The following is a 144,179-nucleotide window of genomic DNA, read 5'->3' as shown; positions in this document are numbered from 1 at the left end:
GTTGACTGGTAGCTAACCTAGCTGTAGTGTTGTGTTGACTGGTAGCTAACCTAACTGTGGTGTTGTGTTGACTGGTAGCTAACCTAACTGTGGTGTTGTGTTGACTGGTAGCTAACCTAACTGTGGTGTTGTGTTGACTGGTAGCTAACCTAACTGTAGTGTTGTGTTGACTGGTAGCTAACCTAACTGTAGTTTTGTGTTGACTGGTAGCTAACCTAACTGTGGTGTTGTGTTGACTGGTAGCTAACCTAACTGTAGTGTTGGCTAACTGTTAGCTAACCTAACTGTGGTGTTGTGTTGACTGGTAGCGAACCTAACTGTAGTGTTGGCTAACTGTTAGCTAACCTAGCTGTGGTGTTGTGTTGACTGGTAGCTAACCTAGCTGTGGTGTTGTGTTGACTGGTAGCTAACCTAACTGTAGTGTTGGCTAACTGTTAGCTAACCTAGCTGTGGTGTTGTGTTGACTGGTAGCTAACCTAGCTGTGGCGTTGTGTTGACTGGTAGCTAACCTAGCTGTGCGTTGTGTTGACTGGTAGCTAACCTAGCTGTGGTGTTGTGTTGATGTAGCTAACCTAACTGTAGTGTTGTGTTGACTGGTAGCTAACCTAACTGTAGTGTTGTGTTGACTGGTAGCTAACCTAACTGTAGTGTTGTGTTGACTGGTAGCTAACCTAACTGTAGTGTTGGCTAACTGGTAGCTAACCTAACTGTAGTGTTGTGTTGACTGTTAGCTAACCTAGCTGTGGTGTTGTGTTGTCTGGTAACTAACCAAGCTGTGGTGTTGTGTTGACTGGTAGCTAACCTAGCTGTAGTGTTGTGTTGACTGGTAGCTAACCTAACTGTGGTGTTGTGTTGACTGGTAGCTAACCTAACTGTGGTGTTGTGTTGACTGGTAGCTAACCTAGCTGTGGTGTTCTCTTGTCTGAAGGGATGAATGGGCAGAGGCCATCCAGATGGTGGCCGATTCCCTGGCCAAGCAGGAAGAGGAGGGCATCCTCTCCAGCCCCACCTCGCAGATCGAGAACGTGAACGAGGAGGAGATGGACACCTCCATCAGCCACCACAAACGAAAGGTGACAGAGGAGGCGGGGCTTACAAGTACAATTCGTTTTTTTTATGACGACTGTCATAAAATCCAATACATGTTGTTGTTTTATATATCGTAATTCGTGTTAACCTCTCCTGTCTTTCTCTTCGCAGACAATGAATGACTTTGACTATCTGAAGCTACTGGGCAAAGGCACTTTTGGGAAAGTCATTCTGGTCAAGGAGAAGGCTAGTGGCATCTACTACGCCATGAAGATCTTGAAAAAGGAGGTCATCATAGCCAAGGTCTCGTACCGTTTCACCTCACCATAGGACAGTGGCACCAGTACCACTTCAAACAGGAGAGATGTAAAATAAATAATAATAATAATAATATTTATTTAGTTTTTGGCATTGATCCTGTCGTAGGTATTTATTGGGGATGAAACCCTATAAATTAAACTGATTCAAAGTATCATAATAACCCAGCAAGATCATAGGCTGACTGAAATCCAGTGTTATATATATATATATATATATATATATATATATATATATATATATATATATATATATATATATATATATATATATATATATATATTAAGGCTGAGACAATATGCCATTTGGAAGAATCGATAAATCGGGACAAAATCGATAAATCGGGACAAAAAATCGCTGGCCTCCCGGCCACTGCCACTAAGCCTCTTCAACTCATTCAGAACGCAGCGGCCCGCCTGATCTCAAACCTACCGAAGTCGGCCCATGTCACCCCACTTCTTAGGGACCTGCACTGGCTCCCCATTGCTGCACGAATCCGCTTCAAGGCCCTCGACCTAGCATACCGTGCGGCAAAGGGAACCGCTCCCGCCTACCTCCGGTCAATGGTCTCTAACTACACACCCTCAAGACCCCTACGCTCTGCATCTTCTGGCCGCCTCAGACCTACTCCTATCCAAGCTCCCGGAGGGTCATCAAAGAGAAGTCGCCTATTCTCAGTCCTTGCCCCACAATGGTGGAATGAACTACCCACCCCAGTTAGGACAGCCGAATCACGTCCAATCTTTCGCCGTCGACTAAAGACGCACTTCTTCAACCATTATCTGAAAAAAAAAAAAAAAACTATAAAAAAAAATCTAACCCTAACTAACCGTACTGTCATGCACTTGTCCTAATAAACTAACCTACACTGTAGCACTCAACACTTTGATGAACATTGTTGCTCAGCTGATAGAGTTGTGCCCTTCCTGATGGCTTGTCGTACAGAACTTGTAAGTCGCTTTGGATAAAAGCGTCAGCTAAATGACTAAATGTAAATGTAAATGTAAATTATCGATATCGATTTTTTTATTATTATTTTGCATGTGTGAAAAAAATATAATAATACAAGTTTTAAATACTTTTTTCTTTTTGTGTGTGTCACGTGCACTCACTGTAGTTTTTGCCATGCTGTAGTTGGCCCACGACACACACACACACAAACTAACGTTAAATACTTTTCTTTTATTTTTTTTTATTTTTATTACACATGAAAAAAATCAATAAGTGACGCCACTTATCGATTTCACGCAGTTATGGATAAATAGATAAGTGGTCTTAGCCTTAATATATATATACGTACATACAGAGTATGTTTATTGGATGACTTCTACACATATCCAATGGCATTTTCTTGTAAACAGCTCACTTTTGTCTATATTCACATTTCCACCCAAATAGACAGAGTTCTCTGTTGTTGTTCTATAATCTACAAGCTGAATACATCTCCTACCTCATATAACCTGTTGTTGTTCTATAGTCTACAAGCTGAATACATCTCCTACCTCATATAACCTGTTGTTCTATAATCTACAAGCTGAATACATCTCCTACCTCATATAACCTGTTGTTGTTCTATAGTCTACAAGCTGAATACATCTCCTACCTCATATAACCTGTTATTGTTCTATAGTCTACAAGCTGAATACATCTCCTACCTCATATAACCTGTTGTTCTATAGTTTACAAGCTGAATACATCTCCTACCTCATATAACCTGTTGTTGTTCTATAGTCTACAACCTGAATACATCTCCTACCTCATATAACCTGTTGTTGTTCTATAGTCTACAAGCTGAATACATCTCCTACCTCATATAACCTGTTGTTCTATAGTCTACAAGCTGAATACATCTCCTACCTTGTATAACCTGTTGTTGTTCTATAGTCTACAAGCTGAATACATCTCCTAACCTCATATAACCTGTTGTTCTATAGTCTACAAGCTGAATACATCTCCTACCTCATATAACCTGTTGTTGTTCTATAGTCTACAAGCTGAATACATCTCCTACCTCATATAACCTGTTGTTGTTCTATAGTCTACAAGCTGAATACATCTCCTACCTTGTATAACCTGTTGTTGTTCTATAGTCTACAAGCTGAATACATCTCCTACCTCATATAACCTGTTGTTGTTGTTCTATAGTCTACAAGCTGAATACATCTCCTACCTCATATAACCTGTTGTTCTATAGTCTACAAGCTGAATACATCTCCTACCTCATATAACCTGTTGTTGTTCTATAGTCTACAAGCTGAATACATCTCCTACCTCATATAACCTGTTGTTGTTGTTCTATAGTCTACAAGCTGAATACATCTCCTACCTCATATAACCTGTTGTTGTTGTTCTATAGTCTACAAGCTGAATACATCTCCTACCTCATATAACCTGTTGTTGTTCTATAGTCTACAAGCTGAATACATCTCCTACCTCATATAACCTGTTGTTGTTGTTCTATAGTCTACAAGCTGAATACATCTCCTACCTCATATAACCTGTTGTTGTTCTATAGTCTACAAGCTGAATACATCTCCTAACCTCATATAACCTGTTGTTGTTGTTCTATAGTCTACAAGCTGAATACATCTCCTACCTCATATAACCTTTTACAAAGTACATTTTCGCCATTTTCTTTGCTCTCCGTTGAAAAATGTCTATCCCATCCACGTTAAAGTTTCACTTTCACTTTTTGGCGAAGTTGCAATGAGTCTGACCTCCTTTTTATTGACGGGCGGTTAGCTTGTTCGATCAGATTGAAGAACAAGGGGGTGTTTACATGTCTCCTGTGCGCCCCCCCCCCTCCATGATGGCCTGGGGTGTTTACATGTCTCCAGTGCCCCCCCCCCCCTCCATGATGGGGTGTTTACATGTCTCCAGTGCCCCCCCCCCCCCCCTCCATGATGCAACACAACGGTTGCCATGTGTTGATATTATGAGAAACATGTCAACAGAAATGTAATCCTGTAAACGAGTCGCCGTGGAACAGTAACGTGACACCTTTCCGATATTTTACCTACTCTACCACGGCACAGAAATCGGGTGTTTCCTTTAAAAAGTGGTTGCCGATGGTTACAGGCAGCCATCCTGGAAGAAGGATAACCTTCTGTGTATTGTCGCAGTGAAAGGGTTAACCGTTTGGTAGTGTGGCAGTGAAAGGGTTAAATACATGGCAGAAAGCTCGCGTGTAGAATCTGTCCACCTCTATATTCCGATATGGATGCCGTGTTTTTTTTTTTTTTTTTTTAACTTAAATTTGTATTAACATTTATAGACAAACAACACTTATACAATACCTACAATGACATCAATAACATAACACTACATTAACATGGGCCCCTTGAATTCGGCTGCGTTCAGCCTCCCAGACCCCCATGAGAGGGACCCCCTCCCGCCATCCACCCCTAGAAACCGGGCTCCCCCACATCCCAGGTCCGTCCCACGTGGGACCGAGCACTCAGCGACATGGGACCCTGGAATTAAATTGGGCCAGGCTCAGTGGAGGGGCGAGGGGTGGTACTCCCCCCCCCCCCCCCCCACCGAGCCAAGCCTGCTACCTCCCATGTCACCAAGCACCCCACCCCACACACAACGAACCCACAACCAACCCACAAGACCCCACTCTCCCGGGCCAAACCGCGGAAACTATGCCCCCCCCGACATTCCCCGCCCTGAGTTAAGTCCGCTGAACTCCCCCATATCCCAGGCCGATGCGCGCGGAGCCGGGCCCCCAGCGACACGGGTCCCTTGAATTAATTGGGCCAGGCCCAGCAGAGGAGAGGGGGACAGATCCTCCCCCCCCACCGAGCCAAGCCCGCTACCTCCCATGCCACCGAGAGCCCCACCCCACGCCCACCGACCCCACAACATACAGGACCCCACTGGGCAAAGCTCAGCCGCTCTGACCCCCACAAGAGAAACCTCTCCCTCCCGCCCTCCTCCCCGAGAAACAGAGCACCCCCATATCCTGGTCCACCATGCGCAGAGCCGAGCACCCAGAGCCCCCACCCGCCCCCGCCCCGACCGCCACGAGAACCCCAAGCCCAGGCCCGCAGAAGGCCTAAGCACCACGCCTCAATGGTCCCCGTGACCCCAAGCCCGGTGCCCCCCCCCCAGCCCGGTGACCTGGATGCCGTGTTTTAGCTTGACATTCAATACCATTATTGTTCAGGGTGCCACCGGTGCATCTCTACTCTGGATGACAGTAGCAGTCATGTGTGACAGCAGAGACGTTTGACAGCAGAGATGTCTGACAGCAGAAGAGCAGAGATCTTTTTTTTTTATTATTATTTGTATTGTGACCTGCAACAGGGCAGCTTTAAAACCAGAGACAGTGGACAGACTTGTCTTTCTTGCCTGCAACTTAAAGTAATGGCTTTGCTCGTCCAAATGACAATACTGACCAAATTGAGATTTATTTTTCCCTTTTATTTTGTTTGCTTTCTAATTTAAAATACAGTTTGAAACCGTCTGTACACAGTAGGCTATGTGTGCTAGCAGAGCTAGTCTCCAGTCGCGAGTCACGGTGGTGCACATGTGCGGTGGTTTGTCCACCAAAAAAGCGCCAAAAGATAGAAAAGAAACTAGCAGAGCCAGAACTGTTCAACTCCCCTGGAGCCATAGCCGATTTAAATTTTAATACTAATATAAATATAGATAATTATCCATATCGAACGATATGAGAAATGTTATTGTGATATATCATGATAAAATGTTTGGCCATATCACCTAGCGCTAGCCAGGGGTGTAAAAAGTACCCAGAAATTATACTTAAGTGAAAGTATGGGTACCGGCTCAGAGTATCTGGCTAAAAACACACTTGAGTAAAAGTAAAAAAGTTTCTACTTTTAAATGTAAACTTTTTTCCTGACTGTCCATTCTTCTGATAGCAGGTGTTTAATCAAAGATCCCCGCTTTCTAGTCTTGCACAAGGACCAATCAGCATGGGTATGGGTGGGTTAATTTTCCATTGATGGGGATTTCATTGGCTGTTTTTAAATAAAGTGCGGCCGCAGGATTAATAACGTTAACGTTAGTTCGGCCAGAGAAACAAATATACTAATTCAAATGGTTGGACCTGCGAGATTTGTACTTTGTACTTTGTATGTCTGGCTGCATTTTAAATGTAAGGAGTAAAAAGTATGTTTTTTTTCATCTGAAATGTAATTTAGTAAAAGTACAAGTATACAAACCTAATAATACTCGGGTAAAGTACAAATCCCTAAAAACAGTACTTAAGTATTGTAACGAAGTACAATTACTCAAGTACTTTACACCCCTTGCCCTGGCAGAGATGTCAGACAGCAGAGATGGTGTTCTTGTGTTCCTCACTCATGTTGTTTCTTGTTTGCCTTGCTTGCAGGATGAAGTTGCTCACACGCTCACAGAAAGTAGGGTATTAAAAAACACCCGGCATCCTTTCCTAACTGTGAGTATAATCGAATGAAGAGACAACTCCTCACAATGCATGTTGATTGATTGATTGATAGATAATGTATGAATCCCCCTTAGGGAGATGTGTGTCACCTAGGGCAGGGGTACAATAAAAAAATTAAAAAAATCAGGTATCAAAAGAATAATGTCAATACTACTCTGTATTGAAAATATTGCGAAAGTTTAAATGTTGTTTTTGTATATACAATATGATCAGAATGACGAATCAACACAAAGCTCTTTATGTTTTCTTACACATAGTAAAGATATAAGCTGTATTGCTTTGTGGAAACATAGTTTGTCAAAAAATTAAGGCTGTCAAAGTTAACGCGGTATTAACGCGATTCTATTAACGCCACTATTTTTTTTAACTCACGATTAACTTTTTAGAATTTTTTTTTTCTTTTTTTTCTTCACTTCACTCAGGTGTATTATTGATACTCTCATTGATACTATGTTTGTTTCTGACTCAAAGTGTGTGTGTGTGTGTGTGTGTGTGTGTGTGTGTGTGTGTGTGTGTGTGTGTGTGTGTGTGTGTGTGTGTGTGTGTGTGTGTGTGTGTGTGTGTGTGTGTGTGTGTGTGTGTGTGTGTGTGTGTGTGTGTGTGTGTGTGTGTGTGTGTGTGTGTGTGTGTGTGGGTGCGTGCGTGCGTGCGTGCGTGCGTGCGTGCGTGCGTGCGTGCGATAGAGAGAGAGGGGGGGGGCAAGAGAGAAAGAGCTGGGAGAGTGTGTGAGAGAGAGAGAGAGGGGGGGAGTGTGAGTCCTCAGCCCTTGTGTGGGTGAATGTAACAAGTTCCTAACGTTTTCTTTCCCCTATTGTTTCATGCACACTTTATTCATTGTTTTAAATTATTATTTTCTTTTAAGTTATTTTGTGCATCACTCTGTTTTGAATTTGATGCAAATTTGCAATGCATGAGGGTCATCCTTTTGTGTTAAATGGCTGCATAAAGCAAGCATTTGTTGACTCGCATGTTGATAAGAGTATTAAAACTTGGAACTTGAAAAAGATCCGTTTAAGGTAGATACAAAAAAGAAAAAAATTGATTAATTTGCGATTAATCGCGAGTTAACTATGGACAATCATGCGATTAATCAGATTCAATATTTTAATCGATTGACAGCACTACTAAAAAATATAATTAAGGTTGTCATTCATACAAATGATTGTATCGTAGTGTACCTCTACACAGTATCGGAAAAGGTATCGCTGTAGTATTGAATGCATAGTTGAAACATAAGGATACCTCAGTGAATGGCAGTGGAGCACAGTGTTGTAATGACTTCAGTTTACATCGGAAAGGGGGTGATGGCACTGGACGTCGACTCTTAATTCAAAAGCTCCTTATGGTACTGGACGTCGACTCTTAATTCAAAAGCTCCTTATGGTATTGGACGTCGACTCTTAATTCAAAAGCTCCTTATGGTATTGGACGTCGACTCTTAATTCAAAAGCTCCTTATGGTATTGGACGTCGACTCTTAATTCAAAAGCTCCTTATGGTACTGGACGTCGACTCTTAATTCAAAAGCTCCTTATGGTACTGGACGTCGACTCTTAATTCAAAAGCTCCTTATGGTACTGGACGTCGACTCTTAATTCAAAAGCTCCTTATGGTATTGGACGTCGACTCTTAATTCAAAAGCTCCTTATGGTACTGGACGTCGACTCTTAATTCAAAAGCTCCTTATGGTATTGGACGTCGACTCTTAATTCAAAAGCTCCTTATGGTATTGGACGTCGACTCTTAATTCAAAAGCTCCTTATGGTATTGGACATCAACTATATATATTTTTTTTTATGTGTTTTTGTAGATTTTTATTGCGTTTTTTCTTTTTACTACCGGGCAGTCCGGTAGGCCTGAATGCCTTCTACAACAGAACTGCATTTCCGCGTCTCTGATTGGCCAGGTCATTTCTGGTCATGTGACATGTACGCCCAATCGTGGGACCGCAAGTTTCTACACTGGTTAGGCTTAGGCGCTCGTTCGAAGTCGGTTAAGGTTAGAGTTTGTCTTAGAGCGTGGCGATAGAACGCCAGGTAGTTTTCAGGCTGTTAGACCCGGAAATAGGCGCAGAACTTGCTGTCCCACGATTGGCGCACATGTCACATGACCTGGCCAATCAGAGCGCAAAACTCGAACGCGGAAATGCAGTTCCGTCGTCGAAGGCCTACACGCGTCCGGTAGAGAGAGAGGGAGAGGAGGAAATGGGAGACAGAGCAGGGGAAGACATTCGGCAAAGAACGGCGGGTCCGGGAATCGAACCCGGGTCGGCCGTGCCGCGACGCAGCGCGTTACATGGTTCGCCACTTGGGCGCGCCATGGACATCAACTATTTTTTTTTTTAAACTTTGACCAGTCAGCTGGTTCTTTTTAGCGTTTATCGCTTTTTCTTCGCATTCATACTTGGTCAAGTTCGACCGACAGAAGCAGGCTGAAAGGGTTCAGATGGGGGGGAAGACACTCTGGGAAAGGCACGGCTGCCGTCCGGGATTCGAACGCGCTCAGCCCCAGATCCGCGCGAGCGCGGTTGTCCACGGCGCTGAAATAGCACTCGCGGTACGTGGTGAGCTACTGGAGCTCCCCTGGACATCAACTCTTAATTCAAAGGCTCCTTATGGTATTGGACATCAACTCTTAATTCAAAGGCTCCTTATGGTATTGGACATCAACTCTTAATTCAAAGGCTCCTTATGGTACTGGACGTCGACTCTTAATTCAAAAGCTCCTTATGGTACTGGACGTCGACTCTTAATTCAAAAGCTCCTTATGGTATTGGACGTCGACTCTTAATTCAAAAGCTCCTTATGGTATTGGACGTCGACTCTTAATTCAAAAGCTCCTTATGGTATTGGACGTCGACTCTTAATTCAAAAGCTCCTTATGGTACTGGACGTCAACTCTTAATTCAAAAGCTCCTTATGGCACTGGACGTCGACTCTTAATTCAAAAGCTCCTTATGGCACTGGACGTCGACTCTTAATTCAAAAGCTCCTTATGGTATTGGACGTCGACTCTTAATTCAAAGGCTCCTTATGGTACTGGACATCAACTCTTAATTCAAAAGCTCCTTATGGTATTGGACGTCGACTCTTAATTCAAAAGCTCCTTATGGTATTGGACGTCAACTCTTAATTCAAAAGCTCCTTATGGTATTGGACGTCGACTCTTAATTCAAAAGCTCCTTATGGTATTGGACATCAACTCTTAATTCAAAGGCTCCTTATGGTACTGGACGTTGACTCTTAATTCAAAAGCTCCTTATGGTATTGGACGTCGACTCTTAATTCAAAAGCTCCTTATGGTATTGGACGTCGACTCTTAATTCAAAAGCTCCTTATGGTATTGGACGTCGACTCTTAATTCAAAAGCTCCTTATGGTACTGGACGTCAACTCTTAATTCAAAAGCTCCTTATGGCACTGGACGTCGACTCTTAATTCAAAAGCTCCTTATGGCACTGGACGTCGACTCTTAATTCAAAAGCTCCTTATGGTATTGGACGTCGACTCTTAATTCAAAAGCTCCTTATGGTATTGGACGTCGACTCTTAATTCAAAAGCTCCTTATGGTATTGGACGTCGACTCTTAATTCAAAAGCTCCTTATGGTACTGGACATCAACTCTTAATTCAAAGGCTCCTTATGGTATTGGACATCAACTCTTAATTCAATTGTTTTTCAGCCTCTCCCTGTCATATTGGCTTAGGGCTGTTAAAGAGTTCTCTCACATTAACATAACCATACAAAAAATTATTCTTCCAGTCTCTGAAGTACTCGTTCCAGACTAAAGACCGGTTGTGCTTCGTCATGGAGTACGTCAACGGAGGAGAGGTAAGGAATCATGCTCTACTTACCCCTGGGCTTGATCAGAGCCGGCCCTACACTCTCGGGGGCCCCTAGGCAAAGAAAATATTGTATAGATCAGATCTCTGACATTCCGTTGAAATGGGCCGTCCGAACGGTCGGTTGAAATTTCCGATTGGCCTGACTGACCTACGTGTGATCAATTAATCGATTAACTAATTCCATTGCTAATTCAGCAGTCATACTCTGTATCAATCTTATCTATACAAATTCTGAGGGCCCTAGGCAAACGGCCCGATCTGCCCAGTGGGCTGCACGGCCCTGTGCTTGACACACACACAATACTGTCTGTTCCAAAGACTGTCGATTTCGGAGAACATTCTAATGATGACGTGGCGTGATGACAACGGCCACCGGCGAGAGTTTTATAATTCCAAGGATTCCGAGAACACCTCCTGTTCTGCGCCTCCATTTTGTGTATGAATGAAAGGAGCATCTGACGTTATTTGAATAGCCCCCCTATCTGACTCTTGTCCCCCTCTCTCCGTCCCGACGCCGCTTTATCTTTCCAGATGTTGGAAGTAGGAGTTGTTGGCATGTGTTCGTAGTAGGGCTGACCCCTATTAGTCGACTAATCGGTCGAAAGGAGCCGTAGTCGACTAGCCAACCTCTTAGTCGAATAGTAAAAAAATAAATAAAAATTTAAATTATAATATATATATATATATATATATATTCTTTTTTTGTATCATTCTTTCCAAAAGAAAAGAGGCCTAGAAGCGTGGCTAACTTTTTGCAGAGGACAAGAAGCCTTCAGTCGACTCCTTCAGACATTAAGCACCCCCACAGCCCAAATGGAATGATTAAAAAAAATATTATAATAATAATAAAAAAATAAATTCAAAAAATATTATACTATTTTTTATTTTTTTTGACCAATAGTCGACTAACGGCAAATTTTGGCCAATCATAGTCGACCATCCAAATCCTTAGTCGGAGACAGCCCTTCGTAGTGATAATGGAGGTCAACGGTCCCACAGCAAAATAATATTAAACAAAAAACAAAACCCTGTTCTAGAGACGACCGCACCGCGCCGTGAACATCACACTGTATGTCTGTCTGACCAATCACAGGTCATGACTGTCTGACCAATCACAGGCCACACTTCCATACACACAACATGACCAATCACAGGCCACACTTCCATACACACAACATGACCAATCACAGGTCACACTTCCACACACACAACATGACCAATCACAGGTCACACTTCCACACACACACATGACCAATCACAGGCCACACTTCCATACACACAACATGACCAATCACAGGTCACACTTCCACACACACATATGACCAATCACAGGTCACACTTCCATACACACAACATGACCAATCACAGGTCACACTTCCATACACACAACATGACCAATCACAGGTCACACTTCCATACACACAACATGACCAATCACAGGCCACACTTCCATACACACAACATGACCAATCACAGGTCACACTTCCATACACACAACATGACCAATCACAGGTCACACTTCCACACACACACATGACCAATCACAGGTCACACTTCCACACACATACATGACCAATCACAGGTCACACTTCCACACACACACATGACCAATCACAGGTCACACTTCCACACAACTTCCCCTAACCCTTTCACTGCGACAATACACAGAAGGTTAACCCTTTCACTGCCACACAACAGCAGGTTACTGCCACTGAATCAGCATTTGGTGAGCAGCTTTGAAACAACGGTGTTCAGACATGTGGCATGTTGTCAAGGCTAGCGACGTCACTAACGGGCGGCAGTTCACTTTATACCAGAATGCTTTGCGTCGAGGACGCGGTGTGTCCTAACTAACACGATGGTTAGTGCTATTAGACACTGTCTTCAGATCCTATCAGACCCCCCCCCCCTCCCTGTTGACCTTCTCAGTGGAGCTGCGTTGTGCCAGGGAACAGCTTGGCGCGTTGTGCCAGGGAACAGCTTGGCGCGTTGTGCCAGGGAACAGCTTGGTGCGTTGTGCCAGGGAACAGCTTGGTGCGTTGTGCCAGGGAACAGCTTGGTGCGTTGTGCCAGGGAACAGCTTGGTGCGTTGTGCCAGGGAACAGCTTGGTGCGTTGTGCCAGGGAACAGCTTGGTGCGTTGTGCCAGGGAACAGCTTGGTGCGTTGTGCCAGGGGAACAGCTTGGTGCGTTGTGCCAGGGGAACAGCTTGGTGCGTTGTGCCAGGGAACAGCTTGGTGCGTCGCTAGAGAACAGCTTGGTGCGTTGTGCCAGGGAACAGCTTGGTGCGTTGTGCCAGGGAACAGCTTGGTGCGTTGTGCCAGGGAACAGCTTGGTGCGTTGTGCCAGGGAACAGCTTGGTGCGTTGTGCCAGGGAACAGCTTGGTGCGTTGTGCCAGGGAACAGCTTGGTGCGTTGTGCCAGGGAACAGCTTGGTGCGTTGTGCCAGGGAACAGCTTGGTGCGTTGTGCCAGGGAACAGCTTGGTGCGTTGCTAGGGAACAGCTTGGTGCGTTGCTAGGGAACAGCTTGGTGCGTTGCTAGAGAACAGCTTGGTGCGTTGCTAGGGAACAGCTTGGTGCGTTGCTAGGGAACAGCTTGGTGCGTTGCTAGAGAACAGCTTGGTGCGTTGCTAGGGAACAGCTTGGTGCGTTGCTAGGGAACAGCTTGGTGCGTTGCTAGAGAACAGCTTGGTGCGTTGCTAGAGAACAGCTTGGTGCGTTGCTAGGGAACAGCTTGGTGCGTTGCTAGGGAACAGTTTGGTGCGTTGCTAGGGAACAGCTTGGTGGGTTGCTAGAGAACAGCTTGTTTGCAGTTTATCAAACACTGCAACAGGAAATAAACATTACGTTTTGTCAAATTTGAAGATGTCTTATGAATGCTAACAATTTCCCCTTCCAATATCTCTAAACCCCAAACAATGGTGCATTTTTGGACTCCCAGTCTGTGACTAATCAGATGAGGCTTTTTAAACAACGTGACCTGTTCCTTTAGCCCCACAACTTTAATACTACTACTGTAATACTACTGTGATACTACTGTGAAAATACTAACACTACTGTATACTCATCCTGTAACTTCCTCTTGGCAGCTGTTTTTCCACTTGTCAAGAGAGCGAGTCTTCTCGGAGGACCGAACTCGCTTCTACGGAGCGGAGATTGTATCTGCTCTGGACTACCTACATTCTGCTAAGATAGTCTACCGTGATCTAAAGGTGAGCCACGTTAGGATCTGGAAAGTTATGCCACTAGTCTCCACTAGCCAGGGTTTAGCTGTGCTGTGGCCTTGTCTCCACTAGCCAGGGTTTAGCTGTGGCCTTGTCTCCACTAGCCAGGGTTTAGCCGTGCTGTGGCCTTGTCTCCACTAGCCAGGGTTTAGCCGTGCTGTGGCCTTGTCTCCACTAGCCAGGGTTTAGCTGTGGCCTTGTCTCCACTAGCCAGGGTTTAGCCGTGCTGTGGCCTTGTCTCCACTAGCCAGGGTTTAGCCGTGCTGTGGCCTTGTCTCCACTAGCCAGGGTTTAGCCGTGTTGTGGCCTTGTCTCCACTAGCCAGGGTTTAGCCGTGCTGTGGCCTTGTCTCCACTAGCCAGGGTTTAGCTGTGCTGTGGCCTTGTCTCCACTAGCCAGGGTTTAGCCGTGCTGTGGCCTCGTCTCCACTAGCCAGGGTTTAGCCGTGCTGTGGCCTTGTCTCCACTAGCCAGGGTTTAGCTGTGCTGTGGCCTTGTCTCCACTAGCCAGGGTTTAGCTGTGCTGTGGCCTCGTCTCCACTAGCCAGGGTTTAGCTGTGGCCTTGTCTCCACTAGCCAGGGTTTAGCCGTGCTGTGGCCTTGTCTCCACTAGCCAGGGTTTAGCCGTGTTGTGGCCTTGTCTCCACTAGCCAGGGTTTAGCCGTGCTGTGGCCTCGTCTCCACTAGCCAGGGTTTAGCCGTGTTGTGGCCTTGTCTCCACTAGCCAGGGTTTAGCCGTGCTGTGGCCTTGTCTCCACTAGCCAGGGTTTAGCCATGCTGTGGCCTTGTCTCCACTAGCCAGGGTTTAGCTGTGGCCTCGTCTCCACTAGCCAGGGTTTAGCCGTGTTGTGGCCTCGTCTCCACTAGCCAGGGTTTAGCTGTGCTGTGGCCTTGTCTCCACTAGCCAGGGTTTAGCTGTGGCCTTGTCTCCACTAGCCAGGGTTTAGCTGTGGCCTTGTCTCCACTAGCCAGGGTTTAGCTGTGGCCTTGTCTCCACTAGCCAGGGTTTAGCTGTGGCCTTGTCTCCACTAGCCAGGGTTTAGCTGTGGCCTTGTCTCCACTAGCCAGGGTTTAGCTGTGTCCTCGTCTCCACTAGCCAGGGTCTAGATGTGGCCTTGTCTCCACTAGCCAGGGTTTAGCTGTGGCCTCGTCTCCACTAGCCAGGGTTTAGCCGTGCTGTGGCCTCGTCTCCACTAGCCAGGGTTTAGCTGTGTCCTCGTCTCCACTAGCCAGGGTTTAGCTGTGGCCTCGTCTCCACTAGCCAGGGTTTAGCTGTGGCCTCGTCTCCACTAGCCAGGGTTTAGCTGTGTCCTCGTCTCCACTAGCCAGGGTTTAGCAGTCATATTATCATATACATCTCCCAGAAACACTAACAACGATCCGTCTGTCCTCCTCCTGTCTGTCCTCCTCCTGTCCTCCTGTCTGTCCTCCTCCTGTCTGTCCTCCTGTCTGTCCTCCTCCTCCTGTCTGTCCTCCTCCTGTCTGTCCTCCTGTCTGTCCTCCTCCTGTCTGTCCTCCTCCTGTCTGTCCTCCTCCTGTCTGTCCTCCTCCTGTCTGTCCTCCTGTCTGTCCTCCTCCTGTCTGTCCTCCTCCTGTCTGTCCTCCTCCTGTCTGTCCTCCTCCTGTCTGTCCTCCTCCTGTCTGTCCTCCTCCTGTCTGTCCTCCTGTCTGTCCTCCTCCTGTCTGTCCTCCTGTCTGTCCTCCTGTCTGTCCTCCTGTTTGTCTGTCCTCCTCCTGTCTGTCCTCCTCCTGTCTGTCCTCCTCCTGTCTGTCCTCCTCCTGTCTGTCCTCCTCCTGTCTGTCCTCCTGTCTGTCCTCCTCCTGTCTGTCCTCCTCCTGTCCTCCTCCTGTCTGTCCTCCTCCTGTCTGTCCTCCTCCTGTCTGTCCTCCTGTCTGTCCTCCTCATGTCTGTCCTCCTGTCCTCCTCCTGTCTGTCCTCCTCCTGTCTGTCCTCCTCCTGTCTGTCCTCCTGTCTGTCCTCCTCCTGTCTGTCCTCCTCCTGTCTGTCCTCCTCCTGTCTGTCCTCCTCCTGTCTGTCCTCCTGTCTGTCCTCCTCCTGTCTGTCCTCCTCCTGTCTGTCCTCCTCCTGTCTGTCCTCCTGTCTGTCCTCCTCCTGTCTGTCCTCCTGTCTGTCCTCCTCCTGTCTGTCCTCCTCCTGTCTGTCCTCCTCCTGTCTGTCCTCGTCCTCCTGTCTGTCCTCCTGTCTGTCCTCCTGTCTGTCCTCCTGCTGTCTGTCCTCCTCCTGTCTGTCCTCCTGTCTGTCCTCCTCCTGTCTGTCCTCCTCCTGTCTGTCCTCCTGTCTCCGTCCCCAGCTGGAGAACCTGATGTTGGACAAAGACGGACACATCAAGATCACAGACTTCGGCCTCTGCAAGGAGGGCATCACCGACGCCGCCACCATGAAGACCTTCTGCGGCACACCTGAGTACCTGGCCCCCGAGGTCAGAGGTCACTCTCTCTCTCTCTCGCTCTGTCTCTCCTGTACCCTGAGGTCACAGGTCACACGTCCACATGCCAGAGATTAGTATGACATAAGGAGATTTGTCAGCGTAAACTAGGGATGTTCGATATTGGCTTTTTTTTTTTTACCGATATCCGATATACCGATATTGTCCAACTCTTAATTTCCGATACCGATATCAACCGATACCGATATATGCAGGGTTTCCCCCCCCCAAAAAAAACGTTATAATTTCAGGTAATTAACATTACATATCTCTTGTCGTGGAATGAACACAACATTATGCATACTTTTCACAATAAATAAAATAAGAATTTGTTCTTACTTGCTTGCCTGGGTAAATAAAGGTTAAATAAATGTAAAAAAATAAAATATTATTATTATTGAAAACCGATACCGATCATTTCCGATATTACATTTTAATGCCAATATCGGTAGGCCGATAATATCGGACATCCCTAAGCGTAACGGAAGTGAAAAAACGAACTAATAGTATGCACTCTGCTACCTATACTACTACCTACCGTGCTAATAGGGAGGTGTAGTCTGACGTCACTGGTTGTTCCACTAGCCGCCACTAGAGGGAGGTGTAGTCTGACGTCACTGGTTGTTCCACCCGTATAGGGATTTATCATTGGGAAAATGGATTATCGACTATTGTAACAATTCTGCCGCATGGAAATTGAAAAGCGTTCCATTTTTGCACAAAACGAGTTCCCCTCCATCACTAACATTATTGTTTAAGCATTTCTGATTGAAAAAAGATTTGGCGATTTTTTTTTATGATTAATTGCGAATATTTTCATGTTGAGCTATAGATTGTGGATGAATAAGCAAAGAAAAGGTACACCGTGCAAATGTTAATGCTTTATTTGTTTTAAACGAGACGATTTAGAAATGGGCAATGGGGAAATACATTGCGTTGGACAGAGGGTGGAACACGAAAAACAGCAATGACGTAACCACTACACCTCCCTATAATACTACTATGCACATCAAGACTGTAGCACTCAAGTTCAACACTGTTTGACAAACACTATCACTGACCCTTAGCTGCCAGAGTTGTACCCTTCCTCTCGTCGTACAGAACTTGTAGGTCGCTTTGGATCAAAGCGTTCAGCTATATGACTAAATGTAAATGTAATTTATTTGTCACATGCAGTTACATCGTACAATGAAAATCTGACTTCACACAGGATTGCAAAATATAGACTTAAACTATATATATAAATATATATATATATATATATATATATATATATATATATTATATATAGACTTAAACTAGAATCTCTCTCTCCCCCTCCCCCTCTCTCTCTCTCTCTCCCTGTCTCTCTCTTCACCTCTCCCTCTCTCCCCCCTCTCTCCCCCCTACTCTCTCTCTCCCCCTCCCCCTCTATCCCCCTTCCATCCCCCTCTCTCTCCCCCTCTCTCATCCCCCTCTTTCTCCCCCTCTCCCCCCCTACCTCTCTCTCCCCACCTCCCCCTCCCCTCTCTCCCCTCCCTCTCTCTCCCCCCCTCCCTCTCCCCCAACCCCCTCTCTCTCCCCCCTCCCCCTCTCTCCCTCTCTCCCCCTCCCTCTCTCACCTCCCCCTCTCTCCCCCCCTCCCCCCTCTCCCCCTCTCTCCCCACCTCCCCCTCCCTCTCTCCCCTCCCTCTCCCTACCCCCCCCTCCCTCTCCCCCCCTCCCCCTCTCTCTCTCCCCCCTCCCCCTCTCTCCCCCTCCCTCTCTCCCCTCCCCCCTCTCCTCTCCCCCCCTCCCTCTCCCCCTCTCTCCCCCTCCCTCTCCCTCTCTCCCCTCCCTCTCTCTACCCCCCCCTCCCTCTCTCCCCTCCCTCTCTCTCCCGCCCTCCCTCTCCCCTCTCTCCCCCTCCCTCTCCCTCTCCCCCCTCTCCCCCCCCCCCTCTCTCCCTCTCTCCCCCTCTCTCTCTCTCCCTCCCCCTCTCTCCCCTCCCCCCTCTCTCCCTCTCCCCCCCCCCCCCCCTCCCCCCTCAGGTCCTGGAGGATAATGACTATGGCCGGGCGGTGGACTGGTGGGGCCTCGGCGTGGTGATGTACGAGATGATGTGCGGCCGCCTGCCGTTCTACAACCAGGACCACGAGAAGCTGTTTGAGCTCATCCTCATGGAGGAGATCAAGTTCCCGCGCACCCTGTCGGCCGACGCCAAGTCCCTGCTGTCCGGGCTGCTCATCAAGGACCCCAACAAGAGGTACGGCACGTGTTATACAACCCTAACCCTAACCCAAGTCCCTGCTCATCAAGGACCCCAACAAGAGGTACGGCACGTGTTATACAACAACACAACACATGTTATAGAACAACATGTACACATGTTATACAACAACACAACACATGTTATAGAACAACATGTACACATGTTATAGAACACCACAACACATGTTATAGAACAACACAACACATGTTATAGAACAACACAACACATGTTATAGAACAACACAACACATGTTATACAACAACACAGCACATGTTATACAACAACACAGCACATGTTATACAACAACACAACACATGTTGTAGAACAACACAACACATGTTATAGAACAACATGTACACATGTTATAGAACAACACAGCACATGTTATATAACAACACAGCACATGTTATATAACAACACAGCACATGTTATACAACAACACAGCACATGTTATACAACAACACATGTTATACAACAACACAGCACATGTTATACAACAACACAGCACATGTTATACAACAACACAGCACATGTTATACAACAACACATGTTATACAACAACACAGCACATGTTATACAACAACACGGCACATGTTATACAACAACACATGTTATACAACAACACAGCACATGTTATACAACAACACAGCACATGTTATACAACAACACATGTTATACAACAACACAGCACATGTTATACAACAACACAGCACATGTTATACAACAACACAGCACATGTTATACAACAACACAACACATGTTATACAACAACACAGCACATGTTATACAACAACACAACACATGTTATATAACAACACAGCACATGTTATACAACAACACGGCACATGTTATACAACAACACAGCACATGTTATACAACAACACGGCACATGTTATACAACAACACAGCACATGTTATACAACAACACGGCACATGTTATACAACAACACATGTTATACAACAACACAGCACATGTTATACAACAACACAGCACATGTTATATAACAACACAACACATGTTATACAACAACACAGCACATGTTATACAACAACACAGCACATGTTATACAACAACACAGCACATGTTATACAACAACACAGCACATGTTATACAACAACACAGCACATGTTATACAACAACACAGCACATGTTATACAACAACACAACACATGTTATACAACAACACATGTTATACAACAACACAGCACATGTTATACAACAACACAGCACATGTTATACAACAACACATGTTATACAACAACACTGCACATGTTATACAACAACACAGCACATGTTATACAACAACACATGTTATACAACAACACAGCACATGTATACAACAACACGGCACATGTTATACAACAACACAACACATGTTATACAACAACACAACACATGTTATACAACAACACATGTTATATAACAACACGGCACATGTTATACAACAACACAGCACATGTTATACAACAACACATGTTATACAACAACACAACACATGTTATACAACAACACGGCACATGTTATACAACAACACAACACATGTTATACAACAACACAGCACATGTTATACAACAACACAACACATGTTATACAACAACACAACACATGTTATACAACAACACTGCACATGTTATACAACAACACAGCACATGTTATACAACAACACATGTTATACAACAACACAGCACATGTTATACAACAACACGGCACATGTTATACAACAACACAACACATGTTATACAACAACACAACACATGTTATACAACAACACAACACATGTTATACAACAACACATGTTATATAACAACACGGCACATGTTATACAACAACACAGCACATGTTATACAACAACACATGTTATAGAACAACACAACACATGTTATACAACAACACGGCACATGTTATACAACAACACAACACATGTTATACAACAACACAGCACATGTTATACAACAACACAACACATGTTATACAACAACACAGCACATGTTATACAACAACACGGCACATGTTATACAACAACACGGCACATGTTATACAACAACACATGTTATACAACAACACAACACATGTTATACAACAACACAACACATGTTATACAACAACACGGCACATGTTATACAACAACACAGCACATGTTATACAACAACACAGCACATGTTATACAACAACACGGCACATGTTATACAACAACACGGCACATGTTATACAACAACACGGCACATGTTATACAACAACACAGCACATGTTATACAACAACACGGCACATGTTATACAACAACACGGCACATGTTATACAACAACACGGCACATGTTATACAACAACACAACACATGTTATACAACAACACATGTTATATAACAACACGGCACATGTTATACAACAACACAGCACATGTTATACAACAACACATGTTATACAACAACACAGCACATGTTATATAACAACACGGCACATGTTATACAACAACACGGCACATGTTATACAACAACACGGCACATGTTATACAACAACACGGCACATGTTATAGAACAACACATGTTATACAACAACACAGCACATGTTATAGAACAACACATGTTATACAACAATACAGCACATGTTATACAACAACACGGCACATGTTATGTTATATATTAGAGTGGATGTTATATATTAGAGTGGATGTTATATATTAGAGTGGATGTTATATATTAGAGTGGATGTTATTAGAGTGGATGTTATTAGAGTGGATGTTATATATTAGAGTGGATGTTATTAGAGTGGATGTTATATATTAGAGTGGATGTTATATTAGAGTGGATGTTATATATTAGAGTGGATGTTATTAGAGTGGATGTTATATATTAGAGTGGATGTTATATATTAGAGTGGATGTTATATATTAGAGTGGATGTTATATTAGAGTGGATGTTATATATTAGAGTGGATGTTATATTAGAGTGGATGTTATATATTAGAGTGGATGTTATTAGAGTGGATGTTATATATTAGAGTGGATGTTATATATTAGAGTGGATGTTATATATTAGAGTGGATGTTATATTAGAGTGGATGTTATATATTAGAGTGGATGTTATATATTAGAGTGGATGTTATATATTAGAGTGGATGTTATATATTAGAGTGGATGTTATATATTAGAGTGGATGTTATATTAGAGTGGATGTTATTAGAGTGGATGTTATATATTAGAGTGGATGTTATATATTAGAGTGGATGTTATTAGAGTGGATGTTATATATTAGAGTGGATGTTATATATTAGAGTGGATGTTATTAGAGTGGATGTTATATATTAGAGTGGATGTTATATATTAGAGTGGATGTTATATATTAGAGTGGATGTTATATATTAGAGTTGTGTTTGTCTCTATAAGGAGCAGGGTTGTCCACCCCTTTTAGTGTTTGTTCTTTATTGAGCTTTGGGCTTCCGGAGTCACACACACACGCACACGCACACACACACACACACACACACACACACACACACACACACACACACACACACACACACACACACACGCACACACACACACACACACACACACCCCAAGGGGGTGGTTTACTGCTCCATAGTGAGTGAGTCACGTAGCAAATATGCTGGAACAACTCCACGTTTTCCAGTTGATAAAGATTACATGTATTTCAGACTTCCTGCCGGGACTTCAGTGCTTCCCAATACATGCAGCGTTGGACAACAGAACCCGCCACAAATAGATTTCCCAAACTGATACATAACACATTAATAATGTATACAGTCCGCTCCACTCCTCTGACTGTGTGTATTGTCTGTCCCGGTAAAACCTGTGAGAAACTCTGGACTTACAGTCTGCGGCTCACTGCTATTCTGCATCCCTCTAGTGTAAACTCTGGACTTATACTGCTATTCTGCATCCCTCTAGTGTAAACTCTGGACTTATACTGCTATTCTGCATCCCTCTAGTTTAAACTCTGGACTTATACTGCTATTCTGCATCCATCTAGTTTAAATTCTGGACTTATACTGCTATTCTGCATCCATCTAGTTTAAGATAGATGAGATAAGATATTCCTTTATTGATCCCCTTGGGGAAATTCAGGACTTATACTGCTTATACTGCTATTCTGCATCCCTCTAGTGTAAACTTTGGACGTACATTATACAGCGCACTGCTATTCTGCATCCCTCTAGTTTAAACTCTGGACTTATACTGCTGTTCTGCATCCCTCTATTGTAAACTCTGGACTTATACTGCTATTCTGCATCCCTCTAGTGTAAACTCTGGACTTATACTGCTATTCTGCATCCCTCTAGTTTAAAGTCTGGACTTATACTGCTATTCTGCATCCATCTAGTTTAAATTCTGGACTTATACTGCTATTCTGCATCCATCTAGTTTAAGATAGATGAGATAAGATATTCCTTTATTGATCCCCTTGGGGAAATTCAGGACTTCACGAATTTCCCCAAGGGGATTAATAAAGGAATATCTTATCTTATCTTATCTTATACTGCTTATACTGCTATTCTGCATCCCTCTAGTGTAAACTTTGGATGTACATTATACAGCGCACTGCTATTCTGCATCCCTCTAGTTTAAACTCTGGACTTATACTGCTGTTCTGCATCCCTCTAGTTTGTCTTCCTCTGTGGCCTTGAGTCGTGAAGACCTGATGTGGTTTGTTTTCTTCCTTACGGCACAAATTAGTGAAGCAATTCAAACCGTCATGGTGACCACCATAAAGAAATCATAAGAAAATGCCCACATGCCCACATTTATCCCTGAAGCAGAGCTCAGAATGATGGCTTTTCTACAGTCTGGAAGGACATTTTCACCCCATTCATTTACGACACAAAAACGCACATGAACTGACCTGATGGCAGGCTGCGGGGAGCTCTCCATGGTCCTGATTGACCTGATGGCAGGCTGCAGGGAGCTCTCCGTGGGCCTGATTGACCTGATGGCAGGCTGCAGGGAGCTCTCCCTGGTCCTGATTGACCTGATGGCAGGCTGCGGGGAGCTCTCCGTGGTCCTGATTGACCTGATGGCAGGCTGCAGGGAGCTCTCCCTGGTCCTGATTGACCTGATGGCAGGCTGCAGGGAGCTCTCCATGGTCCTGATTGACCTGATGGCAGGCTGCAGGGAGCTCTCCGTGGTCCTGATTGACCTGATGGCAGGCTGCAGGGAGCTCTCCGTGGTCCTGATTGACCTGATGGCAGGCTGGAGGGAGCTCTCCATGGTCCTGATTGACCTGATGGCAGGCTGCGGGGAGCTCTCCAGGGTCCTGATTGACCTGATGGTCCTGATTGACCTGATGGCAGGCTGCGGGGAGCTCTCCCTGGTCCTGATTGACCTGATGGTCCTGATTGACCTGATGGCAGGCTGGAGGGAGCTCTCCCTGGTCCTGATTGACCTGATGGCAGGCTGGAGGGAGCTCTCCCTGGTCCTGATTGACCTGATGGCAGGAGGCTGCAGGGAGTTCTCCCTGGTCCTGATTGACCTGATGGCAGGCTGCAGGGAGCTCTCCATGGTCCTGATTGACCTGATGGTCCTGATTGACCTGATGGCAGGCTGGAGGGAGCTCTCCCTGGTCCTGATTGACCTGATGGCAGGCTGCAGGGAGCTCTCCATGGACCTGATTGACCTGATGGTCCTGATTGACCTGATGGCAGGCTGGAGGGAGCTCTCCAGGGTCCTGATTGACCTGATGGTCCTGATTGACCTGATGGCAGGCTGGAGGGAGCTCTCCAGGGTCCTGATTGACCTGATGGTCCTGATTGACCTGATGGCAGGCTGGAGGGAGCTCTCCAGGGTCCTGATTGACCTGATGGCAGGCTGCAGGGAGCTCTCCAGGGTCCTGATTGACCTGATGGCAGGCTGCAGGGAGCTCTCCATGGTCCTGATTGACCTGATGGTCCTGATTGACCTGATGGCAGGCTGGAGGGAGCTCTCCATGGTCCTGATTGACCTGATGGCAGGCTGCAGGGATCTCTCCCTGGTCCTGATTGACCTGATGGCAGGCTGCAGGGAGCTCTCCATGGTCCTGATTGACCTGATGGCAGGCTGCAGGGAGCTCTCCATGGTCCTGATTGCAGAGAAAATACTCTGCTTTCAAAAATATTGGCATACATGTGGTCATGTTAATGTTATATATGTTAATGTACCTCAGAGACTCCTAAAATGACATAGATGCATAGATGGATAGATCGATTGTTTTATTTGTACCTCCTGGGCTGGGCTGGTACCTCCAGGGCTGGGCTGGTACCTCCAGGGCTGGGCTGGTACCTCCAGGGCTGGGCTGGTACCTCCTGGGCTGGGCTGGTACCTCCAGGGCTGGGCTGGTACCTCCAGGGCTGAGCTGGTACCTCCAGGGCTGGGCTGGTACCTCCAGGGCTGGGCTGGTACCTCCAGGGCTGAGCTGGTACCTCCAGGGCTGGGCTGGTACCTCCTGGGCTGGGCTGGTACCTCCAGGGCTGGGCTGGTACCTCCTGGGCTGGTACCTCCAGGGCTGGGCTGGTACCTCCAGGGCTGGGCTGGTACCTCCAGGGCTGAGCTGGTACCTCCAGGGCTGGGCTGGTACCTCCTGGGCTGGTACCTCCAGGGCTGGGCTGGTACCTCCAGGGCTGGGCTGGTACCTCCAGGGCTGGGCTGGTACCTCCTGGGCTGAGCTGGTACCTCCAGGGCTGGGCTGGTACCTCCTGGGCTGGGCTGGTACCTCCAGGGCTGACCTGGTACCTCCTGGGCTGGGCCGGTACCTCCTGGGCTGGGCCGGTACCTCCAGGGCTGGGCTGGTACCTCCTGGGCTGGGCCGGTACCTCCTGGGCTGGGCCGGTACCTCCTGGGCTGGGCCGGTACCTCCAGGGCTGGGCTGGTACCCCCCGAGGTGTCTCTCGCCCAGAAGGTGTGTGTTGTAGCTGCGGCCTCGCCCTCGCTGTTTCACACAACTCTTTTGTTTTTACTTTCACTTTCATTCCGGGGTGAATGTTCTCCGATCAGAACGTTAACTGCACAGCTGTGAGTAGTTATGAGACACAATTAGAATAATAATTAATAATAATAATAATAATAATAATAATAATAATAATAATAATAATAATAATAATAATAATAATAATAATAATAATAATAATGATTATTATTATTTACAAAATAGCATTGCTTTTATTTCAGATCGCATAGCACAACAATTGGAACATAAGCAATAGTCCTAAAACACCAGGCGATGCGGTGATCAGCTTGACTCTGCGGGGGGGGGGGGGGTGGGGGGGGGTGGCCTGCTTTGATTTGATTCGAAAAACGTCAAGGATGCTACACAAAAAAGTCCAGACTTATTTCCATTGTGGTCCTTGGTCTCAGACAGACGAGCGATAGAAAACATGACCACAAATAACAATGTGACAAACTACATAGACATGAACATTTTAAATGCAGTACAAACGTAGCCACAGGCGACAATGTATCAGACACCATTTTCAAGCGTTCAGGCCTGATGGCATGGCCTGAACGCTATATCTTTAAAGGCAGCCCAAGAGTGCTTCCGCGTTTCTCTGATTGGCCATGACGCCCACGTGACACGCCCTGCGGCAGAGCGTGTCACGTGTCAGAGCGGAGGAGGAGCGGAGGTTTGCCGCGGCATTATGCATTCGTAATCCCCGCTGTTTTGCCATCGACGGTTAGCTCAACTCGTTCCTCAGCTTGAATCACTTCAATTTTTTTTTTTTTTACGTTTAATTAATTTATCATCTCTCTATATAAATGTTCTTTCGCCGGTTAAGTTTAGGCATTCTTTCGGAGTTGGTTAAGGTTAGAGTTTGTCTTAGAGCGTGGCGATAGAATGCCTGTCTTTCTTTCGCCGGAGCAGCAGCCTATTTCCGCTCTGCCGCGGTCGCATGGGCGTCGTGGCCAATCAGAGAAACGTGGAAGCACTCTTGGGCTGCCTTTAATATATAGACGCGGCCTGAACAGTGTTTCCAGTGTTTCCTCACATGGCTGCCACTCGGCTCCGTTTGGACTCTTGCTTATCGCCTCGAGTCTCTAATGAAGGAAAACTAAGGAGGAGAGGCTGAGGAACCAAACGGGAGCGAACTCACTCACCCTGAGGAGTTATTTTAGGATCAGTTAAACCAGATATTCCTGTGTTCTGTTGACTCGGAAGAGCGGCGTTTGATGTCTGACTGCGCTGGTTTTCTCTCTGTCTCTCTCTCTGTCTCTGTCTCTCTCTCTGTCTCTCTCTCTCTCTGTCTCTCTCTCTGTCTCTCTCTCTCTGTCTCTCTCTCTGTCTCTCTCTCTGTCTCTCTGTCTCTGTCTCTCTCTCTCTCTCTCTGTCTCTCTCTCTCTGTCTCTCTCTCTGTCTCTCTCTCTGTCTCTGTCTCTGTCTCTCTCTCTGTCTCTGTCTCTCTCTCTGTCTCTCTGTCTCTCTCTGTCTCTCTCTCTGTCTCTCTCTCCCTCTCTGTCTCTGTCTCTCACTCTCTCTCTCTCTCTCTCTCTCTCTCTCTCTCTCTCTCTCTCTCTCTCTCTCTCTCTCTCTCTCTCTCTCTCTCTCTCTCTCTCTCTCTCTCTCTCTCTCTCTCTCTCTCTCTCTCTCTCTCTCTCTCTCTCTCTCTCTCTCTCCACCAGGCTGGGTGGAGGACCAGATGATGCTAAGGAGATCATGCGTCACAGCTTCTTTGCAGCGGTCGACTGGCAGGACGTCTACGACAAGAAGGTGAGCTGCTCTGGGGTCAGCTTCCAGATGTCTCTCCCCCCCCCTCCCTCTCTCCCCCCCCCCCTCTCTCTCTCCCCCTCCCCCCCTCTCATCCGGTCTCCGAGTGGTGTTGTTTACGTGCAGCAGGTTTCGTTTTTTTTTATCCTCTTTTTCTCCGCCTGATTTTCTATGCTTTTCTCCCGATCCCAGTTTAGTCGTTATGCCAATTCCCCCCCTCCCCTACCTGGTTGTTGTGCGCATGTGCCCCCTACTGGTCGGTACAAGGGAACCCTGAAGTCTACCACATGCTTCACACATGCGAGGAACGCGTGGGAGGTCACGCTGCCTTCACCACTTCCTGCCTTTCGCTGAGCAGGCGCCCAGACCTGACCTGTAGGCGTCGCTGTCCACAACGCCAGATTACCACCCACGACTTCCCTCCCGCTAATAATAATAATAATAATAATAATAATAATAATAATAATAATAATAATAATAATAATAATAATAGATTGAATTTGTAATGCACTTTTTGTTCGCTGGGATCCCAAAGTGCTACACTACAGGGTTAAAACATAGTTAAAAAAAATTAAATAGTTATTAGTAAAACAAATAAAATACAGAATAAAAATAAGATAAAAATAGAACATAGTTAATTAAAAACATAGTATAAACAGAACATTTAAAACAACAGCACAAGAAAATAAAAATGTAAAGCTAACAGTCAAAGGCCTTTTTGAACAGGTAGGTTTTCAGGCCTGCTTTAAAAGAGCATTGATTCTGTTTAAACCAATGGGGTTTTTCTTCACAGTTGCAGATAAAGATTAGGCTACACTAATATTATAGTATTAAAACTGATGAGTTATATTCATTAAAGAAAGTTGATTTAATTTTAAAAAAGACAAATTTTATCAGATTAATGTTTTTTTTTTTTTTTTTTTACATTTTCTTTTATTATTATTAAAAACGAAGGTTCGAACATTCGTTCGAAAAAACCCTGAGGAAGTTCGAATCCCAGAAACAGGCGGCTTCGGGGACAGCCTTACTACACGCCCATAACGTTTATTCAGTCAGTGCAGCGTGACCTGGAGCGGTGAGAACGTGTGGTGCTCACCACCAATGCAGGAGACGCTGGGTTCGAGCCCAGCTCTCTGCGTTGCTACCAGCTTGGCTGGTCGTTCATACTAATACAATTGGCAGTGTTAGGGGGTGGGAAGCCGGTGGGTGGGGATCGGACGTTGTGGACAGCGACTCCTACAGGTCGGTTGGTGCGCCTGCGCAACAGAATCAGGAAGCGACGGGGGCGGCGTGTCCCTCCCACGCAGACCCCCCCCCGACGCTGAGAGATCGCGCTGTGCAGGTGAAAAGATGCGACGGCTGCCTCCTCGTGTACCGGAGGGGACACGTGATGCAAGGCTTCGTCCACATTGCAGCCGGCCTGTGGGAGGCGTGGCCTAGCAGCGTTCGAGACAGGGGAGGGTAGAATGGACCTGTCTCAAAACCCTGCCCCTTTTCTTGATCCTCCAATCACAGCTGTCGCTTACCTCTGACTTCCTCGTACAAACAAAGTTTGTACGAGGAAGTCAGAGGTAAGCGACAGCTGTGATTGGAGGATCAAGAAAAGGGGCAGGGTTTGAGACAGGTCTATTGGACGATACGAAATTGGGATGGGAGAAAAAATAGAAAATGGGAGAAAAAGTAGAAAGAAAAGAAAAGAGAACGCGTGACGCCTCTCTCAGCCAGTGGAGCGTGGAGGTGTGGCTGACGAACACGTTAGGAGAGGGAGGAGGCTTTACAGGCACAGTGAAATTATCTGCACTGTGCCATTTTTAGAATGGAATTAACAACTTTATTTTCCACTTGAGGTGTGCATTCTGTCTAGGGAGGCACCGATCCGGCTTTTTCAGTCCCGATACTGATACCGATACCTGGGCTTTGGGTATCGGCCGATACCGAGTACCGATCCGACACCCGTTGTTCAATTAATAAACTGTGTGCCTCACTGTGTGGACGAGACTGGGATCATTCTTTTGTGCAACAAGGCAACATCAGGCTCGACTTAAAACATCACTAACTTAGTGAAACTAAATGTAACAAATGACCACATAGATATAATTGTACTGAATTGTCATTTCTTATTTTATTTCTTATATTATATAAAAGAAAATCAAAAAAAGAAATCCGATATATTATATATTTCTTTTACCGATACCCGATCCAGCTATTTTAGTCATACCGGGGCCGATATCCGATATCAATATCGGATCGGTGCATCCTTAATTCTGTCCATGGCTCCACACACCAGCGCACAACATATAATACACATTCAAATAATAGAAGAATAGTGCGGGCGGCTGGGTGGCGTAGCGGAGATTGCACTCGTCACCAATGCAAGAGACTCCGGTCTTGAATCCTGGTGTCAGCATTACCTGCGGCTTCGGTCAGTCGTCATACTATCTCAATTGACAGAGGTAGCGGGTGGAAGTCGATGGGTGGGGATTGGCCATTGTGGACAGCGACTCCTACAGGTCGGTTGGGTGACACCTGCACAGCAGAGACAGGAAGTATCGGGGGCAGTGTGAGCCTCCCACGCGTTACTCCTTGCCACTGAGAGTCTGCGCTGTCTGGTGAAAAGATGCGACAGGCTGCCTCCTCGTGTACCGGAGGGGACACGTGATGCAAGGCTTCTATCCTCACTACAGCCGACCAGTGGGAGGCATAGTCTAGCAACGTTCAAGACAGGGGAGGGGAGAATTGGCTATACGAAATTGGGATGGGAGAATAATCGAAAAAATAAGGAGAAAAAGTGGATCAAAAAGAAAATAATAGAAGAATAGACAAACTAGTTCCTAACTGATTGGGCGGTTGGGTGGCGTAGCGGAGATTGCGCTCGTCACCAATGCAAGAGGCTGCGGTCTCGACTCCCGGAGTCAGCATTGCCTGCGGCTTGGGCCGATCGTCATACTAACTCGTTTGGCTGAGTTAGCGGGAGGGAAGTCGTGGGTGGTAATCTGGCGTTGTGGACAGCGACGCCTACAGGTCAGGTCTGGGCGCCTGCTCAGCGGAAGGCAGGAAGTGGTGAAGGCAGCGTGACCTCCCACGCGTTACACTTCACCAATGAGAGCCCTCGCTGCCAGGTGAAAAGAGAGCCGCTGGCTGTCGCCGCACGTGTCGGAGGAAGCATGTGGTAGACTTCAGGGTTCCCTTGTACCGACCAGTAGGGGGAACATGCGCACAACGACCAGGTAGGGGAGGGGGGGAATTGGCATAATGACTAAATTGGGACGGGGAGAAAAGCATAGAAAATCAGGCGGAGAAAAAGCGGTTCTAAAAACGAGTTCCTAACTGATAACCTGAGCCACAGGCTTGGATAGATACAGTGATGCTAATGTGATGCTACTGGGATGCTACAGTGATGCTAATGTGATGCTAATGTGATGCTACTGTGATGCTAATGTGATGCTACTGTGATGCTACTGTGATGATAATGTGATGCTACTGTGATGCTAATGTGATGCTACTGTGATGCTAATGTGATGCTAATGTGATGCTACTGTGATGCTAATGTGATGCTACTGTGATGCTACTGTGATGCTACTGTGATGCTACTGTGATGCTAATGTGATGCTAATGTGATGCTACTGTGATGCTAATGTGATGCTACTGTGATGCTAATGTGATGCTAATGTGATGATACAGTGATGCTAATGTGATGCTACAATGATGCTACTGTGATGCTACAATGATGCTACTGTGATGCTAATGTGATGCTACTGTGATGCTAATGTGATGCTAATGTGATGCTACTGTGATGCTAATGTGATGCTACTGTGATGCTAATGTGATGCTAATGTGATGCTACTGTGATGCTAATGTGATGCTACGGTGATGCTACTGTGATGCTACTGTGATGCTACTGTGATGCTAATGTGATGCTACTGTGATGCTACAGTGATGCTAATGTGATGCTACTGTGATGCTACTGTGATGCTACTGTGATGCTACTGTGATGCTACTGTGATGCTAATGTGATGCTAATGTGATGCTAATGTGATGCTACAGTGATGCTACTGTGATGCTACTGTGATGCTACTGTGATGCTACAGTGATGCTAATGTGATGCTACTGTGATGCTACTGTGATGCTAATGTGATGCTACTGTGATGCTACTGTGATGCTAATGTGATGCTACAGTGATAGATACTGGGATGATACTGCCATCAAGACATGTACTTGTGTATTGTTTAGGGATGTTCGATATTGGCTTTTTTACCGATACCGATATACCGATATTGTCCAACTCTTAATTTCCGATACCGATATCAACCGATACCGATATATGCAGGATTTCCCCCCCCCCCAAAAAATGGAATAATTTCAGGTAATTAACATTACATATCTCTTGTTGTGGAAGTAACACAACATTATGCATACTTTTGACAATAAATAAAATCAGAATTTGTTCTTACTTGCTTGCCTGGGTAAATAAAGGTTATAGAAATGTAAAAAAAAATTATAATAATAATAATTGAAAACCGATACCGATATTTTCCGATATCACATTTTAATGCCGATATCGGCCGATAATATCGGACATCCCTGGTATTGTTCCATGTTAAACACAGAGACAGAGACAGATGGTTACTAAAGGATCTTGTTTTGCGAGCAGATGAACGGGTTGAAGAGTGGTTAGAGAGGACAGATGAACGGGTTGAGGAGTGGTTAGAGAGGACAGATGAACGGGTTGAGGAGTGGTTAGAGAGGACAGATGAACGGGTTGAGGAGTGGTTAGAGAGAGCAGATGAACGGGTTGAGGAGTGGTTAGAGAGGACAGATGAACGGGTTGAGGAGTGGTTAAGGAGGGCAGATCTGGATCAAATAACAAACTCAGCAAGACCGACGGCTTCTCAGTTACAGTGGGTGACAATATTGTCACAAGGAAAGATGAAATGACATACCTGGGTTCCATCCTAGAGGCAAATCTTTCCTGTGACAAAATGGCAACCAATGTAATAAAAAAAAGTCAACCAACGAACAAGATTCTTGTACCGGATCTCCTCTCTGGTCAACAAGAATACCCTGAAGACTCTGGCAGGAGCACTCATTCAAGGGTACTACGACTATGCTTGCACCTCATGGTACCAAAGCACCTCAAAGGCACTAAAAACAAGATTACAAACATCACAAAACAAACTGGTCAGACTACTTACTCCTAAAACCCACCTCACATCTGCCCACTTTGACAACCTAGGATGGCTTAGAGTAGACGACAAGAGTACAGCAACTTGCAATGGGCCTGGTCTACAAGATACACTACACCGCTAAGGTACCAATGTACATGTCGAAATACTTCCCAATGGTCAGTGAATACCATGACCACAACACCAGAGGGAGCTCCACAAATCATGTTCAACCCAGATTCGGCTCAAACAAGGGACTAAACACGTTTCGCAATTATGCCACAACAATGTGGAACACCCTACCCACAGCCGTAAAATAATGTGAATCCCTACCCACCTTCAAAACCGCCCTCAAAGAGCACCTACGGGAGGCTGCAATTCTAAACTGGCCCCGGTAAATGTCCAACCCCCCCCCCCCCCACCCAACCCACTCCAATATACAGTTTCATCCCCCTCAAATGTATATATTCTCTTTTAGAAACTCTGTCTGTAAATAAACAGTACTGTATATTTGTATGTCGTGTATGTCATAAATGTTATGATGAATTGAAAATGGGGGACCCTGATATAAACAAGACGAAAGTATTTCTCTGGTCTGCATCCCCTTAACACATTCCCTGCCACTGGTTATATCCATCAATATAGCCAGTCTGCCACCACTCTAAGCCTATGGAGATGTTCACCTTCTTTGCAGGGCTATAACTTTTTTAATTGTATTGCTAAATTGACATTACTATGGCCCATTCAACATCGATTATCTATCGTTCAGGATGTAGGAACGTTATACTTTTTCATTCATAGATTCATACAAAAATACCTTCTAGAATATAAGTATGTTTTTATCGTTTTCTGCAATAATTCATAGAACGTGAGTTATAGGCCTAAACGCATATATAGATTATCAATTGCCGTTTATTCCCGATACACGCTATATTAAAAAATTCAACTGTATATGATCCTATACGTTATGCGTCATCATGCGCGGATGAAAGGGGGGGGGGGGGGTTATAATTCCGTGATCGTCAGTAAATGCTTTATGTAGTATGGGTGATATATTGATCAGATCGGTTTGCAGTGAAATGAATAAACAATTGGGCTGAAAATAGCGTCAGCGTCCTCTTGCCGTGCGTCAATGAGACTGGCGGTGAAAGATCCCAGGTATAGGACGTCGATCGCCTAGGTCCATTTCCGGTTTGTATGTCGCAATAAACGCCGAAAATCATATCGATTATTAAGTTTATAAAGCGATCCATTATGTACATAGTGTCTGTCTGGAGCCTTGCGACAATATCTGACGGCCGGATGAATTTAATCGACAGCAGCCATATCCTGTTTACCAGTGTAACTCGCCCGACCATCCACCAGGCGGCAGTATTGAGCCGTCGTTGTATTGAGCCGTAGGGTCCAGCTGCAGCGCCGGAGGTGTATATATGAATTATGAATGCCATGGCGAAAAAATGAAATATTGATCTCAATATCGCTGTACAGCGTGGTCTGGCGGTCAAAGCATGGCGGGCAATAACGTTTTAAAGTGTTTCCGGCTGTGGATGTGTTAACAATTGTGTGTATTGAGCCTTACTGTATTGTACCCATTCTGCAATCTGTTAATAAAGTTTTCAATCAATCAATCAATCAATCAATCAATCAGATGAACGGGATGGTGAGTGGTTAAGGAGGGCAGATGCAAGGCAGCAGATTCAGACAGATTATTCAACCTTTCTTCCTTTTCTAGGAATCCCAGCATGTCGGCATCATATTTCTGACGACGTCTCGTGATACTCTGTGTGTTCATAATAAAGTACGTTTGCACCACAGAAGGTGAAGGGTCTGCGAAACATCACACAACTCTGGTAAACTGGGAAGTCTCTGACGTTAGCGACTGAACAGGGTAATTCACATCAAATTAGGTCTCACACACAAGATCATTCAAAATACGGGTCCGAAATATCTTATCCAATTACTTCAATCGCTTCCGTGACAATCATTCATATTCCACTAGAAGGAGCAGTACTGATTTTATTCTTCCTAAATTCAACTCATTAATGGGGCACAAATACTTTTTTTATATTCTGCGTAGTGCTGTCAGGCGATTAAAAAAATTAATCTAATTAATTACAGGATTTGTAATTAATTAATCTAATTAATCGCATTTTAATCGCATAACCATTTTATGCCTGATATTCTATATTCTATAATCATATTTCAAATTGCATGTGTCCGGATGGCAGAATTCAGTACTGTATCTACAAAACCTTCTGTTTAATCATCTTCCATCTATTAATTTGCTTAGATTTTTCAGGTCTGGTCAATTTGAGCATAGTGTTATTCACAGTCAAAGATAAAAAAAAAAATTATTGATATTCTCATTTGGTTCATTACAATTTACTCAAGCCTAGTAACAGACACAGTATTTCTGACACTGGGAATACATTCCCTGAGATCCATAGATGTCCCTAGAATCAGATACCAAGAACATGCAAATGGACCATATAAAAAAAAGTCTGTAATGTGTATTCTACGTTATTATGGAATGAATGAGATAAAAAAAATGTTATTAAAAAAAAGAAAAAAAATTGTAATTAATTTTGAGTTAATTTTCATAACGCGATAATTTGCTGTGTAATTAATTAATCTAATTAACGCGATAAACTGACAGCCCTAAAATTTTCTGCGGCATTGGAGTGGAACAAGCTTCCAGTGGCCCTGAAAAGCATTGAAGAGGGGGGAAGCTTTAGACGTGCCACAAAGAAATGGCTAGCCAGTGAAATGTAGAGTGGCCACGTCTAGGAAGGAGCGGGTAGGGCGTCTCTGTTAGTCTCTTGATGTTGAAGTGAAATACAGGTTAATAATGTTTTATGGAGTTGCTCTATGTTTTATTATGATGCTCTATGTTTTATGATGTCTGTCCATGTCCAAAATCAGGGACCATGATGGAAATAAATAAGTGCTTGCACTTTCTCATGTTTTTATCCCTTGGATGCTGTCTTTTACTCCACAATAAAAAATCAATCAATCAATCAGGTTGTCTACTTGAGAACTGATCGCGAGGTGTTTCCTTTTTCCCGTCCAGCTGGTCCCGCCCTTCATGCCGCAGGTCTCGTCGGAGACGGACACCCGCTACTTTGACGAGGAGTTCACGGCCCAGACCATCACCATCACTCCCCCAGAGAAATGTAGGTGTTCAGCGCCGCTCACTGTGGGTTCTCCGCCTGGGGGTTTGGGACATGACCAGGCTTCCCGTTGTTTTTAGGGTCATGAACAGACATCCCTTTGTTTTTAGGGGACATGACCAGGCTTCCCTCTTTTTTAGGGGACATGACCAGGCTTCCCTTTGTTTTTAGGGGACATGACCAGGCTTCCCTTTGTTTTAGGGGACATGACCAGGCATCCCTCTGTTTTTAGGGGACATGACCAGGCATCCCTCTGTTTTTAGGGGACATGACCAGGCTTCCCTTTGTTTTTAGGGGACATGACCAGGCTTCCCTCTTTTTTTAGGGGACATGACCAGGCATCCCTCTGTTTTTAGGGGACATGACCAGGCTTCCCTTTGTTTTTAGGGGACATGACCAGGCATCCCTCTGTTTTTAGGGGACATGACCAGGCTTCCCTTTGTTTTTAGGGGACATGACCAGGCATCCCTCTGTTTTTAGGGGACATGACCAGGCATCCCTCTGTTTTTAGGGGACATGACCAGGCTTCCCTTTGTTTTTAGGGGACATGACCAGGCTTCCCTCTTTTTTTAGGGTCATAAACCGACATCCCTCTGTTTTTAGGGGACATATGAGCAAAGAAATCAGATTCGGGCCACTTTTGGCTGCGGTGTGACCGTACTTACTCAAATCAAATCAAATCAAATCAAATGTATCTGTAAGGCCCGACAACACACGTTAATGTCCCCATGGGCCGGACACGTCTTCTTTAAACAAGTCAAGAAGAAACGTCACAATGAATCAAGACCAAAACAAAAACACCATGAAGTCCAAAAAGATTTTAATAAATGAATGCAACGCTCCCAGACATATACCCCACGCGAAGGTAAGGAAAAACTCACTAAAACCTAGCAATAGGAAAAAATGCACCACAGGCAATGTGGGGGGGAGAAACCTTAGAAGGGCCGTTCAAGGGGGGATCTGCCTTCTTAGATGTCGGTGATAGTAGTGTTGCTATAAAAAATAAACCATACCTGTCTCACCTGTCGCTCTCTCTCCCCCAGACGACGAGGACGGGATGGACGCGGCCGACAGCGAGCGAAGGCCCCACTTCCCACAGTTCTCCTACTCGGCCAGCGGGCGGGAGTGAGTCCTCCGAGGGCCAGCGTCGCCCCCCCCCAGCCCCCCCCCCCCCACATCCGTGGCCATTTTGAGGAAAACACGTAGCCATTTTAGGAAAAGTCTCCCCTCTTTTCTCCTTCTCTGTATCCAGGCACAGACGGGGAGAAGTCTTTCTAGGGACTTTAAAAGGGGTTTTTGCACAGTGGGACGGACTCAAACCGGTCTCCCCACACTAAAAAAAAAAAAGAGAAAAAAAAAACTAAAAAAAAAAGAGAAGTCTCCTACATTTTCAGCGCTAGTTCCTGCAGAAGGCAATGTTTTTGTTATTTATTTTTTAAATCTCTGTCAGTATTAGGTTGTCCACCCGGTTGCGTTCTTCTTTGTTGGTGTTCTCTCTCTCTCTCTCTTTCTCTTTTTTCTTTTTGACTTTTTTGCACTTGGTTTGGAAGAAGCTGTTTTTAGGGAACAAAACCAAAAGTGTTGCCTTATGTGTGATGTTTGGTATTCCACTGACGGGGGCGTGCTCTCTCTCTCTCTCTCTCTCTCTCTCTCTCTCTCTCTCTCTCTCTCTCTGTCTCTCTCTCTCTCTCTCTCTCTCTCTCTCTCTCTCTGTGTCTCTATCTCTCTCTCTGTCTTTCTCTATCTCCCTCACTCTCTCTGTCTTTCTCTCTCTCTCACGCGGGGGGGAGGGCAGAAGGGGGGGGGTCGTGCTCACTCTCGCAAGGGGGGGGGGGGTCATTCTTAGCAGCAGATGAATAAGTGCATGGCTCGTGGCTTCACTCGAAAAAAATAAAAATAAAATAAAAAAATAATTACTTTTCTTTCGCATACAACGCCGTGGCAGTGCACACACCCCCCCCCCTCCCCCTATCCATGGCGATGGAATCACTGTCTACAGGAAAAAGAGGTAAAAAAAAAAAAATGAAGGAAGACGGCAGAAGGGAGGAGTTTGTATCGTTCCCTTCATCGTCAGTGTTATTCTTCTCTTTGTCGTTATTCCTTTCTTTTTATTATTTCTCAGCCCCATGTTTTTCTTTTGGTTTTTCTGCCCTTTTTTTTTTTTTTTTGGAACAGAAAACACTAAAACTGCCAGATATACTGCATGGTTCACTCAGGCCAGTCAGAGCACAACCGTGTTCAATTCTCTTTACACGCCCCGACCGTGTTCAACTCTCTTCACACGCCCCGACCGTGTTCAACTCTCTTTACACGCCCCGACCGTGTTCAACTCTCTTTACACGCCCCGACCGTGTTCAACTCTCTTTACACGCCCCGACCGTGTTCAACTCTCTTTACACGCCCCGACCGTGTTCAACTCTCTTTACACGCCCTGACCGTGTTCAATTCTCTTTACACGCCCCGACCGTGTTCAACTCTCTTTACACGCCCCGACCGTGTTCAACTCTCTTTACACGCCTGACCGTGTTCAACTCTCTTTACACGCCCCGACCGTGTTCAACTCTCTTTACACGCCCCGACCGTGTTCAACTCTCTTCACACGCCCCGACCGTGTTCAACTCTCTTTACACGCCCCGACCGTGTTCAACTCTCTTTACACGCCCCGACCGTGTTCAACTCTCTTTACACGCCCCGACCGTGTTCAACTCTCTTTACACGCCCCGACCGTGTTCAACTCTCTTTACACGCCTGACCGTGTTCGACTGTCAGCTAATGGACTAGCTTCACACGCCCCGACCGTGTTCAACTCTCTTTATACGCCCCGACCGTGTTCAACTCTCAGCTAACAGACTAGCTTCACACGCCTCAACCGTGTTCGACTGTCAGCTAACAGACTAGCTTCACACGCCTCAACCGTGTTCGACTGTCAGCTAACGGACTAGCTTCACACGCCTCAACCGCGTTCGACTGTCAGCTAACGGACTAGCTTCACACGCCTCAACCGTGTTCGACTGTCAGCTAACGGACTAGCTTCACACGCCTCAACCGTGTTCGACTGTCAGCTAACGGACTAGCTTCACACGCCCCGACCGTGTTCGACTGTCAGCTAACGGACTAGCTTCACACGCCCCGACCGTGTTTGACTGTCAGCTAACAGACTAGCTTCACACGCCCTAACCGTGTTCGACTGTCAGCTAACAGACTAGCTTCACACGCCCTAACCGTGTTCGACTGTCAGCTAACGGACTAGCTTCACACGCCCCAACCGTGTTCGACTGTCAGCTAACGGACTAGCTTCACACGCCTGACCGTGTTCGACTGTCGGCTAACAGACTAGCTTCACACGCCCATCAGGGAACAGAAACTACTACATTTCTAACTACAGGTATTTTTTTTTTACTGTTATTTTACTTGTCGTTTCTTTTTTCTTTTCTTTTTTATAGTGTAGAACCCAGTGGTATGTATGGGTGTTTACACAAAGGTCGTGGCTTGTATGGGACATGTATGGGTCCACTGTATGCTGTCATAGCACACACAAATATGTACACACACACACTAACATAGTCAACTGAGCTGTGATCTCTATACCTACAGGGATTCTGACTAACTGAATCAGTATTAGTAAAAAATAAATGTATAATAATTCACACACACACACACAGACACACTTGATTTTAATCTTGATTGGCTGTATATCAGTGAGAGTGTTTACATGCACATTAATAGTCCGATATTAATTCAGATATTATTGTTCGGGATATACTCTTTAGTATTCTGTGTTGGATTATAAAAGGCTCACATCCCAGTCACACAGGATGAGCTCAAATCCCCCGACTGTGAGAAAGCAGGATATGATGGATCGCTGGCATGTGGCCTGAAAACTCGGAGGCTTGTAAACACAGTGTGCAGTTCAACAGGGATATGGAAACGCATAGGAAATGCTTCAACCAGACCCTTGCCCAAAAGTATCACGGTATAGTTTGATGGCGGTGATTTCAGTTTTTACCACAGTACTGACCATTGTATAAATAATTTATCATGGTACCACCGTGGTGAAAGTTACACGGACGGCACCATTGTTTACCACTTTTGTATGTAAATAATACTATGGTATAATCCAAGTTAAACCATGATGCCGATGGTGATATCATGGTATTGCCACCATTTGTTTTACCATCTGACGCCTTGTCTCCATTAGCTATGTTCAGCCTGGCTGGGGCTAGCCATGGTCTAGTATGGTATGGGGCAACAGTGGCTCAGGAGGTAGAGCGGTCATCTGGTAGTCAGAAGGTTCCTGGTTCGATTCCCGGGCAGTGTGTCGAAGTGTCCTTGAGCAAGACACTTAACCCCTAACTGCTCCCAATGAGCAGGTTGGCACCTTGCATGGTCGCCTCCGCCATCTGTGTGTGAATGGGTGATTGTGAGGAACAAAATTGGATAAAAGCTGCTTTATAAATGCACCATTTATGGTTGGGTTTGTGTCTCCATTAGCTATGTTCAGCCTGGCTAGTGGAGACGAGGCCACAGCTAAACCCTGGCTAGTGGAGACAAGGCCACAGCTAAACCCTGGCTAGTGGAGACAAGGCCACAGCTAAACCCTGGCTAGTGGAGACAAGGCCACAGCTAAACCCTGGCTAGTGGAGACGAGGCCACAGCTAAACCCTGGCTAGTAGAGACAAGGCCACAGCTAAACCCTGGCTAGTGGAGACAAGGCCACAGCACGGCTAAACCCTGGCTAGTGGAGACGAGGCCACAGCACGGCTAAACCCTGGCTAGTGGAGACGAGGCCACAGCACGGCTAAACCCTGGCTAGTGGAGACGAGGCCACAGCACGGCTAAACCCTGGCTAGTGGAGACGAGGCAATAGTGACCAAGAAATTATGGAAATACCACGATACCTTTTTTAAATACCATGATACTTTTTTATTTGTAAGGGGAAGATTAGTGTCCAGAATATGAATGAGCGCGTGAACACACTCTTATAAAATCACTAACCAAGTGGAGTCAGAGGACATGAAACTGAGCTGTGAGTCCCCCCCCCCGCCCCCACCTTTTGTGATGTAAATATGCAATGCCTTTTTTTTGTTCCGTTAATTCATTTTTTTGTGGCATCTCAACCAGAGACATGACATTGTTTTTGCGCGACAGTACTTCGCTGACGACGAGAATAGCGACGACCAGAGAAGAAGAAAAGAAAAAAAGAAAAGAGAGAAGAAAAAAAAAAAAAAAAAAGACTGAACTGCATTTACTGAAATGAAAGAAGAAGAAAAACACAAGTGTTTAATAAAGACTGGACACCTGGTCCAGAAAGGACGTCTCCACGGAGACGACGAGCCCCTCCTCCTCCTCCTCGTTTTATCGCTGTGGTCCAATGGGACAAGTCGTTGACGCCCCCCCACCCATCCAGGCTGGGTCTTGAGAGGATATGAAGCTGGTGTGTGTGGAGTATGCACTGCTAGGTCTCTTTTTATCCCCCCCCCCCCCCCCCCCCTGTCAAAAACAGTGGGACCAGGGTCAACTTTTGCAGTGATGGTTTCATCATCAGGTTGATATACCTAAACCCCTCCTCCCCTCTTTTTGTACCATAGTACTCGTTTTATTTATATGTTTGTGTCATTCTAGACGGTGTTACCCAGTCTATTGTTCAGAGTCATTAAGACCGTGACGCCTCTTGAAAAGTCGATGATGATGATGATGATGATGATGATGATGATGATGTTGGATGCATTAACTGAAGTCTTGGTTTTATTCTTTTTTTTTTTTTATCCAAACTTTTTTTCGTTTATCTTATTTTATTTTGATCGTTGGCTTGTTTGTTTTCTTACCAAAACATTAGGGCAAGAACCCAATATTGGACTTGCATTGCCGTGGTAGTATTTATTTTGAATTAAATTAAAAGAATACATTTCAGGGTTTTCTTTCGTGTCCTACGTTGCATTTCTCTGGGTTTGACCTGCAGCCGTCACGACCAAGGAACCTATAAAAGGAAGGAAGGGTCGTCACATCACCGTCTATTTAAACGGGTTGTTACCTCGGGTGTCCATATTGCAGGGCTGTACCGAATAGTGCGAAGCTTCGTTCATAATGTTGACATTCGAATTCTAAATCAACATTTAAATGTTTTTATAATTTTTCTTTTTTTAATATATATATTTCTTATGCGTCTATTCATTGTTTAAACCAATGGGGTTTTTCTTCACAGTTGCAGATAAAGATTAGGCTACACTAATATTATAGTATATGACTCATCACTCATCATAAAAAGGTAAATAAAACATTTATCATAAATGATGTAGCAGCCTGTCTGCATCCGCTCGGCGTTCCGTCGAGACGTCACCATCACTTTCGTGCCAACCGTGCCCTCATTGGATTATTTATGTTGACGAAACTGAGTTATATTCAAGAAAGTTGATTTAATAAAAAGACTAATTTAATCAGATTAATCACTTTATTCAAATTGAGGATTTAGTTTGAGGATATTTATATACATTTTATTTTATTACATCATAAAATATGACGAGAGACACTCGAAGCTTCGTTCGAATACTTCAATGGAAGCTTTGAATGTTAGAAAATGACATTCGGTACAGCCCCACTATATTGGTTGATTATATTTCCTGATGGCTGGTACAGTATATGTTGCTTCTTCCCTTCCTTCTTTCGTTTCTTTGGTCACGAGTCGATATGTATGGATTTTGAAGAGCTCCGTTCCAAATGAATATCTCTACCGTTCTCTAAAAAAAAAGTTTCCAGAAGGATTCCGTTGCCAGGGAAACGGCTCGGGCCCCATTGTGCATTTCCTGTCCGCAATTGTAATCAGATAAGATGCTAGATCCCATGGCTTGGAAGAACATTTTACATAAACTTTTTTAGTCACACGTTCCAGCCCGCAGAGCCGTCTGTACGCTTGTATGTCACCGCCTCCCAGACGCAGTGGAGCGTCGTCCAACTGTGTGACTTAATTATTCTGTAGTGGGTCGTTTTTTTTTTTTTTTTTTATATATAATACATCCACAGAGCTTTTAGAAAGGTGCAGAATAAAACGATTGCTTTTCCCCCCAAAAGATTAATTTATCATTTAAAAAAAATTATAATATTGGCAGGTCCAAAATGAATGTTGTTTACATGTTGCAGGCACGTATCACCTCCCTACTTCCCATTCCGCCCCACGTGGAATGCACCCGATAAGTTAAATGATGTGACGGTGCTCTAGTGCGACACCTAGTGGCTGAATGTTATCTATAATAGCACCTTTAACCTCGAGGTGAAAATGATGACGTTGAGTCCATGTGATCTAGCGTCATTTGTATTAGCGAAACGCTACAACCGGAAATAAACTTGGGCCAAAATACAATGTTTATGAAAAGCTCTGATATGACACAACATTTTCTTTATTAAATAAGTAAGATTTAACACATTACTAAAGTGATATTAAATAAAGTAAACGATTAGATTAATTGGCTGAACAAAGACCTTTTTAAAAGATTGTGACACTTTTAAGGATGTAAAAATCATCTCTACACCATGATGTAGTCATCTCTACACCAGGATGTGGTCATCATCTCTACACCAGGATGTAGTCACCATCTCTACACCAGGATGTAGTCATCATCTCTACACCAGGATGTAGTCGTCGTCTCTACACCAGGATGTGGTCATCATCTCTACACCAGGATGTAGTCATCTCTACACCAGGATGTAGTCATCTCTACACCAGGATGTAGTCATCATCTCTACACCAGGATGTAGTCGTCATCTCTACACCAGGATGTAGTCATCATCTCTACACCAGGATGTGGTCATCATCTCTACACCAGGATGTGGTCATCATCTCTACACCAGGATGTAGTCGTCATCTCTACACCAGGATGTAGTCATCATCTCTACACCAGGATGTGGTCATCATCTCTACACCAGGATGTAGTCACCATCTCTACACCAGGATGTAGTCACCATCTCTACACCAGGATGTGGTCATCATCTCTACACCAGGATGTGGTCATCATCTCTACACCAGGATGTAGTCGCCATCTCTACACCATGATGTAGTCATCTCTACACCAGGATGTGGTCATCATCTCTACACCAGGATGTGGTCATCATCTCTACACCAGGATGTAGTCATCATCTCTACACCAGGATTGTAGTCACCATCTCTACACCTATATTTATAGCAGGATTAATATATATATATATATATATAGCGCTGGATCTAGGGCTTCATACAGTACCATGAGCAAATGTATAACATGTCAAATCAAAACAGTATTTTTTCCCCACACACACACGCATGTTTATCTCTACGTCTGGGGAAGGTAAAGGATCAGTCTGTCTAGTAACCAGAAGCTACAGACAGGAGAGAGAGGTGTGAGACAGGAGAGAGAGGTGTGAGACAGGAGAGAGAGGTGTGAGACAGGAGAGGTGTGAGACAGGAGAGAGGTGTGAGACAGGAGAGAGGTGTGAGACAGGAGAGAGGTGTGAGACAGGAGAGAGAGGTGTGAGACAGGAGAGAGAGGTGTGAGACAGACAGGAGAGAGAGGTGTGAGACAGGAGAGAGGTGTGAGACAGACAGGAGAGAGAGGTGTGAGACAGACAGGAGAGAGAGGTGACAGAATTACATTTTCTGAATGAAACCTGTGACACAAATCACACAAGCAGAGACATTGTTATTTACAGGTCTTTATTCAGACGCACATACAATACTCCTGACCATGTATGGTACAATAATGACCATGGATGGTACAATAGTGACCATGTATGGTACAATAATGACCATGTATGGTACAATAGTGACCATGTATGGTACAATAATGACCATGTATGGTACAATAGTGACCATGTATGGTACAATAGTGACCATGTATGGTACAATAGTGACCATGTATGGTACAATAATGACCATGTATGGTACAATAGTGACCATGTATGGTACAATAGTGACCATGTATGGTACAATAATGACCATGTATGGTACAATAGTGACCATGTATGGTACAATAATGACCATGGATGGTACAATAATGACCATGTATGGTACAATACTGACCATGGATGGTACAATAATGACCATGTATGGTACAATACTGACCATGGATGGTACAATAATGACCATGTATGGTACAATAGTGACCATGTATGGTACAATAGTGACCATGTATGGTACAATAATGACCATGTATGGTACAATAGTGACCATGTATGGTACAATAGTGACCATGTATGGTACAATAGTGACCATGGATGGTACAATAATGACCATGTATGGTACAATAGTGACCATGTATGGTACAATAGTGACCATGTATGGTACAATAATGACCATGTATGGTACAATAGTGACCATGTATGGTACAATAGTGACCATGTATGGTACAATAGTGACCATGTATGGTACAATAGTGACCATGTATGGTACAATAGTGACCATGTATGGTACAATAATGACCATGTATGGTACAATATAGGGGCGTAACGATGCGACCTCACAAAGGATTAAATTCAATCACCGTTCTTCAGGCAACGATTCCAAGCATCATGAAATCTCTTCATTCGACCTCGATTCGATTCTATTCGATTAGAGATACATTTTCTATCATCAGTTAAAATTCCCCCCAAAAAAAATGTTGAATACACAAATGTGGCCGGGGGGGGGGGAACCCATTCACTCGGCATGAATGGAGGACTGTGTAGGTCAATAAAAACAATACACCATTTTTTTTTTTTTTTTTATAATAATAATAATAATCGATTAACATTTTCAAATCGATGCAGTTGAATCGATGCATCGTTACGACCCCTAAACAGTACATATTCTCATGCACAGTGACGGTACCGGAACACGGTCAGCGGGGTGTCTGGACCCCGAGGATGAGAAGCTACATGTTGAAGGTAACTTCCACCGAGGGCTCTCAGGCCGACTGAAAAGATGGGGGGGGGGGGGCGGACCGACCCACAATGATATAGAAGAAATTAAAAAAAAAAAAAAAGTTGGGGGGAGATATTCACATTTATAATGACGTCGTCATCGCCCTCTTTTCCCCCCCAAGCTGGAGGCGGCAGAAAACGGGGAGTTTCTTTCCCTTTTTAATGAAATTATCATTCAAAAGAAGAGCTCCTTCTCCAGCTCTTAGTACCCGACAAACACCACCGGCTCTTTCATCCGTTCACAGGCCCAGGTCGGCTGTCTTGTGGCGGGGTGCGGTGGTACTAGTTATGTTGCTGGGTGGTGGTGGTACTAGTTATGTTGCTGGGTGGTGGTGGCACTAGTTATGTTGCTGGGTGGTGGTGGTACTAGTTATGTTGCTGGGTGGTGGTGGTACTAGTTATGTTGCTGGGTGGTGGTGGTACTAGCTGTCTTGCAGGCTGGGTGGTGGTGGTACTAGCTGTCTTGCAGGGCTGGGTGGTGGTGGTACTAGCTGTCTTGCAGGGCTGGGTGGTGGTGGTACTAGCTGTCTTGCAGGCTGGGTGGTGGTGGTACTAGCTGTCTTGCAGGCTGGGTGGTGGTGGTACTAGCTGTCTTGCAGGCTGGGTGGTGGTGGTACTAGCTGTCTTGCAGGGCCGGATGGTGGAACGTGAGGTGCTGGCTCTCCCATCCCTCTCCCGCTCCCCGTCAGGGGTCACTCAGGGATGGCGGGTGGCCAGTCAACATCCACAGACTGAAGGAGGAAACACAATTCATTAGTCAAAGTTAATGCTTTAACTTTGGAGATTCATTTAAATGATTTAAAGCATTAAAATAAATGTATCTAGATTCATCTTATGGAGTGAAAAATCTTCCAACGTTCTGAACTTTCAGCAGTTCTTTGTTCTTTTTTTGCATCGACTCGTGCACCTTTTTGAAAATCATCTGACATGAAGATGGAACAGATTTTTGTTGTTAATATGATTTATATTAAATCAAATCAAATTTATCTGTAAGGCCCGACGACACACGTCAATGTCCCCATGGGCCGGACACGTCTTCTTTAAACAAGTCAAGAAGAAACGTCACAATAAGTCAAGAACAAAACAAGAACACCATAAGGTCCAACAAATTTAAAATAAATGCAAAATAAATGAATGCATATTACTGGTAGTTCATACAAGACATTATCGTCCTCTAAGCCCATGTGCACTTTAACATGGGCCTGGGTTGTTTTTATCTCTGTTAGCGCCGCGGATATAAGAAAGAGGTCTAGCTGAGTCAATGTTGATGGTTTTGTTGAACATTTGTATTTCACAGGAGAGAAACTGCATTCAAAGAAAGCTATTAAAATAGTCTTTGAATCTAAATATGTTTGTTGATTTTACATTAATTCCATGATTTTACTCAAGTAAATATCTGTTACAAGCTTCGGTCTTAAGTAGAAAAATGCAATTTTTTTATCTAGATTAATTACAGAAAATTGTGAGATTAATTAGTTAAATTTTTTTAATCTATTGACAGCACTAATATATATATATATAAAAACTTCTCAGGGCGGCCGGGTAGTGCAGCGGACTAAGCGTCTGTCTACCACCACAGAGCCAGTGGGATCGAATCCGGCTGTGGTGCCTCCGGCTTGGCCGACCGTCCATACTAACACAATTGGCAGTGTCAGCGGGTGGGAAGCCGGTGAGGGTGGGTCCTGGTCGTTGTAAACAGCGACTCCTACAGTTCGGTCGGGGCGCCTCCTCAGCGAGGGAAGGATCGAGGAGAGGTAGTGTGACCCTTCCACACGTTACACTCTCCCAGTGAGAGTCCGCGCTGCCAGGTGAAAAGAAGCGGTGGGCTGGCTACACATGTGTCGGAGGAATCATGCGATAGTCTCCGCCCTCCCAGACCGACGGTAGGGGGTAGAGTGCGCAACGATCAGGAAGCGTGTATGCTTTCGACGACGGAACTGCATTTCCGCGTTCCGAGTTTTGCGCTCTGATTGGCCAGGTCATGCGACATGTGCGCCAATCGTGGGACAGCAAGTTCTGCGCCTATTTCCGGGTCTAACAGCCTGAAAACTACCTGGCGTTCTATCGCCATGCTCTAAGACAAACTCTAACCTTAACCAACTTCGAAAGAGTGCCTAAGCTTAACCGTCGGAATCAGGGCAGGCGTTCTATCGCCATGCTCTAAGACAAACTCTAACCATAACCAACTTCGAACGAGCGCCTAAGCCTAACCAGTACAGAAACTTGCGGTCCCACGATTGGGCGTACATGTCACATGACCAGAAATTACCTGGCCAATCAGAGATGCGGAAATGCAGTTCTGTTGTAGAAGGCATTCAGGCAACCAGGAAGGGGATTGGGAATTGGCATAACGACTAACATTGGGATGAAAAAATTAAAAACGTCTCGATGGGTTTAATGAAGGTCTGTTTGAATGGATGAACAGACCTCCACGTCCAGCTCCAGGATGTCTGCGTCGGTCTTCAGCAGGTCACAGAGGTTGGGCTTCGTGCGGCCGAAGTCTCCGTGGACGAACTCCTTGATGTAACTGGAAAACCAGTTATGGAGCTTAAACTCTGAGGAGGAGAAGTGATTCACGCCTGACTTCACATGTTTATGAGAACATTAACCCTTTCACTACCACACTACAGACGGTTACCGTCTGTAGTGTGGTAGTGAAAGGGTTAACCGTCTGTAGTGTGGCAGTGAAAGGGTTAACCGTCTGTAGTGTGGCAGTGAAAGGGTTAACCTTGTGTGTAGCTGTGGCCATTATATGGTTTTCATAATTTATATGTTCTTTGGGGTTTGTGGGTCTGGTGTAATATTTGGGAATGTATTTATGTTGCATTTCTTATTTTCTTTGTCGTTTGATTTGCTACAATTTATAGTATATTCATTTTGACGTCTTGTTATATATGGTGTCCCGTTGGGCTGATCTCGCGTAAAAATTTTGGGACTGATTGCGGCACCTGCGAGCGAGCAAGCAGCAGGGGTGGTCGGAGTTGCGCTCCGGTACAGATGAATCCTTTTAGCTACTAATACTATGACTGTTGACAAGAACAGAAGAATGAAGATTCCCCTTTTTGTAGCATGCAGCCAACGAGGTATTTAGTGTTTGTTTGTATTTTGCTTTGTCGACGTGTTGTTTTTCATGCCGTGTATATTATTATTTTGTGTCGACCTAACCTGGCTTATGTTTCTCTTTTAAGTTTTCACATGGATTGGAGGACCAACCGTTCAATAAACCCCGTAAAAAGAAAGCCACTTGTGTCTGCTGTGCTTGGAGGGAATTACATTCTGTATTATGGCAGTGAAAGTGTTAACCCTTTGGTAGTGAAAGGGTTAACCGTCTGTATTGTGGTAGTGCAAGGGTTAACCTTCTGTAGTGTGGTTGTGAAAGGGTTAACCCCTTGTCGTGTGGCAGTGGAAGGGTTTTAACCTTCTGTATTGTCACAGTGAACAGGGTTAACCCTTTGTAAGCGTGGTAGTGAAAGGGTTAACATTCTCTGGATACTAGCCAATATCCTATGTAAGGTCTTAAATAGGCACTTTACCAAAAAAGAAAACAATGCCGATTTATTTGGCACATAATCTCACACGCATCCAAAAACATTAGTTTAGTTTGACAGTTATTCAGAGTAAATGAGTTTGGATATGGCCACCATGAAATTATATAAAATATATATATATATATATATATATGAAATATGAAAATACATATAAATAATACCTCGTCTTACTGTATAGGGACTGCCACCTGCCACCTCATATTATTAATTAACATGCGTGTGTGTGTGTGCATGTGGGTGTCTCTGTGTCTCTGTTAAAGGATACATCCCAGCCTGTGTCCTGAGCCCCAGGTAGAAGTGGTGTGTGTCTCAGTGTGTGTCTGTGTGTCTCAGTGTGTGTCTCAGTGTGTGTCTGTGTGTCTCAGTGTGTGTCTGTGTGTCTCAGTGTGTGTCTCAGTGTGTGTCTGTGTGTCTCAGTGTGTGTCTGTGTGTCTCAGTGTGTGTCTGTGTGTCTCAGTGTGTGTCTGTGTGTCTCAGTGTGTGTCTCAGTGTGTGTCTCAGTGTGTCTCAGTGTGTGTCTGTGTGTCTCAGTGTGTGTCTGTGTGTCTCAGTGTGTGTCTCAGTGTGTGTCTGTGTGTCTCAGTGTGTGTCTGTGTGTCTCAGTGTGTGTCTCAGTGTGTGTCTCAGTGTGTCTCAGTGTGTCTCAGTGTGTGTCTGTGTGTCTCAGTGTGTGTCTGTGTGTCTCAGTGTGTGTCTGTGTGTCTCAGTGTGTGTCTCAGTGTGTGTCTGTGTGTCTCAGTGTGTGTCTGTGTGTCTCAGTGTGTGTCTGTGTGTCTCAGTGTGTGTCTGTGTGTCTCAGTGTGTGTCTCAGTGTGTGTCTCAGTGTGTCTCAGTGTGTGTCTGTGTGTCTCAGTGTGTGTCTGTGTGTCTCAGTGTGTGTCTCAGTGTGTGTCTGTGTGTCTCAGTGTGTGTCTGTGTGTCTCAGTGTGTGTCTCAGTGTGTGTCTCAGTGTGTCTCAGTGTGTCTCAGTGTGTGTCTGTGTGTCTCAGTGTGTGTCTGTGTGTCTCAGTGTGTGTCTGTGTGTCTCAGTGTGTGTCTGTGTGTCTCAGTGTGTGTCTGTGTGTCTCAGTGTGTGTCTGTGTGTCTCAGTGTGTGTCTGTGTGTCTCAGTGTGTGTCTCAGTGTGTGTCTCAGTGTGTGTCTCAGTGTGTCTCAGTGTGTGTCTGTGTGTCTCAGTGTGTGTCTGTGTGTCTCAGTGTGTGTCTCAGTGTGTGTCTCAGTGTGTCTCAGTGTGTGTCTGTGTGTCTCAGTGTGTGTCTGTGTGTCTCAGTGTGTGTCTGTGTGTCTCAGTGTGTGTCTGTGTGTCTCAGTGTGTGTCTGTGTGTCTCAGTGTGTGTCTCAGTGTGTGTCTGTGTGTCTCAGTGTGTGTCTCAGTGTGTGTCTGTGTGTCTCAGTGTGTGTCTGTGTGTCTCAGTGTGTGTCTGTGTGTCTCAGTGTGTGTCTGTGTGTCTCAGTGTGTGTCTCAGTGTGTGTCTCAGTGTGTCTCAGTGTGTGTCTGTGTGTCTCAGTGTGTGTCTCAGTGTGTGTCTGTGTGTCTCAGTGTGTGTCTGTGTGTCTCAGTGTGTGTCTCAGTGTGTGTCTCAGTGTGTCTCAGTGTGTCTCAGTGTGTCTCAGTGTGTGTCTGTGTGTCTCAGTGTGTGTCTGTGTGTCTCAGTGTGTGTCTGTGTGTCTCAGTGTGTGTCTGTGTGTCTCAGTGTGTGTCTCAGTGTGTGTCTCAGTGTGTCTCAGTGTGTGTCTGTGTGTCTCAGTGTGTGTCTGTGTGTCTCAGTGTGTGTCTCAGTGTGTGTCTCAGTGTGTCTCAGTGTGTGTCTGTGTGTCTCAGTGTGTGTCTGTGTGTCTCAGTGTGTGTCTGTGTGTCTCAGTGTGTGTCTGTGTGTCTCAGTGTGTGTCTGTGTGTCTCAGTGTGTGTCTGTGTGTCTCAGTGTGTGTCTCAGTGTGTGTCTCAGTGTGTCTCAGTGTGTGTCTGTGTGTCTCAGTGTGTGTCTGTGTGTCTCAGTGTGTGTCTGTGTGTCTCAGTGTGTGTCTGTGTGTCTCAGTGTGTGTCTGTGTGTCTCAGTGTGTGTCTGTGTGTCTCAGTGTGTGTCTGTGTGTCTCAGTGTGTGTCTGTGTGTGTGTGTGTCTCAGTGTGTGTCTGTGTGTGTGTGTGTCTCAGTGTGTGTCTCAGTGTGTGTCTCAGTGTGTGTCTCAATGTGTGTCTCAATGTGTGTCTCAGTGTGTGTCTGTGTGTCTCAGTGTGTGTCTGTGTGTCTCAGTGTGTGTCTCAGTGTGTGTCTCTGTCTCTCTGTTAACCCTTTCACTGCCACACTACAGAAGGTTAACCCTTTACTATCACACTACCAACGGCTAATGTGATAGTAAAGGGTCAACCTTCTGTAGTGTGGCAGTGAAAGGGTCAACCTGCTGTAGTGTGGCAGTGAAAGGGTCAACCTGCTGTTGTGTGGCAGTGAAAGGGTCAACCTGCTGTTGTGTGGCAGTGAAAGGGTCAACCCTCTGTGTATCGTGGCAGTGAAAGGGTTAAAGGATACGTGCCCGCCTGCGTCTTGAGCTCCAGGTAGAAGTGGTGGGGGTCTCTGAAGCGGGTGCTCATGTGGTGGATGACCCTCTGTCGCACGGCCAGCGCCCGGCGATGCAGCACCCTGAGGGGGGTCTTCTGGTCGATGGTCAGCTCCTGAGAGGTCAAACACAGGGTCACGGGGTCAGAGGTCCTGAGAGGTCAAACACGTGGACACAGGGTCAGAGGTCCTGAGAGGTCGAACACATGGACACAGGGTCAGAGGTCAAACACATGGACACGGGGTCAGAGGTCCTGAGAGGTCAAACACATGGACACAAGGTCAGAGGTCATGAGATCGCCTCCCTGCTGAACAGGCGCCCCGACCGACCAGTAGGAGTCACTGTTTAGAACGACCAGGACTCGTACCCCACCGGCTTCCCACCCGCTAACACTGCCAGTTGTGTCAGTAGGGACGACCGACCGAGCCGGAGGTACCGCTGACAGCTGGATTCGATCCCAGAGTCTCCGCGGTGGTAGGCGAGTGCTTAGTCCACTGCGCTACCCAGCCGCACCCACTATTATGTACTTTGCCCCCATCTACTACCGTAATTCCTCTAATAGTAACCGGGTGTCAAATACAAGCCGGGTCTCTATTAATGGCCGGGTGCTCTCTTGAGCTAAGCAATTATAAGCCGGCCTCCTAATACAAGCCGGGTTACTAATATACTGAGCTGCATACTGAGCTAGTTACTTGATTTCACTTTGAAAACGTTGAAATGACCAGTGACCACCTGTAATTGCACTGTTTACTATTTCATACAGTACTTGGTTTCAATAAATGAACCCAGTACATTTTACTGGGTTCAAACTGACACAAAATGTTGATTTATTCATTATGATCCGTTTGAAAATTTGAAATATAGGCCTCCCTCTTATACAGGCCTCCTCCTAATACAAGCCTGGTACCCGCTACAGTTGAAACAAATACAAGCCGGGGTTACTATTAGAGGAATTACGGTATGTTACTATACTTCTACTACTACCCCATCATGCTAATATGTCTATATTGATTTGATTTGATTTTATTAGACATTTTTAAAGATACAAAGGTACTATGCACTCAGAGTGTAACACTCAAGTTCAACACCATTTGAAAAACAACGCCACTGACACTCAGCTGCCAGTTGTACCCTTCCTGCTGACCAGTTGTACCCTTCCTGCTGACCTGTTGTACCCTTCCTGCTGACCTGTTGTACCCTTCCTGCTGACCTGTTGTACCCTTCCTGCTGACCTGTTGTACCCTTCCTGCTGACCTGTTGTACCCTTCCTGCTGACCTGTTGTACCCTTCCTGCTGACCTGTTGTACCCTTCCTGCTGACCTGTTGTACCCTTCCTGCTGACCTGTTGTACCCTTCCTGCTGACCTGTTGTACACAACTTGTACAGTAAGTCACTTTGGATAAAGCGTTCAGCTAGACCAGGGGTTCCCAAACTTTTCAGGCCAGGGCCCAGAAAATAAGGCGTCAGAGAGCCGCGGCCCAATGCACATCGTCAGGCTTTTTTTTTTTTTTTTTTTTTTTGCCATGCGACTGATTTTTTAAGCCAAATATCACTTCAATCCTATTAAGTTAGTTCAAGTTAGTTATTCATTTATATGTGCTATTTATGAGAGGGCTAACTTGTTGCAAAATAATAATGATAATAATAATAGCCTCATTAAAATACTATTGTTGCTTCGGTTGTTTTCAGCGTTTTATGTGCATAATCTGTTATTTAGTTTGAAATGTTCGTTGAAATAAGTAGATTTTTCGTTTTTGTTTATTTATTAAGTTAATATAAAAACATATAGTCACATTTTAGAATACAATAGAATAGAATTTTAGAATACAACTAGAAACACTGTCCTGACCTGCTTCTAAGTTCAGTGGCCTGACAAAAAAAAAAAAAGAAAAAAAAATATTTAATTTTAATTTTTTTTAAATCATCTCGCGGCCCACTCGTGGCTGTTCGCGGCCCACCTTTGGGTCGCGACTCGCGACCCCGACTTTGGGAACCACTGAGCTAGACGACTACATGTAGGTTTCAAGTTTCTTTATTAGTTGTCGTACAAAAATACAGAACACTTTTATATTAAATGCTTTTTCCTGTTCTGCTCCCGAGAGATGGATAAAAAATAAAATAGACGAGTAAAAAAAAAAAAGTCAAAAGTACGTAACAAGTGTAAACAAAAGTGTTCAAAACAAAAGTGTTCACTATACACTATACAATACAGAGTAGAAAAATATACAATACAGAGTAGGACATTTTTTTTTAACCGAGTTACAATACAATATAAAGTACAAAGTTAATAGGAAGGAGGATGCTCACTGGAGTCTATGGGCGCATTGTGATGGTGGACATTTTGGAGAGTAATGAGTAGTGGTTCATATGGTCTCAGGCCCCGCCCCCAAGTGGTGATGTCAGAGCGTCTCTTTGGTGATGCCACGCCCACGTACGCGGTCCCACAGAGTGAGCTATAGAGCTGCTGGTCGCAGCTGAAGAGTTATTCTAACCTCACAGATTGGGACGTGTGCAGCAGGGTACAAATATCAACCACTAGGGGCAGCAAAAAATACTATGTGTGCTTAATTACTCTCTTCACATCGATCTGTGAAGTTGATCAGCGATTAGTGATGCACCGATGTGAAAATTGTGGCCGATAACCGATATTAATATTGCTGTTCTGGCCGATACCGATATTTACCGATGTCGATATCTCTGTATAGAAAACACTTTTCAATAAAGGAATATCTTATCTTATCTTTTTTATGATAATCAAATAAAGAGCTATTTTGCAAAACGCTTTTTTTTTTTTTTACTTTTGTAACTTTTTCAGAAATGACTGATATTTTGAAACTATTTAAGACCAAAACATGTAAAAAGAGGAGGGGGGGGGGGGGGGGGGGGGTCAGGTGGCGTAACGGAGATTGCGTTCGTCACCAACCCCGGAGCGGCTGGATTCGCCTGTTCGAATCCAGCTCACAGCTCCGGGGTTGTCACCAGCTTGGCTGGTCGTTCACACTAATACAATTGGCAGTATTAGAGGGTGGGAGAAGCTGGCGGGGTGGGTCCGGGTCGTAGCGACTCCTACAGTTCGGTCGGGGCGCCTGCTAAGCGCGGATAGGATCTAAGTGGGATAGTGTGATCCTCCCACACGCTACGCCCTCTCAGTGAGAATCCGCGCTGCCAGGTGAAAAGAAGCGGTTGATTGGCTAGACGTGTGTCGGAGGAAGCACGTGATAGCCTCCACTCTCCCAGACCGACTGTGGGGGGTAAGTGCGCAGCGACCAGGAAGGGGATTGGGAATTGGCATAATGACTAACATTGGGATGGGAGAAAATCGGACGAAAAAGGAGGGGGAAAAAGATAAAAAAAAAAAAAACAATTTAATTTTTTTTTAATATCTGCCCTATCTTGATATCGGACCGATACCGATGTGTAAAAAAACTGCCATATCGGCCGATATTATATCGGCGGCCGATATATCGTGCATCACTATCAGCGATATTAGTCTAAATTAAATTAATGAGTATGAAATTGTTGCAAGGGTTTAAAGGTGTTATAGATAACATGTTTATGCAGAGTAATATTTTTTTTTTTAATACATCCACGGAGCTTTCAGAAAGGCACTGAATATAAGTATTATTGATAAAAAAAAAGAGCTCACGCTGCCCCCGTCGCTTCCTGATTCTACTGCGCAGGCGCACCAACCGACCTGTAGGAGTCGCTGTCCACAACGTCCGATCCCCACCCATCAGCTTCCCACCCCCTAACACTGCCAATTGTGTTAGTATGAACGACCAGCCAAGCTGATAGCAATGCGGAGAGCTGGGCTCGAACCCAGCGTCTCCTGCATTGGTGGTGAGCACCACCTAGCCGCTCCACCTCGCCACCTTTCCTATAATAATAATAATCCGTTGGGACTAGGGATGTCCGATATTATCGGCCGATATTGGTATTAAAATATAATATCGGAAATGATCGGAATCGGTTAAAAATATATATATATATTATATATTTTTTCTATATTTATTTAACCTTTATTTACCCAGGCAAGCAAGTAAGAGCAAATTATTATTTTATTTATTGTCAAAAGTATGCATAATGTTGTGTTAATTCCACAACAAGAGATATGTAATGTTAATAATTACCTGAAATTATTCCGTTTTTTGGGGGGGGAAACCCCGCATATATCGGTATCGGTTGATATCGGTATCGGAAATTAAGAGTTGGACAATATCGGTGTATCGGATATCTCTCTCTCTCTCTCTCGATATCGGTAAAAAAGCCAATATCGAACATCCCTAGTTGGGACCGAAGACTCACTTTGATGTCGGCGATGAAGGCGATGTCCCCTTCCTCGATGGCCTTGTGAGTCCAGATGAGAGCAGAGTAGGACTTGGACTTGTCCTCCTCTCCCTCCTTCATGTGTCCCATGGCCACTCTGAGACACACATAAGTCAACATCATCATCATCATCGTGTTCAGACCTTATTCTATAGATCTTCAACTCAATCTTCATTTCATCTCCAAGCTCTCATCTATACTATGACGTCGAGAGGTCAAGTACGCGACACAAAAACAATATAGGAACAGAAAAGTCAATCAATTAAATTGATTGAAAACTTTATTAACAGATTGCAGAATGGGTACAATACAGTACGGCTCAATACACACAATTGTTAACACATTAGACGCCAACAACGTCATAATTCGCTATTGCCCGCCATGCGTTGAACACCAACAACGTGATAATTCGTTGTTGGGATCAATATTTAATTTTTTCGCCATGGCATTCATAATTCATCCAGCCTCCCTGCGGGACTGCAGCTGCACCCTGTCTGATATTGCAACGCTTCAATACCGCCGCCTGGTGGATGATCGGGCGAGTTACACTCCACGCCAAACCGGAAGTGGCACTCGGTGCATCGAGGAAATCCCTCCGGCAGTAATATCTTGTAACGTGGGTCCAGACAAACACTCGAGTGCATCTGATCGCTTTCGAAACGCAATAATCTATATGATTTCTGCGTTTATTGTGTCATACAACGGGAAATGGATCTAGCAGATCGACGTCAAATAATTGGAATATTTTTCCTCCAGTCTCATCGGCGAACAGTAAGAGGAATCTAACGTTATTTTCAGCTTGATTGTCCATTTCTTTGTTTGCAATCCATCTGATCAATGTATCAACTAGTGCTGTCAGGCAATACATTTTTTTTATCTAATTAATTACAGGATTTGTAATTAATTAATCTAATTAATCGCATTTTAATCACATAACCATTTTATGCCTGATATGCTATATTCTATAATAATATTTCAAATTGCATATGTCCGGATGGCAGAATTCAGTACTGTATCTACAAAACCTTCTGTTTAATCATCTTCCATCTATTAATTTGCTTAGATTTTTCAGGTCTGGTCAATTTGAGCATGGTGTTATTCACAGTCAAAGATTAAAAAAAAATTTATTGATATTCTCATTTGGTTCATTACAATTTACTCAAGCCTAGTAACAGACACAGTATTTCTGACACTGGGAATACATTCCCTGAGATCCATAGATGTCCCTAGAATCAGATACCAAGAACATGCAAATGGACCATATTAAAAAAAAGTCTGTAAATGTGTATTATACGTTATTATGGAATGAATGAGATAAAAAAAAAGTATATAAAAAAAAAAAAAAAAATGTAATACATTTTTAGTTAATTTTCATAACGCGATAATTAGCTGTGTAATATTAATCTAATTAACGCGATAAACTGACAGCCCTAGTATCAACCCATACTAAATAAAGCCGTTACTGACGATCAAGGAATTATAAACGACCCCCTCCCCCCCTTTCCTTCACGCATGATGAAGCATAATGTATACCGATCATATACATTTGAATTTTTTAATATAGCGTGTATAGGAAAGAAACACCAATCGATAATCTATCATATGCTTCAGGGCCTATAACTCTCGTTTTTGGAATTACAGCAGAAAACCTTAAAAGCATACTTATATTCACGACGGTATTAACACAACAATGTATGAATGAAAAAATATAACGTCCCCACATCCGGAACGATAGATACCCGATGTTGAATGGGCCGTAGTAATGCAGATATAGCTATAATATTTAAAAAGTTATAGCCCTGCAAAGAAGGTAAACATCTCCATAGGCTTACAGCGGTGGCAGACTGGACCCAATGATGGGTACAATGCACGGCGCCCAATGTGTTAACACTTTGGGTGCCGGGACCCGTCTTTAGACGTCTTTGCTGGCCATGCTAAAGTTGCCGGGGGACGCTGTACGTCGTCTTTATATCAATATTTCAAAAATCTGCGATCGGATTCATAATGTCCCTCCGCTGGCCTGAGATACACCAGCAGGACCCACTGAGCTCTCTGGCGGTTCAGGAGCGCCATCTGGTGGCTGATCGCGCAACCGCTTAACAGGAAGCGCAGTAGAGGTTGTGCTAGATGTCCGTATTGCTTCCGGCCACTCGGGATAGGTTCCGGCACTCTAGCTCGTCACACTACATAGCGATCGATTGCCAATAACTCGATAAACAACATGATTTGGACGTATATACCATTATACAAGCTGGAGATGGACCGGGTAATAATATATCCCATAATGATAACATTTCTACTCGACGATGATCGCCCAACGGCGCGCGGAGACTGGGGTGAGTTTCAGCGTGTAACGTTACCGTCTTCGATAATAACTGATATTATCAACATTTGACCCACATTAGATGATTGGTATAACGCTGCCCACGGAATTATAAACGCCCCCTCGCCCATCCGGTCAACATCAGATGACGTGTAGTAACTTCTAGAAGTACGTCTAGTTGGAATTTTTTATATCGCGCTGATTGCCATCAAACTGTATTTCATCATCAATATAATGCATTTGGGGCTATATATCACGTTCTGGAGAAAGCTGCAGAAAGAGATGAAAACATACTTATACATTAGACCATACTTTACTATGAATATGTGAATGAAAAAGTTTAACGTTGCTACACAATGAACAATACATATAGGACTTTGAATGGGCCCTAATAATGGCAATGTAGCAATAGAATTTAAAAAGTTATAGCCCTGCAAAGAAGGGGACTTTCTCCATAGACAAATAGCGCTGGCAATCTATGGTATATCATTAATTTAACCTTAGGCAACCAAAGTGTTAAGGGGATGCAGACCAGAGAAAGACTTTCGTCTTGTTTACCCCATTTTCAATTCATAAATAAAATGGGGTCACGGTATGAAAAGGTTTGATTAGATTGGATTAGATTAAACTGTATCGTCATCATGCAGCACAGGTACAGTACAATGAAAAGAAGTGTGGCTTCCAACCAGAGTGCAAATGTAGCAGTAAAGTGCAACAGCAATACACAATGTACAGGTGATGAAACTGGGTATTAAAAAAACTATTGTGCAACCTTATACATTGTACTTAGATAAATAACCTATTTGGAACTCACCCTTGTGTTTGATTTCTTTTATTGAAATTGTGTTTTTAAGTTGCAGGAAATTACAGCAAATGGCTTCTTTGTTGTAAATATAACCACCCCCTAGTTCAAAGTCAGCACAATCTGGTTTGAAAATCCTGGGGAAATATGTATACCGGTATATAATAATAATTATTATTATAATTTAGGACCTGCCTACGAGGTCATTAATCGGCATGCATGCGATGCATGTATGCGATTCGTCTCTGCGATTAACCCACCCCGTCGTCCTTCCCCCCCCCCAAGGGCAACCGGGAGCAGACAGGCGTCAACGTGAGCCGCGCCAGGGGACCAATCCAAGTGCTCCTGTCCGTCTTCGTCAAGGACGCCACAGCGTTAGCGATCTTGTTGTTGTGCATGTTTTTCCATTGGGTTTATCTTATCAGGGGGGAAACCCTTGCGAGCACGGGGAGAACATGCAAACTCCACACAGAAAGGCCTGGGAGATACCTCACCTGAGTACCTGGCATCATGGAAACCTGGTCCCCAAGCGGGAATCGAACCCTGGACCTTCTTGCTGTGAGGCGACAGTGTTTAACCACTACACCACCGTGCATAAATAAATGTTTTCATAGTTACTACGTATTCTATTTCAGTTTTTTTGTGTTTTGTCCGTTTATAAAATAAATATACATTGTATCCACTCAGGAAAAAAATAAAAAGAGATTTAAATTCAGAGCATTCATGCAGAATATGGACGTCCTCACCTGGTGACCACCTGCAGGTCTCGCACTCGGATCTTGTCTGATGACTGGTTGATGGTCTGGAAGGAGACGCACGCAGGGCGGGAGGCACGTTTGTGTGTCAGGATGGATGTATATTTCAAGTTTGTTCATCATTTGTCAGAACAAAATACAGAAGACTTTTTTTTTTTTATCTACTTTTTCTCCCCACTTTTCTATTTTCCTCCCTTCCCCAATTTCGTATTGTCCAATTCTACCCTCCCCTGTCTCGAATGTTGTTAGGCCATGCCTCCCACAAGCCGGCTGCAATGTGGACGAAGCCTTGCATCCTCCGGTACTCGAGGAGGCAGCCGTCGCACCAACCGACCTGTAGGAGTCGCTGTCCACAACGTCCGATCCCCACCCACCAGCTTCCCACCCCCTAGTATGACCGACCAGCCAAGCTGGCAGCAACGCCGAGAGCTGGGCTCGAACCCAGCATCTCCTGCATTAGTGGCGAGCGCCTTGCCCACTGCGCCGCTCTTAAAAATACAGAATACTTTATAATGAAATGTTTGTTTCTGTATGAGCCCCTGAGAGTGTGCTACATACAGTAAAAAGACAGTAAGTAAAAAAAAAAAAAAATAATAATTAAGTAAAAAGTAGGTAAAGTCAATATACATATATACAATATACAATACAGAGTAAAATGAGTAACAGTGAGGTAGAATGCAGAGGTACAAAACTTGGGGTAGGGTGCAAATGAGGTATGAATGTGGTGCAAATCTCTTTAATAACCGATAAATATACAGAATACAGTGAGTGGTAAGGTGAGTGTTTATTTAAAGTGAGTGTGTGCGTGTGGATGTGTGTGCTGTGGGTGTATTTGATCGTTTGTTACATAGTGTCATTGTCAATGAGCAACCTGATGGCCTGGGGATAGAAGCTTCTTCTGAGTCGCTCTGTGCTTGCCATGAGACTCCGGTATCGCTTGCCTGACCGCAGCAGTTCAAAGAGGCAGTTGTTTGGGTGACTAGAGTCTTTGATTATTCTCTTGGCCTTGGCCCTGCACCGCTTGTTGTAAATGTTCTGGAGAGTGGGAAGCCCACCTCCAATTGTGCGCTCGGCTGAACGGGCCACTCTCTGTAGTCTGCTGCGGTCTTGTGCGGCGCTATTCCCAAACCAGGAGGTGATGTTGCCAGTCAGGATATGATGTGTGTCAGGATGTGTGTATATGTGCGTCTATGATGTGTGTGTATGACGTGTGTCAGAATGTATGTATATGATGACTGTCCTCCTCCACTAAATCAAATTCTTAGTTGACTAATAAGTAGGGATGTCCGATATTATCGGCCTACCGATATTATCGGCCGATATTGGCATTAAAATGTAATATTGGAAATTATCGGTATCGGTTTAAATTTTTTTTATTTTTACATTTATTTAACCTTTCTTTACCCAGGCAAGCAAGTAGGAACAAATTCTTATTTTATTTATTGTGAAAAGTATGCATAATGTTGTGTTTTTTGGGGGTCGGAAACCCAGCATATATCGGTATCGGTTGATATCGGTATCGGAAGTTAAGAGTTGGACAATATCGGTATATCGGATATCGGTAAAAAAAAAAAGCCAACATCGAACATCCCTACTAATAAGTAATGGACTTTACGGACTAATCGATAAAAAAAAAAATCGACAAATCTGTACACTTCCGTTTCTCACCTCTTGGATCTGCCGGACCTCAGCTTTACTGAGCCTGGACCGATGAGGATTCAAGAGCTCCATGGCGAAGGGACGACCTGTTCGAGACACAAGAACACTCAGTGTACACTCAGCACACTCATCACACTCAGGCCACTACACACTGGAGCACTAGGTGACACAACAAGCTCACTACACACTGGAGCACTAGGTGGTGACACAACAAGCTCACTACACACTGGAGCACTAGGTGGTGACACAACAAGCTCACTACACACTGGAGCACTAGGTGACACAACAAGCTCACTACACACTGGAGCACTAGGTGACACAACAAGCTCACTACACACTGGAGCACTAGGTGGTGACACAACAAGCTCACTACACACTGCAGCACTAGGTGACACAACAAGCTCACTACACACTGGAGCACTAGGTGACACAACAAGCTCACTACACACTGGAGCACTAGGTGGTGACACAACAAGCTCACTACACACTGCAGCACTAGGTGGTGACACAACAAGCTCACTACACACTGGAGCACTAGGTGGTGACACAACAAGCTCACTACACACTGGAGCACTAGGTGGTGACACAACAAGCTCACTACACACTGGAGCACTAGGTGGTGACACAACAAGCTCACTACACACTGGAGCACTAGGTGGTGACACAACAAGCTCACTACACACTGGAGCACTAGGTGGTGACACAACAAGCTCACTACACACTGGAGCACTAGGTGACACAACAAGCTCACTACACACTGGAGCACTAGGTGACACAACAAGCTCACTACACACTGGAGCACTAGGTGGTGACACAACAAGCTCACTACACACTGGAGCACTAGGTGACACAACAAGCTCACTACACACTGCAGCACTAGGTGACACAACAAGCTCACTACACACTGGAGCACTAGGTGGTGACACAACAAGCTCACTACACACTGGAGCACTAGGTGGTGACACAACAAGCTCACTACACACTGGAGCACTAGGTGGTGACACAACAAGCTCACTACACACTGGAGCACTAGGTGGTGACACAACAAGCTCACTACACACTGGAGCACTAGGTGACACAACAAGCTCACTACACACTGCAGCACTAGGTGACACAACAAGCTCACTACACACTGGAGCACTAGGTGACACAACAAGCTCACTACACACTGCAGCACTAGGTGGTGACACAACAAGCTCACTACACACTGGAGCACTAGGTGGTGACACAACAAGCTCACTACACACTGGAGCACTAGGTGACACAACAAGCTCACTACACACTGGAGCACTAGGTGACACAACAAGCTCACTACATACTGCAGCACTAGGTGACACAACAAGCTCACTACACACTGGAGCACTAGGTGACACAACAAGCTCACTACACACTGGAGCACTAGGTGGTGACACAACAAGCTCACTACACACTGGAGCACTAGGTGGTGACACAACAAGCTCACTACACACTGGAGCACTAGGTGACACAACAAGCTCACTACACACTGGAGCACTAGGTGACACAACAAGCTCACTACACACTGGAGCACTAGGTGACACAACAAGCTCACTACACACTGCAGCACTAGGTGACACAACAAGCTCACTACACACTGCAGCACTAGGTGACACAACAAGCTCACTACACACTGCAGCACTAGGTGACACAACAAGCTCACTACACACTGGAGCACTAGGTGGTGACACAACAAGCTCACTACACACTGGAGCACTAGGTGACACAACAAGCTCACTACACACTGGAGCACTAGGTGGTGACACAACAAGCTCACTACACACTGCAGCACTAGGTGGTGACACAACAAGCTCACTACACACTGGAGCACTAGGTGACACAACAAGCTCACTACACACTGCAGCACTAGGTGACACAACAAGCTCACTACACACTGGAGCACTAGGTGGTGACACAACAAGCTCACTACACACTGCAGCACTAGGTGGTGACACAACAAGCTCACTACACACTGGAGCACTAGGTGGTGACACAACAAGCTCACTACACACTGGAGCACTAGGTGACACAACAAGCTCACTACACACTGGAGCACTAGGTGGTGACACAACAAGCTCACTACACACTGCAGCACTAGGTGGTGACACAACAAGCTCACTACACACTGCAGCACTAGGTGGTGACACAACAAGCTCACTACACACTGCAGCACTAGGTGACACAACAAGCTCACTACACACTGGAGCACTAGGTGACACAACAAGCTCACTACACACTGGAGCACTAGGTGGTGACACAACAAGCTCACTACACACTGGAGCACTAGGTGACACAACAAGCTCACTACACACTGGAGCACTAGGTGGTGACACAACAAGCTCACTACACACTGGAGCACTAGGTGACACAACAAGCTCACTACACACTGGAGCACTAGGTGGTGACACAACAAGCTCACTACACACTGGAGCACTAGGTGGTGACACAACAAGCTCACTACACACTGGAGCACTAGGTGACACAACAAGCTCACTACACACTGGAGCACTAGGTGGTGACACAACAAGCTCACTACACACTGGAGCACTAGGTGACACAACAAGCTCACTACACACTGGAGCACTAGGTGACACAACAAGCTCACTACACACTGGAGCACTAGGTGGTGACACAACAAGCTCACTACACACTGGAGCACTAGGTGACACAACAAGCTCACTACACACTGGAGCACTAGGTGGTGACACAACAAGCTCACTACACACTGGAGCACTAGGTGACACAACAAGCTCACTACACACTGGAGCACTAGGTGGTGACACAACAAGCTCACTACACACTGCAGCACTAGGTGACACAACAAGCTCACTACACACTGCAGCACTAGGTGACACAACAAGCTCACTACACACTGCAGCACTAGGTGACACAACAAGCTCACTACACACTGGAGCACTAGGTGACACAACAAGCTCACTACACACTGCAGCACTAGGTGACACAACAAGCTCACTACACACTGGAGCACTAGGTGGTGACACAACAAGCTCACTACACACTGGAGCACTAGGTGACACAACAAGCTCACTACACACTGGAGCACTAGGTGGTGACACAACAAGCTCACTACACACTGGAGCACTAGGTGACACAACAAGCTCACTACACACTGGAGCACTAGGTGGTGACACAACAAGCTCACTACACACTGGAGCACTAGGTGGTGACACAACAAGCTCACTACACACTGGAGCACTAGGTGACACAACAAGCTCACTACACACTGCAGCACTAGGTGACACAACAAGCTCACTACACACTGCAGCACTAGGTGACACAACAAGCTCACTACACACTGCAGCACTAGGTGGTGACACAACAAGCTCACTACACACTGCAGCACTAGGTGACACAACAAGCTCACTACACACTGGAGCACTAGGTGACACAACAAGCTCACTACACACTGCAGCACTAGGTGGTGACACAACAAGCTCACTACACACTGGAGCACTGCAGTAGAAGCCCTTAGAAGTCCAGCTTTTACTGCTACTCTACCACTACTCCACTTTGTGACTTCTATTGTTCTGGATTTCACACCTCCACTGCCTGCCACAGGCTGGAAAGATTTTCATCTTACATTTTTATTCGTCCCAAATGTCCCAGCCCCATCCAATTTCTTAGCTTTTTTCACTGTTTGTTTATCATGCATTGCAACACTAATATATGGTACAGTAGCCCAAGTCAGACTGCCCATATAAAAATTATCTTGGGGGTCTGAGGGCAGTAGCCCCCGACCCCCTCCGTGGGGAAGCACTTAAGTTAAGTACCCTCGCTTTGTTTACGGCAGAAAATTAACTTAAGCACTTAAGTTAAGTACCCTCGTTTTGTTTACTGCAGAAAATTAACACCTAGTGCTAGTTCTAAACTGACATCGAAGTGACATTGGAGTGGCAGAAGGGACCCGATTCTGAAAAGATTCATCTGTAGGTGACACAACAAGCTCACTACACACTGGAGCACTAGGTGACACAACAAGCTCACTACACACTGGAGCACTAGGTGGTGACACAACAAGCGCACTACACACTGCAGCACTAGGTGACACAACAAGCTCACTACACACTGGAGCACTAGGTGGTGACACAACAAGCTCACTACACACTGGAGCACTAGGTGGTGACACAACAAGCGCACTACACACTGCAGCACTAGGTGACACAACAAGCTCACTACACACTGGAGCACTAGGTGGTGACACAACAAGCTCACTACACACTGGAGCACTAGGTGGTGACACAACAAGCTCACTACACACTGCAGCACTAGGTGGTGACACAACAAGCTCACTACACACTGCAGCACTAGGTGGTGACACAACAAGCTCACTACACACTGGAGCACTAGGTGACACAACAAGCTCACTACACACTGGAGCACTAGGTGACACAACAAGCTCACTACACACTGGAGCACTAGGTGACACAACAAGCTCACTACACACTGCAGCACTAGGTGACACAACAAGCTCACTACACACTGGAGCACTAGGTGACACAACAAGCTCACTACACACTGCAGCACTAGGTGACACAACAAGCTCACTACACACTGGAGCACTAGGTGACACAACAAGCTCACTACACACTGGAGCACTAGGTGACACAACAAGCTCACTACACACTGGAGCACTAGGTGACACAACAAGCTCACTACACACTGGAGCACTAGGTGGTGACACAACAAGCTCACTACACACTGCAGCACTAGGTGGTGACACAACAAGCTCACTACACACTGCAGCACTAGGTGGTGACACAACAAGCTCACTACACACTGGAGCACTAGGTGACACAACAAGCTCACTACACACTGGAGCACTAGGTGACACAACAAGCTCACTACACACTGGAGCACTAGGTGACACAACAAGCTCACTACACACTGCAGCACTAGGTGGTGACACAACAAGCTCACTACACACTGGAGCACTAGGTGACACAACAAGCTCACTACACACTGCAGCACTAGGTGGTGACACAACAAGCTCACTACACACTGGAGCACTAGGTGACACAACAAGCTCACTACACACTGGAGCACTAGGTGGTGACACAACAAGCTCACTACACACTGGAGCACTAGGTGGTGACACAACAAGCTCACTACACACTGCAGCACTAGGTGGTGACACAACAAGCTCACTACACACTGGAGCACTAGGTGGTGACACAACAAGCTCACTACACACTGGAGCACTAGGTGACACAACAAGCTCACTTCACACTGCAGCACGAGGTGCATCTCTCACCATTCCCCAGGGTCCGAACGTCCACATCCTCTCTCCCGGACGAGGAGAAGTTGAATCCTGCGGTCAGAGAGAAGCCACATGACATCACATTCACTACTACAGCACACACAGGGTTAACTACTACTAGTGGTGGTGGTGCAGTGGTCAAGTTAAAAGGTGTGTGAACTCTCAATTTCAGCCAATAATCCCCATCATCACACAAAGAAAGAAATATAAAAAATAGTATTATTTTCAGGGTTTCCGACTCAATGCCCGGAGATTTCTATAATCTTATATTTCACTAATAACAGTTAAAATAATTGGTAAACAAACGTAATGCTGGAAATATACACTTTTACTGTATATCTCGGGCTTAAGAGGTTAACCCTGTGAGGCCCAAATTAAAAAGACATAGCAACTTCAGAGGCCAGAGGGTGAGACCTACAGTATAAACACATGAAGGGTGCCGTGACTGAAAAAAAGGTTGAGAAACGCTGGTATATGGTGTGGCTCTTTGTGGTACCACAGTAATTTTTGTGGCTCTTAGTCTCTGACTGGTTGGCCACCCCTGATTTAAAGCATTAAAATAAATTAATCTAGATTAATCTATGGAGTGAAAAATCTTTCAATCTTAGCGCCGCGGATATAAGAAAGAGGTCTAGCTGAGTCAATGTTGATGGTTTTGTTGAACATTTGTATTTCAGGAGAGAAACTGTATTCAAAGAAAGCTATTAAAATAGTCTTTGAATCTAAATATACTTTCTTTGTGTTGATTTTACATTAATTCCTTGATTTTACTCAAGTAAATATCTGTTACAAGCTTCGGTCTTAAGTAGAAAAATGCTATTTTTAATCTAAATTAATCTAGATTAATGACAGAAAATTGTGAGATTAATTAGTTAAATTCTTTTTTATCTATCGACAGCATTAATTCTTTTGTTTAGTTTCCTCAAAAACAAAAAAATTGTCAGGTAACTTGGATACAACTAACAAATCTATACTTCTTCTAAATAACTATAAATATATGCATGTTCGCTTAAGAAGGTGGGTAAACGCCATTGTTTCTGCAACCCTGTTGACCCTTTCACTGTGACAATACAGAAGGTTAGCCCTTTACTATCACACAACCGACGGCGACGCTCCATCATTAGCATCATTAGCTCCGCGGATACCTTCTGTCGTGTGGCAGTGAGAGGGTTAACAACATGAATCCTTATGGTTCAACACACTGGCTGTTGCTTCACCCGCCCAGAAGCAACAGCTACTTCCTGTCCCGCCCCCCACAGTAACCATAGTAACACACACAGAAATATATACGTCTCTGTTAGGGATGTCCGATATTATCGGCCGATATTGGCAGTAAAATGTAATATCGGAAATTATCGGTATCTGTTTTACATTTTTTTCTTTTTTTACATTTATTTAACCTTTATTTACCCAGGCAAGGTAAATAAAGTTATTGTCAAAAGTATGTATAATGTTGTGTTAATTCCACGACAAGAGATATGTAATGTTAATTACCTGAAATTATAAACCCTGCATATATCGGTATCGGTTGATATCGGTATCGGAAATGAACCCTTTCACTGCCACACGACAGAAGGTTAGCCCTTTACTATCACACAACCGACGGCGATGCTCCATCATTAGCATCATTAGCTCCGCAAATGCGGAGCTAATGATGCTAATGATGGAGCATCGCCGTCGGTTGTGTGATAGTAAAAGGGCTAACCTTCTGTATTGTCACAGTGAAAGGGTGTTAACCGGCTGTCGTGTGGCAGTGAAAGGGTTAAGAGTTGGACAATATCGGTATATCGGTAAAAAAAAAGCCAACATGGACCATCCCTAGTGTCTGTGTGTGTGTGAGGCTGCAGCGGGTGGAGGACCATCCCTAGTGTCTGTGTGTGTGTGAGGCTGCAGCGGGTGGAGGACCATCCCTAGTGTCTGTGTGTGTGTGAGGCTGCAGCGAGCGGGTGGAGGACCATCCCTAGTGTCTGTGTGTGTGTGAGGCTGCAGCGAGCGGGTGGAGGACCATCCCTAGTGTCTGTGTGTGTGTGAGGCTGCAGCGGGTGGAGGACCATCCCTAGTGTCTGTGTGTGTGTGAGGCTGCAGCGGGTGGAGGACCATCCCTAGTGTCTGTGTGTGTGTGAGGCTGCAGCGGGTGGAGGACCATCCCTAGTGTCTGTGTGTGTGTGAGGCTGCAGCGAGCGGGTGGAGGACCATCCCTAGTGTCTGTGTGTGTGTGAGGCTGCAGCGGGTGGAGGACCATCCCTAGTGTCTGTGTGTGTGTGTGAGGCTGGCTGCAGCGGGTGGCGACTGACCATCGGCCAGGAAGGAGGAGAGGATCGGCGCCGCTATCAGCTCCTCCACCGACGACTCCATCCTCCTCTCGCCGTCGATCACCCAGGGGGTCTGGGGCAGCATGCGAGAGAACTTGTTGTACCTCCCTGAGTGTCAAAGAGGGGGAACACAGACTAGGTGATCATCGCAATTATGCCACAGCAATGTGGAACAGCCCGACCCACAGCCGTAAAAGAATGTGAATCCCTACCCGCCTCCTTCAAAACCGCCCTCAAAGAGCACCTACGGGAGGCTACAATTCGAAACTGGCCCCCGTAGATGTCGAAACTGCCCCCCCCCCCCCCCCCCTATCCACCCACCCAACCCCCTCCTAATGTACAGTTTCTTCCCCCTCGAATGTATATAGTTTCTGTTAGGATCTGTTAAACAGTACTGTATATTTGTATATCTTGTATGTCATAAATGTAACAGTACTGTATATCTGTATGTCATGTATGTCATAAATGTCATGATATATATCTGTATGTTGTGTGTATGTCATAAATGTCATTATGAATTGAAAACGGGGGACCCTGATGTAAACAAGACGAAAGTCTTTCTCTGGTCTGCATCCCCTTAACAATTGTGTGTATTGAGCCGTACTGTATTGTACCCATTCTGCAATCTGTTAATACAATGTTCAATCAATCAATCAATCACCCAGGGGGTCTGAGGCAGCGAGCGACTGAACTTGTTGTACGTCCCCGAGCGTCGAGAGAACGGAGGGAGGGAAGAGACGGCCCCTGTCGAGGAGGATGTCGAGGAGCCTTGAACACTGAACTCTCCACACACAAGCACACACACAACACACACACTGTACACGCTCACACACTAGCAGTCACTTTAACATGAGCACACACACACTTGTGCTGCACACGCTCACACTTATGGTCACTTTACAAAAGGAAAGGTCACTTTAAGAATAGTATACGGTAGTATAACTTGAGATTGTATAATATAGCAGTGTACATAAAGACCCAGTGCCTCATCCGTAGCTAACAGTGTGTTGCACTACCACAGGACCTAGCATGTCCTACCATGCTCTGTAAATAACTCGTGTACAGATACCGATATGCCCTACTCTGTTTACTTGTTTCATTGCACAATGTCGTTCTATTGGATACTTATTATATATTACTTATAATATTATATATTATATATATATTGTATTATTGCACAATCGTTGCGCGCAAGACCCCCCGCATTACATTGTATACTTGTATGCCGTGACAAATAAAACTCTTGACTTGACTTGGAGATAATTCACTGGTTAACTAGTTGGTCGTTACAAATGTATTCGGTTAAAACAGGAGTTTGGCTAACAGGCGCGCCAAAAAGTGGCCATTTTTGTTTTCGTTTTTGAGGACCGCATACTTTTCCTGCAAACCAAAATCCTATACTTTATACTTATAGCACATGCATGAGCCTGGTCTCTTTTGAAGGATGACATTCTGAAGCTTATGATACAATAGAGAAAGATCACTTTTAGTGCTTTTTTTTTTTGATCCACTTTTTCTCCCATTTTTCTATATTTTCTCCCATCCCAATTTCGTATCGTCCAATTCAACCCTCCCCTGTCACGAACGCTGTTTCTTGCCTCCCACAAGCCGGCTGCAATGTGGACTAAGTCATACATAGCACAAGTCCCCTCCGGTACTTGAGGTAACAGCAGTCGCATCTTTTCACCTGCGCAGCTCGATCTCTCAGTGGCGAGGAGTAACGCGTGGGAGGCTCACGCTGCCCCCGACACTTCCTGATTCTACTGTGCAGGCGCACCAACCGACCTGTAGGAGTCGCTGTCCACAACGCCCGATCCCCACCCATCAGTTTCCCACCCCCTAATACGGCCAATGTGTATTAGTACGGACGACCAGCTAAACTGAAAGCAATGTGGAGCGCTGGGCTCGAACAGGCAAGCCCAGCGTCTCCCTCATTCGTGGCGAGCGCCTTGCCCACTACGCCACGTAGCCGCCCAAGATCACTTTTAGTGCTAATGAAATACTGAACTTGAGTTGTAGAAAAACTTGTTACTCGCGTTTTTCTGTAGTAGTTGCAATATCCAAATATAGTATTTCCAAAGAAATTGGTATGAGCTGGGAAACACACTGGGTCCATAGCCTGAAGTCTTATGTAGTACATGTCCAAATTTCAGAAATTAGTGATTAGGAGCGATTTTGGTAAACTGGAGAAGAAAGAAAAGCTCTCCAGTAAACAATTTCCTCATTGACTTTAATTCATTCTGCGTTTCTTTCTCTTCCGGTTTTCGCTCGTGACTTTTCACCTTGATCCCCGATTCGCACATCCCCCACGTGGGGTATCATTGGAAAGCCACACTCATTGGCTACAACCCTGTCGAATATTTCTCAAGATCGCCAAATGATTGACAGGGCTAGAGCCCCGGGAGTCAGGGGTGGTACTCTGACTCTGCCGTGTACTTTGGCGCACGACTCGCATATCGGCATGTAACTCGAGAACCGCTCAACGGATTTTGTCGCCTGAAACGGCAATCGACAGGCAACAAATAGGGCTTTAATTCTCTCTCTATATATATAGAAAGGTCGGCAAAGTGGCGCAAATCATCCTCAAGAGGGCCCCGGGGCCGGGCCGTTGCGCGTTAAGGAGACCCAACAGGGACCTGACCGGGGGGGGGATCCCGAAAGAGCTCCCAGATTCATGGCATATGTCAATATTTATACATGATAGGAGGGGTGGGGCCAGGTTACCAGATGGGAGGGAGGGGGTGCTTCAGATAGGAGGATGAGACAGGGGGGGCGGGGGGGTGATTCAGATAGGAGGATGAGGATGGAGGATGCCGTTTGCTTCTGGGATATTGTTTCCATTATAAAATTATATTACTATTTTTTTTTGTCGACCAATAGTCGACTAACGGCAAATTTTGGCCAATCATAGTCGACTATCCAAATCCTTAGTCGGGGACGGCCCTAAAATGCACCATGTACCATTTTGTGGAAATAATAACAGAACGTAGGTTTAGTTGTGCATGTGCAGTGTTTCCCACAGGATTTTACGAGACTGTGGTGGGTGAACCTCGGCCCCTCTAAGGGGGTCCGCGGGCATGCCCCCCCCCCCCAGAAAAAAATTTTTTGTGTACATTTTAAAGTTAAACGCATCAATCTGGTGCACTTTTGAGAGCAAAATAAATAGGCTAGATCTACAGTATGATGAACTTTGTGCTCAAATCGCAAAATCGACTGGACTAGAGCAGACATTTGAGCCATCAAAGAAATGAAGCAAAAGTGGTTACCTGTGTTGAACTGGTTAATTTTTTAGAAAAAAATAAATATATATACTGGATTACTATTACGACTACTACCACTGCCAATACTACTGCTGCATCCCTATTGGCAAACTTTATATTTAAAAATACAAAAAAAAAAAATAGAAAATGTAAACGTTTATAATTTCTTTTTATAAAATAATAATTTTCGGTTCATTATAAAGAGTCTCACCTGCCACAAAGATGGACACGTGGGTGCACAGGACGTCCTGGGCCGCGCACCTGGTGGCAGGGCGCCTGGGAGGACAGGGGGAGTTCCTGAAAGGTCGAGAAGACATCCGTCAATCAATGTCAAGGATATATTAATCATTTAAGTGTAGGGATGTCCGATATTATCGGCCGATATTGGCAGTACATTTTTTTATTTATTGTCAAAAGTATGCATAATGTTGTGTTAATTCCACGACAAGAGATATGTAATGTTAATTACCTGAAATTATTTCGTTTTTTTTGGGGGGGGGGGGGGGAACCCCGCATATATCGGTGTATCGGTTGATATCGGTATTGGAAATTAAGAGTTGGACAATATCGGTATATCGGTAAAAAAAGCCAATATCTAACGTCCCTATTTAAATGTGTTAATATGACTCATCCCTCTATAAGACGACCACTGCTGTAGGGGCTGAGCGATATGGGAGAGATAACACATTCATTTAGAAAACTAAATTGAGTATTACCATTAACGATATCAAAAGGATCCCACAATATTCACATTTTGTCATTAATTTAGAAAACTAAACAGTGTATTACCATTCACAATATGACACAGATGGACAAACAATTAATGTGTATTACCGTAATTCCTCTAATAGTAACCGGGTCTCAAATACAAGCCGGGTCTCTATTAATGGCCCGGTGCGCTCTTGAGCTAAGCAATTATAAGCCGGCCTCCTAATACAAGCCGGGTTACTAATATACTGAGCTGCATACTGAGCTAGTTACTTGATTTCACTTTGAAAACGTTGAAATGACCAGTGACCACCTGTAATTGCACTGTTTACTATTTCATACAGTACTTGGTTTCAATAAATGAACCCAGTACATTTTACTGGGTTCAAACTGACACAAAATGTTGATTTATTCATTATGATCCGTTTGAAAATTTGAAATATAGGCCTCCCTCTTATACAGGCCTCCTCCTAATACAAGCCTGGTACCCGCTACAGTTGAAACAAATACAAGCCGGGGTTACTATTAGAGAAATTACGGTATTATACTCCTAATGTATTAAATAGTAGGTTCTTACTTCAGAAAACTCTGGTCCGAGATCTTCTCCAAGGCTTTGACCACAGCTGCCCTGGTGAAGATGGACTACCGGAGGGGGGGGGGGGGGGGGGGGGGGGGGGGGGGGGACAAACACTGTTAAAGGGATAGTTCAGATTTGAAACCCTAGTTCTATTTCTTACTTCCCTATGATGTCATTGATCCTATTGTCTTATAATAATAATACATTTTATTTGGTGGCGCCTTTCAGGACACCCAAGGTCACCTTACAGATCATAGAAAAAATAAGAATAGGCGGCTGGGTGGCGCAGTGGGCAAGGCGCTCGCCACTGACGCAGGAGATACTGGGTCTCGAGCCCGGCTCTTTCGGCGTTGCTACCGGCTTGGCCGGTCGTTCATACTAACACAATTGGCAAGTGTTAGAGGGTGGGAAAGCCGGTGGGTGGGGATTGGACGTTGTGGACAGCGACTCCTACAGGTCGGTTGGGTGACGCCTGCACAGCGGAGACAGGAAGTATCGGGGGTAGTGTGAGACTCCCACGCGTTACTCCTCGCCGCTGAGAGTTCGAGCTGTTGCGGTGAAAAGATGCGACAGGCTGCCTCCTCGTGTACCGGAGGGGGACACGTGATGCAAGGCTTCTATCCTCACTACAGCCGACCAGTGGGAGGCATAGTCTAGCAACGTTCAAGACAGGGGAGGGGAGAATTGGAAATACGAAATTGGGATGGGAGAAAAATAAGGAGAAAAAGTGATATGGCTGATTGACTGTGTGAGCGGTCAGGTAATAGGAGAATCGATTTTCAGCTTGCGGCCAGAGCGTGCGTGCGTGCACGTATACTATAGATAATCTAGCGTTTGTTTGAAGGCGATTCGTGAATGGGCCGAAAAATTACTACGTTCTAGAATATTCCAGTAAAGGGCGATTATCATGGAATGTCTTCTTTTTTCCGTGAAAACTAGTGCTTTTCAAAATGCTAGAAAACGGAAATGAAGCGATAAAAAAACAATCTGCTACGACAATGTTGACTGGAAAATGAGTCTTTGATAAGCGACGGGCAGATTAGACACATAGCCATAATTTAAAACATAGATTAGGCGATATTAACGTTAACATTGAAGTGGTGCTGGGCATTCAAGGAGGTAAAAAGGAATTCAGCTTGGGCAGTGAAAGTGTTAAACTGAAGTATTCAAACAAAACAGAATTCCCACTGGTTTTTCAAACACTATTCTCCAATAATGTTCTTACTTGTTTGTTCTTGGTAGCTTTGAAACAGTCGGGACACGCTGGTGCACTAAGAGAGAGAGATAGAGAGAGAGAGAGAGAGAGAGATAGAGATAGAATCATTGTTTTGGTTGGTTGTAGAGCTGCTACTAATGATTATTTAAGTAATCGATTCTCATTCAATGATTATTTTATCGATTAATCATTTTCACCCAAAAAACGAAATTGAATATTTACTTAAAGGTGCTATAGATAACATTTTTATGTAGACTAATTATTTTTACTTTACTTTTACTTTTAGAAAGGTGCAGAATAAAAGTATTGCTTTTCCCCCAAATAAATAGTTGATTTATGAATTCATAATGAATTATTATTATATTTATTAATTACTAATAAATAAATCATTAATTTTTGTTTATTGACGGGTCAAAAATGTATGTTTACATGTTGCAGGTATGCATCACCTCCCTACTTCCCATTTCCCCCAAGTGGAATGCACTTGAGTGGATAAATGACATGCTGGTGGTCTAGTGCGACACCTAGTGGCTGAATGTTATCTCTATAGCACCTTTAAAAAGGGGCACTTCACCAAAAGACAATGCCGATTTATTTTGCACATAATCTCACATAGATACATACATACAAAAACTCAGCAGTTTTGCACACATTTGTTTAGTTATTGAGAGTACATTTGTTTGAATATGGCCACCAGTGATGTCATCAAAGGACATCGAATCCTTGCGTTAATTGCAGCTCAATGAAATGATGTAGATGAAAAAATAGCAATACCTTATCTTAAGGATTCAAGGTCCTTGATGTTGTATAATACTTATAATACTCTTCTATACGACAGACGTGATGAGTTTGTTATCGAGATATTATATGTAAGAAAGGAACTTACAGGAAATGGCAGTCAGACTCGGTCTCCTGGTGAGTGTATCCTACACCGACCTCAAACTCACTCTGAAACACACGAGGCAGGTGTGAGACGATGTCATTCAATATGTTATCAATATGTTATCAATGTGTTATCTACAGAGCAAGTAGTCATCCCTAGTCCCTACTGTTATTTACATAGCAATTGATTGATTAATTGATTGAACGATTGAAAACTTTATTAACAGATTGCAGAATGGGTACAATATACAGTACGGCTCAATACACACAATTGTTAAGGGGATGCAGACCAGAGAAAGACTTTCATCTCGTTTACATCAGGGTCCCCCATTTTCAATTCATCATAACATTTATGACATACACGGCATACGGATATACAGTACTGTTACATTCCAGACATTTATGACATACAAGATATACAAATATACAGTACTGTTTATTTACAGGCAAGAGTTTCTAAAAGAGAATATTATATACATTTGAGGGGGAGGAAACTGTACAGAGCAAGTAGTCATCTCTAGCACCCTACTGTTATTAGTAGTCATCTCTAGTCCCCTCCTACTGTTGTTTCCCACGAGGTCACGAGGTCACACACCTTGGAGAAGACGTCCACGCCGCCCAGCTCCTTGGAGACGAGGCCCTGCAGGATCCACTTGAAGGCCTCCTTCACCAGGACCACGTCGTCGCGGCCCAGGGTCATGCTCTTCTCTCTGTGGAGCGACGGCAGCCGGCGAGCGTCGTTTAAATAAACCAACGCGTTTATTCCTCACACTACACACGACACGCTTTAATAATCATGAACCCCGTCGTCAGTCAGACCCTGAACTAATGTTGTTTGGGATGGATGGATGGATGATGTCAAAATATATGAATGGTGATTGGCTACACAGTGAAAATGTGTAGAAAAATCATACAATACATTTTCACGATGTTATATAAATATCGCTTCTTTATCACAGTCGGGCCGAGAGAGAGAGAGAGAGAGAGAGAGAGAGAGAGAGAGAGAGAGAGAGAGAGAGAGAGAGAGAGAGAGAGAGAGAGAGAGAGAGAGAGGAGACAGAGAGAGAGAGAGAGAGACAGAGAGAGAGAGAAACAGAGAGAGAGACAGAGACAGAGAGAGAGAGAGAGAGAGAGAGAGAGAGAGAGAGAGAGAGAGAGAGAGAGAGAGAGAGAGAGAGAGAGAGAGAGAGGAGACAGAGAGAGAGAGAGAGAGAGAGAGAGAGACAGAGAGAGAGAGAAACAGAGAGAGAGAGAAACAGAGAGAGGGGGGGCAGAGATACAGCGCAAGGTGATACAACCAGGCTACTGCTCTACTGCTGGTGTGAACAACCAGGCTACTGCTCTACTGCTGGTGTGAACAACCAGGCTACTGCTCTACTGCTGGTGTGAACAACCAGGCTACTGCTCTACTGCTGGTGTGAACAACCAGACTACTGCTCTACTGCTGGTGTGAACAACCAGGCTACTTCTCTACTGCTGGTGTGAACAACCAGGCTACTGCTCTACTGCTGGTGTGAACAACCAGACTACTGCTCTACTGCTGGTGTGAACAACCAGACTACTGCTCTACTGCTGGTGTGAACAACCAGGCTACTGCTCTACTGCTGGTGTGAACAACCAGGCTACTGCTCTACTGCCAGTGTGAACAACCAGACTACTGCTCTACTGCTGGTATGAACAACCAGACTACTGCTCTACTGCTGGTGTGAACAACCAGACTACTGCTCTACTGCTGGTATGAACAACCAGGCTACTGCTAGTGTGAACAACCAGACTACTGCTCTACTGCTGGTGTGAACAGCCAGACTACTGCTCTACTGCTGGTATGAACAACCAGGCTACTGCTCTACTGCTGGTGTGAACAACCAGGCTACTGCTCTACTGCTGGTGTGAACAACCAGACTACTGCTCTACTGCTGGTGTGAACAACCAGGCTACTGCTCGCACCAGAATGTACGTTCCGTTTTTCTCTTACCAGTCATGTTTTAACAATGCGCAGTTACCTTTAATAGCCATAAGGTGGCGATCGTATATCGTTTTAACGGTGATGTAATGGCATTAGCATAACATGATGACATCACAGCTCTCAACACATTAAGACAAGATCCACCAGGGTTTAAAGCGTTAATTACTAAATGAATCAAATTCAATTTATATGGACAAAATAGATCCTACTTAAAGATAGAATCTGTAATGCCGTCATACAGCAACCTCTAGGCAAAAGAGCCCCGCTTGGTATTAACACTTTGTCAAATTTCTTTGGTTTTTGCCTGTCGCGTGGGTTGGAGTTGAGTGGGGATAGGGGATAGGGGGAAGGGGGAAGGGGGGGGTGCTACTGCTGGCGTCACACCTCAGGCTCAAGGTCTGGAGAAATCCACAGTATAATAAGATACTAAACTCACAAAACCACACATCACACCAAAACAAACCAAATGTAAACAAAGTGTGCTACACCAAGCGGAGCTCTTTTGCCTAGAGGTCTCGGTAGTGTGATAATAAAGGGTTAACCTTCTGTAGTGTGGTAGTGAAAGGGTTAACCTGCTGTTGTGCGGCAGTGAAAGGGTTAAAGGAAGCAGCGTTACCTCACTTCCTTCTTCACATGTAGCCAACAGGAATGCTGTGGGATAAAGTAGCAACAATGGCCGTTACTAATGTACCACGATGCAAGGTCAAGGTCAACTTTATTCATATAGCACATTTAAAATCAACCGAAGTTGTACCAAAGTGCTGTACAATACAAAAACAGAAATACTAAAAGAAATACAAAATACAGTATACACACAAAGTCATAAAAACGACAATACATATTGTTGTGAAGGGCCAGATTAAACCGAATATATATATTTATTTATATATATATATTTAATTGTATTTGTATATTCTCTAATATTCCCTGATATCCCTTGTATATTCCTTGTACAATATGCATTGAATATCCATTCTAGCCTACTGAACATCCCATAATAGTCTCCATTCTACTATTGGTCGAGACCTTGGTGCCAGGCTGCCATACCCCTCAGACCCAGTTCAAACGTACCGCTCGACATGTACGAACAAGTCCTAGTTCCGCGTAGGAATTTGGCTACCGCACCACTAATGGGACTATTTGTTCATAGTGCGTATATATACTGCGCTACTAAAGTAGGACTTTCTTTTCAGTCCAGTTTCTTACCCTCCAATAGAGTCACAGACGTAAAGCCTCCCCGCGACGCCACGTGTGGGAGTAAGGCCAAGTTCGCCTACCATCGGTATTGAGACATCGTGTATATTAATATTTGAATAGTCATATTTGGCACTATATCGTCGAGTTGGACGTAGTCTATTAAGCTAATAATAGTCTGTTAATATATAGTGCTTCGTGCGGTGAGAATACTACCGTAGTCAGTACCCCATCGTTTCGGGCAGAGAACTGGCTGCTTACCCAGGGTGGTTGACCCTATGTGAAGCTGCACCCGAGGAGCCCCAGAGCCGACGAGCGAGTGGACCTGTATACCGGATTATTCTACCGACGACAGCCCGCCTTCCCAGGCACGGATTATGCTTTGGATACTTTGATTATTCCATGGATAAAGACCCCCGACACTGCCGTGTGTTGGAACCCCCCCCCCCTGGAGAGGACGCAAGGTGAGGAGACGCTCTGCAAGACGAGGTCTCTTCACGTCTCTCCCCCGTGGACCGGAGAGAGCCGGCCCACAAAGAGTCCACCTGCTTTCATCTGTGGTCCAAGGATCGCCGGCGCATTGAACGGCACTACAGTGGGTTCACCTGGGATACCCTTGGCCGGACGAGGCAGCCGGATTCTACCCCCCCCCCCCCCCCCCTCCTACTCCTGTCGGCTTACAAGCGACCGGATTAACCCCCTCTAGTGTATCCAGCCTATAATCATTAAAGTATCATTGCTGTTATTCCTTAACTATTCCAGGTCGTATGTTTGCCACCTGCGCCTTCAGAGATTGGACATTCTCTATTGATATACCGACGAATACTCCTTGCCATAAAAGTGCATACTATTTCAATTCATAAATGTAATTAAGTGATTAAGTGCTTATTCTACACACCATCGCTGTGTAGGAAATAAAGACCTGTTTCTAATTCGTACATTTGTGTTGGATCCGTTTCATCTACGTGAGAGTGTTCATGATAATATATTTATGCCGTGTACTGGGTGGCCGAATATTAAGTACAAAGGTAGTGGTAGTAAGTATCATATCTAGTAATACAGTCAGGGAATTGTACCCCTCAGTTACACATATATATATATATATATTTTCTTTTGTATCCACTTTTTCTCCTTCTTTTCTATTTTCTTCTCCCATCCCAATTTCGTATTGCCAATTCTCCCCTCCAATTCTCCCCTCCCCTGTCTTGAACGTTGCTAGACTATGCCTCCCACTGGTCGGCTGTAGTGAGGATAGAAGCCTTGCATCACGTGTCCCCTCCGGTACACGAGGAGGCAGCCTGTCGCATCTTTTCACCAGACAGCGCAGACTCTCAGTGGCAAGGTGTAACGCGTGGGAGGCTCACACTACCCCCGCTACTTCCCGTCTCTGCTGTGCAGGCGTCACCCAACCGACCTGTAGGAGTCGCTGTCCACAACGTCCAGATTACCATCCATCGACTTTCCACCCGCTAAACTCTGCCAAATGAGATAGTATGACGACTGGCCCAAGCCGCAGGCAATGCTGACTCGGGGAGTCGAGACCGGAGTCTCTTGCATTGGTGACGAGCGCAATCTCCGCTACGCCACCCAGCCGCCCTGACAATAATTTTTTTTTAAACAATCAAGACACGACCAGGGACAATTGGTCCACTGATGGATACATCTTGATATTAGTCTAGTCTAGTGTGTTCATTAGATGGGTGAAATCCACTTTCATTGCCTCTGTGCCTGTTTTCGTAGGCAGTTAGCCTCTGGTATGCGTGCCATTAGCGTTAGCCACGCTTCTAGGCCTCTCTTCTTTTGGAAAGAATGATGATAAAAAAATTATAAATATTATATATTTTTTTTGTATTCGACTAAGAGGTTGGCTAGTCGACTACGGCTCCTTTCGACCGATTAGTCGACTAATAGGGGTCAGCCCTAGTAGCAGGACAATAAAACATGTTTTATTAGCCCTAATAATGGAACCCTTGCACTGAAGAACCATATAAGTCCGTTTTGAAATGTTTTAGACGGCCCGTGTATTTAGAGTTGATAAGTTAATCTAAATCACTACTCAACTAAGAAACTACTCAACCTCTACCGTCTTTAACTATGAGTGAACACAACACTAACTTAGCATCTTTAGATAATAAAGTACTCGACCTCTACTGTCTTTTACTATGAATGAAGTCAATGAACACAACACTCTAACATACATTACTCTGAACATTTTAAAACAGACTCATATGCTTCTTCATCCGAGGTACTCAATTATGAAATAAATGAAGTTCCTACTTTGTAGGGCTGACCTTCGATAATTTTTTTTGGAATTCGAAGTTTCGGGGCCGAGATTCGATTTTAATTCTAAATAAAAAGAAATTTATAAAAAAAGATTATTATTATAATTTTTTTTTAATTAAATATATATTTTTTTATGTTTATTTTAATTCTAAATAAAAATAAATTTATAAAAAAAGATTATTATTATAATTTTTTTTTAATTAAATATATTTATTTAAATAAAAGAAATATTTATTTCTTTTATTTATTTTAATGTTCAACTTTGTCAGTGCTGTAAAGTTTAAACCTTTTTAAATCTTAGACAAACAAAACACTTTGCTTCCATGAAATATTGTAAGCCGTCATTTGAGGCTTTATAAAAGCAGCACAATGAACACAAATCTGTCAGTGCCGAGTCCGACCTCATCTTAAATAACAAACAGCATTGCTTGTTGTAGTTAACAAAGAGAGGCAGAGTTGATTTTGCAAAGAAAAAAAAATTATTCATTATTATTATTTTCTTTTTTTTACATAATCGAATTTTATTTTCATATTCAAATCCCATGCCCATCGAACGAAGCTTCGAAGTATTTAAGACAGCCCTACTACTTTGAAAAGAGTACTTTGAAGAGGTCTTGTCCGGGAATAGCACCGCACAAGCAGACTACAGAGAGTGGCCCGTTCAGCCGAGCGCACAATTGGAGGGGGGCTTCCCACTCTCCAAGACATTTACAACAAGCGGTGCAGGGGTAAGGCTAAGAGAATTATCAAGGACTCTAGGCACCCAAACAACTGCCTCTTTGAACTGCTGCAGTCAGGCAAGCGATACCAGAGTCTCATGGCAAGCACAGAAAGACTCAGAAGAAGCTTCTATCCCCAGGCCATCAGGTTGCTCAACGAACAATAAACACTATGCAACAACCATCAAATGCACACAGCACACACATCCACACGCACACACTCACTTTAAACAAACAACTCACTGCAGCACCCACTCTACACACTTTAGAACACACAAACACACTTTATATTTATTGGTAAAGAATTTGCACTACAACCCATACCTCAGTACACCTACTGTAAATTGTACCTAAATTGTACCTCATCCCATTTCTGCTTTGCACTATATTGTATATTAGTATATTGCATAGTATATTGTATGGTAACTCAAGTTACTTCTATTCTGCATTGAACATTGTACATATGTACATACTGAACACTTGTGTCTACGTACGTGACTTCTATTTTTTACATGCTATACTTATTTTATTTCATACTTATCTTTTTTGTCTAGCACAGTCTCTGGAGCGTAACAGAAAGAAGCATTTTGTATAAAAGTATTCTGTACTTCTGTATGACAACTAATAAAGAAACTTGAAACTTGAAACTTGACACACGTACCTCTCGGACACCAAGCTGAGCGGGCAGAGAGACGAACAGAACCATCGAGTTGAACTGGTACTTCTCCGCCTTCACCGCCTCTGCTATCTGTATTGATAAGAGACAAAAAACATCGAGTTGAACTGGTACTTCTCAGCCTTCACTAGGGTTGGGTACCGTTCACATTTGAACCGATACCGGTACCTTTTTCGGTACTTTAGTCTCTGAAAAAGTAATCTACCTACCTCAGTTGTAAAGAAATGTGTCCAAAACATTCTAAAGACCGAGATCAAAGCAATGTACAGACAAAAATCGGAATTGCAAATACGCAGCACTAGACAACAGCAGTACTTCCAAGGTTCTAAACCTAGTCACCTATTAGCCATGCGACTAAGAATTAATGCAAAATTTGCAGATATAACTGCCATTAGGAAACAACAAGCTCTAGTAACAGAACCCAAAATAATAAACGATACATTCAAAGAATTCTACTCCGATTTATATAACTCAGAAACGACCTTTGATCAGGACAAATTAGACACATATCTTAATCAAATTACTCTCCCTAAACTTACAGATGAAGACGCTAAACAGTTAGAAGTACCGATCACATTAGAAGAACTCAAGAAGGCCATATCCGGAATGAAAAACGGCAAAGCTCCGGGAATTGACGGTATCCCATCAGAAATGTACATTTCTTGCTGGGACATATTTGGACCCTTATTACTAAATATGATCTTATACTCAGTCAAAGAGGGAAGCTTCATCGAACACCAAAATACCGCACTCATTTCAGTTCTTCACAAAAAAGACAAAGACCCCACTGAATGCGGTAGTTACCGTCCTTTAAGCCTCCTCGGAACCGATGTCAAACTGTACTCTAAGATATTAGCCATCAGATTGCAAAAGCATATGACGTCTTTAGTTCATACGGACCAAACAGGCTTCATAAAAGGTCGCCTGATCAATGATAACATAAGGCGAATACTGCACGTACTAGATACAGACAAAGAGGACATCACACCTAAGGCGATACTATCCCTGGATGCTATGAAAGCATTTGACAGGTTGGAATGGTCGTTTCTATGGGCAGTATTGGAAAGGATGGGGTTAGGAAAAGGTTTCATTGATATGATTAAAGTACTATACAAGGACCCATCGGCCATGATTACAACAGGCACAATCATCTCCAAAATCTTTCCGGTATCACGCTCTGCCAGACAGGGTTGCCCTCTTAGTCCCGGACTATTCAATTTATCATTAGAGCCTTTAGCACAATATATAAGACAATCCCAATCCATAGAACCAATCGTAATCAAGGGCACACAACAAAAAATTAGTTTATATGCGGACGACGTAATATTGTTCATGCAAAACCCCAACACCACATTGCCTCATCTGCTCAAGTTGATTGAGAACTTTGGTGATCTATCGGGATTTAAGATAAATTGGCCGAAGTCGGCTTTCCTTCCACTTAACACCCCTGCAAAAAAAGGTATAACCCTCCCAGGTGCGATACCGATGGTAAAACATTTCAGATGCTTGGGAGTGGAAATATTCCCCACCATAAGACAAACGGTGAAGCACAATTACACAAAAATACAGAACAAAATCAAGGACGACCTGGACAGGTGGGCAAAACTTAAAAACTCAGTACAGGCAAGGGTATCAATAGTTAAGATGGATGTATTACCAAGAATCAATTTCTTCAGCTCAATGCTTCCGTTACCTCCTCCAGAGGGCTACTGGAAAAGATTACAAACCTCCACATACAAATTTATTTGGAATAACAAACCGCCTCGCATAAAAAGATCCACCGCACAGAGAAGTAAAGCAGACGGTGGCATGGCAGTCCCAGATTTTTTACAATATTTTAATGCCTTCACATTAAGACCATTGAAGAAGATATGGTTTGACCCCGAGGCTTTGGTATCTTGGAGAGAATTAGAAGAAAACATAGTAGCCCCACAGAGATTGAAAGACATAGCATACACTAAACTTTCAATCAAGCATTGTGAGCGAGAATTTGGCCCAATAATAACCCATGCAATCAGGACATGGCGGGAAACTCAAAGGAAATTTCCTAACAATCAAGTATGGCATAATCACACTCCCATATTCAATAACAATGCTCTCTTAATGGGAAAACGACCTATAAGATTCCCTGTATGGGAAGAAAGAGGCATACACTCATTAGGGGATATTTTTAATAACAAGGGCCTCTGTAGTTATGTCGAAATATGCATAAAGTTTAACCTCACCGAGTCCACATGGCTTTTTTACATACAGTTAAAACTTTGTATGAGATCTCACGGTGTTCCATTACACATACCAATTGAACACCACAGATACCACAAATTTTTCTATGACAGAAATACATTGGGAGGTTTTGTATCAGGTTTTTATTCACAATTACTAACGTCCTCGTACGAAACCCTTCAACTAGACAATGTCTGGAGGAGGGATATACCAGACCTGGAAAATGACTTTGATTGGCAAGGAGCCTGGGCAAATGTCCGACTTACATCAAGGAACCCGGATCATCAACAAATCAATCTGAACTATATTCACAGGACATACTTGACTCCTATAAGGCTGTGCAAAATGGGGCTTATACAAAACTCCAAATGCTCCCAATGTACAAATGGGGACGAAGGAACATTTATGCACATGTATTGGGACTGCCCACCAGTTAAGGCATTCTGGGAAGATGTGTCCCAACAATTATCAATACTCGTATTTTGGAATATACCTGTACACCCCGCGGTATTGCTATTGAATGATGTTTTTGAGTTTGCAGTGAACCCACAACTAAAAAGATTGGTTTTATCGGGTATCACAGTAGCTAAAAAACTGATTGCATCACGTTGGTTTCAACCGGAAAAAATGTGCCGGAAAGTGTGGTTTCTTACATATCTTGATGTGATATATCAAGAAATATCAACAGCAAGAATTCTAGGGCTCAATGAATCCAAAATGTTAATGTGGTTAGAAGTGGTGGAGAGAATAAAAGCTAGCCTATAATGGTGATGTCTGGTTAGGAGTGAGGGATAATAGAGGTACTATCCAAGAGGGGGTCCGGGAGGGGGGGATTTGAGCTGGAGCATATGTGTGTAGGGTTTTAGAAAATAGGTATTCGGGGTATATTATATACTAACATTTATATAATTGTAACTTCGCTGGATATACACGGTATACGGTTAAAATGTTATTATTGACTATTTTTGTTTTATCCTGTTTCTGTACTTGCATATATTTTAACCACCTTTACTGAAAGTTTCATTATACATTGTGTGTTGAGTACTGACTTTTAATAAGTTTTGTTTTGCAATAATAAAAAAAATTAAAAAAAAAAAGAAATGTGTCCAAACTTCATTATTTATTATCATTATTATTTATTTAGAACAATTTGTTAATATATATAATATTGCAGTGAGCGTTGTCGCAATCTAGTTTTGTAAAGTGTAACCACACTTGCGACCGTTTTCAGCTTGCCATTGTCCCGACTGCTTTGTTGTTGTTGAAGAAAGTCAAACCCTAGGTAATCGCGTATTGTGCGCGTGAACGTTGACGTGACGTACACTTCATAGGTTTCGTTTTGCGGTAAACGAAACGTTGGCGTCATCGGACTTAAAAAATGTAAAAAAGTAATTTTTGTCTTTCATTACTGTTGGAGAAAATGTATAGTTAGTTTCCATACCATTAGATCATAATTACATAATCTGATCTACAAATCAGTGATATCAAGGTCGTGTAAGGACACCGTCTTCCCTTCGAGCTCTGTAACACATTAACGTTGACACAGACCTCTGTGGGAAGGTTTGTGTTCATCTTCATCAAACAATAGTCAAGGTAGAATGTGTACAAAAGCAGGACATGGTAACATAACCCAGAACATTAAGGCCAGGTGATCAGGACCGGGGGGGGGGGGGGGGGGGGGACTCGTCAACAGCCCGTGATCTTTGTCCGATGATGTAAGATCGTATGATTTGAGGGAGGACACGCCTGTTTAAACTGGTCATCTTTGTCATGTGATCAGCTGTTCTTGAATGTCTATAAATATCAATGTATTATGAAAGACCGGGCTTCTCTTTCTTCTTCTGCCGGCCGGTTGTGTTCTGTTCTGTTCCGTCTTGAACTTCAGTGTTCTAAATTGAATAAAGTACTGTGCTATGATTAAGACCAGCCTCGTCTACTTTCCTTAAGAAGCTCCATTCTCCTTCATTACCGAAATGTGGCACCGGTGAATCGGTACTCTGCAGTACCGACGTTATTCGGTCGATACCCTTAAAGGTACCAGATTCGGTACCCACCCCTAGCCTTCACTACCTCGGTTATCTGTATTCATGAAGACAAAAAGCTACGGTCAACTCTCCCATTTCAGTGATGGTACGATCCGACACTTCTGTGATGTGGTGGTGAATATGACAATGCTAAATATGCATTTATAGGTGATATAGATACCTAGATATAGATTTTGTAGAGTAATATATATTTTTTTTAAACTAATGCATCCACAGAGCTTTTAGTATCACTATTCCCCCCAAAAAACATTATTGATTAATGAATTTATCATTGAAAATAAATCCTCTCCCTACTTCCCATCCCCCCCACATGGAACACACCTGATTGGATAAATGACTGGTGCTCTGGTGCGACATCTAGTGGCTGAATGTTATCTACAGGCCCGTTTAACTATTTCTGCTGAAGTAAGAAATTATAATTATGGGGAAAGAAATCTCTGGAACACACCTTTACGTAGGGCTGGGCGATATGGCCTAAAAATTAAATCTCAGATTTTTTCACACCACATCCGATTTAATAATAAGCTTTGTTTTTATTCGACACAAAAGAATGATCAAACCAAGATGAATTTCCCTATTGGGATTGAAGTGCACACCTAACTTTCACCAATCTTCACTTAAAAAGAAAAAAAATATAATTATATATATATATATATATATATATATATATATATATATATATATATATATATATATATATAAAGGTTACTCTTGATCAAACAAAGATGAATGTCCCTATTGGGATTAATAGTGCAATAACTTGCTTTTTCACCAAACTTCACTTAAAACAAATAAAAGGTGCCTCTTGATCATCAAACAAGAATTTAATAAAGTACAAATCTAACTTTAACCAAACATCACTTTTTGTAAAAATAAAAGGTGAATCCTAAAAAAATGTAAAAAAAAAATTATTATAATTTTTCTTTTTGTCAAATCTATTTTCAATTTTTTTTTAACATCCTAAAATCATGAATTCGAATTAAATGATAAAATCGATGAATCCCCCAGCCCTACCTTTACGGCGTGGCTCTTGTCACAGAACTCTTGCAGGATTCCCAGACAGACCACGCACACGGCGGCTGCTGCGTTCACGTCGACGGGAACCACGGCTGCTGCGCCCGCCTCCGATTGGCCCTCGGTCTCCATGGCGTCGGTCTCCATGGCGTCCGGCTTCCTCCTCTTCCTCGGCGGGTCCTGGTCGCTCAGCTCCGGCACCGTGGCGTCTTGTTGTGAACCGTTATTCTCCACTGTGGCGCCGCGTGGCACCGTTGCATCATGGGAGCCGCCGTTCTCCTCCGTCGGCACGGTGGTCACCGCCGAATCTTGGCATTTTTGGACGTTTTCCGAATCGCCGATGAACGCTTGTAGTTCCTTGAGCGTGTCCTGAGGAAGGCAAGAGGGGAACACGCGACGTGGACACTGGGTCCTAAAGAACGCATATTCAAATCCCACATCACCTACATTGCATTGCATTGCATTGGCCCATCAACCGGTTTTAATAAACAAACAGAAACAGTAGCATGTGCATCTTTTAGATCAATTAGGCTATGAAAATTAGGCTGCCTCTAAATATACAAATGTATTAAATAAGAATTTAGTTTGCTTCACCGCCCACCGGGGGCTGTTTTTTTTTTCTCACAATTTAACACATCCAGCGCCGAAAACGGCTTACGTGTCACGACGTGTTTCAAGTTCATGCTAATTCTGCCATTCCACGGCGTACGACGTTATTGAGATCATATTTCATTTTTTCGCCATGTTATTCATAATTCCCTCACGGAGCCTGGTCTGATGCAGTGGGAGCATGCACAACTCTGCAACGCTTCAATACTGCCGCCTGGTGGATGATCGGCGAGTTACCAAACCGGAAATGGACGAGTCGATCTCGGTGCGTCTGGGAAATGCGTCCGGCACTCGCATAGTGTCGCGGGACTCAACACACACACCGTGTATATGGATCGCTGCCATAACTCAATAATCGACATGATTTGGGCTGTTATTATTATTATACAAACCGGAAATGGATCGACTCGATCGCCGTCAAATAAGTGGGATCTTTTTGCTCCAGTCTCGTCGGCCAACGGTAAGAGGACGCTGACGTCATTTTCAAGGCGATTGTACATTTCTTTGTTTACAAACCAACTGATCAATAAATCAACCCGTACTACATAAAGCATTTACTGACGATCACGGACTTATAAACGACCCCCCCCCCCCCGTTCATCCGCGCATGCTGAGTCATAACGTTTAGGATCGTATTCAGTTGGATTTTTTAATATAGCATGTATCACGAATAAACTGCAATCGATAATCTATATTATGCGTTTAGGCCTATAACTAGCGTTCTAGGAATTACTGCAGAAAACGATAAAAACATATTTATATTCTAGACGGTATTTTCGTATGAATGTATGAATGAAAAAGTATAACGTTCCCACATCCTGAACGATAGATAATCGATGTTGAATGGGCCATAGTAATGTCAATTTAGCAATACAATTTAAAAAGTTATAGCCCTGCAAAGAAGGTGAACATCTCCATAGACTTAGAGTGTTGGCAGAGAGTGGTATAAGATGCTCAAATTGCGTGGCAGGGAATGTGTTAATATACATTTTATTATTTTTTCTTTTTCTTTACAAGTCGATTATTAATTTCAATATAGAATATTCGTTGACAGCCCTACAATAATATTAATAAAAATACATAAAAAAAAATGTATCTACCTTTTCTCCCCATTTTTCGATTTTTTTCTCCCATCCCCAATTTCGTATTGTCCAATTCTACCCCTCCCCTGTCTCGAACGTTGTTAGGCCATGCCTCCCACTGGTCGGCTGCAATGAGGACGAAGCCTTGCATCACGTGTCCCCTCCGGTGATAATAGATCGATATATCGATCTGGATCGATGCATCGTCCCCACCCCTAACCGTTACACGCCCAATATATTTATATATATTTTTTCCGATTCCGACATGAAAATCGAATGTGGAGACTGGCGCGACTATTCGAAAAATTCAAACTCATCCCCAGAACCTACCTCGTAGGACTGTCGGTAGGCAGAGTGCTGCGTTACACAGCAGAACCTGAGCACACAGCGCGCACAGCATCCTGCAGACAACAGCTTCTTCACTATAGGCCTGTCTTTGTCCTTCAGCGGCAGCTTGGACCTGGTCTGGTCTGGAGACAACAGCGTCTTGACAACAGGAGTGTCTTTCAGAGACAGCGTGGACTTGGTCTGGTCTGGAGACAACAGCGTCTTGACAACAGGAGTGTCTTTCAGAGACAGCGTGGACTTGCTCTGGTCTGGAGACAACAGCGTCTTCACAACAGGAGTGTCTTTCAGAGACAGCTTGGACCTGGTCTGGTCTGGAGACAACAGCGTCTTGACAACAGGAGCGTCTTTGTCCTTCAGTGGCAGCGTGGACTTGGTCTGGTCTGGAGACAACAGCATCTTCACAACAGGACTGTCTTTGTCTTTCAGAGACAGCGTGGACTTGGTCTGGTCTGGAGACAACAGCATCTTCACAACAGGACTGTCTTTGTCTTTCAGAGACAGCGTGGACTTGGTCTGGTCTGGAGACAACAGCATCTTCACAACAGGACTGTCTTTGTCTTTCAGAGACAGCGTGGACTTGGTCTGGTCTGGAGACAACAGCATCTTGACAACAGGAGTGTCTTTCAGAGACAGTGTGGACCTGGTCTGGTCTGGAGACAACAGCATCTTCACAACAGGACTGTCTTTGTCTTTCAGAGACAGCGTGGACTTGGTCTGGTCTGGAGACAACAGCATCTTGACAACAGGAGTGTCCTTCAGAGACAGTGTGGACCTGGTCTGGTCTGGAGACAACAGCATCTTCACAACAGGACTGTCCTTCAGAAGCAGCTTGGACCTGGTCTGGAGAGTCCAGGAAACAGCATGTTGATTAATAGTAATTTCGCTGCCCATAGCGTTTGATATTTTTGCTCTGCTGCACACTCTGCTCCGCCCCCAATCGGTGATGTCAGAGTACCTGCCCCCCCCCCCCCCCCCCCCCCCCCCTCTGACATCACAGATTGAGGTGGGGCAGGGTGAAAATGACAACAACAACAATAATAATAATAACAAGAATAACAATAACAATGATAATGTTAATAAAAGCTCCGTTGTCCAAAGCTAGGTCTTACCTGGCACAAGTCAGCCAGCGTGTCGGGCGTCGTCTCGTCCACGCGGCGTCTCTTGGAGTCGGGCCGCGGGGACCTGTGTGGCCGACGACACGCCAGGAGAACAGGGTCACGTGGGGCAGAAGGTGACGAAGCAACGGCTGCATTTACATCGTTCCTATTTCTAACCCCTATTCAAGATACTATTAAAGAAAGGGATTAAAAGGAGGTGTATTTCTATTATTTGGGGTTAACTTGTTGTGGAACAATGCGGATATACGGTTAAGAATGAGTCGTTCGATTTTGGTTTTTAAGAAAAAGGTTTGTAAAGCTATTTTTGAAAACTACAAGGGTGAATAACACTGTTTTGTTTTCTTTTTTTTCTTTTAGAACGCCGTTTTGGAATCTACATTTTTGTATTTTTTTGTAAAGCTAACGTTTGAAAAACTACAAGGGTGAATAATACTGTTTTGCTTGCTTTTTTCTTTTTTTTACATATTTTTTATAATACTGTTTTGGAGTCTAAATGTTTGTATTTTTTGGTAAGAATATAGGACAGGCACATATAAGCACTATGCTTCAGTCTGTACCTGTTCAGTCTCTGTAAATAATCAAATATAGATAAATGATGATGTATATTGTACTGTGTGTGATGATGACTGAAAAAGATTTACTAAAAAAAATAAAAAAATAAAAAAATAAATGAATGAATGAATGAATATGTTTATTTAAAACGGACACCACAGCTACATTGGACCAGTCACAGTGGACAGACCAGATGTGTTGTTTTGCGTGTTTATAGCACAAGTGCTAGTTTTCAAGGCCAGTCCATTGAGGCTTTTCTAAAAGATAGAATCAAATCAACAGTAAAATACAGAATTAAAATCACAAATCAGAACAAATAAGTTAGCGGAGCAAGAGTCCATGATCAAAATAATAAAACCAGTCCGCGTCTACACGTGTGAGCACTGCAGCTTTGATTTCAGCCGTACCTCGAGTCCTCCACTGAAGACGTTGGCATTGGACTACAGTTTTAAGCCAGTAGGCAGAGAGCACTAACATGAGGCCTGACTTAGTATTATGGTCTGCTAGTCAACGGTTAGTTTATTTTATAGAACCGACTGTGCCTTGGGAGGATTCAGTGGAGGAGGCGTATGAAAACTTAGATATGCAGACTGGGGCTGTTGTACCGGATGTCATGTTCTAACATTCAAAGCTTCTATTGAAGTATTCGAACGAAGCTTCGAATGTCTGTCGTCATATTTTATGACGTAATCATGATAAAAATCCTCAAACTAAATCCCCAATTTGAATAAAGTGATGATTAATCTGATTAAATGAGTCTGATTAAATTAGTTTATTAAATCAACTTTCTTTAATGAATATAACTCGTCAGTTTCGTCAACATAAATAAACCAATGAGGGCACTGTTGGTACGAAAGTGATGGTGACGTCTTGATGGAGCGCCAAGCGGATGCAGACAGGCTACATAATTTATGATAAATGTTTTATTTATGATAAGTCATATACTATAATATTAGTGTAGCCTAATTTTTATCTGCAACCGTGAAGAAAAACCATAAATGTCATGATATATATCTGTATGGCCCCCGTAAATGTACAAACCCACCCACCCCCTAATGTACAGTTTCCTCCCCCTCCTCGTATGTATATATTTTCTGTTCGGATTTGCTGTTAGGATAACAGTACTGTATATTTGCATATCTTGTATGTCACAAATGTAACAGTACTGTATACCTGTATGTCATGTATGTCAGAAATGTCAAGATATATACCGGTATCTGTATGTTGCGTGTGCCACTATGAATTGAAAACGGGGGACCCTGATGTAAACAAGACGAAAGTCTTTCTCTGGTCTGCATCCCCTTAACAATTGTGTGTATTGAGCCGTACTGTATTGTACCCATTCTGCAATCTGTTAAATAAAGTTTTCAATCAATCAATCAATCAATCAATCAATCAATCAAAGCACTCATCCTCATCATTGTCCAGTATCTTGTGTTTTATTATAAATCCCCAGAGTTCACCTCGAGCTTACTTACCCGTTCTCCGCCTTCCTCTTCGCCGGCTCGCCGTCCGTCTGGAGTCTCTGGTGTTCCTCGTAGGCGGTCATGAGCCTGTGGGATCCACGTACCAGAACTGAATGTTAAAATCTTTCCATCGGACCGCGACGATCAATCAATCAAGATCGTGTTCCTGTCGCGGCTGAAGCTGGTCACCGGGAACTCACGCCCACCTGGCCTCAACAGGCCACACCCACCTGGCCTCAACAGGCCACACCCACCTGGCCTGTACCCACCTGGTCTCAACAGGCCACACCCACCTGGCCTCAACAGGCCACACCCACCTGGTCTGTACCCACCTGGTCTCAACAGGCCACACCCACCTGGCCTCCACAGGCCACACCCACCTGGCCTCCACAGGCCACACCCACCTGGCCTCAACAGGCCACAACCACCTGGTCTCAAAAGGCCACACCCACCTGGCCTCCACAGGCCACACCCACCTGGCCTCAACAGGCCACACCCACCTGGCATCCACAGGCCACCTGGCCTCAACAGGCCACACCCACCTGGCCTCAAAAGGCCACACCCACCTGGCCTCCACAGGCCACACCCAGCTGGCCTCAACAGGCCACACCCACCTGGCCTCCACAGGCCACACCCACCTGGCCTCAACAGGCCACACCCACCTGACCTCAACAGGCCACACCCACCTGGTCTGTACCCACCTGGTCTCAACAGGCCACACCCACCTGGCCTCAACAGGCCACACCCACCTGGCCTCCACAGGCCACACCCAGCTGGCCTCAACAGGCCACACCCACCTGGCCTCCACAGGCCACACCCACCTGGCCTCAACAGGCCACACCCACCTGGCTTCCACAGGCCACACCCACCTGGCCTCCACAGGCCACACCCACCTGGCCTCCACAGGCCACACCCACCTGGCCTCAACAGGCCACACCCACCTGGCCTCAACAGGCCACACCCACCTGGTCTCAACAGGCCACACCCACCTGGCCTCAACAGGACACACGCACCTGGCCTCCACAGGCCACACCCACCTGGCCTCAACAGGCCACACCCACCTGGCCTCCACAGGCCACACCCACCTGACGGGTCACCGGAAGGAACTCACGTGTTGATGTCGCTGCCGAGAGTCCACACCCACCTGGCCTCAACAGGCCACACCCACCTGGCCTCCACAGGCCACACCCACCTGGCCTCCACAGGCCACACCCACCTGGCCTCCACAGGCCACACCCACCTGACGGGTCACCAGGAGGAACTCACGTGTTGATGTCGCTGCCGAAGTCCTCCAGGAAGTGCAGCCTGCGCTGGGAGAACAGCAGGCGGGACTCCAGGGGCAGAGCGCTGGTCAGAGCGCGGTCGAAGCAGGACAGGATCTCCTCCTCGTTCTGCCGCACGTCGCCGCTGAGCGCCAGCTCCAGCAGGTTCAGGTACAGCTTTGGACTCGTCTGTTAAAAAAAGACAAAACGGTATGTTGTGAATGTGTAACGGTTCACAAACACCACGGTTCGGTACGTACCTCGGTTTTGAACTCACGGTTCGGTACGGGTTTTCGGTACAGTGGGGGGAAAGTTTGGCTTTCCATGTTCCACTCAGGGGTGATGTAGTGTGCAGTAACTAATTGTACTTGTAGGGCTGTCGACTAATATTCTATATTGAAATTAATAATAGACTTGTAAAAAATATATATTATAATAATAATTACATTAGATTGTGAAAAAAACAGCCCCCGGTGGGCAGTCGTTAGTGGTTAACATACCGTTGTATTCATTCGGTACACAGCCGTTCGGTACGGTACGGTACACACTGAAACGGTTCGGTACGGATACGTGTACCTTTACACCTCTGACCATATATATAATATGTACCAAGATTAGGGCTGCAACTAACGATTATTTTGGTAGTCGACTAATCTGTCGATTATTTTTTCGATTAGTCGACTAATCTAAAAAAAATTATATATAAAACAAAAATAATAATAATAATTTAAAAAAAAATTATATATATATATTTTTTTGCACTGCCTATCTTTGTGAACGTGGCTTCTCAGCTCTGGTCCAGCTGAAGACAAAGCAGAGGAACAGATTGGACATTGAGCATGACCTCAGAGTTGCTTTGTCTACCATCACCCCAGACTTTGAGACTCTTGTCTGGACCAAACAACATCCCCAGTTATCCCATTAGTTCCCTGGGATGTTAAGCTAAGAAGTCTGCTAAGAAGGATATATTATTTATTATTATTATTATTATTATTTTATTTCATTTCATTGTGTTTTTAGCCCTAGTTGCACTTTTGTTGCAACCCCAGTTATCCCATTAGTTCCCCCAAACTTACTGTCGGTCTGTTATGTTAAGCTAAGAAGTCTTCAGCTGGACCAGAGCTGAGAAGCCACTTTCACAAAGATAGGTAGTGCGAAAAAAAAAGTATATATATAAATTATGTCGACTAATCGTTGCAGCGCTAACCAAGATGGTGACCAACAACATTTCTGTGAAGATGCGAGTGAGGTCAACTTGATTTATCCTTCGGTCAACTTGATTTATCCTTCGGTCAACTTGATTTATCCTTCAGTGAACTTGATTTATCCTTCAGTGAACTTGATTTATCCTTCAGTGAACTTGATTTATCCTTCAGTGAACTTGATTTATCCTTCAGTGAACTTGATTTATCCTTCACTCAACTTGATTTATCCTTCAGTGAACTTGATTTATCCTTCAGTGAACTTGATTTATCCTTCGGGCAACTTGATTTATCCTTCAGTGAACTTGATTTATCCTTCAGTGAACTTGATTTATCCTTCGGGCAACTTGATTTATCCTTCAGTGAACTTGATTTATCCTTCGGGCAACTTGATTTATCCTTCAGTGAACTTGATTTATCCTTCAGTGAACTTGATTTATCCTTCAGTGAACTTGATTTATCCTTCAGTGAACTTGATTTATCCTTCGGTCAACTTGATTTATCCTTCAGTGAACTTGATTTATCCTTCAGTCAACTTGATTTATCCTTCAGTCAACTTGATTTATCCTTCAGTGAACTTGATTTATCCTTCAGTGAACTTGATTTATCCTTCGGGCAACTTGATTTATCCTTCAGTCAACTTGATTTATCCTTCAGTGAACTTGATTTATCCTTCAGTGAACTTGATTTATCCTTCAGTCAACTTGATTTATCCTTCAGTCAACTTGATTTATCCTTCACTCAACTTGATTTATCCTTCGGTCAACTTGATTTATCCTTCGGTCAACTTGATTTATCCTTCGGTCAACTTGATTTATCCTTCAGTCAACTTGATTTATCCTTCGGTCAACTTGATTTATCCTTCAGTGAACTTGATTTATCCTTCAGTCAACTTGATTTATCCTTCAGTCAACTTGATTTATCCTTCACTCAACTTGATTTATCCTTCACTCAACTTGATTTATCCTTCAGTCAACTTGATTTATCCTTCAGTGAACTTGATTTATCCTTCGGTCAACTTGATTTATCCTTCGGTCAACTTGATTTATCCTTCAGTCAACTTGATTTATCCTTCGGTCAACTTGATTTATCCTTCACTCAACTTGATTTATCCTTCACTCAACTTGATTTATCCTTCAGTCAACTTGATTTATCCTTCGGTCAACTTGATTTATCCTTCGGTCAACTTGATTTATCCTTCAGTCAACTTGATTTTGTGCTGCAACATGGGCGTGTCCTCTCTCTTGACTTGAGTGACATTGTATTGTGAGGTCACAGGCCACACCCACCTGGTCCCCCCCTAGAGCCTCCAGCCACACCCACCTGCTCTAGCCACACCCACCTGGTCCCCCTCTAGGGCCTCCAGCCACACCCACCTGGTCCCCCTCTAGGGCCTCCAGCCACACCCACCTGGTCCCCCTCTAGAGCCTCCAGCCACACCCACCTGTTCTCAACAGGCCACACCCACCTGTTCTCAACAGGCCACACCCACCTGTTCTCAACAGGCCACACCCACCTGGTCCTCCCTCTAGAACCTCCAGCCACACCCACCTGGTCTCAACAGGCCACACCCACCTGTTCTCAACAGGCCACACCCACCTGCTCTCAACAGGCCACACCCACCTGGTCCCGCTCGATGGCCTCCAGCAGAACCCTCCTGGCCTTAACGAGGCTCCGCTGCACCTTCAGCAGCTGCCTGGACAGCTTCACGGCGTAGAACGACGTCTCGGCGGCGTTCTTCCCGGACGCCATGGCTTCCCTCAGCAGGGCCTCCGCCCCCTCCAGGTTGCCGTGGCGACGCTCCAGGCTCACCCTGCGCAGCCGCGCCGTGACCGGCGGGGGGACCAGCGCCCCCTCCAGGTCCCTCAGGATGCCGCGCGCCTCCTCCACGTTGCCTGCAATCAATTCAACTATTAATAAGTTTCCATGGGGAAGGATATCGACACGGCGATACATCACTATATTCTGCCGCGTGCCGATATCATATAGATACAGCGATACATCACTATATTCTGCCACGTGCCGATATCATATAGATACAGCGATACATCACTATATTCTGCCACGTGCCGATATCATATAGACACAGCGATACATCACTATACTCTGCGTGCCGATATCATATAGATACAGCGATACATCACTATATTCTGCCACGTGCCGATATCATATAGACACAGCGATACATCACTATATTCTGCCACGTGCCGATATCATATAGATACAGCGATACATCACTATACTCTGCGTGCCGATATCATATAGATACAGCGATACATCACTATACTCTGCGTGCCGATATCATATAGATACAGCGATACATCACTATACTCTGCGTGCCGATATCATATAGATACAGCGATACATCACTATACTCTGCGTGCCGATATCATATAGATACAGCGATACATCACTATATTCTGCCACGTGCCGATATCATATAGATACAGCGATACATCACTATACTCTGCGTGCCGATATCATATAGATACAGCGATACATCACTATATTCTGCCACGTGCCGATATCATATAGATACAGCGATACATCACTATATTCTGCCGCGTGCCGATATCATATAGATACAGCGATACATCACTATATTCTGCGTGCCGATATCATATAGACACAGCGATACATCACTATATTCTGCCACGTGCCGATATCATATAGATACAGCGATACATCACTATACTCTGCGTGCCGATATCATATCGACACGGCGATACATCACTATACTCTGCGTGCCGATATCATATAGATACAGCGATACATCACTATATTCTGCGTGCCGATATCATATAGATACAGCGATACATCACTATATTCTGCCGCGTGCCGATATCATATAGATACAGCGATACATCACTATATTCTGCGTGCCGATATCATATAGATACAGCGATACATCACTATATTCTGCGTGCCGATATCATAGATACAGCGATACATCACTATATTCTGCGTGCCGATATCATATAGATACAGCGATACATCACTATATTCTGCCACGTGCCGATATCATATAGATACAGCGATACATCACTATATTCTGCGTGCCGATATCATATAGATACAGCGATACATCACTATACTCTGCCACGTGCCGATATCATAGATACAGCGATACATCACTATATTCTGCGTGCCGATATCATATAGATACAGCGATACATCACTATATTCTGCGTGCCGATATCATATAGACACGGCGATACATCACTATATTCTGCCACGTGCCGATATCATATAGATACAGCGATACATCACTATATTCTGCCACGTGCCGATATCATATAGATACAGCGATACATCACTATACTCTGCCACGTGCCGATATCATATAGACACAGCGATACATCACTATATTCTGCCACGTGCCGATATCATATAGATACAGCGATACATCACTATATTCTGCCACGTGCCGATATCATATAGATACAGCGATACATCACTATACTCTGCCACGTGCCGATATCATATAGACACGGCGATACATCACTATATTCTGCCACGTGCCGATATCATATAGATACAGCGATACATCACTATATTCTGCCACGTGCCGATATCATATAGACACAGCGATACATCACTATATTCTGCCACGTGCCGATATCATATAGACACAGCGATACATCACTATATTCTGCCACGTGCCGATATCATATAGACACAGCGATACATCACTATACTCTGTGTGCCGATATCATATAGATACAGCGATACATCACTATATTCTGCGTGCCGATATCATATAGATACAGCGATACATCACTATACTCTGTGTGCCGATATCATATAGATACAGCGATACATCACTATATTCTGCCGCGTGCCGATATCATATAGACACAGCGATACATCACTATATTCTGCGTGCCGATATCATATAGATACAGCGATACATCACTATATTCTGCCACGTGCCGATATCATATAGACACAGCGATACATCACTATACTCTGCGTGCCGATATCATATAGATACAGCGATACATCACTATATTCTGCCACGTGCCGATATCATATAGATACAGCGATACATCACTATATTCTGCCACGTGCCGATATCATATAGACACAGCGATACATCACTATATTCTGCCACGTGCCGATATCATATAGATACAGCGATACATCACTATACTCTGTGTGCCGATATCATATAGATACAGCGATACATCACTATATTCTGCCGCGTGCCGATATCATATAGACACAGCGATACATCACTATACTCTGCGTGCCGATATCATATAGATACAGCGATACATCACTATATTCTGCGTGCCGATATCATATAGATACAGCGATACATCACTATACTCTGCGTGCCGATATCATATAGATACAGCGATACATCACTATATTCTGCGTGCCGATATCATATAGATACAGCGATACATCACTATATTCTGCGTGCCGATATCATATAGATACAGCGATACATCACTATACTCTGCGTGCCGATATCATATAGATACAGCGATACATCACTATATTCTGCCACGTGCCGATATCATATAGATACAGCGATACATCACTATATTCTGCCACGTGCCGATATCATATAGATACAGCGATACATCACTATATTCTGCCACGTGCCGATATCATATAGATACAGCGATACATCACTATATTCTGCGTGCCGATATCATATAGATACAGCGATACATCACTATATTCTGCGTGCCGATATCATATAGATACAGCGATACATCACTATATTCTGCCACGTGCCGATATCATATAGATACAGCGATACATCACTATATATATATTCTCTTTTTGATAATCCCATTTTGTGGAGGAGTGATCACTGAGGGGTGATCAGTGGGGGGTGATCAGTGGGGAGTAGGGATGCTCGATATTGGCTTTTTTACCGATACCGATATACCGATATTGTCCAACTCTTAATTTCCGATACCGATATCAACCGATATCACATAATATCGGTAGGCCGATAATATCGGACATCCCTAGTGGGGAGTGATCAGTGGGGAGTAGGGGTGTAAAGGTACACGTATCCGTACCGCACGAATAATTAACCGCCCACCGGGGGTTGTTTTTTTCACAATCAATATAATTATTATTATTTTTTCTTTTCTTTACAAGTTGATTATTAACACATTGGACGCCAACAATGTGATAATTCGTTATTGCCCGCCATGCGTTGTGCGCATCAATATTTCATTTTTTTTTACCATGGCATTCATAATTCATCCAGCCTCCCTGCGGGACTGCAGCTGCACCCTGTCTGATATTGCAACGCCTCAATACCGCCGCCTGGTGGATGATCGGGCGAGTTACACTCCACGCCAAACCGGAAGTGGCGCTCGGTGCATCGAGGAAATCCCTCCGGCAGTAATATCTTGTTACGTGGGTCCAGACAAACACTCGAGTGCATGGGATCACTTTCGAAACGCAATAATCTATATGATTTCGGCGTTTATTGCGTCATACAAACGGGAAATGGATCTAGCAGATCGACGTCAAATAATTGGAATATTTTTCCTCCAGTCTCATCGGCGAACGGTAAGAGGAAACTAACATTATTTTCAGCCCGATTGTTTATTCATTTCACGGCAATCCATCTGCTCAACATATCAACCCATAGTAAATAAAGCTGTTACTGACGATCAAGGAATTATAAACGACCCCCCCCCCCCCCTTTCCTTCACGCATGATGAAGCATAATGTATACCGATCATATACATTTACATTTTTTAATATAGCGTGTATAGGAAAGAAACGCCAATCGATAATCAATCATATGCTTCAGGGCCTATAACTCGCGTTTTTGGAATTACAGCAGAAAACCTTAAAAACATACTTATATTCTCGACGGTATTAACACAACAATGTATGAATGAAAAAATATAACGTTCCCACATCCGGAACGATAGATACCCGATGTTGAATGGGCCGTAGTAATGCAGATATAGCTATAATATTTAAAAAGTTATAGCCCTGCAAAGAAGGTAAACATCTCCATAGGCTTACAGCGGTGGCAGACTGGACCCAATGATGGGTACAATGCACGGCGCCCAATGTGTTCATTTCAATATAGAATATTCGTTGACAGCCCTACAAGTACAATTAGTTACTGCAGCACACTACATCACCCCTGAGTGGAACATGGAAAGCCAAACTTTCCCCCCACTGTACCGAAACCCCGTACCGAGCTGTGACTTCAAAACCGAGGTACGTACCGAACCGTGGTGTTTGTGTACCGTTACACCCCTAGTGGGGAGTGATCAGTGGGGAGTGATCAGTGAGGAGTGATCAGTGAGGAGTGATCAGTGGGGAGTGATCAGTGAGGAGTGATCATTGGGGAGTAGGGCTGTTCCCGACTAAGGATTTGGATGGTCGACTAGGATTGGCCAAAATTTGCCGTTAGTTAAAAAAAAAAAGGTATTATGGCGGCTAGGTGGTGTAGTGGGCAAGGCACTCGCCACCAGTGTGGAGACGCTAGGATTCGCGTGTTCGAATCCAGCTCTCCACATTGTTTTTCAGTTTGGCTGGTCATCCGCACTAATACACATTGGCCGTATTACGGGGAGGGAAAACTGATGGGTGGGGATCGGGCGTTGTGGACAGCGACTCCTACAGGTCGGTTGGTGCGCCTGCGCAGTAGAATCAGGAAGTGTCGGGGGCAGCGTGAGCCTCCCACGCGTTACTCCTCGACACTGAGAGATCGAGCTGCGCAGGTGAAAAGATGCGACTGCTGTTACCTCAAGTACCGGAGGGGACTTGTGCCATGTATGACTTAGTCCACATTGCAGCCGGCTTGTGGGAGGCAAGAAACAGCGTTCGTGACAGGGGAGGGTTGAATTGGATGATACGAAATTGGGATGGGAGAAAATATGGAAAAATGGGAGAAAAAGTGGATCAAAAAAAATAAATAAAAAGGTATTATGTTTTTTTTATTTTTATTTTTTATTTTTTTACAATTTTTTATCATTCCATTTGTGCTGTGGGGGGTGCTTAATGTCTGAAGGAGTCGACTGAAGGCTGCTTGTTCTCTGCAAAAGCATGCAATTGGTCCACTGATGGATACATCTTGATATAGTCTAGTATGTTCATTAGATGGGTGAAATCCTCTTTCAGTGCCTCTGTGCCTGTTTTCGTAGACAGTTAGCCGCTGGTACGCGTGCCATTAGCGTTAGCCTCTTTTCTTTTGGAAAAAATTATTAAAAAAAAATAAAAAAATAAAACATTTTTTTTCTTCTTATTTTTTTATTATATTCGACTAAGAGGTTGGCCAGTCGACTACGGCTCCTTTCGACCGATTAGTCGACTAATCGATTAATAGGGGTCAGCCCTAGTGAGGAGTGATCATTGGAGAGTGATCAGGGGGGAGTGATCAGTGGGGAGTGATCAGTGGGGAGTGATCAGTGGGGAGTGATCAGTGAGGAGTGATCAGTGAGGAGTGATCAGTGGGGAGTGATCAGTGAGGAGTGATCAGGGGGGAGTGATCAGTGGGGAGTGATCAGGGGGGAGTGATCAGTGAGGAGTGATCAGGGGGGAGTGATCAGTGGGGAGTGATCAGGGGGGAGTGATCAGTGGGGAGTGATCAGTGGGGAGTGATCAGTGAGGAGTGATCAGTGGGGAGTGATCAGTGAGGAGTGATCAGTGGGGAGTGATCAGTGGGGAGTGATCAGTGGGGAGTGATCAGGGGGGAGTGATCAGGGGGGAGTGATCAGTGGGGAGTGATCAGGGGGGAGTGATCAGGGGGGAGTGATCAGGGGGGAGTGATGGGCTAGTCTAGTGCCACTCACCCTGCTGCTCCTCGAAGGCTGCCCACAGCAGGTGGAGCGACAGCTTCTTGGGCAGGTGGATGGTACAGGCCTTCTTGTAGACGTGTCTCACCCCCTCCGTGCTGTAGCCCTCCAGGTACTTTGCGTACTTGAGAGAGAGAGAGCAAAGGAGAGACGAGGAGGTCACTTAAAACAACGTATAGACCAAGAATCGAGAGGTTTTATTTGTCACATGCATGCCAGGGGATACAGTGAAATGCGGGTGGCGTAGATTGTGCAATAATAAAATCGACACAGAAAACAAAAACAGGTAAGACACAAGATGTGCGTGATAAAAATAGACATGCTAAGTTCCTGAGAAACTGGTTCCCATGTACACTACTATACAATATACAATTTTAACTCAGTCATTATTATACTTAATGTATCTAAACTACCGTATACTAAACAATACCTCATTCCTTTAAAGTGACTTTTCCATAATAAAGTGCTATGGGGCGTCACCAGATTGGATAAACTGCTAGTGGGCGTCACCCGATTGGATAAACTGCTAGTGGGCGTCACCCGATTGGATAAACTGCTAGTGGGCGTCACCCGATTGGATAAACTGCTAGTGGGCGTCACCCGATTGGATAAACTGCTAGTGGGCGTCACCCGATTGGATAAACTGCTAGTGGGCGTCACCCGATTGGATAAACTGCTAGTTTATCTGGTTCTCTGCTCTCGTTTTCAAAAAGAAAATTGTGACTTGTCGTTTGTGCCAAGATTGACATGATATTGCTGGATCTCAAGTCATATTTGATCTGCAATGCCTAGTTTGACCGTTTGATCAGGTAGAGGTCGACTTTGAGGCCTAGTTGCTCCGACAAAGTAGTTTAGTTTTCTACTGCGGTAGACTGTTCTTAAAAGACAGAGAGAGAGAGAGAGAGAGAGAGAGAGAGAGAGAGAGAGAGAGAGAGAGAGAGAGAGACAGAGATACAGAGAGAGAGACAGAGACAGAGACAGAGAGAGAGAGAGAGAGAGAGAGAGAGAGAGAGAGAGAGAGAGAGAGAGAGAGCGAGCGAGCGAGCGAGAGAGACAGAGAGAGACAGACAGATGGAGAGAGACGGAGACAGAGAGACGGAGAGAAAGACGGAGAGAGAGAGACGGAGAGAGACACAGAGAGACGGAGAGAGAGAGACAGAGAGACGGAGAGAGAGAGACAGAGAGACGGAGAGACAGAGACAGAGAGACGGAGAGACAGAGACAGAGAGACGGAGAGACAGAGAGACAGAGAGACAGAGACAGAGACAGAGAGACAGAGAGACAGAGAGACAGAGAGACAGAGATACAGAGAGACAGAGACAGAGAGACAGAGAGACAGAGAGACACAGAGAGACAGAGACAGAGAGACAGAGAGAGAGAGACAGAGAGACAGAGAGAGAGAGACAGAGAGACAGAGAGACAGAGACAGAGAGACAGAGAGACAGAGAGAGAGAGACAGAGAGACAGAGACAGAGATACAGAGAGACACAGAGAGACAGAGACAGAGAGACAGAGAGAGACAGAGACAGAGAGACACAGAGAGACAGAGACAGAGAGAGACAGAGAGACAGAGAGACAGAGAGACAGAGAGACAGAGAGACAGAGACAGAGAGAGACAGAGAGACACAGAGAGACACAGAGAGACAGAGACAGAGAGAGACAGAGAGACAGAGAGACAGAGACAGAGACAGAGAGAGACGGAGAGACAGAGAGAGAGACACAGAGACAGAGAGAGACAGGGTCCAAGGTCCGGTCACCTTGATCCAGAACTCCTCGTAGAGAGCGCAGGCGATGAGGCAGCGCTCGAACAGGATGACGACGCGCTCCAGAGACCCGTTCTCCATCTCAAAGTCCAGGTACTGCTTCCAGTTGCTCAGCTGGGTTTTCTCCAGCGCCTTGACGTGGAAGTAGGGTCTTTTAATCTGGATAAACAAGAGAAACAACCACACGTTACCATAACACGCCAAATGTTACTTTCAGAAAATTGTTTATCACGCGTTTCGCCGATTAAAGCCGGACCGGCTAGCCCAGGTCAAAAAACATGGTGGAGTTTTAAGCTAGGCTAGCTGGTCCGTATCCGCTTCCATTCATTTGTGCTAAGCGCGGCTAGCTTGCAGCCGGATAGCTTCCTACTGAACGTCCTCCTCCTCCTCACCTCTTCCTCGAAGGCCCAGCGCTTGCTGACTTCGTGTTCGTTGTGGTTGAACACTTCCTCTCGCGCTTCCATCACCTTGTGGCGCATGTTCTCGATCTCCGTCACCCTCTACATGACGACAACAACAACAACAAAAACAACAACAACAACAACAACAAAAACAACAACACACACAGACGACGTGGTGAGAGTTGCTCCGTGTGCCGCTTCAACAAACTCCCGTCTCGTTCTGGGATTTAAAGTCTCGTATAAACTTGTATTTTAAAGTGGCCGTTATAAAGGAAAATATTATCGTGTTTGAAACCCGCCCACAATTTTGACTAAAAACACATTTCTTCAAACAATATCCGAAATAACATTTAAAAAAAAAGAAACTACTAACAGTCTTTTAATATTATGCGCTTTGCTACTTGTTGTACAGAACTTGCAAGTCGCTTTGGATAAAGACGTTAAAGCTAAATTACTAAATGTAACGTTGAATCCCCTTCATGGTGAGTTTACTTGGGAAATTTCATGGGAAATACTTATAAAAGCAACTTACAAAAGATATGCACACTGCAAAAAAGAGCCATACATCATACATCAACATCATAGTACATCATGGTAGATATTTAGATCACACAAATAGTCTGTTTGTAAGGAGTCAAACATTAAAATTCATGGACTTAATCAAATTCAAATCTGCACAAATTATGTTTCTGGCAATAAAAAACTAATTACCAAGCAACATTCAAAAAAAATGTCATGGCTAGAGAGAGTGTTTATAATTTTAGAGGGACATTAGCTTTAAAGCAACCTACGGTACGTACAACTCTTAAAAGTATGTGCATTGCAGTTTGTGGGGTATCACTCTGGAATGGTCTGGATGAGAGTATAAAATTAAGCAAAAATATCAATACATTTAAAGGTATAGCTATAAACAAGCACTTATGGACACATATAAGAGAGGAGCTTGAGCAGTAATGTGACTGCCTATTATTATTTCTCATTTGGATATATAAAAAACTGTACTTTTATTTTATTTTTTATTATTGGTTATATTATTTTTATTTTTATTAAATTATAATGTCAAACATTGTAAGGAAGGGGCAGGGCTTGATAAGTTGTTTTACTTCCCCCTGTTCCTTCTCAAACACTTATTGTCTTTGACTATGTACCTTTGTTTTTTAAACTTGTTTTATGTTTCTATGTTCGAGACAAATAAAAATCAAATCAAATCAAATCAAAAGTTTGACAAGCTTCCATCTGGAAGGCGCTATAGGGTTCCTTTAGCCCAGAAAAACATATTTATATATATATTATTTTTTTCTATTTATTTCTGGGCCTTTCTGTATTTTTCACCCATCCCAATTTAGTCGTTATGCCAATTCCCTTCCTGGTCGTTGCCCCACTGTCGGCCTGGAGAGGGTGTAGAACTACCACATGTCTTCTTCCGATACAAGTGGAGTCGCCAGCCACTTCTTTTCATCCGACAGCGAGGAGTCTCACTGGGGGAACGTAACGCATGCAGAGGTTCACGCTATTTACCCCCAGATCCCCTCCCTGCTGAACAGGCGCCCCGACCGAACCAGTAGGAGACTCACAGTTTACAACGACCAGGACACATACACCCCACCGGCTTCCCACCCGCTAACACTGACGATTGTGCCAGTATGACGACTGACCAAGCCGGAGGTACCGCTGACAGCTGGATTCCATCCCAGAGTCTCTCCGGTGGTAGGAGAGTGCTTAGTCCACTGCGCTACCCAGCCGCTCCTCGGAAAAACATATTTAATAAGAAGTCTTTCATCCCACATGCCATTGCTCTGATGAATTCTTAGCTTTTCATTTTAACCATGGTGCTGCTTAGGTACATGAAGCTCTGTCTGTGTCGTTTTTCTTTTGTCTGTATCGTATCGTAGGGCTGAGCCCAAGCGTCCGAACGTTCGGACCTTCGTTCGTTACGTTGGCATTAGAATTCTAAATCAACATTAGATTTTTTTTTTTTTTTATCAAAATAAGATTTATTTTGTACATTCATTCTGTTTAAACCAATGGGGGTTTTCTTCACAGTTGCAGATTAGGCTACACTAATATTATAGTATTAAAACTGATGAGTTATATTCATTAAAGAAAGTTGATTTAATAAAAAAAAAAAAGACAAATGTAATCAGATTAATCACTTTGTTCAAATTGAGGATTTAGTTTGAGGATATTTATAAAAATAATATATTATATATATATTTTTTTATATTATTAAAAACGAAGGTTCGAACGTCCGTTCGAAAAACCCTGACAAAGTTTGAAGCCCAAAAACAGGCTTCGGGGAAACAGCTCTAATGTATTGTATCATGTATTAGGCTGTTTTGGGGCCAATGTCTTTTGTGCCTGTATGGCGTTTGTACTGCGTCGTCTTCTTGATCGCCACCGTGATGGAGCCAGACACATGTCCATGAAATCGGACAAATAGAAATATCCATCTATTTACTTTATCTCCATCTATCCATCCATCTATTTACTGTATGTATCCAACTATCCATCTCTCTAATAATAGGGATGCACCGATCCGACTTTTTCAGTCCCGATACCGATACCTGGGCTTTGGGTATCGGCCGATACCGAGTACCGATCCGATACCCGTTGTTCAATTAATAAACTGTGTGCCTCACTGTGTGGAAGAGACTGGGATCATTCTTTTGTGCAACAAGGCAACATCAGGCGCTTGACTTAAAACATTACTTTACTAACTTAGTGAAACAAAATGTAACAAATTAACACAGATATAAATGTCATCATATATATATAGATATATATATACCGGTATATATTTTGCAATACAATTTATTGAAATTTCTTTTTTTATTATTGTCTCCGATACCCGATCCAACTATTTTAGTCATATCGGGGCCGATATCCGATATCAATATCGGAGCATCCCTACTCTATCTACTATCCATTCATCTATCTATCCATCCATCGTATCTCTCTATCCATCCATGCATCTCTCTATCTACTGCAGTGGTGCCCAACCAGTCGATCGCGGGCTGATTTCAAGTAGATCTCGATTAATAAAATTGGATTATCATTTTTTTTTTTTTTTTTTTGCAAAATCAACTCTGTCTCTCCTTGGTAACTACAACAAGCAATGCTGTTTGTTATTTAAGGTGAAGTCGAACTCGGCACTGACAGATTTGTGTTCATTATGCTGCTTTTATAAAGCGTCAAATGACGGCTTACAATATACAATTTTGGCTGGTAGCTCTCGGCTAGGTGGTAAATTAAAAAGTAGATCTTGGTTCAAAAAAGGTTGGGGACCCCTGATCTACTGTATCTATCCATCCCTCTCTCCCTCTCTCCATCAGGGGGTGGAGACGTACCTTGGCGGCATCTGGCAGGTCCTCTGTGCCGGACGGCAGCGTCTCCGTGACCCCACTAGGGGGCGCCGGGTTGGCTTTGGAGAGCTGCACCCTCAGCCCAACAAACTCCTCCTCGGACAGGAAGTGCTTGGGGTTGTTGCTCTGCACGTGGTCTTTGAACCTGCAGAGACCAACCAGACATAGGCAAAGTACAGATATTTAACATTGGAATCAGAACTTGGTTGAATTGAGAGTTTAATTCAAAAGCAAATCACGTTCTGGGATGAAACCGTCTTCCCCAGAGTCAGACGAGAAGATAGAGACCAACACTATGCTGCTTACTGTCTTCTGCAGAGTCAGACCAGAAGATAGATACCAACACTATGCTGCTTACTGTCTTCCCCAGAGTCAGACGAGAAGATAGATACCAACATTATGCTGCTTACTGTCTTCCGCAGAGTCAGACGAGAAGATAGATACCAACATTATGCTGCTTACTGTCTTCCGCAGAGTCAGACGAGAAGATAGATACCAACATTATGCTGCTTACTGTCTTCCGCAGAGTCAGACGAGAAGATAGATACCAACATTATGCTGCTTACTGTCTTCCGCAGAGTCAGACGAGAAGATAGATACCAACATTATGCTGCTTACTGTCTTCTCCAGAGTCAGACCAGAAGATAGATACCAACATTATGCTGCTTACTGTCTTCCGCAGAGTCAGACGAGAAGATAGATACCAACATTATGCTGCTTACTGTCTTCTGCAGAGTCAGACGAGAAGATAGATACCAACATTATGCTGCTTACTGTCTTCCCCAGAGTCAGACGAGAAGATAGATACCAACATTATGCTGCTTACCGTCTTCCGCAGCGTCAGACGAGAAGATAGATACCAACACTATGGTGCTTACTGTCTTCGCCAGAGTCAGACGAGAAGATAGATACCAACACTATGCTGCTTACTGTCTTCCGCAGAGTCAGACGAGAAGATAGATACCAACACTATGCTGCTTACTGTCTTCCGCAGAGTCAGACGAGAAGATAGATACCAACATTATGCTGCTTACCGTCTTCCGCAGCGTCAGACGAGAAGATAGATACCAACATTATGCTGCTTACCGTCTTCCGCAGAGTCAGACGAGAAGATAGATACCAACACTATGCTGCTTACTGTCTTCCGCAGAGTCAGACGAGAAGATAGATACAAACATTATGCTGCTTACCGTCTTCCGCAGCGTCAGACGAGAAGATAGATACCAACATTATGCTGCTTACCATCTTCCGCAGCGTCAGACGAGAAGATAGATACCAACATTATGCTGCTTACCGTCTTCCGCAGCGTCAGACGAGAAGATAGATACCAACATTATGCTGCTTACCGTCTTCCGCAGCGTCAGACGAGAAGATAGATACCAACATTATGCTGCTTACCGTCTTCCGCAGCGTCAGACGAGAAGATAGATACCAACATTATGCTGCTTACCGTCTTCCGCAGCGTCAGACGAGAAGATAGATACCAACATTATGCTGCTTACCGTCTTCTCCAGAGTCAGACGAGAAGATAGATACCAACATTATGCTGCTTACCGTCTTCCGCAGCGTCAGACGAGAAGATAGATACCAACATTATGCTGCTTACTGTCTTCTGCAGAGTCAGACCAGAAGATAGATACCAACATTATGCTGCTTACCGTCTTCTGCAGAGTCAGACCAGAAGATAGATACCAACATTATGCTGCTTACTGTCTTCTGCAGAGTCAGACGAGAAGATAGATACCAATTTCCTCTCTGTGTGTTCAGTAGAAAGCTATCCGGCTGCAAGCTAACCTAGTTTAGCACAAAGGAAGCGGATACGGACCAGGTAGCCCAGAGAGGTGTTTTTGACCAACAGCTAGGCTAGTGGTCCGTATCCACTTCCATTCATTTGTGCTAAGCTAGGCTAGCTTGCAGACGGATAGCTTTCTCCTGAACGCAGAGAGGAACTTTCCATCCATCTTCTTGTCCGACTCTGGAGATGGTAAGCGCATTTCCCATAATGTTGAAGTGCTTAACTACCATCTAAGATAAGAGACGAGTAAGGCCGAGACCACTCATCGATAATCAAGTGGTGTCACTTAGATTTTCTTTTGCATGTATAAAGAAAAATTCAAATACTTTTTTCTTTAAAAAAATATATATATATATTATTTAACGTTAGTTTGTGTGTGTGTGTGTGTGTGTGTGTGTGTGTGTGTGTGTGTGTCTCTCGTGGGCCAACTACAGCATCGCAAAAACTACAGTGAGTGCACGTGACACACACACAAACTGACATTAAATACGTTTTTTTTTTCTTTTTTTTTTATATATATGTATCCATAATTTTGTCCCGATTTATCGATTCTTCCAAATGGCATATCGTCTCAGCCTTAGAGACAAGAGATGAAAAGATAACTGCATCATGGCGGCTCGTCTGCCAGACGTCCTTCCTCCTCCATCCTACCTGTGGAAGTGCTGTGAGTAGAGCTGGGTGGGGACCTCCAGGAGGACCTACCTGTGGAAGTGCTGTGAGTAGAGCTGGGTGGGGACCTCCAGGAGGACCTACCTGTGGAAGTGCTGTGAGTAGAGCTGGGTGGGGACCTCCAGGAGGACCTACCTGTGGAAGTGCTGTGAGTAGAGCTGGGTGGGGACCTCCAGGAGGACCTACCTGTGGAAGTGCTGTGAGTAGAGCTGGGTGGGGACCTCCAGGAGGACCTACCTGTGGAAGTGCTGTGAGTAGAGCTGGGTGGGGACCTCCAGGAGGACCTACCTGTGGAAGTGCTGTGAGTAGAGCTGGGTGGGGACCTCCAGGAGGACCTACCTGTGGAAGTGCTGTGAGTAGAGCTGGGTGGGGACCTCCAGGAGGACCTACCTGTGGAAGTGCTGTGAGTAGAGCTGGGTGGGGACCTCCAGGAGGACCTACCTGTGGAAGTGCTGTGAGTAGAGCTGGGTGGGGACCTCCAGGAGGACCTACCTGTGGAAGTGCTGTGAGTAGAGCTGGGTGGGGACCTCCAGGAGGACCTACCTGTGGAAGTGCTGTGAGTAGAGCTGGGTGGGGACCTCCAGGACGCGGTCGTAGACGGCCGTGACGTTGGCCAGCTTCTCCATCTCCGTCTCCCAGGTGACGTAAGCCTCCCAGAGCCGGTCGGAGCGGAAGTCCGTACCCGCCGACAGCGCCGCGCGCTCATACGCCCTGTGTGAAGGAGGAGAAGAGTGGGTCTCTCTCTAGGCCGGCCACCGCGACAGGCTCGGGCACAAAATGGCTGCTTACAATGGTCTCCTTTTATCTAGCAACCTCAACGACGTCCTCACATCTGGGCTAACGGTCACATAATCACATCTGAGCTGACGGTCACATAATCACATCTGAGCTAACGGTCACATAATCACATCTGAGCTAACAGTGACATAATCACATCTGAGCTAACAGTCACATAATCACATCTGAGCTAACAGTCACATAATCACATCTGAGCTAACAGTCACATAATCACATCTGAGCTGACGGTGACATAATCACATCTGAGCTAACAGTCACATAATCACATCTGAGCTAACAGTCACATAATCACATCTGAGCTAACAGTCACATAATCACATCTGAGCTAACAGTCACATAATCACATCTGAGCTAACGGTCACATAATCACATCTGAGCTAACAGTCACATAATAATCACATCTGAGCTAACAGTCACATAATAATCACATCTGAGCTAACAGTCACATAATAATCACATCTGAGCTAACAGTCACATAATCACATCTGGGCTAACAGTCACATAATAATCACATCTGAGCTAACAGTCACATAATAATCACATCTGAGCTAACAGTCACATAATAATCACATCTGAGCTAACAGTCACATAATCACATCTGGGCTAACAGTCACATAATCACATCTGGGCTAACAGTCACATAATCACATCTGGGCTAACGGTGACATAATCACATCTGAGCTAACAGTCACATAATCACATCTGAGCTAACGGTGACATAATCACATCTGAGCTAACAGTCACATAATCACATCTGGGCTAACGGTGACATAATCACATCTGAGCTAACAGTCACATAATCACATCTGGGCTAACGGTCACATAATCACATCTGAGCTGAGGGTCACATAATCACATCTGAGCTGAGGGTCACATAATCACATCTGAGCTAACAGTCACATAATCACATCTGAGCTGACGGTGACATAATCACATCTGAGCTAACGGTGACATAATCACATCTGGGCTAACAGTCACATAATCACATCTGAGCTAACAGTCACATAATCACATCTGAGCTGACGGTGACATAATCACATCTGAGCTAACGGTGACATAATCACATCTGGGCTAACAGTCACATAATCACATCTGAGCTAACAGTCACATAATCACATCTGAGCTAACGGTGACATAATCACATCTGAGCTAACAGTCACATAATAATCACATCTGAGCTAACAGTCACATAATCACATTTGAGCTAACAGTCACATAATCACATCTGAGCTAACGGTCGCATAATAATCACATCTGAGCTGACGGTCACATAATCACATCTGAGCTAACAGTCACATAATCACATCTGAGCTAACAGTCACATAATAATCACATCTGAGCCGACAGTCCCATAATCACAACAAACAGAGTTCTCTACTCACGCTCGTATGCGTTCCTCGGTTCCTGGGTCGCTGGGGTCTGCGTTCTCTTTGAGGAAGGTCAGGTAGTGGAGCCACAGGTCCACACTGAGAGGGGAGGCCTGGACGCCCCGTCTGAACACCTGGAGACAGGAGACACGTTGGAGCAAACTAACCCACTAACAGGTGCACAATGAAAACACTAGGGCTGGATCCACAAAGAATGGATTGCACGGAGCAAGTTGCACCCTTACTTACAATTCATTATGAATTGAAAATGGGGGGACCCTGATGTAAGCAAGACGAAAGTCTTTCTCTGGTCTGCATCCCCTTAACAATTGTGTGTATTGAGCCGTACTGTATTGTACCCATTCTGCAATCTGTTAATACAATGTTCATTCAATCAATCACTGCGCAGATTGATTGATTGAATGAAAATGTTATTAACAGATTGCAGAATGGGTACAATACAGTACGGCTCAATACACACAATTGTTAACACTTTCCGTGCCACGGGTCCGGTGCCCCGGAAACCCTGTTGAATGCCAACGCCCACTTCAATGATAGAGCTCTCATATTTGCGAACGCATTAACTATATCTTAAATTATGGCTATGTGTATATAATATGGCCGTCGCTTATCAATGACTTGTTTGCAGTCAACATTGTCGAAACGGATTTTTATTTTTATTTTTTTTTAATCGGTTCATTTCCGATCTCTCGTCGGCTGGCACTCAACGGTTGGCATGAACTAACGAGGAATCTCGTCCTTGGCACTCAAAGTGTTAAGGGGATGCAGACCAGAGAAAGACTTTCGTCTTGTTTACATCAGGGTCCCCCATTTTCAATTCATAATGAATTGTAAGTAAGGGTGCAACTTGCTCCGTGCAATCCATTCTTTGTGGATCTAGTCCTAAGTCTTCAGTGCAACAGGTGTTCCTAACAGCAGAGAGATAAGTCTTCAGTGCAGGGATGTCCGATATTATCATCCTACCGATATTATCGGCCGATATCGGTTTTCCAAAAAAAAAAAAAAAAAAAAAAAATTACATTTATTTAACCTTTATTTACCCAGGCAAGCAAGTAAGAACAAATTCTTATTTTATTTATTGCAAGTATGCATAATGTTAATTCCATGACAAGAGATATGTAATGTTAATTACCTGAAATGATTCCTTTTTTTGGGGGGGGGGGAACCCCGCATATATCGGTATCGGTTGATCGATAAATTAAGAGTTGGACAATATCGGTATATCGGTTAAAAAAAAGCCAATATCAAACATCCCTAGTTCTCACACGTACCTCTTCTGCGGCCTGTGTATTGCCGTGCCTCTTCTCTACGTCAGCGTATTTCTTCCAGTAGCCGTAGCAGTAGGGGTAACGCAGGAAGAACCGGTCAAAGGCCTTCCTCGCAGCAGTGAGGTTATTCTGTCGGGACAAGAAAACGACATCTTACCTCTTGGGTGGTGCACGATATATCGGCCGCCGATATAATATCGGCCGAGTCATTTTTTTTTACACATCGCTATCGTTCCGATATCAAGATAGGGCAGATATTAAAACAATAAAAAAAAAACTCTCTTTTTTTTCCTTTACATGTTTTGGTCTTAAATAGTTTCAAAATATCAGTCATTTCTGAGAATAAGTTACAAAAGTTTAAAAAAATTATGCGTTTTGGAAAATAGCTCTTTATTTGATCATCATAAAAAAAGTGTTTTCTATACAGAGATATCGACATCGGTAAATATCGGTATCGGCCAGAACAGCAAAATGAATATCGGTTATCGGTATCGGCCACAATTTTCACATTGGTGCATCACTACTTGGTCTAGTAGTGAGCATTACCAACTCTTCCCCATGGCATTGGAATAGGGCTGGGCGATAACCACAGAGGACTTTTTCTCAATATGACATTGTAGGGAATTCAGGTGGCATCGAATCGAACCCGGGTCACCCAGACCACAGCGCTAACCAGACAACTAAAGGGTCAGACCTGTTAGCCAAGAGCTAGTGAGTCTAACCAGTCAACTAAAGACAGATCATCATATTGAATTATCGCCTTGAATTATTGCTGTAACCTATAGGTCTCTATGTTGCGACATGTCATTCTACAGAGATCTAGACTATAGGACCCATTACTGTAACCTATAGGTCTCTATGTTGCGACATGTCATTCTACAGAGATCTAGACTATAGGACCCATTACTGTAACCTATAGGTCTCTATGTTGCGACATGTCATTCTACAGAGATCTAAACTATAGGACCCATTGCTGTAACCTATAGGTCTCTCGCCTCTTGCTCCAGCAGGTAGACTCACCTCTTGCTCCACGTACTGCAGCAGATAGACCCAGCCGCTGAAGTCCTCCGGGTTGTCCTCGCAGCCTTTGAAGAGCTTCTGGAAGGAAGGAGGAAGCGGTGGCTCCTTCTCCGTCTCCTTGGACGCGTCTTCTTCCAGCTCCATGCAGTCCTCCGCCGTCCTCTGCTGCGATCCCCGGCTCTCGTCTTGGAGCGGAATACAAGGGTATTTTTGATTTTTTTAACTGAATTCAGAAGACGCGAGGTACGGTCCGGCGCGAGGTACGGGCCGACGCGAGGTACGGTCCGACGCGAGGTAAGGTCCGACGCGAGGTACGGTCCGACGCGAGGTACGGTCCGACGCGAGGTACGGTCCGACGCGAGGTACGGTCCGACGCGAGGTACGGTCCGACGTGGGAGATCAAAAGTGGTTCTCGGCGTTTTTTCATCTAATTTAACTCAATAAAAAAGCTATGACTTGAAAATGTCAGTGAACTAGCAACTTGGTATTCCTAAGTTCCTATCCATCTACACACGGTGGGTTGTGTTGCCATTAGGGGCCATGTGGTAGGGTATGTAGCATCTATATATCTACATGTTGGGTTGTGGTGGCCATTAGGGGCCATGTGGTAGAGTATGTAACATCTTTGTCAATACCTGAAGCTCACATCAAAGGGTCTGTTGAAGTTGGCAATGCCGTTTGGAGGCCGTTATATGGGTCATGTAATACATTCATTGTGTGTAGTTCCATTAGTATTTATAGGCATGTCAGACGTTCCTTTGACAAGGAGAGTGTGTTTCTTCATTTGAGCGCGTATCCTCATCACATTAGGGCACAAGTATCTTGTGTTTTATCATAAATAAAACATGCGTCGTTGAGGAGGGTCATTGAATCACAGTCTTATAGAAGTCAATTCTATAGTCCCATGTAGAAGACTGTATCCACATATGACTTACAAGGGTTTATATATGAAGCATGGCAATGGTTTATAATTCATTATTGATTGATTGATTGATTGATTGATTGATTGATTGATTGAAAACTTTATTTAACAGATTGCAGAATGGGTACAATACAGTACAGCTCAATACACACAATTGTACCCATTCTGCAATCTGTTAATAAAGTTTTCAATCAATCAATCCATCAATACACACAATTGTTAAGGGGATGCAGACCAGAGAAAGACTTCCGTCTGGTTTACATCAGGGTCCCCCCCATTTTCAATGCATAGTGACATTTATGACATACACGACATACATGACATACAGGTATATAGTACTGGAGGAGGTTGGTAGGACAATAAACATTATTAATGTTTATTATTATTATTACCTCGGGCTCCACCCTGTCCAGTGGGTTCTGAAACTGTCGTCAGCTCCTGGCTCGTGTGTTTCGTGTCCTGCTGCTCTGCAGAAGTCTGCTGCTCCTCCATCAACACATGCTGCTCTGCAGAAGTGTCCTGCTGCTCTGCAGAAGTGTCCTGCTGCTCTGCAGAAGTGTCCTGCTGCTCTGCAGAAGTCTGCTGCTGCTCCATCATCACAGTGTCCTGCTGCTCTGCAGAAGTCTGCTGCTGCTCCATCATCACAGTGTCCTGCTGCTCTGCAGAAGTCTGCTGCTGCTCTGCAGAAGTCTGCTGCTCCTCCATCATCACAGTGCTGCTGCTGCTGCTGGAGGTGGCTCTGTGTCAAATGTATATACTCTCTTTTCTGGACTATTTTTGTATCACAAACAGTACTGTATTTGCAAATCTGGTATGTCATAAATGTATAGATGTAGCAGTACTGTCTATCTGTATGTATATGTTATGATGCATTGAAAATGGGGGACCCTGATGTAAACAAGACGAAAGTCTTTCTCTGGTCTGCATCCCCTTAACAACTGTGTGTATTGAGCCGTACTGTACTGTACCCATTCTGCAATCTGTTAATTAAAGTTTCAATCAATCAATCAATCAATCAATCAATCAATCAATAAATCAATCAATCACAGAGCTAGCTTAGCATACAGTCCATTGATTTCGCCGATTGTTTACAATGAAATCACGACAACATGTACACACTACTACACACCAAATATTTGAATTGAGGGGAATAATCTTACCGGTATCTCCCGTGGAATTCGGATCAAACTACTACGACGCGGTGGTTTGGTCTCTAACTGCTAGCTGCTACAGTCGCAGTTGAACTCTGGTGCCGCACAACTTCCAGGGCAGAGTGCGCGTGCGCGGCGCCTGTCACCCGAAGAGTTCATCTTCTTCTTCTTCTTCTTGACCTTTTACGGCGGTTGGCGTCCAATAATGGCGCGTTACCGCCACCTGCTGGCGGACCACTTAATTACATCCTATCTGATTGATTGATTGATTGATTGATTGATCGAAAGTTTTATTATTAACAAATTGCAGAATGGGTACAATACAGTACGGCTCAATACACACAATTGTTAAGGGGATGCAGACCAGAGAAAGACTTTCGTCTTGTTTACATCAGGGTCCCCCATTTTCAATTAATCATAACATATATGGCATACATGACATACAGATAGACAGTACTGTTACATCTAGACATTTATGACATACCAGATCTACAAATATACAGTACTGTTTATGAGTACAAAAATAGTCTAAAAAGAGAGTATATACATTTGAGGGGGAAGAAACTGTACATTGTATATTTCATATCTTGTATGTCACAAATGTAACAGTACTGTATACCTGTATGTCATGTGTATGTCATAAATGTCATGATATATATCTGTATGTTCACTATGTTGTGTATGTCATGAATGTCATTATGAATTGATGGGGGACCCTGATGTAAACAAGACGAAAGTCTTTCTCTGGTCTGCATCCCCTTAACAATTGTGTGTATTGAGCCGTACTGTATTGTACCCATTATGCAATCTGTTAATAAGGTTTTCAATCAATCAATCAATCAATCAATTAATACTCAATGTATACCTACCTACTGCTTTCACTGTCTACAACTGCCCTACACTGTAATAATAACTACTAATGGAAGAGGGGAAAATGCCCCCCTCGTGGAAGGAAGCCATAATCACCACGATACCGAAGGAAGGGAAGGATAGGGAATTATGTAGTAGTTTCAGACCTGCGTCCATACTCAACGTAGATTACAAGATGTATACATCGATAATATCAAAAAGATTTGAGACGTTTATGCCAGACATTATAGATGAAGATCAAACTGGATTTATTAAAGGGAGACAGACACAGGACAACGTGAGAAAGACATTACACATAGTAGAGGAGATACAAAAACAAGGGGGTAGCGCGGTACTGATTAGCCTAGATGCAGAAAAAGCGTTCGACAGTGTGAGCTGGACATTTTTATATAAAACATTGATGAGGTTCGGACTGAACGGGAGGGCGATGAAGATGATCAAGGCGCTATATCAAGAGCCGACAGCGAGGGTTAAGGTGAATGGCAGCTTGACGGATAGAATCAGATTAGAGAGGGCTACCAGACAGGGATGTTGTCTCTCACCGACGCTCTTCGCCGTTTTCATAGAACCACTGGCACAACTGATCAGGCAGACCGAGGACATCAAGGGAGTAAGGATAAAGGGAACGGAATATAAACTAGGCTTATTTGCAGACGACGTGATAGTATACATGAGGCAACCAGAAAAGAGCTTCCCGGCACTGATGGATCTACTGAAGGAATATGGTCACTACTCAGGATACAAACTAAACGTGACAAAGACACAGACCTTAGCATGGAACTACTCTCCAACGACGGAAATTAGAGAACAGTACGGGATAAGATGGGACATGGACAAGATTAAATACTTAGGGGTGAACATCACGAGAGGGGTGGAGAAACTGTTTGAGGCGAATTATACACAGATAAATCAGAACATCAAGAGAGACCTAGAGAGATGGACAGTAATGCCCTTGGACTTCAATTCAAGAATAGAGGTCATTAAAATGAACATACTATCAAGGTTACTGTACCTATTCCAGTCACTACCGATACAAATACCACAGAATCAATTCAGGGAGTGGGACAGACTGATATCGAGGTTCATATGGGCGGGGAGAAGACCACGGGTCAGATATAAAACACTACAACTACCAAAGGAAGAGGGAGGGATGGCAGTACCCAGCCTACAAGATTATTACTATGCAGCACAACTGAGAGCAGTGACGTGCTGGTGTAACGACAGATATGAGGCAAGATGGAAAGACATTGAAAAAGAAGGGGAGGGATACAAGGTACAAGCTCTGGTGGGAGATAGGGAACTATTTAAAGAAAAAGAGGGACTATTAGATCCAATCACCAAATACACCTTGACCATATGGAACAGAGTAGTAAAAACACACAAATTGGAGAAGCAGTCAGGGGTCCTGAGATGGGTAGCACATGACAAGAGATTCAAACCAGGGAGGTTAGACCATGGATTCAGAAGGTGGGAGAGGGGGGGCAACAGCAATATGCAAAATGATAGAGAAGGGAGAAATGCAGACACTACAAAAATTAAAGGAGAAATTTGGACTAGAAAACAGGGACCACTTCAGATATCTACAGGTTAGAGATTACTACAACAAAGAAATAAGGGGGGCCAAAGACGAGGAACAGAATGGAATAATAAAGATGATAGTATGGGCATACGAAGGGGGGCAAGGAAGAGTAATATCAGCAATATACCGGGCTATAATGACCAGCAAGGGACACACGACCGATTACATAAGGGAGAAATGGGAGAGAGAGCTAGAGATAGAAATAACAGGGAAGGAATGGGGGAACATATGCGAGGTACAACATTCAACAACAGGATCGAGAATATGGAAAGAATTTGGATGGAAAAACATAATCAGATTCTTTATAACCCCAGAGCTGAAGGGAAAATATGCACCAACACAAAAAGCATGCTGGAGGATGTGCGGGAAGGAGGGGGCAAATCACACGCACATATTCTGGGGATGTCAGAAGCTGAAGGGGTATTGGGAGGAGATAGGGGAAGCAATGATCAGAATATTAGGATACGGGATACCACAAACAGGACTGGTGCTTTACTTAGGAGACCTGACACACAAGGGAATACAAGGGGGGGACAAATATTTAATAAAGATAATGTTGATAGCGGCCAGAAAAGCAATAACGAGACTGTGGTATAAGGAAGACCCACCGACAATAGCAAAATGGGTAGGAATAGTGGAAGAAATACAGGATATGGAAAGGATAACACACATGCTGAGGTTACAGGAAGAGAAATTTGGGGAAAGATGGGGAAAGTGGGAGGATTATAAAAGGAACGAGAACGACATCACAGAGGAAGAACCAAATGCAACACAAGAGAGCGAAGGGTAAAGGAGGAAAGATGTTCAAGCAGGGTCTATGAACCCATGTCACACACCTGTACTTTAGTTAATATTATCTATTTTGTTTTTGGGATATTACAAGTGCTTTTATACCTTATTATTTATGTCTGTTTAACGGTGTGATATTAAATATTCAGGGATGATGTGGTTTGTGTATGGGTGAAACAAAAGGCAAAGTGAAAGTTAATAAACAAGAGAAAAAAAAAGAAAGGACGAAGGAGAAGGGAAGAAAGAAACTCAAGGAGGGTCTCTGGACCCAGATCACACATACAAACCTTAGTCAGCATTTATTGTCTCTGAGTAGGAATTATCTGTTTATGCCTGTTTAAGGGAGATACACAATCAGCCTTTGTATCAAATACCTAGAAAACAACAGTAGGGGAACCAGACAACTAACCATGTGATACCCATGTAAATATTTATGTGCACTGTTTTTTTCCTTTTGTTTTTATTGTGATACTAGTCTCTTCATTTTTTATTATTTATTTTTTGTAAGTGCTGTCTGTCTAAATAAATGTTAATAAAAAATTTAAGTTTAAAAAAAAATAATAACTACTAGCGTTACCTCAAACTACCCATATAACTCTATAGCATGTACAATAATCCTGTGTATACCATATGTATACCGTATATTATTTATCCACATGTCTGTATATACCTGCATATAATCCTTTTTACATAATCTAGATACTATATCTATATATCCCTTACCTACTCTTACAAGTTACGCTTGTAAGAATGTGAATGTGAATCCCTACCCACCTTCAAAACCGCTCTAAGCACCTACGGTAGGCCGAAACTGGCCCCGGTAAATGTCCAACACCCCCCCCCCCCCTCCCTCCCCCCAATGTACAGTTTCCTCCCCCTCAAATGTATATATTCTCTTTTAGAAACTCTGTCTGTAAATAAACAGTACTGTATATCTGTATGTTGTGTATGTCATAAATGTTATGAATTGAAAATGGGGGACCCTGATGTATAGACGAAAGTCTTTCTCTGGTCTGCATCCCCTTAACAATTGTGTGTATTGAGCCGTACTGTATTTATACCCATTCTGCAATCTGTCAATCAATCAAAGGCTGCTGGCCAGTATGACTTACTACAATAGTGTCTTTATACCTGTATCATTGCACATATTAATACTACAACTCTGTACATATATCCGATTATCACTACACCCAGTAGTACTACTAATGTATATATTTTATACCCAGTTTAATCACCTGTACATTGTATATCACTATTGCACTTTACTGTTACATTTGCACTCTGGTTGGATGCCAAACATCTTTTTGTTGTACTGTACTTGTGCTCTACGATGACAGTACATTTGAATGTAATCTAATCTAATCTAATAATAGAATAGAATAGAAATACTTTTATTATCCAGAGGGAAATTTGACACTGCAAATCGCTCAACATTAAACATTTAGACAGAACAGGTCACGAATAAGAATAACAAAACAAATCAAATTGCCTAAGATAAGAATAGAATAAAATAGAATAAAAATGGAATAAAATATACAGTAAATAAATACAGTAAAAATATACTGAAGTCTACAGTAGGTGTAATATTGCAGTGTTGTTTCAAAAGTAAGAGTCCAGGAAGATGGTCACTCTGTGCTCAGTGATGCAGTGAGGCACAGTGATGCATTGTATAGTCTGATGGCTGTTGGAATGAAGGACATGTTCCACAGATTCCTCTTTCTAACAGTGATCACACGTGCCTGTGTTTCCATAATTAAATGTAATGTATTATAATGCACTGGCCCCGGTAAATGTCATGGTACTGGACTATGGTACCAAAGCACCTCAAAGGTGCTAAAAACAAGATTACAAACATCACAAAACAAATTGGTCAGACTACTTGACCTGAGTACAGCAACTTGCAATGGGCCTGGTCTTCAGGATACACTACACCACATAGGTACCCATGTACATGTCGAAATACTTCCCAAAGGTCTATAACAATTGTGTGTATTGAGCCGTACTGTATTGTACCTATTCTGCAATCTGTTAAGTTTTCATTCATTCATTCATGTTTGATTTATAAAAAAATAAATAAAAGAAACGTTCAATTACACCCATCTCTCTTTCTCACCTAGAGAGACCTACAACTATTTAGCAATTAACATAGTCTTCTTTTAGAATAAACTGCTTTTCAAGAATGTCTGATTTTTTATTTGTTTTATTTATTACGACCACTATTATTAAACAAATATTACATACACACACACACACACACACACACACACATAAACGGCGTTTACTCTGAATGAAGACCACATTTTATTTTATTTTATAATACTAAACATTTTGTCTTGGTCACGCATGGCAGATTTCCAAATTACTAAACAAAAAATACGTCATCCCCAAGCGCCTGGGAATTGAACAAAGGGGTCCTTTTGCTTCTAAAGTCGCAGCCGGCTACTTCTGGAAGGTTCTAGTCGCGACGGGAGACGCCGCAGAATCTGAGCCCATCCGACACCGCGCGCCACCGCTTCAAGTTCGGCGATCATCCGTCTCCTTCCCAAGTCTTTGAGTAACAATTTCAGACGAACATCGACAAGAAAGATGCCTGAAATGTCATCTCTATCCAGAAACTCGGGTGGAATAAAAAACAGGGGCGGAGGAGGGGCGTACATAGACCGCGACAAGCCGGCCCAGATTCGATACAGTAATATATCCGCTGGAAAAGGTAAAACATAAAATATTCTACTCGAATACTAGGGTCGGATATCTCCTCTTTAATTTAACTGCTTGCGTCTGTGCCAAATAATGTGTCGTTAGCATAGCGCTTAGCCCGGTGCTGTCCATCATACAGATGCTAGTAACGTGATGGAGGGCTACATCCGGGCGGGCTGGTCGGTCTGTCTGTCTGCATGATGCTACTGATCATCATGACTGTGCAGTCAGTGGACACTTGTTAGCTCAATACAACTCCACTCTGCTAGTATATACTCTTATTTTTGTATCACAAACAGTACTGTATGTGCAAATCTGGTATGTCATAAATGTATAGATGTAGCAGTACTGTCATATGTTATGATGCATTGAAAATGGGGGGACCCTGATGTAAACAAGACTAAAGTCTTTCTCTGGTCTGCATCCCCCTAACAATTGTGTGTATTGAGCCGTACTGTACTCTACCCATTCTGCAATCTGTTAATAAAAATGTTCAATCAATCAAATCAAGTTACCACTGCCTGGCTGCGTCACTGTTGCCATAATGGACAGTAATGCTTAGCTATCCATGGGGGTATGACGTCGTTAAACAATGATGACTGTGTATATTGTTGTGATCCGAATGGCCTTTTCCTTGTTAAGGATGTTGGGGAGAGTGTCTGGAGAGGAGTCAGTACTGACTGATCTTTTTGTTTTTGACAGCTGTCGCAGATGCCATCAGGACCAGTCTTGGGCCCAAGGGCATGGATAAAATGGTCAGTAAACTTCCCTCCTCCCAAATAATAATTCTACCTAACTTCTCTGGTTGTGCAACATGTTTCAAAACGGGACCTGGTTCTTCTTTCAGATCCAGGATGGGAAGGGTGACGTGACTATCACCAACGATGGGGCCACCATCCTGAAACAGATGCAGGTGCTCCACCCTGCAGCCAAAATGGTAGGTTTCCACAACAACAACATCAGACTGACTATTACATCATTCCCACTGAATTCTGATCACGCCACGCCTCTTTTTTTGGAGGGGGGGGAACAACAGGGATTAGACGGCGTTTGTTCATAAACTACAACTTTAGGACGAAACGCAAGGATATAAATCACGCCAAAGACTTAACGAGGCCCAGAAATAGTCATTAATACCTCTTAGTTTTAGTTCACTCGGAGATCCATTAAGCATCATTTTAAATGTCCAGGTAGGCAAATGAGGAAATATCCTGCAGTAGAAAGCTAGCTATCTGGCTGCAAGCTAGCCTTAGCATGGCACAAATTAAGCTGTTGGCCAAAAACACCTCTCCCGGAGTTTTAGGCTAGGGTAGTGGTCCGCAATCCATTAATTTGTGCTAGGCTAGCTTTCAGCTGGATTAGGGCTGGGCGATAAAACGATAACGATAAATATCGCGATAAATTATTTCCTCGAAATAAACATGAAACGTGGTCGCAAAGTTTCGATATATCGATTTTCCAAGCTTGGCTCCGTTCAGCCTCGGCTCAGCTCACTCACTAACAACAACCAACGTTACGTGATGACGTCCTTACGCACCACAGCTCAGGACTCAAGGCTGCTAGGAGACTTAGCTTGCACGGCGCTATTTAATATATTTACGTGCCGAGTATGTGTGTGGCGAGAATTCTGATGCCACGGTTATAGTAGTGTGTGATATACGGTGGACGTCGTTGCAATGTATTGTGGCGGAACAGAGTATTTTAGGGATATTTACTAGTACATTGTCATGGGATACACAGTACTGCTCGCTCTGGCTAACTGCTAACGTGCGCGGACTGATGACGACATCAACTCGAGACATTCACAGCAGAAAAATAAGTCTATTAATAGCCCGTCCATCGGCGCCGGGCATAAAAAGTTAATTAAACTTGACAGACATTATATCGGCGATAATTATCGATATCGAGTTATATGAAAATAATTTTATAATTTTATCGCGATAACGTTTTTGGTCATATCGCCCAGCCCTAAGCTGGATAGCTTTCTCCTGAATACACATACAGTAAATTGATATGCATCTTCTTGTCTGACTCTGGAGACAATGGTAAGCGCATTTCCCATAATGTTGGCGTGCCGTGTTCCTTTTTTTTTTTAAACTTCTGTTATTGTGTGCGTGTCTCCCCAGCTGGTGGAGCTGTCTAAAGCCCAGGATATTGAGGCTGGTGACGGCACCACCTCCGTGGTGGTGATAGCCGGAGCCCTGCTGGACGCCTGCTCCAAGCTGCTCCAGAAGGGTAGGTTCTGGCAATTGCATCGTCTGAAAACCTACTGTGCTCTCCCCACCACAGTGCATAGTTCTACATCTCTTAGGGCTGGGAATCACCACAGTGCATAGTTCTGCATCTATTAGGGCCGAGAATCACTACAGTGCATAGTTCTGCATCTCTTAGGGCTGGGAATCACCACAGTGCATAGTTCTGCATCTCTTAGGGCTGGGAATCACCACAGTGCATAGTTCTGCATCTCTTAGGGCTGGGAATCACCACAGTGCATAGTTCTGCATCTATTAGGGCTGGGAATCACCACAGTGCATAGTTCTGCATCTCTTAGGGCTGGGAATCACCACAGTGCATAGTTCTGCATCTCTTAGGGCCGAGAATCACGAGTGCATAGTTCTGTATCTATTAGGGCCGGGAATCACCAGAGGCCCCACAATACCACATTATCACCATAATAGAGTCAAAATATTTCTATATATTGTGATTTATTACCTTTTTTCAAATTACCGGTATGTCTCCAACGGAAAGCTTTGTAAACATCTGCAATAAATATATACACCTCATCTGTTTTATCTAATAAGATAATGTTTTCAGTCTGCTAACATCATTCCAATCATTTTTATTGCTGTAAAAATGGGATTGTCAAGCAAAACAAATAATAATTAATGAATTATTATTATTTTATATCGGTACACTGTATCAATATAATATCCGCACGTAAAATATGATAATATTATATTGCTATATACATTTTCCCCCCACTCCTACTGGGCAGGTTTAACCTCTTAAGCCTGAGGGGTCCGGTACTGGACCCACAATGACATCGCGCCATAAATCCATCTCTACAGACTGTATGAATTAATGTTGTTTTTTATTTTCAAATGTAGCCAAGAGTAAAGACCCTAACCCTGTCAAAACGGCAGTCAAAGTGTATATTTTCAGCATTATGTTTGTTTACCAACTATTTTTACGGTTATTAGTGAAATATAAGATTATAGAACTCTCAGGACATTGAGTCGGAAACCGGCACATATTGACGGGAGGAAGTGGCGCAGCCAAAAGTGAGTGTAGTCTTTTGAAGGGAGAGACCCAGGGCTTTCTATTGGCTTTCGAATTTCGAAAAACTACACTACCCAGCTCATGCCAGCCCCTGTCAATCATCTGACTTCTGGATTTAGGCGGATTTTCAGAAAATGAGGCTCAAGAGGTTAATCCTGCAACATGAACACATGTTTTTCTCAACCAAGCTGTCGGGGAAATGGCAGGTTCCTGCAAAGAACAATACAGACAAGTCTTTTGTTCCCTCAGCAACCAGACGGTTAAATAAGATGTTCCCTCAGCAACCAGACAGTTAAATAAGATGTTCCCTCAGCAACCAGACAGTTAAATAAGATGTTCCCTCAGCAACCAGACAGTTAAATAAGATGTTCCCTCAGCAACCAGACAGTTAAATAAGATGTTCCCTCAGCAACCAGACAGTTAAATAAGATGTTCCCTCAGCAACCAGACAGTTAAATAAGATGTTCCCTCAGCAACCAGACAGTTAAATGAGATGTTCCCTCAGTAACCAGACAGTTAAATAAGATGTTCCCTCAGCAACCAGACAGTTAAATAAGATGTTCCCTCAGCAACCAGACAGTTAAATAAGATGTTCCCTCAGCAACCAGACAGTTAAATAAGATGTTCCCTCAGTAACCAGACAGTTAAATAAGATGTTCCCTCAGCAACCAGACGGTTAAATAAGATGTTCCCTCAGCAACCAGACAGTTAAATAAGATGTTCCCTCAGTAACCAGACAGTTAAATAAGATGTTCCCTCAGCAACCAGACAGTTAAATAAGATGTTCCCTCAGCAACCAGACTGAACACCGTAGGATCTAACGGTGTTTGTCTAGCGCTATGTGCAGTGGTAATCCTTGTGCAATAATCTGTATGGTGCAATGTGTTTTTTTTATACTATGTTAGGGGACTGCATTGTATATTTCTATTTGTATCTGTTCCTGTGACGGTGACTGTTTGTTTACTGTACCTTTGCTCTTTGACCACTCGAATGTCCCGACTTTAAAAAAAAAGCGTTTCCTACCTTACCTTACCATACCTTAAGGCTTACCCTACCCTACCTTACCATACCTTAAGGCTTACCCTACCTTACCATACCTTAAGGCTTAACCTTATCCTACCTTACCATACCTTACCTTACCTTACCTTAACCCTACCTTACTCTACCCTACCTTACCTTAACCTTACCTCACCCCCTCACCTCACCTTCAATGTGTTTCTGCCGAGCAGGTATCCACCCCACCACCATCTCCGAGTCCTTCCAGAAGGCAGTGGACAAGGGCGTGGAGATCCTGACGGGCATGAGCTCCCCAATGCAGCTGAGCGACCGCGAGACCCTGCTCAACAGCGCCACCACCTCCCTCTGCTCCAAGGTGGTGTCCCAGTACTCCAGCCTGCTGGCGCCCATGAGCGTGGACGCCGTGATGCGCGTCATCGACCCGGCCACGGCCACCAGCGTGGACCTGCACGACATCAAGATCGTCAAGAAGCTCGGGTGAGTGAGGGGGCGTGGCCTAGATGTGCATGAAGAAGACTAGTAACGTGTGCGTGTGATCGTGCGTTAGTAATGAGTGTTGTAGACTATTCGTAATGGGTATTGTAGTCTTAGTAATGGGTAGGCCTGCCACGATAACACATTTTGCTGGGCGATTAATTGCCCCCGAAAATATCGCGATAAGCGATATTATTGCGACCGGTTAGAGAATTTTTTTTTGGCGAAATTTATTTCCCAAAACTTTTATTTTGAAGCCCACCGCTCCGTCTTTTCCGGTGTTTTAGACTTTTATTTTGAAGCCCACCGACCGGACCGGAAGTATTGTTGTAATTATCAGGTACTTTTTTAGTCCCTGCTCTGTCGTGGTTCCAAGCGAGTGAGATGCATGCATCTTATTGGTAGAAGTGGTACCAGAAAAGTCACGTGAAACACTGCAGACCACTGATTGGTCAGAATAGAGACGAGTCACTCGTTGGATAGTCTGAGGGAGTCTGAACCAAAACAGAACGCCGCATAGGATTTCATAATCATTATGTTTGCAGCAGGCACAAGTGCAATAAACAAAGGATACAGTCACTGTGTATTCTGCCTCATTTATTGATTAAACAAAACCGACATCAACACAATTTGCCACCGAGCGGAGAGTTTAGTCTCGCAAAAAGATCGCTGACTTGTTAAGGCTTGTTGTTAGGTTAGGTGCTAATGTTGTGCTAGCGTTTTAGCATGGCTATCGTACATAGCGTGATCAATATAACTCGCTATTGATTGTTTGTATGAGTAACGTTAATGCTAGTAGAATAGACACAATGAGGGGTAACGTTAGCCCCACGGAGCTCCTGTGCTGTGCTCTGTAGTAAAGCCAGCGGCCCGCCTCCCAACACGGACAGTGACTGAGAAGGGGCACTGGTTCCGCCTCAAACAAACGCGCAAATACAGTAGCAATTAATCGCGCCCGTCAAAATCATTGCATTCATTTTAATTATCGCGGCAATTAATCGATTTATTGCTTATCGCGGCAGGCCTAGTAATGGGCATTGTAGTCTTAGTAATGGGCATTGTAGTCTTAGTAATGGGTATTGTAGTCTTAGTAATGGGCATTGTAGTCTTAGTAATGGGTATTGTAGTCTTAGTAATGGGTATTGTAGTCTTAGTAATGGGTATTGTAGTCTTAGTAAGGTAATGGGTATTGTAGTCTTAGTAATGAGTATTGTAGTATATTAGTAATGGGTATTATAGTATATTAGTAATGGGTATTGTAGTCTTAGTAATGGGTATTGTAGTCTTAGTAATGGGTATTGTAGTCTTAGTAATGAGTATTGTAGTATATTAGTAATGGGTATTATAGTATATTAGTAATGGGTATTGTAGTCTTAGTAATGGGTATTGTAGTCTATTAGTAATAATGGGTATTGTGGTCTACTGGTAATGAGGATTGTAGTCAATTGGTATTAAGTATTAATAAGTACTTTCTACTTCATGTGTATGTCATGCACCTCTTTGCTGTCAGTAACCGTGTGTGTGTGTGTGTGTAGTGGGACCATTGATGACTGTGAGCTGGTGGACGGTCTGGTTCTGACCCAGAAGGTGGTGAACACTGGCGTGTCCCGTGTGGAGAAGGCAAGGATCGGACTCATCCAGTTCTGCCTGTCCCCTCCTAAAACAGACGTGAGTCACTATTAATACATAACCAATACACAACTAACTCCTCACACTGACCACATAAATAACTCCTACATTTGCAAAAATGGATAACTCCACATAACTAACTCTACATAAATAAATCAAATGGCCAGCTACATAAATAACTACTAACTCTACATAAATATCAAGTACTATACTAAATAAACTAACTTACTAGTCAATCAGCCATAGTAGAACGTGTTTTGTTTGAATAAAAACACTTTCACATCTGATGAAATGTACCAGCTTTGGCTGGCGCTCAGTGTTAATTTCAAGGTATTGTATTGGTGAGCTATTGTAGGGCCCTATGCAATCCGTTTTATCTTTTCCTGTTTTCGGATTTGAATTTTCCTGTTTTTGGATTTCTCTGCTTTTTATATATTTTTTTCCTTTTGGATTTAAGTTTAACCACAAAAAAAACGATACAAAATTAGGTTCAACTAACTTTAATAACAGTACATCTGCCGTACAACAGTGCCAGTGCAGTTCAATGCAGTTCAACTGCAGTGCAATAACTAAATAATAATACAAAATAATAATTTTTCGTTTTTTTTAATTTATTTTTTACGGTTTCATGCTTCTCCCCATCTCTGGCTGACATCACCATTGTGATACATGATTATTAGGTGCTTTGTGTTTTCCTCAGTGAGGGATTCTTTTTTGTCGATCAGCAGAGTTTTGTACTTGCTGAAGCTTCTCTCTGTATAATTATGCAGCCTGGTTCATATCACCAGCTCTATGCAGCATGGTTCATATCACCAGCTCTATGCAGCGCGTCTCACTTCCTCGTTGCTCTGCCCTAAAATCCTCGTCCGTTCACTGCATCTGCTGCCGTTGTGTGTCTCAGATGGACAACCAGATCGTGGTGTCTGACTACGCCCAGATGGACCGCGTCCTGAGGGAGGAGCGCACCTACATCCTCAACCTGATCAAGCAGATCAAGAAGGCCGGCTGCAACGTCCTGCTCATCCAGAAGTCTATCCTCAGGTAAAACTACAGTTTCACCGCCACTAGGTGTTGCACTAGAGCACCGGCGTGTCATTTGTCCAATCGGGTGCATTTCAGGTGGGCAAATGGGAAGTATAGGGAGGGGATTGATGCATGCCTGCAACATTCATTTTGTACCCGCCAACATTAAAAAAAAAAATGATCAATAAATGTTTGGGGGTGAAAGCAATACTTTTATTCCACACTTTTCTACAAAGCTCTGTGGATGTATTAAATAAAAAATATTATTACTCTACATGGACATTTTATCTATGGCACCTTTTAATATTGATTACAAATCTAGAAAATATTCCATATTCCTCCATGGGACAGGAAGCCTGTGGCTGTTTGTTTTATAAATTGGGTGCATAATTCTACCAGCCAAATATTGAAATCTATAATGGGAATTAAGAAACCTGCTAAAGTATCTAGTAGAGGAGACAATCTCACCATCAGACATGATTTGGCTGGTATTCATTACCCACCTGTACCTATTCTATTCCATCTATTTATTACCCACCTGTACCCATTATATTCCATCTAATCATTACCCACCTGTACCCATTCTATTCTATCTAATCATTACCCACCTGTACCCATTCTATTCTATCTAATCATTACCCACCTGTACCCATTCTATTCCATCTAATCATTACCCACCTGTACCATTCTATTCCATCTAATCATTACCCACCTGTACCCATTCTATTCTATCTAATCATTACCCACCTGTACCTATTCTATTCCATCTAATCATTACCCACCTGTACCTATTCTATTCCATCTAATCATTACCCACCTGTACCCATTCTATTCTATCTATTTATTACCCACCTGTACCTATTCTATTCTATCTATTTATTACCCACCTGTACCTATTCTATTCTATTCAGCCATCATCTTCCATCTTTCCATCAAAACCTCACAATGTGTTCAGCTCAGATACTAACAGACTAATACTGATGGAGGTGTTCTGAGTGGACCGGTTTATACTGATGGTTCTGAGTGGACCGGTTTATAGTGATGGAGAGGTTCTGAGTGGACCGGTTTATACTGATGGAGAGGTTCTGAGTGGACCGGTTTATACTGATGGAGAGGGAGGTTCTGAGTGGACCGGTTTATACTGATGCAGAGGGAGGTTCTGAGTGGACCGGTTTATACTGATGCAGAGGGAGGTTCTGAGTGGACCGGTTTATACTGATGCAGAGGGAGGTTCTGAGTGGACCGGTTTATACTGATGCAGAGGGAGGTTCTGAGTGGACCGGTTTATACTGATGCAGAGGGAGGTTCTGAGTGGACCGGTTTATACTGATGGAGAGGGAGGTTCTAAGTGGACCGGTTTGATTCTGATACTCTTCCTCACAGAGATGCTATGAGCGACCTGGCCCTGCACTTCCTCAACAAGATGAAGATCATGGTCATCAAGGAGATCGAGAGGGAGGACATTGAATTCATCTGCAAGGTAAAAAAAAAAATCCACTGTCGCCAGTCGAACCATAGTGCATCCGGACGGGGCGGCAGAATGGCCTAAGGGGGGGTCGAGGGGGCGGAGCCTAACCCTCTGTCCAATAGGATCGATGCAACGTTAAAAAAAAGATCGGTTCATATTGCGATATAGCAGTAGCATCTGAAACGCTGTGTAGACATTACAGCAGAGCAGGGCTACATATTGTGCCTATTTTGCGACCCGAAATAAGTCCCTGCTGCTTCCCCCCCCGCAACGGGTCAAATGCATCCAACATGCTTTGCATCCTCGGCGCCATTCCTTTATGCCCACGTATGCTGAGGGTCCATCCAGATGATGATATTTAAACATAAAAAATACAATACATAATACATTTATTCATGATCATCTTGCAACATAATAGGAACGGTTTGGGAGAGGAAGGGGTTTTAGGTTGCGTGTTGTGAGTTCCAAAAACATTTACTTAAAGTTTAAAGCTCAATATATCAAAACGTGGCACTTTACAGTGAACAGGAGGTCTATTTGTATTAAAAACAATAGATTGTAGGGCGGCCGGGTAGTGCAGCGGACCAAGCGCCTGTCTACCACCGCAGAGACAGTGGGATCGAATCCAGCTGCAGTACCTCCGGCTTGATCGGCCGTCCATACTGACACAATTGGCAGTGTCAGCGGGTGGGAAAGCCGGTGGGATGGGTATCCTGGTCGTTGTAAACAGCGACTCCTACAGTTCGGTCGGGGAGCCTGCACAGCGAGGGAAGGATCTGGGGGAGGTAGTGTGACCCTTCCACACGTTACACTCCCCCAGTGAGAGTCCGCGCTGCCAGGTGAAAAGAAGCGGTGGGCTGGCTACACATGTGGCGGAGGAAGCATGTGATAGTCTCAGACTCTCAGCCCTCCCGGACCGACGGTAGGGGGTAGAGTGCGCAACGACCAGGAAGGGGATTGGGAATTGGCATAACGACTAACATTAAGATGGGAGAAAAACGGAAAAAAGGAGGGGGGGGGGGGAAAGATAATACAAAAAAATAAGATTGTTTTTAATTTAAATGTCTGGAAGAGCTAAAAAAAAAAAAAAAATCTCAAATGATATTTCCGTTGCCTTTTTTGAGTTTATCTAAATGTTACCGATTGTGTTAAATGGGCATATAATATCGTCTCATATCGATCGCAGTCGCCTGAATCGAATCCTATCGTATCGTGGCAGACTTTGTGATATCGGCAAATATCGTATCGTGATGAAACTGGTGATTCCCACCCCTAGTTGTTATGTTGTTACGTTACATGTTGGAAAGACTCATTTCAATTGCCTTGTGTGTGTCCCCAATTACCCCCCCCCCCCCCCCCCCCGCAGACCCTCGGCACCAAGCCCATCGCCCACATCGACCACTTCCTCCCGGAGATGCTGGGGTCAGCCGAGCTGGCGGAGGAGGTCAGCCTGGACGGGTCTGGCAAGCTGGTCAAGGTACGGATGATGATGATGATGCTGCTGCTGCTTCACTGATATGGAACAGTTTAGTTACTGTGGCTAATGTTCCCCAGTTCATTCATTAAAAATATCCCTGCAGGATTCACATTTGCAATGCTCAGTTATTAAAATAACCACATAGACATAGTGTGTGTCGCGACTCGCGAGCGCCGTATAGCTATGACGTGCATTATTTAGGACAAAGTAAATCCATAGGCTGAATATGATTTTATTATCGGCATTTTAGGTCTTATTATTTTACATTTCAAAAGCCCCCTCTAGAAAAACTAAGCACAAAAACATAATTCATAATGGGATCTGTGAGGAAGGGAGCTGGCATTTTTTTGCGCGGCCGTGGCCAGTTTATCCAGTTTAACTGAACTAAACCCTGCGCTGGAACAGGTTCAAACTTTTTGATCTGTTGCCATATTGATTTAGACAAAAGTGCTTCGGGGAACCGAAAGGTCTGACTTAGTTATCCTGAAAATGATCCGGCTAACTCAGTTAGCCAGGTACGAGGAACGGGGCCCTGGTGTTTCTCACGATACTGAAGGCGATCTGTCCCGTGTCCTCCCCCCCTGTGTGTCTAGATCACCGGCTGTGCCAGTCCCGGCAAGACTGTGTGCATCGTGGTGCGCGGCTCCAACAAGCTGGTGATCGAGGAGGCCGAGCGCTCCATCCACGACGCGCTGTGTGTCATCCGCTGTCTGGTCAAGAAGAGGTGGGTTCATGAGGCAGACTGTAGAAGGCTGAGGTGAAGAGATGGTAGTAGTAGTAGTAGTTTATTTATTATATAGATACGTTTCTAGAGTGCACAGTGGCAGACTGTGTTAGAAGGCTGAGGTGAAGGCGGTTAGGTGGCCGAGCGGAGATTGCGTTCGTCACCAACCCCGGAGCTGTGAGCTGGATTCGCCTGTTCGAATCCAGCTCACAGCTCCGGGGGGTGTCACCAGCTTGGCTGGCCGTTCACACTAATACAATTGGCTGTATTAGAGGGTGGGAGAAGCTGGCGGGGTGGGTCCGGGTCGTTGTAAACAGCGACTCCTACAGTTCGGTCGGGGCGCCTGCTAAGCGCGGATAGGACCTGAGGGGGGTAGTGTGATCCTTCCACACGCTACGCCCTTTCAGTGAGAATCCGCGCTGCCAGGTGAAAAGAAGCGGTGATTGGCTGGACGTGTGTCGGAGGAAGCACGTGGTAGCCTCCACTCTCCCAGATGATCCGACTGTGGGGGGTAAGTGCGCAGCGACCAGGAAGGGATTGGGAATTGGCATACGACTAACATTGGGATGGGAGAAAAATCGGAGGAAAAATGGAGGGGGAAAAAGACCAATAAAAAAAAAAGGCTGAGGTGAAGAGATGCGTTTTCAGAGTGCAAACTGGCAGAATGTATTAAAATAGCAGCATAAACGACAATAAAATAGCTCTCATTTACAATACAATAATCGGATCCTTTAATGCGTCCCTCCCTCCACCTGCTCCTCAGGGCTCTCATTGCCGGTGGCGGAGCCCCAGAGATCGAGCTGGCGCTGCGGCTGGCGGAGTACTCCCGCACCCTGGGTGGCATGGAGGCCTACTGCGTGCGGGCCTACGCCGACGCCATGGAGGTCATCCCCTCCACGCTGGCGGAGAACGCGGGTCTCAACCCCATCTCTACCGTCACGGAGCTCCGTAACAGGCACGCACAGGGGGAGAAAACTGCCGGCATCAATGTCCGCAAGGTGGGTAGTGTCCCCCCTTTATCGTTTAAAGGAACACTCCAACATTTTGGGAAATTAGCTTATTTGCTATCGCTTAAAGGAACACTCCAACATTTTGGGAAATTAGCTTATTTGCCATCTACCCTGGAGTTAGACAAGAAGATACATACCTTTTTTCTTCTCTGTGCATGCAGTAGGAGTAGGGAGACGTGCACCGTTAGCCTAGCTTAGCGTCAGTCACTGGAAGTAGGTTCCTCCATTAGCCTAGTTCCCAACGTCTTCCTACTCCTACTGCATGCACAGAGAAGAACAAGGTATGTATCTTCTTGTCCAACTCCAGGGTAGATGGCAAATACGCTAATTTCCTTTAAGATCTTAGTAGGAGAGTGATGGTAATATATCAATACTATATCATCAGCGTATGTTAGTAGACATGTTTTATATCAATACTATATCATCAGTGTATGTTAGTAGACATGGTTATATATCAATACTATATCATCAGCGTATGTTAGTAGACATGGTTTTATATCAATACTATATCATCAGCGTATGTTAGTAGACATGGTTTTATATCAATACTATATCATCAGTGTATGTTAGTAGACATGGTTATATATCAATACTATATCATCAGCGTATGTTAGTAGACATGGTTTTATATCAATACTATATCATCAGCGTATGTTAGTAGACATGGTTTTATATCAATACTATATCATCAGCGTATGTTAGTAGACATGGTTTTATATCAATACTATATCATCAGCATATGTTAGTAGACATGGTTTTATATCAATACTATATCATCAGCGTATGTTAGTAGACATGGTTTTATATCAATACTATATCATCAGCGTATGTTAGTAGACATGCTAAAAGCCTCTCGTCTCTCAGGGTGGGATCTCCAACATCCTGGAGGAGCTGGTCGTTCAGCCTCTGTTGGTGTCCCTCAGCGCTCTGACTCTGGCCACCGAGACGGTCCGCTGCATCCTCAAGATTGACGACGTGGTAAGAAACGCAGACTAAGTCGATGCTCATTGTGGTTTATGGTGGAGTCTGTTAGTGGGCGGTCTGTTAGCGGGGGTGTGTTAGCGGAGGATCTAGGGGGGGTCTGTTAGCAGAGTATCTAGGGAGGTCTGTTAGCGGAGGGGGGTCTGTTAGCGGACGATCTAGGGAGGTCTGTTAGTGGGGGGTCTGTTAGCAGAGTATCTAGGGAGGTCTGTTGGCGGAGGATCTAGGGGGGTCTCTGTTAGCGGAGGGGGGTCTGTTAGCGGACGATCTAGGGAGGTCTGTTAGCGGAGGGGGGTCTGTTAGCGGAGGATCTAGGGGGGTCTGTTAGTGGGGAGTCTGTTAGAGGAGGATCTAGGGAGGTCTGTTAGTGGGGAGTCTGTTAGCGGAGGATCTAGGGGGGTCTGTTAGCGGAGGATCTAGGGGGGTCTGTTAGCGGACGATCTAGGGGGCTCTGTTAGTGGGGGTCTGTTAGCGGAGGATCTAGGGGGGTCTGTTAGCGGAGGATCTAGGGGGGTCTGTTAGCGGGGGGTCTAGGGGGGTCTGTTAGCGGGGGGTCTAGGGGGCTCTGTTAGCGGGGGGTCTGTTAGCGGAGGATCTAGGGGGCTCTGTTAGCGGGGGGTCTGTTAGCGGAGGATCTAGGGGGCTCTGTTAGCGGGGGGTCTGTTAGCAGAGGATCGTGGGGGGTCTGTTAGTGGGGGGTCTGTTAGCAGAGTATCTAGGGAGGTCTGTTGGCGGAGGATCTAGGGGGGTCTCTGTTAGCGGAGGGGGGTCTGTTAGCGGACGATCTAGGGAGGTCTGTTAGCGGAGGGGGGTCTGTTAGCGTAGGATCTAGGGGGGTCTGTTAGTGGGGAGTCTGTTAGAGGAGGATCTAGGGAGGTCTGTTAGTGGGGAGTCTGTTAGCGGAGGATCTAGGGGGGTCTGTTAGCGGAGGATCTAGGGGGGTCTGTTAGCGGAGGATCTAGGGGGGTCTGTTAGCGGAGGATCTAGGGGGGGTCTGTTAGCGGAGGATCTAGGGGGGGTCTGTTAGCGGAGGATCTAGGGGGGTCTGTTAGCGGAGGATCTAGGGGGGTCTGTTAGCGGGGGGTCTAGGGGGCTCTGTTAGCGGAGGATCTAGGGGGGTCTGTTAGCGGGGGCTCTGTTAGCGGGGGGTCTGTTAGCGGAGGATCTAGGGGGGTCTGTTAGCGGGGGGTCTGTTAGCGGAGGATCTAGGGGGCTCTGTTAGCGGGGGGTCTGTTAGCGGAGGATCTAGGGGGCTCTGTTAGCGGGGGGTCTGTTAGCCGAGGATCTAGGGGGCTCTGTTAGCGGGGGGTCTGTTAGCAGAGGATCGTTGGAGGTCTGTTAGTGGGGGGTCTGTTAGCGGGGGGTCTGTTGGAGATTGGTCCCAGGCAGAAAGTGTTTAAAGGGGCACTTCACCAAAAAAAACAATGCTGATTTATTTTGCACATAATCTCACACTGTTGATGCTAATTGTTAATGTTAATTATAGCAGCATGAAATGCTAAGCTAGCAGTTCCCTAAGATAGACGATGTATTTTCTACATCCTTTCACAGAGCTCGAATTAACACGGCACAAGGATTTAATGTCCCAGATGACATCACTGGTGGCCATATTAAAATGTTGCTGGTGGCCATATTCCACTCTGAATAACTAAATTAACGTGTGCAAAAGATTATGTGCAAAATAAATCGTTGTTTGGCGTAGTTTTTTTTGGGTGACGTGCCCCTTTAAGAACTCTTGTACAGCCCTGGCGCCTTGTGAATCATTGTACATGAGGGTTATTTACTGTAGGTGGGCTTTCGATTGTCACAATAAGTATTTCTCACTCGAAGCATCTTTTAATATTGGTTTCTGTCCTCGTCCCGCAGGTCAACACCCGATAAATCTTCTCCGTCTGGGAGGAGCCGTTAGTGAGCCTGTTGGTGCCGCAGGAGACCCTGGGACTCTGCTCGTTGAGATCTGCGTGTCCAGACGTCCTCTATAGTTGTTACGTTGTGTAATTTAATAAAGACCACTTGTTGTTTTTTTTGACACTCCCCATCTCTCGCCTGCGTGGTTCTTGATGTTAACACTGGTTTCGCCACGTTTACCCTCCTCACTACAGAAGGTTAACCTTTCACTACAGACCTTTCACTACAGAAGGTTAACCTTTACACTACAGAAGGTTAACCCTTTCACTACCACATTACAGAAGGTTAACCTTTCACTACCACACTACAGAAGGTTAACCCTTTCACTACCACACTACAGAAGGTTAACCTTTCACTACCACACTACAGAAGGTTAACCTTTCACTACCACACTACAGAAGGTTAACCCTTTCACTACCACACTACAGAAGGTTAACCCTTTCACTACCACATTACAGAAGGTTAACCCTTTCACTACCACACTACAGACGGTTAACCCTTTCACTACCACACTACAGAAGGTTAACCTTTCACTACCACATTACAGAAGGTTAACCTTTCACTACCACATTACAGAAGGTTAACCCTTTCACTACCACATTACAGAAGGTTAACCCTTTCACTACCACACTACAGAAGGTTAACCTTTCACTACCACATTACAGAAGGTTAACCCTTTCACTACCACATTACAGAAGGTTAACCCTTTCACTACCACATTACAGAAGGTTAACCCTTTCACTACCACATTACAGAAGGTTAACCCTTTCACTACCACACTACAGACCGTTAACAGTGTAGTGTGGCTGTGAAAGGGTTAACCCTCTGGTAGAGTGGTAGTGAAAGGGTTAAATAGGCTTCCATATGGGAGGCGGATACCTGGGTGGAGCCTGAGCAGCGCTCTGCCCGTCACTCTTCCTCCAACCGGCATCCCTGCTCTCTGATGACGACCGGGGCCAATTTAGAGAGATCGCAACGGACAGATACAGGGCAGATGAGCCACATGGGATCAATAACAGCACTTTACCTAGAAACTGCCACTCCACTGTCAACCCTTCTGTAGTGTGGGTAGTGAAAGGGTTAATGAAATAACATGGTCATTTGAGGTACTAGAACACAAATGTTGAAATGACAATAGCTGTGTATGTTGCTCCCTCACTGAGGGCAAAGCAAAGACTACTCGGACGGCTCTTAGAGTTGTGAGCATTAGCTAGCTAGCTTGACTACTTAAACAATGAGACCGAGTGGCCATTTCTGCATCACCGGGCGGGAAATAAAAAAGCATGTCCAAAGTTTATCCCGTGTGTTGATTTGTCATTCATGTGTTGCTCCTCTTGTATCTACTCATTCGCTCCGGTGTCATTAAAAGGATGTCATTGAAAATCAACCCTCTGGGGGAGGGTTGTTGCCCACCTGATTTCAGATTCAAAGTGCCGTTTTTAAAACGTATGTAAAATCCACACTTCCAGGTGTCTCGAAACTGTTTCACCAGTATCCAGCTAGAACCGGATATTGGAAATTGTTGATCGGTTTCTAGCTGTTTTCTGAAACCATACCTTTTTAAACATGTACGAGTCCTAGATAGCTCAACACCAGCGAATAACGAGCATTCTTTAATAAACATTCACATCCTTTATCCCTTATTTCGGAGCTACAAGCCTTAACATTTTTTACTTATGTGTTGTGATAACCTTTTTTTGATCGCCATTTTCTATTTTTCTCCCTTCCCCAATTTCGTATCGTCCAATTCTACCCTCCTCTGTCTCGAACGCTGTTAGGCCATGCCTCCCACTGGCCGGCTGCAATGTGGACGAAGCCTTGCATCACGTGTCGCCTCCGGTACTCGAGGAGGCTCGTTATTAAAACTGCGTTTTTATAGGGCAACTGGGATGGAGTTTTTCTCTTCCGAGCGCCAGTTTACTAGGTTTGTCTCGACGAATTCTCGTTCATATCTGGGGGATGTTAACGGAATAGATCAAAGCATAGGTAGAGGGGTCTCACGCCCTTGGGGTGGGCCACTGAGCGCGGTACGAATAGGACCGTCTGGGTGGCGCCCTCTATAATGTTTTAGATCGACACGCGTACCTACCCCCTCTCCTGGAGTGGGGATGTCGGTGTGATTAGGGCACAGGACTGGTTCTGGTCACGCTGGTCCAGGTCAGTTAACCCGTTGTCCGCCGGGGACGCAGATCTTCTGTTCTGGTACCCTGAGGGACTTGTGCTTTTTTCAGGGGGGAAAATGCCGGGTCGGCCCGGGTGTCACAGGGTTTGATATTATGGAGATGTTCGTTCTCCATTCTTTTCGCCCCTCTCTTCTCCCGCTTACGCATGGCTGAGAGGGGGCTGTTGCGGTGGTTTTTGTAGTACTCCTCTGGCATCTCTGTGTACATCCCGGTCCGAAGTCGTTTTTGTCGACCCGTAGGCCTGGGATAACCCCTTTTTGAAAACTGAAACACTTGTACTGCGGTATAGCCAGTGTATACCCGCAGGTGTGTTTTGGAGTTTTTTCCTGAGGGGTTATAGGAACAACCACCGCATGAAGAGGATGGTTGATTCCCTGGTGTGTTGGAGCGGAGTCAACTCCCGGGTTACCCGGTTGAGTGTGCCCCTGCACGTTCATGACGTCTGCCAATCGTGTCAGCCTTCTCTGCCTCGGCCCCTCTAGAGAGTGGGATTTTTTGGTGGAGGCTTTGACATGGTACTCAAACAATGCCAGCATACGCCCCTTCCGCCGGGGTGCTCTTTTCAGTTGACCCCTTTGGCGCCTGTCTCGTCCGCAGTGCTCCAGGCTCGGGTCAAGTGCCTGCTGCCTGGATTGAGGGATCGGCCTCTTCTGGAGGTCGTCTCCCCGGTGCGCTGCCTGCTCCCGCTGTAGTGTAGCCTCTTGAGTGCTTCGAGTTACAGCCATGCTGACTGCCTGAGTATGCCAGGGTCAGTGTGCCAGGCGGCGTGCTAGTGGGGGGAAGGGCCTGCTCTTGGATGGGCCCTGTCCGAATACGCTGGCGATGTCACTAGTGACCGCCTGGTGAGGTCTTGATGCTGTGGCGTCATTGGCCTCTCCGGGCCCCCTTTTTCCGGGGGGATCCAGTCCCTTCTGGGTCTGGGTCTTCCTTCGCGCTCCGCTGCTACGGCCTTGCCACGGGGTTGAGTTGCTCTTGACCCCGTGATTTTGGGGGCGGTAACGAGGTTTGTTCCTTCCGTTCGTTCCCTGGTGGCATGCGGGTTGTGCGTGTGCGTAGTCGTGGGGTCAAGCCACGGTCTGCTCACCCTGTGCGTTGAGTTGCTCGCACGGTCGGATCCGTCTCCCTCCCGTCCTCCAATAGGGAGGGTATCCCTCCATTAGGGAGGGTCGGGGGGCTCGGTCCTCCCCGGTTCTGATGGTTGTGGGGGGCCTCAGCGGGGTACATTTGTCGAGCTTCAGCTCCCGCTCAGCTCCTGTTGTGCAGATTGACGCTGAGCGGCAGCTAATACGATATAGAACGATAGGTTATGAATATAACCATAGTTCTATGAGTATTAGTGACGCTCAGCGTCTAGACGTCACTGCGGCCCTTGATCTTACCTTGTGGTGAAATGATTGAGAAGGAGATGAGTGTGTGAGTGTGTGGCCCCACCCCTGCTTATGTAGGTAGCAGATGGGGGTGTGGCCAGACGGATGCTGGTATGTAAAGGTGCATTTGTGAAGTTTTTATTCAGTGCACGTCACTGGAGTGAGATATGTGCAGATTGACGCTGAGCGTCACTAATACTCATAGAACTATGGTTATATTCATAACCTATCGTTTATGCCTTTTTACAGACGACATCATCATATACCTCCAAAATCTAGGTTTAACATTCCCTAAACTTATGACTGCTCTAGATGACTACGGCTGGATGTCTGGATATAAATTGAACGTCTCCAAAACCCAAATTCTCACTTTTAACTTCACACCCGGTAAGATAATGAGGAAGAACTACAAATTGAAATGGGAAGCCGAATCAATAACATACCTGGGAGTGATCATTACCAAGGATATGAGTAAACTGGAAGCGGCAAATTACAATATAATTAATAATAAACTACAGAAGGATTGGACAAGATGGGCCACGCTCCTGATGGATTTCCGTTCTAGAATAGAGGTGATCAAAATCAATGTACTGCCAAGGCTGTTGTACCTCTTCCTTTCATTACCGGTTAAAGTCCCTGACTCCCAATTCATAGCATGGGATAAACAGATTTCCAGGTTTATATGGGCAGGAGGCAGGCCTAGAGTCAAATTTAAAACACTGCAAATTGTAAAAGATGGAGGAGGTCTGACCCTGCCCAATTTAAAAGAATACTACTACGCTGCTCATCTGAGATACACTGTGTACTGGTGCTCCCAAGTGTACCGGGCCAGGTGGAAAGACATTGACACCTGGAGCAGGTCCAGACTCAAGCTAGACTGGAGGGGGAAAGAACATACAGTCCAACTAACTGGGAGGCACTTTTATAGTGGACCATTCCCTGGCGGGAGGTGGTCAGGAAATATAAATTAAAAGAAGACAGTAGACCTTTGATATGGCCCTCTCAGACCCCCAGGTTTGGACCAGGAGTACTGGATAACACATTTGACAGATGGAAGAACAGGGGTATAACAGCCATATGTACACTTTTAGAAGACCACATTTTCATGTCCTTTGAGGAATTTACGAGGAAACTTGACTTGGGAAACGACAATCTGTTTAGATATTTACAGTTACGGCACTTCTATGATTCTGAAATTAAGAGCAAGATTTCAGCAGGAGGTAACAGGGTGGTAGGAATGATGGTGGCAGCATATAAACAAACCCCAGTGAAAATAGTATCTGAAATGTACACAAATCTACAAATCCGTAATAACTGTGACTCATATATATTTTTTATTTTTATTTAACCTTTATTTGACCAGGTAGTCACTTGAGATCAAAGATCTCTTTTTCGAGCAAGACCTGGCCAAAATGGCAGCAAAACAAAAACAAACATACAAATACACAAAACACAGACAGAGACATAAAAGGCAAAGTGGGGCAAGGGGATACATCTGAGCTGCAGCAAACTAGATTGAATGTGAAGAAGAAATGGGAAAGTGAATTGAATATAATTTTTATCAGAGGATGATTGGCATTCAATATGCGAGACGCAACATACTTCCACCAGCTCTAGAGGATGGAGAGAATTCGTCTGGAAAAACGTGATGAGATTTTTCATCACACATAAAAAATAAGCAACTAGGTGAGCAACAACCCTGCTGGAGACAGTGTGGGCAGATGAATGCCAATCACTCTCAAATGTTTTGGTTATGTACTAAAAAATACAAATATTTTGGAAGAGTGTCATCCAGGAAATATATAAAATTCTAAGCTATGAATTTCCCATGGACCCCGGATAGTCTACCTGGGCCTGCTCTCAGAGGAGATCATTCACAAAGAAGACTTTTATCTGTTCAAGATCATGTCACTCGTGGGAAAAAAGGCCATTACA

General features: G+C 44.5%; 3 protein-coding genes across 4 annotated transcripts in view; 2 read left to right on the top strand and 1 right to left on the bottom strand.

The window, feature by feature from the left end:
• akt3b (v-akt murine thymoma viral oncogene homolog 3b) overlaps window positions 1-37,312 on the top strand; it is a 56,493-nt gene extending 19,181 nt beyond the window's left edge. The window contains 10 exon segments of the mRNA XM_084318058.1: window positions 929-1,073; window positions 1,201-1,332; window positions 6,710-6,775; window positions 10,544-10,612; window positions 13,716-13,838; window positions 16,162-16,290; window positions 18,306-18,520; window positions 27,127-27,214; window positions 35,444-35,546; window positions 36,587-37,312. Of these exon segments, the coding sequence (XP_084174184.1) occupies window positions 929-1,073; window positions 1,201-1,332; window positions 6,710-6,775; window positions 10,544-10,612; window positions 13,716-13,838; window positions 16,162-16,290; window positions 18,306-18,520; window positions 27,127-27,214; window positions 35,444-35,546; window positions 36,587-36,672 (1,156 nt within the window). The 3' untranslated portion in view covers window positions 36,673-37,312.
• A 7,567-nt stretch (window positions 37,313-44,879) lies between these two features.
• On the bottom strand, window positions 44,880-117,876 carry pus10 (pseudouridine synthase 10). 2 transcript variants are annotated; one of them, XM_084318979.1, is made up of 31 exons: window positions 117,779-117,876; window positions 117,011-117,345; window positions 115,697-115,881; window positions 114,680-114,805; window positions 113,403-113,521; window positions 111,766-111,933; window positions 108,744-108,903; window positions 105,388-105,495; window positions 104,990-105,154; window positions 103,230-103,356; window positions 97,063-97,334; window positions 94,242-94,426; window positions 92,988-93,062; window positions 90,949-91,021; window positions 89,822-90,679; window positions 87,801-88,169; window positions 82,504-82,590; window positions 78,263-78,297; window positions 76,276-76,390; window positions 75,685-75,746; window positions 74,808-74,853; window positions 73,583-73,647; window positions 72,509-72,594; window positions 69,020-69,145; window positions 66,720-66,776; window positions 61,442-61,518; window positions 59,765-59,820; window positions 55,873-55,990; window positions 51,540-51,682; window positions 47,895-47,994; window positions 44,880-46,198 (listed from the first exon to the last, which is right to left on the bottom strand). In XM_084318979.1, the coding sequence occupies exons 2-31, from the start codon at window positions 117,324-117,326 to the stop codon at window positions 46,160-46,162; spliced, it is 4,518 nt and encodes a 1,505-aa protein (XP_084175105.1). In that variant the 5' UTR covers window positions 117,327-117,345; window positions 117,779-117,876; the 3' UTR covers window positions 44,880-46,159. The 2 variants fall into 2 exon arrangements, with proteins under 2 accessions (XP_084175105.1, XP_084175104.1); XM_084318978.1 differs by having other exon boundaries at window positions 117,011-117,357; window positions 117,779-117,874.
• A 5,553-nt stretch (window positions 117,877-123,429) lies between these two features.
• Window positions 123,430-138,820, top strand: cct4 (chaperonin containing TCP1, subunit 4 (delta)). The gene is made up of 13 exons (XM_084318061.1): window positions 123,430-123,717; window positions 124,407-124,459; window positions 124,552-124,641; window positions 125,831-125,939; window positions 128,213-128,477; window positions 130,010-130,142; window positions 131,005-131,144; window positions 132,510-132,606; window positions 133,961-134,071; window positions 134,665-134,795; window positions 135,559-135,793; window positions 136,670-136,783; window positions 138,653-138,820. The coding sequence occupies exons 1-13, from the start codon at window positions 123,594-123,596 to the stop codon at window positions 138,665-138,667; spliced, it is 1,617 nt and encodes a 538-aa protein (XP_084174187.1). The 5' UTR covers window positions 123,430-123,593; the 3' UTR covers window positions 138,668-138,820.
• The last annotated feature ends 5,359 nt before the right edge of the window (window positions 138,821-144,179 follow it).

The sequence above is a fragment of the Notolepis coatsorum genome (assembly GCF_963971535.1).
Source record: "Notolepis coatsorum genome assembly, chromosome: 7".
Taxonomy (NCBI): domain Eukaryota; kingdom Metazoa; phylum Chordata; class Actinopteri; order Aulopiformes; family Paralepididae; genus Notolepis; species Notolepis coatsorum.
The sequence above is the reverse complement of the archived record's forward strand: the minus strand, read 5'-3'. Positions and strand labels throughout refer to the sequence as shown.

Excerpts from the sequence above, each read along its gene's own strand:
- cct4 (XM_084318061.1), top strand. The coding sequence starts at position 123,594 with ATGCCTGAAATGTCATCTCTATCCAGAAACTCGGGTGGAATAAAAAAC. Across the intron at positions 128,478-130,009 it reads AAGATCGTCAAGAAGCTCGG|TGGGACCATTGATGACTGTG; the intron begins GTGAGTGAGGGG and ends GTGTGTGTGTAG. Across the intron at positions 134,796-135,558 it reads CGCTGTCTGGTCAAGAAGAG|GGCTCTCATTGCCGGTGGCG; the intron begins GTGGGTTCATGA and ends CCTGCTCCTCAG.
- pus10 (XM_084318979.1), bottom strand. The coding sequence starts at position 117,326 with ATGATGGAGGAGCAGCAGACTTCTGCAGAGCAGCAGCAGACTTCTGCA. Across the intron at positions 91,022-92,987 it reads AAGAGGAAGGCGGAGAACGG|GTCCCCGCGGCCCGACTCCA; the intron begins GTAAGTAAGCTC and ends TCGGCCACACAG. Across the intron at positions 59,821-61,441 it reads AGGTCCGGCAGATCCAAGAG|ACCATCAACCAGTCATCAGA; the intron begins GTGAGAAACGGA and ends GTCTCCTTCCAG.